The 138,514-nt window shown below is 45.9% G+C and overlaps 10 protein-coding genes and 2 pseudogenes across 15 annotated transcripts in view; 6 read left to right on the forward strand and 6 right to left on the reverse strand.

Moving 5' to 3' along the window:
• Positions 1-8,831: 8,831 nt before the first annotated feature.
• Positions 8,832-10,272, forward strand: LOC130880507 (cytochrome c oxidase subunit 8B, mitochondrial-like). Its single transcript, XM_057779571.1, has 2 exons — positions 8,832-9,028; positions 10,133-10,272. Exons 1-2 carry the CDS (start codon positions 8,918-8,920, stop codon positions 10,232-10,234), a joined length of 213 nt encoding a protein of 70 aa, XP_057635554.1. The 5' UTR covers positions 8,832-8,917; the 3' UTR covers positions 10,235-10,272.
• A 267-nt stretch (positions 10,273-10,539) lies between these two features.
• Positions 10,540-24,693, reverse strand: Psmd13 (proteasome 26S subunit, non-ATPase 13). Of its 2 annotated transcripts, XM_057779120.1 has the most exons (14): positions 24,409-24,693; positions 24,092-24,198; positions 22,714-22,792; positions 19,965-19,999; positions 19,824-19,879; positions 19,552-19,595; positions 19,296-19,382; positions 16,401-16,572; positions 15,425-15,504; positions 15,214-15,339; positions 12,732-12,794; positions 11,727-11,807; positions 11,504-11,620; positions 10,540-10,997 (listed from the first exon to the last, which is right to left on the reverse strand). In XM_057779120.1, the coding sequence occupies exons 2-14, from the start codon at positions 24,184-24,186 to the stop codon at positions 10,902-10,904; spliced, it is 1,131 nt and encodes a 376-aa protein (XP_057635103.1). In that variant the 5' UTR covers positions 24,187-24,198; positions 24,409-24,693; the 3' UTR covers positions 10,540-10,901. The 2 variants fall into 2 exon arrangements, with proteins under 2 accessions (XP_057635103.1, XP_057635102.1); XM_057779119.1 differs by lacking the exon at positions 24,409-24,693 and having other exon boundaries at positions 24,092-24,260.
• Positions 24,367-45,643, forward strand: Sirt3 (sirtuin 3). Of its 2 annotated transcripts, none has more exons than XM_057779122.1 (7): positions 24,367-24,498; positions 34,033-34,224; positions 34,300-34,532; positions 35,662-35,762; positions 40,093-40,254; positions 44,424-44,633; positions 45,505-45,643. In XM_057779122.1, the coding sequence occupies exons 2-7, from the start codon at positions 34,178-34,180 to the stop codon at positions 45,523-45,525; spliced, it is 774 nt and encodes a 257-aa protein (XP_057635105.1). In that variant the 5' UTR covers positions 24,367-24,498; positions 34,033-34,177; the 3' UTR covers positions 45,526-45,643. The 2 variants fall into 2 exon arrangements, with proteins under 2 accessions (XP_057635105.1, XP_057635106.1); XM_057779123.1 differs by lacking the exon at positions 24,367-24,498 and adding an exon at positions 24,816-24,901.
• A 226-nt stretch (positions 45,644-45,869) lies between these two features.
• On the reverse strand, positions 45,870-52,279 carry Ric8a (RIC8 guanine nucleotide exchange factor A). Its single transcript, XM_057779118.1, has 10 exons — positions 51,970-52,279; positions 51,636-51,683; positions 50,957-51,547; positions 50,558-50,649; positions 49,944-50,094; positions 48,510-48,605; positions 48,266-48,410; positions 48,043-48,187; positions 47,537-47,656; positions 45,870-47,209 (listed from the first exon to the last, which is right to left on the reverse strand). The coding sequence occupies exons 1-10, from the start codon at positions 52,051-52,053 to the stop codon at positions 47,089-47,091; spliced, it is 1,593 nt and encodes a 530-aa protein (XP_057635101.1). The 5' UTR covers positions 52,054-52,279; the 3' UTR covers positions 45,870-47,088.
• A 28-nt stretch (positions 52,280-52,307) lies between these two features.
• Bet1l (Bet1 golgi vesicular membrane trafficking protein like) lies at positions 52,308-56,254 on the forward strand. Its single transcript, XM_057779124.1, has 5 exons — positions 52,308-53,086; positions 53,219-53,350; positions 54,371-54,462; positions 54,684-54,740; positions 54,880-56,254. Exons 2-5 carry the CDS (start codon positions 53,332-53,334, stop codon positions 55,045-55,047), a joined length of 336 nt encoding a protein of 111 aa, XP_057635107.1. The 5' UTR covers positions 52,308-53,086; positions 53,219-53,331; the 3' UTR covers positions 55,048-56,254.
• A 2,180-nt stretch (positions 56,255-58,434) lies between these two features.
• Positions 58,435-60,836, reverse strand: Cimap1a (ciliary microtubule associated protein 1A). 2 transcript variants are annotated; one of them, XM_057779720.1, is made up of 6 exons: positions 60,728-60,836; positions 60,378-60,578; positions 59,923-60,024; positions 59,647-59,768; positions 58,818-58,958; positions 58,435-58,524 (listed from the first exon to the last, which is right to left on the reverse strand). In XM_057779720.1, exons 1-6 carry the CDS (start codon positions 60,834-60,836, stop codon positions 58,435-58,437), a joined length of 765 nt encoding a protein of 254 aa, XP_057635703.1. The 2 variants fall into 2 exon arrangements, with proteins under 2 accessions (XP_057635703.1, XP_057635704.1); XM_057779721.1 differs by lacking the exon at positions 58,818-58,958.
• A 1,508-nt stretch (positions 60,837-62,344) lies between these two features.
• Positions 62,345-63,602, reverse strand: Scgb1c1 (secretoglobin family 1C member 1). Its single transcript, XM_057779693.1, has 3 exons — positions 63,513-63,602; positions 62,863-63,062; positions 62,345-62,510 (listed from the first exon to the last, which is right to left on the reverse strand). Exons 1-3 carry the CDS (start codon positions 63,565-63,567, stop codon positions 62,478-62,480), a joined length of 288 nt encoding a protein of 95 aa, XP_057635676.1. The 5' UTR covers positions 63,568-63,602; the 3' UTR covers positions 62,345-62,477.
• A 997-nt stretch (positions 63,603-64,599) lies between these two features.
• LOC130879885 (alcohol dehydrogenase class-3-like) lies at positions 64,600-65,531 on the forward strand (annotated as a pseudogene).
• A 7,136-nt stretch (positions 65,532-72,667) lies between these two features.
• On the reverse strand, positions 72,668-75,412 carry LOC130880544 (5-hydroxyisourate hydrolase). 3 transcript variants are annotated; one of them, XM_057779630.1, is made up of 4 exons: positions 75,277-75,412; positions 74,751-74,890; positions 73,699-73,834; positions 72,668-72,941 (listed from the first exon to the last, which is right to left on the reverse strand). In XM_057779630.1, the coding sequence occupies exons 1-4, from the start codon at positions 75,334-75,336 to the stop codon at positions 72,852-72,854; spliced, it is 426 nt and encodes a 141-aa protein (XP_057635613.1). In that variant the 5' UTR covers positions 75,337-75,412; the 3' UTR covers positions 72,668-72,851. The 3 variants fall into 3 exon arrangements, with proteins under 3 accessions (XP_057635613.1, XP_057635612.1, XP_057635614.1); XM_057779629.1 differs by lacking the exon at positions 72,668-72,941 and having other exon boundaries at positions 73,546-73,834; XM_057779631.1 differs by lacking the exon at positions 72,668-72,941 and having other exon boundaries at positions 73,546-73,834; positions 74,751-74,925; positions 75,277-75,336.
• A 10,986-nt stretch (positions 75,413-86,398) lies between these two features.
• Positions 86,399-95,245, forward strand: LOC130879886 (zinc finger protein 345-like; annotated as a pseudogene).
• A 23,054-nt stretch (positions 95,246-118,299) lies between these two features.
• Positions 118,300-125,917, forward strand: Syce1 (synaptonemal complex central element protein 1). Its single transcript, XM_057779314.1, has 13 exons — positions 118,300-118,387; positions 121,144-121,206; positions 122,292-122,351; positions 122,680-122,754; positions 123,305-123,352; positions 123,581-123,635; positions 123,778-123,867; positions 124,060-124,123; positions 124,987-125,053; positions 125,130-125,253; positions 125,317-125,427; positions 125,562-125,649; positions 125,838-125,917. The coding sequence occupies exons 1-13, from the start codon at positions 118,309-118,311 to the stop codon at positions 125,901-125,903; spliced, it is 990 nt and encodes a 329-aa protein (XP_057635297.1). The 5' UTR covers positions 118,300-118,308; the 3' UTR covers positions 125,904-125,917.
• Positions 125,918-128,237: 2,320 nt separating this feature from the next.
• LOC130880205 (cytochrome P450 2E1) overlaps positions 128,238-138,514 on the reverse strand; it is a 10,734-nt gene continuing 457 nt past the window's right edge. The window contains exons 2-9 of the mRNA XM_057779145.1: positions 137,828-137,987; positions 135,089-135,238; positions 134,165-134,325; positions 133,683-133,859; positions 132,744-132,885; positions 129,991-130,178; positions 129,359-129,500; positions 128,238-128,579 (exon numbers count right to left, since the gene is read on the reverse strand). Coding sequence (XP_057635128.1) covers positions 128,395-128,579; positions 129,359-129,500; positions 129,991-130,178; positions 132,744-132,885; positions 133,683-133,859; positions 134,165-134,325; positions 135,089-135,238; positions 137,828-137,987 — 1,305 coding nt within the window. The 3' untranslated portion in view covers positions 128,238-128,394. The remainder of the gene's footprint in view (positions 128,580-129,358; positions 129,501-129,990; positions 130,179-132,743; positions 132,886-133,682; positions 133,860-134,164; positions 134,326-135,088; positions 135,239-137,827; positions 137,988-138,514) is intronic.

The raw sequence follows: 138,514 nt of genomic DNA on the forward strand, positions 1-138,514 counted from the left end.
TAACCTGCAAAAATAAACCCACAAGCAGCACAGCAACAACAAAACAAAACAAAAAAAACCTCCAAAGTGACAGAAAGTAGGAGAACCTGGAGTTATTGCTTGATGGGAAAGGGGTCTCTGAGATGTTAAGAATTTTATAAACAAGCCGGGCGGTGGTGGCGCACGCCTTTAATCCCAGCACTCGGGAGGCAGAGGCAGGCGGATCTCTGTGAGTTCGAGACCAGCCTGGTCTACAAGAGTTAGTTCCAGGACAGGCTCCAAAACCACAGAGAAACCCTGTCTCGAAAAAACAAAAAAAAAAAAAAAAAAAAGAATTTTATAAACAGTAGTGATGACTGTACAGTATTTTGGGTGCAGGTAACGCCACTGAACTGTACCCTTAAAATGGCAAAAACAAGCCTTGCACCTTCACTCTCATCCAGCAAATCTGAGCCTTGCCAGGCATCCAAGCTCCATTGGCCCGAACTACTTCCAACCCTGAGCGCCCTGGCGACCTCCACTTTCCGTAACAGTATCTGCTTCTGCACCTCTATCTATTTCTCCAGTTTTCGTGCAGCGGTTCCTCTGTCTACAAAGAGCCCTGTCGTCACCGTCACCGCAAAGACCTGTAGCTGCCATAATCCCAGGTTCACAGATTTATCAGTAGGTTTATCTCAGGTTCTGCACCCTACACCTTGTAATTTGCCGCGTCCTGCAGATCCTGGCACTTTGAGTACTCTGCGCTCTGAACTCAGATGTCTCTGAAGCCTGCCCACACCCTGAAGCTCCACTGGTGATCTCCAAGGTGAAGCGCAGTACTCAGTTCTGGCCAGGATAACAGTCCGACAGCTCCACCTGCAGGTCACAAAGGAGAACTCCTGGGTTGCAGGCAGGGACAAGCTGTTCCTAGGTATTTTCCTAGATGTCATAGGTACTTGTGGCGAGTGGTGAATTTCTTTTCCTTCTTAGAGATATCATCCTATTGATTCTGTTCTCCAAACAGACGCTCGGCACCTCCTGACTCTGCCTCGGCTCATGCTTCGGAACACTTAGGCAGAATAAGCTTGTAAAAGCGGTTGTCCCATCACGCACCTCTTCTCAACCCTTCCCCTCCCTAGCCACGCGGCTTCCAAGATGATGGGATGCAGACACGGTAGTTCCTGCGACTCTCGGCTCTCCCCACCCCCGCTGTTCCTCTGTTTTGTTTTGCACACAGGCGCAGTCCCCGGTAGGCAGTAGCAGCACAGGCTGTGTCGTTGCACAGGTGAGCCTAGTGGTTCCAACAGTCAAGGGACAGATTTGCCCTCGAGACAATTAATTTTGGTTGTTGTTTAATAGAAAAGTTTATTTGACCTTACAGCCGGGAAGCAAGGGCAAGACTGGCTGGAATGGTGGCAGAAGCAAGAGGCTGAGCACTTATATCTTGAACTGCAAGCATAAAACTGAGAACGACATTTTAAATTAAAAGACTTTTTTAAAAAATAAGATTTATTTATGAGTATGACTGTTTGGCCTCTATGTATATATGTGTATCACATGTGTACTGGCTGCCAGATCTCCTGGAACTAGAGTTGCAGGTGGTTGTGAACCACCGTGAGGGTGCTGCGTATGCAGCCTGAGTCCTCTGTAAGAGCAACAAGGGCTCTTATCCATGTAGCCATTTCTGCACGCCAAAATGCAGACACGTTGAGTCTTATAAGGAGTGACTGTATTTATCAGCATTAAATAATACATCTGAAATAAGGGATTAAGTATTTTAGGACTTAATATGAACCCCCAAATATATATATGTATATGTATATATTTGTTGGTCTAATTCTGTCCATGTTCAAGCCTGCCTCAGTCTTTTAGAATTTTCTTAGAATTGCACTCACTAAAGCCAAGATATAATCTGGGGAAACTAGCATTTGGTAAAAGCCACAGTTTTTAGAGTTCAGGAATGCAAGCATTTATAGATTAGTTAACTTCAGAGTATTCTTTTGCAGTCATCACTTCTTACATCTGACATTTCTGATGCTTTGTAAGCTGCCCATGTTTTGCTGAGTTAGATATTAATCTAATCCAAAAACATCTCATGGACATCCTTAGAATGATAATGCTTGAACGAATGTCTAACACATAAAATGAATCATCACACCATGTAATTTTTTTCCTTGCTTGCTTTTTGCATTGCTGGGCTTTCAGGATGGCACTCTGCACACAATGGGGTAAAGTGTTAGTTATGGGTTCATATTAAGCTCCTATAATACTTAATTTCTTATTCATATATATTATTTAATGCTGATAAATACAGTCACTCCTTATAAGAGTCAACGTGTCTGCATTTTGGCCTGCACAAATGGCTAACTGCAGGAAAACCCTGTTCTAATTCATAGCTTTCTTGCTCAAGGTAAGTCAGATTTTGGATTATTTTTTTTTATGCCTTCAACTGACCACAAGGCTCGTTCATACTATGTAAGGTCATTTGCGTCACCAAAGTCCACCCTGCTTGCCTGTTATTGTCACCACAAAAACAGTCTCGAAGAGCCATCTAGAACAGTGTTTGACCAAGTAGCTGGATTTCAGAGTCCAGCCAAATTGACACATAAAGTTAACCATTATACATTAACAAAACACTGGGGGTTTTGAAACTCTGCAGCCAGGTCCATAGGGCAAATCCCCGTGAAGAGAGCTCGAGTCAGCTTGCCTTCCCCGGAAGGAGACCAAAGCATGGATACACAAGGGTTAGAAGCTCTGTGCTGAAAATGACCCTGTTGGACTAGCGATCCACTGTAAATAAATTCCCCAGAGACAGAAGAAGGTTGCCAGCGCCAATCCATAAAACACACTTCAGCAGTAGAGGGAAACTACAGAGTCTAAGAGTTTTTTAAAAATTTTTCATTTTGCCGGGCAGTGGTGGCGCACGCCTTTAATCCCAGCACTTGGGAGGCAGAGGCAGGTGGATCTCTGTGAGGTCTACAAGAGCTAGTTCCAGGACAGGCTCCAAAACCACAGAGAAACCCTGTCTTGAAAAACAAAAAAACAAACAACAAAAAAACAACAACAACAAAAAAAATTTTTCATTTTAACTTTTTTTTGAGACAAGGTTTCTTCACATGCCCCTGGTTGTCCTTGAACTCACTCTGTAGACAGGGCTGGCCTTGAATCCAGAGACTCTCCAAACTCTGCCTCCTGAGTGCTGGAATTAAAGTCAAATGCACCACCACTACCACCCGTTTTCTTCTTCTTCTTCTTCTTCTTCTTCTTTTTTTTTTTTTAACTTTTTAAAGTTTGATTTTAATTTTTAAACGTTATTTATTTACTGGGGGGGCAGGGGTTCACAAGCCATAGCCTTTCTGTGGAGGTCAGAGAATAGCTGTGGAGTCTGTGTCCTCCTTCTACCCTATGGGTGGTAGGGACTGAACTCAGGCCACTAGGCTGACCCATCTTGCTGGTTACATTTACTATTTTCTAAACAGGATCTCATGCATTCTAGGCTGGCTTTGTGCTCTCTGTGTAACGAGGAAGGCCTTGAACCTACGATCCTCCTGACTATACCTCCCTATTATTGGGATGACTATCGCTATGCTAGGCTTATGTAGTGCTGGGGATGAAATTCAGGGCATCTGATATGAAAGCACACAACCATTGATGCTGCACCCCCACCCCGTGAAGGCTCATTCTATGGTGGGGGTTCCTGTATGAGCTTTCAGCTGGTTCTTCAATTGCATGGCGCCTTGGTTGTTCAGGATACACCAGGTCGGGCTCCTACCTGGACGGATGGCTGGGTGGACATTTGACTTTGCTGAGGCTATTAGTCACTTTTCTTGTTGAGTTGACAAAATGTCCGATAAAAACAACTTAGGGAAGCATGTGCTTGTTTGGGCTCACGGTTTGAAGGTACAGTCCATCATGGTGGGGAGGCGTGGCAACAAGAGCAGGAGCAGCTGTCAGGAAGCAGAGAGAGAAGAACGCTGGTGCTCAGCTGGCCCCTCCTCCTTCAGTCAGGGGTTCCAGCCCAAGGGATGGCGCTGCCCATATTCAAGGTAGGTCTTCCTCTTCAGTTAAACCCTTCTGGAAATATCCATGTCTTAGTTAGGGCTTCTATTGCTGTAAAGAGACACCATGAACATGGCAACTCTTATAAAGGAAAGCATTTAATTGGGGTGGCTTACAGTTCAGAGGTGCAGTCCATTATCATCATGGTAGGAAACGGCGGCACACATGCAGACACGGTGCTGGAGAAGCAGCTGAGAGTTCTACATCTTGTAGACAACAGGAAGTGGTCTGAGTGTCACATTGAGTGTGGCTTGAGCATATATGAGACCCCAAAGCCCACCTCCACAGTGACACACTTCCTCCAACAAAGCCACACCTCTTAATAGTGCCACTCCCTTTGGGAGCCATTTTCTTAAAACAAAATACAAAACAACAGCAAAAACCCACCACAATCCACATAGACAAACCCAGAGTATGTTTCTATGGTGATTCTAAACACAGTGGATTGTCATCTCGAGACATGCTGTCCATGCAAGGCAGCATGCGTTACCAAGATTCAAACATTTGAGTGTCTGAGCCTGTTCATGAATGAGTAGAAACAGTGGCCTCATCACCCTAAGAGAAACTGCAGCCAGGGCGTGTTCGGGATTTCTCTCTGTGGTCTTGTTCCGAGGCAGCAGGGACCATGCTCTGAGCTCTGAGGTTAATCTTCTTTGAGGCCAAAGTGGTCTCCCTCATTCTGAGGTTATTAGCTCAGCATCCATCCCTTCTAGAGCAGCATCCAACACACACACACACACAGCCTCCCCCCCCCCAAAAGCTATACCCTTTCTAAGATCTCTCATCTGTTTTCTGTAATTCTAGCAAATATGTCAAGCATTCAGTGGGATAATGACTTTGACGATAAAGGAAAAGACTGAGTCTCACCTGGGCAAGCCTTTAATATTTCTGAACATGGCTGATTTGTTATCAACAAGTGTGAAACACCAAGTTTTTATTTGTTTTTAATTATGTACTTAAGTGTATGCCTCCACGTGACCTTTTGCCATGTATGTGTGGGTACCCACTCTATGGGTCGCTGTGCATATACAGAGGCCGGGAGATGACTTTAGACGCCCCCCCTTCAACTGGAGTTGCAGGCGATTGTGGGATGCAAAGTGTTTTACATGGGATCTGAAACCCACTACTTGTGATTGCGCAGCAAGTGTTTCTAACCACTGAGCCATCTCTCCAGCCCAAATCATCCCGTTTTTTTTTCTGTGACATGAAAATGGTGATGTGAAATGTGCAACAAACCTCCAGACCTATAGCAAACCTATCTGCTCTAAATGCCTCCAGCCTGCTACGTCCAAAGCTGGTGCGTCCCAGAGTACAAGAATCCCCTCGAGCTGCTTTCCAGGTGCTGCTGGCTCAGAAACCACACCCTGGGAACCTGTTTAATGAGCTATAAATAGAAGCCCAATGTAAAGCTCACAGGAAGGGTCCTATCAATGGCCTTGGTCGATAAAGCATCCCTTTGACAGCTCAGGGAACACCCCAGCAGCTCCTGCACTTCTAAGTCTGGACACAGGGTGGTGCCCTGTGTCCACCCTTATCCACCCAGATCTCCAGCGGTCCTGAAGGCAGAGGTGACCTTCAGTTTCACCAGGAGTTCAGGCTGTAGGTCTTCTCACACTTCTGAAGACAAGGACAGGACCAGGGCGGTGTCACATGCATAGGTTGTGCGTTTGAATGCTGACTAAAGACTTGAGCAGAAGGGCGGCTTGTCCACCAGACACCCGGAGAGACACTCATGTTCAGGCCAAGCTCCGAGACTTCTCAACGCCTGTTTTCTTGGCAGCTCTACAGAGCCTTCATCTCTATCCTATACTGCACTCGGCTGTCTTCCCCTTCTGGTAACACTGTTTCCTTTAATTAAAAGGTAGACCAGGAAAGCCGGGGGGTGGTGGTGCACGCCTTTAATCCCAGTACTCGGGAGGCAGAGGCAGGTGGATCTCTGTGAGTTCGAGGCCAGCCTGGTCTACAAGAGCTAGTTCCAGGACAGGAACCAAAAAGCTACGGAGAAACCCTGTCTCGAAAAATTAAAAAAAAAAAAAAAAAAAAAAAAAAAAAAAGGTAGACCAGGAAAGAGGGATAACTACCTCCCTACTGGAGTAGCAGGATAGAGACTACTTCAGGGGAGGAATAAAGAGGGTTTGATTGTGCCTCGAAAGTTCTGGAAGGTCACAAAGTCTAGGGAAGTGTGGGAAGGGAGTGGAGGGCTATAGCTGGTGTGGCCCCTGGGCTCTAGGAGGGCGGGTGGACTCTCTTGATTGTAACTCCTTGCATTGCCTACCTGCTCCAACCCTGCCCTCCCTGAGGCGTCAGTGAGGCTAAGAGATGCTGGGAAGCCTGAAGCTGTGGTGGGTGGTAGGCCTCTCTACCTCATGTCCTATTTGAGGTGCTTTTATAGTATTGGGCATCAAGGCCTGGACCTTACACCTACTGCTGTTTTAGTAAATAGGGAAGAGGTGGGTCACATGGAAACACTCTGCCCTAGCGTCACAACTTCTCTGTAAAAAATAAAATATCAGACAGATCTAAACCAGGAGAGATTCAGTTGTCTTGACTTTGCTAACAGAACCTGGAGTCACTCGGAGAAGGGTGGTACGAGGCAGGTCTAGGGCAGTCTTGAGAGCTGAGGACAGTCCTGCTAAAGGCCAGCCAGAAAGTGGCCCAGGCCCCAGTAGAAGAGATGAGGACCGCTGCCAGAAGCTGGCCAAGACAGGTTAGGGACAGGTCTTATTTGTAAAAGAAGAAATATCACTGAGAGAGTGAGCCTCAGAACAAAGTGCCCAGGTTCACTACCTTATCCAAGACTGGACCCCAAGGCTGTAATTAAAGGTTTAGGCGGAAGGGATTATTCCAGAGGAGGGGAGGAACCCCCACCCCCCGACCCGCAGCCTGAGGCTGGAATCTGGAGCCCAGTGCTGGTGGGAGTAATATTCAGGACACCTCCCCACCTAAGCCCTCCCTCTGACCTCCTGGGACTTGGCTCCTTGCTGAAGACTGGACTGGGCCTACAGGTGGAGATTACAGAGGAGTCCCAAGTACACAGCAAATGCGGTTTCCAGGAAAAGAATAAAAAGTAAGTTCCTGGTGCAGCAGAGTCACTGAATACTCAGTGACCGTGTGTCCCATCTCGGGCTTGGGCTCACACCAATATTGTCTGAAAGCAACCAAGGAACAAACACTGAGCTGTGGCCTTGATCAGCTGTGACAATATCCTGCACCTTCAGATAATGGGACATTTCCCCTGAAGATGACTCAGTTTTGCATGCCCAATCTAGCTCAGTGCCTGGCACGACACAGACACATCATCCATCTTTACATCTCCTTGCCCAGCTGACTACCCATCACTCACCTATCCATCCCCATTGCCTGACACTGGCTGAACAAATCTGCCAAGCCGGAAACTGCTCTAGGTACTGAGTCCTTACCTTCAGGACACTTCTACTTCAGTCAGGGGAACACACAGTGGAGCAAGATACACCTAGGATGGCCTGTGAACGACCTCGTGACATGAACAGATATGTGAGAGCAGGAGGGAAAGAGGGTCCCGTGAAAGGCACGGGTGTGTGTTGGCGGTGTTGTGTACATCACTCGGGCCTGGGGGGCTGTGGAGGAGGGAGTGCATTGAGCCCGGAGCAGAATGTAGCGCACAGGCAGTAATGAGGACCACTTTACAAAAATTGTCTGAGATAATGTACAGAGATCAAAGTAGAGATGGTTGAAGGTAGACTGTGGGAAGATGGGCAGCCGATCTCTTGGGGATGTGGTGCTACGGGGGGGGGGGGACTGGAAGTGGAGTGTGGACTCCAGATGGAAGAGGCTGCTGTTGGGGAAGAACATTTGAGGGCCACGGAACTTGGCCCTGAGGTGGGGAGAGCCATCCCAGATCACGACTGAGAAGCTGGCAGTGCTGCGGCGGACTGGTCCAGGGCTAAGAGGTCTGAACAGATCAGAGCTTGGGGTTAGCCGGAGGTCAGGAAGAGACTAAATGAGATGGGAGGAAAACCAGCAACCAAGCCCAGCAAGGCTGAGACAGTGCTGGAAACCGGCCCTTTGCATTTGGCAGACGGCAGGTGGGGTAAGAGGAGGGACTTGCCCCTCCTCCGCCTGGGGACAGACGTGGCTCCTGCCCACAGTTGGCACTCAGCAGGTGCCTGCTCTTTGTTCTACTTTTGCTCCTTTGCAGCACGACTGTGAGGCCATTCACCATGTGGAGGTATATGGCTGGAGGTATATGGCTGGAGGTATATGGCTCCCTGAAGAAACTCCCCCGCGGTGCCTCAACCTCCAGTGAATAGACTCAGGACAATAAGGCTGCTGGTTCCATGTACCATGAGAATAGCAAGGCCAGTGGCTCACCCAGGAACATGTCACAGAACTTCAACACAGGTTCTGTATGTTACTGTTCGGCTGATACCCCAAGATCTTTCGTTGCTGCCTTGTTTTGAGACAGGATTTCTCTGTGTAGCACTACTCTGTAGACCAGGCTGAACTCGAACTTGGAGATCCACCTGCCTCTGCCTCCCAAGTTCTGGGATTAAAGGCATGCACTACCATGCCTGGCTGATTCCCCGAGATTTAAGGTTTATTTTAAAGTATGCCACACCTCTTGCGTTTTAATTCCTGGGCTTATCCCATTAAGGTCTTTTTCTGCAAAGAAGTTAGTCTTGTTCACAAGGGCCCATGCCATATCCGTACATTTTGAGGGGCTCCCAGCAGGATCACAGAGCAGGATGGTTCTTGCCCAGCTACTGACAGGCATCCTCTCTGCCAAGTCTTGTGACAGGAGACAGCTGCAGTTGCCCAGCCCAGCTATAAAAAGCCCTAGCGGCCTAAGTGAGCAGAGGACGGGCAGCGGACACCCAGGGTACCTCTTTGGGGCCAAGGAAGGAGCGCAAACCTGAGAATCATGCCAAGGCTCCCCCCTGTCCTGAAGCTGCTCCAAGCTTCTGTGAAGTCTACAGTGGTTCCCAAAGCCCATATCTCTGCCAGAGTAGCCAAAGCCCCCACTTCCGCTATGGTGAGTAACTTCTAAGGTAGCATTTCCTGGGTTTTGGGGCGACAGGGAAGATTGAGGTGATAAGGAGGGGTGGCTGTGGTGCTAGGTATCAGGGTCTGAATGCCAGGAGGGGTTCTGGTACCACTGCTTGTGGCCAGGCTCTCAAAGGGCTGCAAATGGCAGGGTGGGGACTTTCCTCAGGCCTCACATATCTTTGGCCAAGGTCAACAGTGACAGGGGGCACAGAATTGAAGTGGGTGCAGGGCTTGGATCGGGGTGTGTACTCCACTGTTACAGGAAAAGGTGGGGTGCTCTGAGGGTGAAACTAGACGGCAGCATGCCCAATGGAGTCCCACATATGAAGTGTGTCGGTCTGAGGTATGAATTAATCCAAGAACCAGGCCATGTGGTTACAAGCATACAGCTATGACATGGTCCAAACTAAGATTCCTATTCTATGCCAGATTTGTTTAAATTCAGAGCCCCAGCCTCGTTTGGCAGGGAAACTCAGTGCCATGCTGTTCATGCCTCAGAATCTATTTTGCTAAGTAAAGCTACTGAGAACACAGGGCTCCCTAATGGGGTCACTGCTGCACACATTGGACACCCATGTGGGGCAGGTATCTGACATCACCCAGTTTGCCTTCTGAATGGGACTGCTTTCAGGAAAAGCCCTGTGCTTGTTTATAACAATGGGAACCTTACTTGTTCTACTATTCTGTACAGCACCCTGGAACATAGGGCTGTGATCAGGGGGCCGAGCAAACCTTTGCCTTGCTGGCAGCTGCTGTAGCTATGCAGGATCTTGGGCTCTTGGGCCCAAGGCTGTTTCTCCCGGTGTCTGACGTCATTCTCTCCTGCAAGGACTCGAGGCTGCCAAGCTCACTGACACAGCAGAGCCTGCACGCTCACAGCACTGCCGAGAGACACAGAAGGCAAACGGGGACTATGGCTGGCCAACCGAGAGAGAGGGAAAGCAACGGCAGTGATCTCTAGCCATGGGGACACTTCTAGCTGAGGCAGAAGGTCCACACTGCAGAGCTCCAAGGACAGGGAAGTTTCCCTGCCCGGTGGCCAGGCCCAGACCTTCTAATGGTCTATGGATTCATGTTTATCTTTCCACAGGAGCAGGCTGTGGGAATCACGGTCATATTCGTCAGCCTCTTGGTTCCTGCAGGATGGGTCTTATCTCACTTGGAGAGCTATAAGAAAAGCTCCACAGCATGAAGTGGCAGAGCCCTGAAAGATTAAACTCTTCCATCTACCTACTGCTTGTGTTGATTGTGCTTGCTACTTAGACTGTCCAGTGTCCCCGTGATGCCAGGTGGTGAGTGTGGAAGCCTGTGTCTCAGAAAGCCCTGAAGGGGGCTGTGGAATGGATCGAATGCCTCCCTGTCTGACCACACACACACACACACTTCCTTGATGACAACCTTGTGCATTGTAGGGGAGGAGTGAGGCTAATCCTTATCAACCTGCTGGCTTCTTCAGGCACAGGACTGCCCAAGAAGCGAAGTCCAAAACCAGAAGCATCAGCAGAACAAAGCAAAGGCATTTATTATAGGAGCATTCTCAGACCACGCTGGAAAAGGACCACTCAAGTGGATTTGGGAGGAGACTACTCTGTCCCCATTCCCATTCCTGCCCTTCCTCATCATCTAGGACTGGGGTCCCCCTCCCACATCTTGCAGGTTACAAAACACCCCACACAGGAGCCTTCTCCAAGTAAATAAACCCCCAGCAATGAAAGATCTCTGTTTTAATAGCAAGAACAGTTCCGACTCCGAGCAGGATCCCAAACTCCATGCCAATCCAATACAGATCTCTGCTGATGGTTTCAGGGGCCACAGAAATGCCTTGCAAGGTGAGGCAGGGTCTGCGGGACACTGGGTCACTAGGTGAGGATGTCTTGAGCCTGGTGTTCCACCAGCATCTCCATGCTCTTCACGTCAGTGCACCACAGCTCCAGGCGGTCCTTCATCCCCTTGATCTAAAGACAAACCAATCACATGGGTGTCAGGCTAGAAGGGAGCACGGGCCCTATGTGGTAGTGCTAAATCCCTAGTTCTTTCTCGGGGTAACACTAAGGGCAATAGAGCTGAAGGGGGGAGGTGTGTGATAGGTCATCGTGCCAATTCTTATCACAAGGACGCTCTAAAAACTCACATGAAAGAAAAGGAATGGAGGAAATCACAGGATCAAATGTCCAGAAAATATGAGTAAGGATATGGGATTAAGTCACAAACCAGGAACACATCTGATCAGAGTACCAATTTGGGGATTAGAAGGCCTCACGGGCACAGTCAGCACTGTTGTCAGAGTAAGCCTCTAAATGCAGGGTTCAGACCCCAGGTGCGCAGGACCTGGGTCTCTGCAGCAGTAATCCCATCTGCAGTACCTTGTGTCTTCTTCCTAAATGGCTTCTGTTCACATAAAACTAAGTCAGTACTGGATAACCCAAGTCCACAAAGATGAGCAGGAGCTCAGTCCCCTTACCTGCTGCAAGTCCAGCACGCGGGGCTGCACCCAGGTCATATGAACCCGCTTGTCCACCTCGTCTATGCTGCCTCTCACCAGCCCCACTGAGAGCGCCTTCATCACCAGCAACTCCACCTGAGCAAAGGGACTCACATGAGACACGCTGGGAGCAGTCCTTGCCAAGGCCAGACTTCTGCCTTGGGCAGCTCTGCTGCTGATACCCCAAGTCCAAGAACTATACCTTGTTCACAGTGATTTTGGCACTTTTGGCAATTTCTTCAAAAGTGAGTTGTCTGTGGTTGGCAGGTCGTGTGAAAGTCATCTGAAAAACAAAACCATTCTTCTAAGCAAAAGTGGTCAGAGATTGTTTTTAAAGATTTTTTTTGGTCAAAAGTTGAAAGTTGTTCTGTGGGTATGGCTGTATATGCCTTTAATCCCAGCACTCAGAAGGCAGAGACATGTAGATCTCTGTAAGCTGAGATCAGTCTGGTCTACATAGCAAATTCCAGGTGGGGTCAGGGTAACATAGTGAGAGCCTGGACTTAAGAAAGAAAAAAAAAAAATCTGAAAATACAGATCGTCTTATTAGCCCCATATGCAAGTACTCAAGTTTTCCTAACCTAGTGTCTACTACAAGCAAGTTGTAAATGCTCAGAGACGGTTAAAGGAAAAAGCAAACTGCAAAGGAATGTTTGACAAGAACAAATGTGCATTCCTTGACCAGGTAGTCGAGGCCACCAAGTCCCTTGTACAGGGACCACTTCAGGAAACTGGAAATGCACACTGCAATCCTTCCAGACGCTCACATTCTATCAGAGAAAACAGAAAAGTACATGGATAGAAAGGGTGTGTCACAGAGACAGTGGCTTCAGGTTCAATGGGAAGGGACAACTTATGAAGTGTTGTCTAATGGAGCCTGTCTAAGACAAACTCACAGGCCAGGGAGATGATCCAGTGGCTAAAGGCGCTTGCTGTCAAGCCTGACAGCCCACAGCTTGACACTCAGGAGAGAAGTGACTGCTGGGAGCTGGTCTCTGACCCCGCCTCCACAGAGAATAAACAACAATGACAACAAAAAACCCTAAGGTCCAAATTCAAACTTAGATGAGCAGAGGCAAAAAGGAAGACACAAGTTAAGAGCGGGGCCATGAGGAGAAAACTACTTAGAAGCAGGCCAGCTCACAGGCCTAGCGAGCTCCTGAGCCCTGTCAAGTACTATGGACAGGGATCCCTGGGTGCTTCTTACCTCCATAAGGCACAACAACTGGATCTTCCTCAGAAGCTGGGCCTCGTTGGCTGCTAAGTCAGGCTGGGAAATACAGAAAGAAAGAAACATGGGTTCTGAAACTCTACTATGGGTCAAACAAAAGAAAATATTTTACATTGTGGGTAGTTGAGGCTCACTAGTGATACTAAATCCCTTTGTCTCAGAGAATCTGAAGACGAAACTGACTCACGGGCATGTACTCAGAAATGTAGGAAACAGGATTTACACTGATGTTACAAACACCACGAACAGGAACCTCAAGACTCTTGGTGGAGGCACCTCCAGCAAAGAACAGGTCTTGTGTCTTGAAAGGGTCTGGGTGGTACTGCATGTTGGTCAGCAAACACGGTCTGCTGAAAGCACCTAAAAACTAGTGGCCTGTGCTGACTCTAAAGAGCCAGTGGTTAACTCACAATAGAAAATCTTACTAGTGAGAACTAGAACACATCCTTTAGCAAGGCTCAGCTGGCATACCTGTGGTTCCAGCACTTTAGAGCTGAGGCAGGAGGATTACTTGATCCTAGGAGTTTAAGACAAACCAGAACAATACGGAGAGACAGTGTCTCAGAATAAAAAATGAAAACAGGTCATACTCTGTCAAGGAAAGTCCCAGCAGGGACATTTCTGTAGACATCCCCCTGAATCTTTTTTCTTCTTGTACATTGCTACAGCAAGCCAGTCTGTCTGTCTTGACTGGTCTCTGACTCCTAGTCTCAAGGTCTCAAGTGACCCTCTGACCTCAGCAGACTCTAGGCATGAACCACAGTAGCTGGCTCCACCTTCCTTTGTGGGTGGCTCATTTTGCTGACATGTGAACCCACTGCAGCCAAGTCTCGCTGGACCCAGTGCTTTCTGTCTTCTCAGTCTCTTCACTCCTACACACCCTCCTCTATTACACAGACATTTTACAAGTTTTTTACTGAATTATTGAGAAAGCCCAAAGTTTCAGGAAAGTACAAGAACAACGTAACTAGTTCCTACCACACTTGATGTTTTAGAAATATTTACTTTTAGTAATTTCATTTTAAAAGAGAGACGTGGCCAGGCTAAGAGAAGGCTCAGAGAATAGAGCGTCTGCCATGTGAACAAGAGGATCGGACTTCAGATATTCAGAACTCAAGTAATGCCAGGTGGGCCACCAGGTGGCATGGCTGCTCACCTGGAACTCCAACCTGAATAGGCAGAGACAGGTGATCTTCAGAACAAACTGGTTAGCAAGACTAGCCATATAGGCAAGTTCTGGCTCAAGTGATAGACTCAAGTGTGGACTATTTGTCTAATTATGTGAAGATGTGTTGCTGTTTTACCTTGCCTGCCTAAGGCACCTAATTGGTTTAAGAAAAGGCTGAATGGCCAATAGTGAGGGAGGAGATATAGGTGGGACTTCCTGGCAGGGAGAGTCAACAGGAGGAGGAATTTAGGCTCAGAAGAAAGAAAGAAAGAAAGAAAGAAAGAAAGAAAGAAAGAAAGAAAGAAAGAAAGAAAGAAAGAAAGAAAGACCGACCAGGGACCAGCTAGCCAGACAAAGGAGAAGAAGGAGAAGTAGGACACATGGAATGGAAGGAAGGTAAAAAGCCTTGAGGCAAAGTGTAGATGAATAGAAACAGGTTAAATTATTTTAAAAGAGCTAGTGGGACAAGCTTAAGCTAAGGCCAAGCATTCATAAATAATAATGTCTCCATGTCTTTATTTGGCAGTCCAAAGAAAATTCTAGCCACACCTCATCTAAGTGAATAAGGTGGAATATGGCTGAGAAAGACTCCCGATATCAACTTTGTGTCCCACATGCATTTATACAAATATGTGAACATATATGAACACATATGAATGCACACTATACACACATACATGATTAAGAAAAAGGCAAAGCTGGGCGATGGTGGCGCACGCCTTTAATCCCAACACTCAGGAGGCAGAGGCAGGCGGATCTCTGAGTTCAAGGCCAGCCTGGTCTACAAGAGCTACAAGAGCTAGTTCTAGTTCCAGGAAAGCCAGGGCTACAGAGAAACCCTGTCTCAAAAAAAAAAAAAAAAAAGCAAAATAAACAAAATAAAACAAATCTGACTTACTGCTTTGGCTAATTATCACTACTTGGCTTCTTTACTCAGTGTCTGTTCCTGCTACACTATGTCACTATGGCCGCTCATGCTGGCCACACACACTTTTCACTTCAACAACTGTGCTGAGTTGTCTTTCCCTGTTCCCCCTGCATCTCTTCACTCATTCAAGATCACACAGACACCATTTCCCTTGGGAGGCCTATAATGCACCTTACCCACCACAGACAGAGGAGTACATTGTGCCTCTCATGAGTGACCAGACTAATGCTTTGTTTCTGGAAGATTAAGCCTGGCCTGCCCATGTCCTGTCTATGCCTAGATCCTCCCGGGTATCTGGTGTGTGTAGAGTAGAGGCTTACGGAATCCTTGTTGGAAGGAAACAAGGGGCATATGAAACCTACCTGCTGGCCCCAGGCAGACTTCAGGGTCTGGAACCTATCTACATCACCACTGTTGAAAGCATACAGAGTGTCAATTAGCCACTGCCGGTCAGTGCTCCTCAGCGACTCCAGCACAGGGTGCATGAGCTGTGGGGACAGAGACAGTAAGCTGGCACAAAGTCAGACTTTCTTTTCCCCACACTGTTAAGGAATCTGTGCTAGGCCAACTTACAAGCTCTCCGAAGTTAAAAACTCCCTCTCCAAGAAGTCCAGCAAGCCCCAACGTGAAGGCTCTCTCCTGTTGCTCTGACACTACAAAATGACACAGTCAGTCACATCCCAGTCCTGTTTGGCCTTATAAAACTCATGTAACAAAGTACAGAAACCATTATCAGAATTGGTCTAGTACCACACCTCAATATAAGCTACCTCTTCAAAAGTGCTAGAATTCAGGTTATACTAGGAACCATGTAGACGTGAACTTTGTAGAAATACCACTCGTTTAAAATCTATTCCACAGAGATATGCGATCTATCTACCGTACCGTTCAGTTTGTAGTACTGGGTTAGTAAGAGTCTTTACCCTCACAGCGGTCTCATGTTAGAACAGTCTGCAGCTCTTTAGATGGAATGAGACTGCTTTCTCGTCTCTCGGCTAAAGTAGCTGCTTTTCTAATATATTTCTGCTCAGAGATAGCAGTCAAAGCTTTGTCAGCGTGTTCAGGAGTTGCCAGTCTCCTTACCACCAACAGCACATCCAAGAAAATGTTGAAAATTTCTTCCAAACACACTCTCCTTTTATTTTCACCAAAATTCTCTGGTTACTTTTCCTTCCATTCTCAGATTCCCAAAAGACTCTGTAATTTATTTCCACAGTATGAAATACTCCTTTTAGAGCTCTCAGCTGTAGGGATTCCATATACCCTCCACCCTGTAGAGGGTTGGAGAGGCACACCACTACAATACCTATAGGATCTGACTTAGCTTCTAAGATGGGCCTACAGAAGAGTGAAGAGACTGGGAAAGATGGGCTTGCATGGATTTGGATCAACACCAGAGAACATAAGATGTAAAACTGAAAATGTACACAAAGCTTTCTGCTTTAAAAGTGATGTACCCCTGACAGAGCTAAGCCCTCTTCAGCACCTCACAGCTGCTATGCTCAGCCATGGACCCCTGAGTGCTGAGAAGTGTGAGGGCCCTGTGTACCTGGCAGATCCTTGATGTCGACACAGCCCAGAAACCGTAGAGCATCTTTATAGTAGGACGCGTGGTTTCCGATTGTTTGATAGTATTTACTGGAGAGGTCATAGAAACGACTGTGAACTGATGTCACCCCAGGGAGATTGTTGAGCATCTCTTCAACATCTTCAATGGTTTCCTACACACAAGAAGTAAAATCGCCTTTCAGCTTAAAAGATCTTTAAAGTGACACAAAATAAAAAGTCTAAGCTACCAGGGCAAAGACTGATAACATTAGTTAGACTGACTACAAAAATGAAAACTTGGGTTCATCCAAAACACAGAATAAAATACAAACGCAATCTGTAGACTGGCAGAAGACATTTATAGGCTGTGTAACTCCACATCCTATGAGGTAACGAGCAAGAAAATGTGAAGGACGCAGTAAACAAGCAGCAAAGACAGCAACAGGCAATTAAGAGAAGCAGAGCTGGGAGTGGGGTTGCTGCAAACCACCAGCAGCTGAAAAAGGCAAAATTAAAGCACCTGACCTCCACTGGGTCATGAAGAACTAAATAGCGTGACAATATCAAAAGCCGGAAACAGGGAGCTTCAAAGGGGCCTGTAAGGTTTAGTAGAACACCTCACACTACCACCTCCAGACACACACCCAGGGGACTGGCCAAGCACAGGGAGACCAAGTAAGAAATGCTAACATGAACAGCACTCGTAATGCAATAAACGGCTCAAGTTCCTTTACAGGAGAATAGCTACATATGCTATAAAACACGTATACAATGGGATAGCACACGGGGTAAAAATGAACGGCCTACACATACCAACTTACGAACCTGGCTAGGGAAGACCAAGATATTTATATGTATCTCCAGTTAATTTATCCACTTGAGAGGATCTAGAATCACCCAGAAGACAACCTCTAAGCATGTCTGTGAGGGACTTTCTAGATTGGGGTAAATGAGGCAGGAAGACCCACCCTAAATGTTGGCACCATTCCAAGAGCAGAGGTCTTGGACTGAAAAAAAATGAAGAAATTGATAAGCATCAGCTTTTCTCTGTTTCCTGACTGCAGACCAACGTAACCAATCACTTCTTGGTCCTGCAGCCAAGTTTTCCCTGCATAAACTTCCATCCCATAAGTTTCTTATCAGTTATGTGGTCATAGCAACAAGAACAGTAACTGATGCACACGGGTGAGATGGGCCTGCTGGGGGACTGGCTGAAGTCCCAGAATGCCCAGACAGCACTCCTTTTTTTTTTTTTTTTAATATTTATTTATTATGTATACAATATTCTGTGTGTATGCCTGAAGGCCAGAAGAGGGCACCAGACCTCATTACAGATGGCTGTGACCCACCATGTGGTTGCTGGGAATTGAACTCAGGACCCTTGGCAGAGCAGGCAATGCTCTTAACCGCTGAGCCATCTCTCCAGCCCCCTTTTTTTTTTTTTTAAAACAAACTTTTTTCTTTTGACTTTTTTTTTTAATATTTATTCATTCATTTATTTATTATGTATACAATATTCTGTCTGTGTGTATGTCTGCAGGCCAGAAGGGGGCACCAGACCTCATTACAGATGGTTGTGAGCCACCATGTGGTTGCTGGGAATTGAACTCAGAACCTTTTGAAGAGCAGGCAATGCTCTTAACCACTGAGCCATCTTTCCAGCCCCAGACAGCACTCCTCACTGTGTCATAGCTCTCGATGTGTATTAAATTCCTCAAGCAAATGTAGTTAGGATGTATGTGATCTGGGACGAGGAAGCAACAAGGGAGGACTTCTTAGGCCAATGAAAACAAACACTTTCAACCACTACTTCCACTATTTTTGTTAACATTATGGTTACCAAAATGAAGGCAAAACTTTTGTTTTTGCACTCGCAGTCTGTAGATAAACATGGTGGACAACCACCATGCTAGTTATGTTAGCCTCACCGCCACCTCTATTCATGCCTGTCTCACAAACTGGACAAAAACTAAAAACAGCACAAAAGGGATCAAGGAGATGGCACAGCCATTAAGAGTACTTGCTGTTCTTGCAGAGGACCCAGCGTCAGTTCCTGGTACCCACATGGCAGCTATAATTCCAGTTCTGGAGGATGCAATGCCCTCCTTCAGGCCTCCACTGGCACCGCATGCACGTGATGCACAGACACACATGCAGACACACATAAGATAAAAATAAATCTCTCTCTCTCTTTTTTTTCCTCCTGGCATTTTTTTTTTTTTTTTTTGGTTTTTCGAGACAGTTTCTCTGTAGCTTTGGAGCCTGTCCTGGAACTCCCTTTGTAGACCAGGCTGGTCTCGAACTCACAGAGATCCGCCTGCCTCTGTCTCCCAAGTGCTGGGATTAAAGGCGTGCGCCACCACCGCCCGGCTTCCTCCTGGAATTTTTGAGACAAGGTTTGGAGCCTGTCCTGAAACTAGCTCTTGTAGACCAGGCTGGCCTTGAACTCAGAGATCCATCTGCCTCTGCCTCCTGAATGCTGGGATTAAAGGTGTGTGCCCCTACCGCTACCGTTTGGCTAAATCTCTTTTTTAAAGGCATAAATACAGACAGGAAACTTCAACAACACAAGAGGAAGAAAGAGAACAGGGAAACATATCGCCTGCCATGATGAGAGCCCACAGGCTTTATACAACTGAGACCACGAGGAGTCCTGACTAGATGGACAGCCACAGGGAGAAACGTCTTCACAGTAACTTAACCTTAAATGGGAAAACAAAACAGAACAAAAAAGCAAAACCAACCAAACAAAACGATCAACGAAACAGAGGGGTGGAATATATAAAACAAAGGTGGCAACGAGTAAACAATGGGGAAATCTAGGTCAGAACATGAGGGTTCTTTTTCCCCCTGTAATGGTCAAAGAGGAAGAAGGTACGTATTATTGTGCTCTCACCTTTGTAGCCTGTAGATCCCCGATGTTTAGTTTCAGAGCTCCGATAGCTGTTTTACACAAGATCACTGCTTCATCACTACTTTTAACCTGAAGAGATTTAAAAAAAAGAAAGTAAAGAAAAAGGGAACCTCAGAAACTGTAAAGCGAGTTGTTCCTTGGGCACTGACTTGAGACCAGGAATGTGACTTCTACATGAGTAGACATACATTACGAATTACATATATATCAGAAAATGCCTTTCAAACTTCATATTTACCTTCTCACGAGTCTTTTCCAGGAAAGTAAGAGCCACATTAGGATCTAGAATAGAAACATGAACAAAGTCAGACCTACCAACAGCAGCTTTTTACCACCTAAGACATCTTTAGGCAAGAAAACAGTGACATTTCTCTCTCAAGTGCACCGATGCTGGCCTGGGACTATGTGACTCAGGCTGTCATCACTGCTCGGTCAGTACTGGCAACTCAGTGGGCATCACTAACCCTGGCCAATTTGGTATTCTCTATTATGAAACAAACAGAGGCTTACCGGTCATCTGTCTAACCACATGAAGAATTATTTCTACCAGGGACAAAGGGTTTACCCTGAAATAAAAATCACCAGTTTTTGAGTGTTAAAAACCACTAATGTATTCATTTTCAAAGTAGAAAACTGACAAAAGGGGATTACCTGTGTTCAAATTCACTGATGAAGTTTTCGTAAAGCTGCAAACCAAAGATGGAGAATTAGTACAGAGAGAGCTTCACTCTGGAAACCAGACTCTGAAAACTACTTCTGGTCAGAGCTGCAGCACTGAGACTGTCAGGTGCAAGTGTGCAAACCACAATGCGCGCCACATAGAAAGCACTGCCTAAGCCTCTGCTGAATGATAGGAGAACCAACCATCTCAGGGCTTATTTGAGTCACACAAATGATCACCAATGGATTATTGAAGGAAACCAGAGCTCCTAGCTTTGAGACTTATAACAAGCCAGGTAGGTGATGGTGGCGCAAGACTTTAATCCTAGTACTTGGGAAGCAGAGGCGGCGGATCTTTGTGATCGTGATCTACAGAGCTAGTTCCAGGTCCCCCAGAGCTACAAAGTAAAATAAAATAAAATAAACCAGGGGTTGGAGAGATGGCTTAGCGGTTAAGAGCACTGGGGCTCATCCAGAGGTCCTAAGTTCAATTCCCAGCAACCACATGGTAGCTCACAACCACCTATAGTGGGATCTGATGCCTTTCTCTGGCATAAAGTCATACATGTAGATAAAGCACTTATTTACATAAATAAATCTTTAAAAAATCTCCTAAATATCAAATCCTAAATTGTTCTTCCAAGGTGCTCAGTACAATAGCTGCACCAGGGTGAAGCATTCCTAATCAAACAGAATAGAGTTCCTTCAGATTTCAGAAGGTTCTAGGCCTTCAATAGGCCTGTGTTACCATTTCTTAGTCACTCGGCACACATAAGCACCTCCTCAGACACTAGGCCAGTACTACAGACACACCATGAGAGGCAAATGCTGAGGTTCAGGATGCTTCTGAACCACTGGAAAAGGCAGAACAAGCGAACGGTAACATTCTTAGTTTAAGAAACACAGAAAAGGATGGGAGAAGTGGCTCAGCAGTTAAGAGCACTTGCTGCTGTTGCAGAGAACCTGGGTTCAGGTCTCACTACCCACATGATGGTTCATAACCATACCTAACACCTATTCCAGGGGATCTGATGTCCTCTAACCTCTGAGAGCACCAATCATGCCCACAGTACACATACACACATGAAAGCAAAACATTCTTACACATAAAAACCCCTCAAAGAGAAAAAGGGGGGGGGGTATATCAGCTGAAGACTAGAAAAGGATAAATATGCACCACCATGATATAGAATATGCAACGTGTCTGATTTATCATTTCCCCACATGATCTGAGAGACAGAACACCCAGCAAAATCTTTAGGCTTATAAGTGACTGCAAATTTTTAAAGGTGATAAAATGTCAAACTGATAAATAAAAATCCCAAGAACATCTTAAGCCCCAGGAGATGAGGAAGTGAGCGGTAAGCTTCATTATGCACAATATAATGTATCCAGGAGTAAAAACTCAAGCTACGAGTCCAAGCTAACTCCCCCTTTCAAAAGCAGACGACAGCAGGACAGAGTTCAGAAAAGAAGCTTCAGGTGAGAAAATCCAGGGGTATTCTGACAGCGCATCTGATGAGGCATGGGAAAGAGCGTGCATTTCTATTTTTTCTGTGGATAAAATTCAAAAATTGCGCTATTACAGAGACAGCATATCATGCAGGCCCTCCCCAACTCTCTCACCTTCAACTGAAGACATTCTCTTTTCTATACTACCCAGGACAGAAATCTCTGGGCAAGTGGAACCAGTGTGCATGGATGGGCTGGGAGAACTGGGAAGTGAGGGGAGCTCTTTATTTTATTTTTTAAATTTATTTATTTATTTATTATGTATATAATATTCTTTCTACCTGTATGCCTGCAGGCCAGAAGAGGGCACCAGATCTCATTACAGATGGTTGTGAGCCACCATGTGGTTGCTGGGAATTGAACTCAGGACCTTTGGAAGAGCAGGCAATGCTCTTAACCGCTGAGCCATCTTTCCAGCCCCCAAGGGGGGGGAGGGAGCTCTTTAAATGGTCCTTCTCCTTACTAATCTTTCTGTGTAAGCCAGGCTAGTCTTGAACAACTGATCTTCCAGCCTCAAGTTTCTAAGTGCTGGGATTACAGGTATGCCACCGTGCAGGTTCGATTATGCTTGCTTGTTTGTTTGTTGGTAGTATTATGTGAGGCTCAGAGGCCTTGTGGATATTATTAAACACATACTCCCACTGAGCCGTGTTCCCAGCCCTAGTCAACATTTTTAGAAACCAGAAAGTCTGTTTCAATGCGGTGATTTATTAGCCATGACCTCTGGTGATTCATCTATGTCTGCTATTACATTAAAAAGAGACAGTGATAAAATACTGTCCCAGTGCTGTCACAGAGGGCATAGTGCTTACAAGAGTCCGTGGCACAAAGTGACTGCTGAAAAGATGCAGCTTTCTGTGACCATCACAAAGGCCATCCTTTTTCTTTAAAAGTTCAGGAGTAGAGCCAGGCATGGTAGCACACGCTTTTTAATGACAGCATTTGGAAGGCCAAGGTGGTTGACTATGAATTTGATCCCAGCCTGGTCTACACAGCAAGTTCCACGCTGGTCAGAGCCTATCTCAAACAAACAGAAAACGATGAGCAGGCACGGGAGAGACAGCCCAGAGATAGTTAAGAGCATTTTGAGTTCTAGCCTCCTTGGGCATCTACACACATATTGTGCTCTCTCTCTCTCTCTTTCTTTCTGATACACACATACTAAAAATTTTTTAAAAAGTCTTTGAGTATACCCAACATAATCTGATCTAGTATGGCAAGTCATTACCTTAATGAGACCATCTCCTTGGGCAAAGCACGGGTCCTGTACAAAATCAAGCACCTGAAGTGTGAGTTGATGCCACAACCTAAAAAACAAAAAGCGCTTCAGACACATAAACTAACAGGAAGTAACAGATACCTTCAGCTTTGATGGTCCCATCAAGCATCAAGCACGACTGAGGGTCCATTGCCCAGTACAGTAGTTAAAGCATGTGCCAGTTAATTCAAGTACATTTCTTAACTCTGTTACCCTTGGTCACTTAGCCTAAGACTCGATTTTCTTAGGTAACAATGGAGAACATCTTTTTTTTTTTTTTAAAAAAAAAAATATTTATTTATTTATTATGTGTACAACATTCCTTCCATGCATGCCCACAAGCCAGAAGGGGGCACCAGGTCTCATTATAGATGGCTGTGAACCACCATGTGGTTGCTGGGAATTGAACTCAGGACCTCTGGAAGATCAGTCAGTGCTCTTAACCACTGAGTCATCTCTCCAGCCCCTGGAGAACATCTTTTGAGACTGTGTCAGCACTCACTTTGAGTGTCAACTGGAAGAACTTTGCAATCCTACAGTTATATTTTGAACTCCGTGCTCTCTTATTTATTAGCTGAATATCTCATGAAGGAATAGAAAGCTGATCTTCAGTCTCCTCATCTGAGGATGAGATTAAGGATGAAATAAGTCAATATCAAAGTATGCCAATATATACATCTTTAGGACACTGACACAGCACATTTCACGCAATGGCTAAAGGCTAATATTTAACAGTGCAGATAAAGTGCTTTGAAACATACATGTTACCCACCAAACACTGAAAAATTTCTCTGAAAACATTAATAGTAGAAAACTGCTGAACAGCGTCAAAGGACATGAGTGTTTGTGTGGAAAGGTTCTCCAGGAAAGCTGTTTCTTCATGGAACGCTCTAGATCAATGTCAGCAATTTGTAACTGTTCTGAAGTTCACCCTGTTTCTAATCAAACGCAAACACTAAGATCTCTCCACTGGCAAAAAGGCCAATGGGAATATAACAAAAAACAGGGGCAGTGGAGGTTGAATCAACGATTCTAGAAACAAGAAGAAATTACAAGCGGTAGACAATCATACCGCGGTTTAGTACAAATTACCAGGGCCCGTGTGTCAAACGGGGTGGCACCTTAGCCTCAAAACTATTTGCTTGTCTGAATTAAGAGCTAGCATTCACAGGCCAGCTCGAGCCCCTTTAGTTAAGACCATACAGAAGACAAAGCCTGTCACAGCCAGTACGTTTATGGAAAGCAGGGAGTCTAGATTCAAGAACCCTGGCAACAAATGTTTCTTTGGCTGTCGCCCCTTTCAGGCGCTCCCAGCGCCCTCTCCCTCCCGTCCACCCTCAGAGCTCACTTCTTCGTGTACAGCTCCTCCAAACGATGCCAAATGGCGGCCTGTCCCGGCCCGGAGCTCTGGCTCTGCTGTAAGAAGGCCGGCACATCCTTCATGATTGCAGAGACCTGAGAACAGAAAATACCAAATACTCTCAACCGGCAGGGATGGCGGACGGAAGTGCTCGCTCACTTCCGGCACCGCGCCGCGCGGGGCATGCCGGGAGCGTCCCAGTAGCCCGGCTGGTCGCGGTCGTCAAGGTAACCGCGTTCTCGGCTTCGGCCAAACTTCTCCCGCATATTAGGCCCTCCCCTGGAGGCGTTAAAGAGTAGACCTGCCTGGGGACAGCTGGTCACCGAGTGGTCACGTGGCCTCAAGCCTTCGGACGTGGGTCCCCTCAAACAGGGATGGAGTCTGGCGAGGACCAGGTGTGATGAAATTCCTGACCGCGGTCAGCGCTCAGAGAGCACTAGTTATCACCCTCCCGGTCAAGAGGGTCGAGCGCAGGGTTAACCGAGGAAGCCTCCGAGTTTGGCTTCCCAACCAATAAGTCAGAGTCCCATAGCGCGGGAAGCTGCCCGCACCGGACCGGGTGACCGTGCCGGGATCTGGGCTGGGCTCCGTGTGCGGGAGAGGCGGGGTGATGATGGTGCTGGGGGGCGGGACTTGGAACGAGGGGGGGGGGGGGGATAAGGGTGTCGGGCGGGGCTTAGCGCACTGGGGCGGGGATTCGGAAGACACTTGACCCTCTAGGCGCCGTCTCCCTGCTGAGCATCATGGCGCTGAGCGGTCGACTGGCTTTGGCCGCGCTCAGACTGTGGGGCCCCGGAGGTGAGCCACGGCAGGGAAGCCACCGGATCCCGCAGATAGGCAGTCGGAGGTGTTTTAGGGGCGGGCAGCTGAAAGCAATTGAGGTCTTGAGAACCTGGCAGGTGCGCTCTTCCACAAGGCTCGACTGATCGGCCTCATCTGTCCCTCAAATCTTTAAAGATTTTTTTTTTTTAATGTAGCTATTTCCATTGCAGCACGGTCTTTGAGTCGTTTTGTGGAAGTTCATTGTATGGGTGTCTCATACTTTCTGTGACAGAAAGTATGGCATGCTTTTTATTTCCTTATCGAAATAGTTTCTAAGCTCGAATTATTACAAATAAGTTGTGTTGAATAACCTTGTTTGCACCCCGTTTTGAGGATGGATTCCCAATAGACTGCCTTGTGTAAAGTTTATGGCTTGTGTTGTTTTGAGACTGGGTCTCCTAGTTCGTACTGACCCCCAGCTGGCTGTGTGAAGGACTATGACCTTGAACTCCCCAGCCTCCTGTTTCCACCTCCAGCTGCTGAGATTACAGTCACATGCCGCCACATCCAGTTGTTGTTTATGTCTCAATTGACCCCCATAAAGGTTGTGAGGTTAAAATTTCACTAACAGTCAGACTGTCTGCAAAACAGTAACATGTTTTGTATAGTTCTGGAAATGATCTATGACGAGCATATTTTCAGTTTCAAACGGGTGAATTTATTTAGAGAGAGAAATCATCACATTGATATTCAAAAATATCCAACAGAAATCTACCGAAGAAGCTCCTTTAAGGTAGCCCGGTGGAGCTCCCAGCCGAGAGTCGCTGGCAGAACAGAGTAACCCCTTTGGTGAGGTTTTGCAGTAAAGGAACAAATAGCAGCACAGAGAGATAATATCAAATTGTATACTTGCTACACCCAACAAAAACGACCGAGGAAGTTGGTAGTCAGCTGGAGTTCAGGCGCTTTTACATGCTTGGGTAAACAACAGGAACCTTTATTGGAAATGGTCACCTAACTGTTCTCCTAGGCACAGTGCTTTCACTCCTAGGTTGTTTTGCTCTTCTCTTTCCTTCCTATCACACAGATAGGGGAGCCAGCCCATTCAGACCTTGGACTTTGAGACAAACATGGGTCTGAAATGGGGGTTATCAACCCTGCCTCCAAAACCAGCTTCTCGGTGAGCTCAAACAACACAGTTTGCCAATGTGACAGACATGTCTGGATTTTTTTTTTTTTTTTTGTGCTGGGGATCAATCTTAGGCCTTGCACTTCTCTGGCAGGCTAAGCTAGCACTGTCCTTCCAAACTTCCCAGTCTAGAGTTCTTAATTTTTAGGGCCGACAGTTGTTAGCAAAGAAATCTAAGTGCCCAATAATGGATAAATATTTGGGTAGACAATGGTCTATCCCCTTGCTGTGTGGAAGACTTTACTAAAGAGGTGTGCAGTCAGGCTATGGCTACAGAGCTTTTTCTCTGCAGCGGACCTTTGGATGCTGCGGATGGAGCTGGGATCAGGAAAGACACTCAGATTCCTGGAGGCATTTCTGATATCTGTCTGATCATCTGTCATTAGCTTGACACAGGAACCCTGGGGATGTCTGTGAGGAGGAGAGCCTTTACAGAACATTTCTTCTGCTCTTGATTTTAGATGTTGGGACTCTTAGGTGACTTCATCCTTTTGTCTCTTTGCAGTGTCTCAGACATCACTCACTGCCAGCCTCTGGGTCTCTTCATCCCAGGGGTTTCCCATATCATGTAGACGTACCTTAAGTTACATCTTAAGTAAATATTAAGTAGATATTGTCAGTGACTTGCAAACATTTTTTGTACAGGTGACTAAGAAATGTCCTTCATGTGCCCTGACGTGGATGGCTGGCAGCTGCCAGGCACTCAGCAGTGGTCACAACTTTTCTCTTAACCCTTTTGTATTCTCACATGGTTTCTATTTAAGAGGAGTTCAGACAGTGTTAGGGCACGCACTATAAGTGAGCTGTCCTCGGGGCTATGTGAGAGATGGTTTGGAGCCAGAGCTTTCTTTCTCTAATTCTTCATTGTTTTCATCCGGAGCCCCCTTTGGAGGGTTTCACTGACTTAGCTCAGAAGAGGGACCTTGGCAAATTGCTTTTATACCCTCCTCTGATACAGCAGGACCTTCAGAAGCATTGGCCCATCTCTGCAGTGGCCTTTCTCCTGTTGTTTTTTCTTGCTGTTGTCCTCTGTATTTCCTGTACTCTCTGGTGAGAGGTTTATAAACATAGGTTCCTCCAAATCAGACTAAGAATTAGGGGTGGGGATGTAATTTTGAGATAAAGCTCTTGCCTCTTCACCCCCAGAACAATAAAACAATGCCCAAACCAGCAACAAAACACGCCAGTCATCTTTGGCCTCCTTGCTTTGAACTTTGTCGGCCGAGGCTCCGGGTGATGGAGAATTACTGCTGGCTTGCTGGTGGCACACAAGTCCCAGAATAACTGAACACTGACTGTGTGGATAGGGCAGCTGTGTACTGCAGGTCATAGAAGGGAGAACTGACAGGCACCCTAACAGGAGAGGGAGCCAGCACTGTTGCCTTTAAGAGGAGGGCCAGTGATTATCCTTGGGATTCAGCAGACAAGCATAAACTTTGTGGATTATGGCACTTCGAAGTGGAGATTATGCTTCTCAGGCAGAATATGCTGGGTGGGGAAAGGTTAGAACCACCAGGATTTAGGACATGAAAACAAATAAGCCTAAAATGAAGGGCTAAAACTGTCACTAGAAGCCGGGCAGTGGTGACGCATGCCTTTAATCCTAGGACTTGGGAGGCAGAGGCAGGCGGATCTCTGTGAGTTCGAGGTCAGCCTGGTCTACAAGAGTTAGTTCCAGGACAGGCTCCAAAGCTACAGAGAAGCCCTGTCTCGAAAAGCCAAAAAAATCAAACAAATAACAACAAAACCTGTCACTAGAATGGCAATGGCATGAGGAGAGCTGGGAGAGAAGCAGGATGGGAAGGCAGTTTTGTGAGGAGTGTAGGACCTGACAAGAGAGCAGAGACTGTTGGGATCTTCCTGCTAGGAGACATGTTCTGAGCTGCCCTGGCTGAAGATGTACTGTTAGCATCTTTATTCTGGGTTGTATTGTGAGCAAAAGACATAGTCTTAGTTGTCTGTTTTATGTCTGTGTTAACTTTAGACTAGTCATTTATGTGGGGAGGGTCAATCTGATCTGCTCTAACCAGTGTGCAGAAGTCTTTATACTGGTCATTAGGGACATCTTTTTTTTTTTTTTTTTTTTTTTTTTTTTTTTTTTTTTGGTTTTTCGAGACAGGGCTTCTCTGTGGCGTTGGAGCCTGTCCTGGAACTAGCTCTGTAGACCAGGCTGGTCTCGAACTCACAGAGATCCGCCTGCCTCTGCCTCCCGAGTGCTAGGATTAAAGGCGTGCGCCACCATCGCCCGGCATTAGGGACATCTTACGGGAAAATTGACCCAGTGTCCCAGTTCTCAAGGTGCGAGGAAAAATTTCTGTGGCCTGAGGCTGAAGGCCCTGACAGATTACCATGGTGATGGAGACATTGCAGCTTGGTTAGATATCAAGAGAGCCCTGAGTCAAGGCTGTAGATTCAGGAACCTTCCAGGACCATGTGAAACTGCAGTGCCCAGTGATTCTTTGGCTGCAGAATTTGGTGGGGGCATTTTCAGGCCAGATTGCAGGTTCTGTGCTGTTTATATTTCTTCGTGTGTGTGTGTGTGTGTGTATATGTGTGTGCACGTATGCATGCACATGTGTTCATGTGGGTGGGTACATGTGTGTATATGGAGGCCATAGATTAATGTAAGAAGTCTTTCTCAATCACTTTATACCCTTTTTATTTATTGTTTTAAAAAGTTTATGTATTTTATGTGTATGGGTGTTTTCCTTGCCTGCATGTCTATGCAGCCTAGCACCATATGCGTGCAGTGCCTGTCAAGGCCAGAAGGGGACATGGGAGCCCCTGGAACTGGAATCACTGATGGTTGTGAGTCACCATGTAGGTGCTAGAAATTTAACCTAGGTCTTCTGGAAGAGCAGTATATACTCTTAACTGCCGGGCCATCTCCAGCCTCTTGTACCTTTTTTTTTTTTAGGATTTATTTTTATTATTTTTAGTCATATGTGGTTGTGTGTGTCTGTACATGCGTGGGTATGTTCACTTGGGTACAAGTGCCAGAAAAGGATAGAAGCATCAGATCCTCTGGAGCTGGAGTTATAGACAGTTGTGAGCTGCCATGTGCACCTGGCAATTGAAACTGGGTCCTCAGGAAGAGCAGCCAGTGTTCTTCTGAACCAGCTCTCCAGCCCTCTACTTTGGTTTTTGAGACAAGGTCTCTTACCAGTTTGGCTGGGTTGATTGGCCAATGAGCTCCAGGGATCACACTTGGTTTTTACCTGGATGCCAGGGCTCCAGCTTTTCTTCCAGTTAAATTTCTAGGTATTGCATCATTTATATATGCTTGATGCCAATGAAAAGAAGCCAAAAATTGAATACTGTGCCTGGTACCCGCCCAAAAGCCTTCCCCTCTATCTCTTCTCCTTCCGGTAAATTATCCTGCTGTTTCTTTATATATAAACAGAAAACTGAAATTGTTACAACTCAAGCTATGTACTAGTAGCTCAAGTCATGCCCGTTTGTGGCAGTGTCTGTCTGCCCTCATAACTGATTTGTGGACAGGCCCCACACTACCAGATACCAGTCTATCCGAGAATACCAATGATACATCCTGTATGGTAGATGCATAGTCATTGAGTGGGCCTCTCAAACCAATTCCCCACATCCTCAAAGCCACACATTTCTTCATGGTGTTACTTGGGAATAAGACTCAGCCTGAATACAAGCCACATACTACTGATTCCTCATGGACCATGTGGCATGGAACCTCCCTCTCCCCTAAACCCTGTAAGAAGGTACCCCCACTCTGCTTCAGGGGCCAGAATTGTCCCAGAGCCCTTCCCTCGTGCTGTCTTTTCATGGTGCTGATAACTCTTGGATTGAATCTCCTACCCAGGTCCCCTCGGAACCTCAAACCCAAAACTTTTCGGTGATTATATTTTTGTTCTTTATTCCTTACTTAGAGCTTAAATACATTTTAATACTTGATAGGGATTTTGCATTAATGCCCCATTTAGTTTAGAATAGCTCTTAGTGCATTAATACACTAATGCGTTCCCTTATTTATGTAAGATATGTTCAATTTTTTTTTTATATATTTTTGAGACAGGGTCTTACTGTGTAGGCCTGGCTGGCCTGGAATTCCCTGTCAGCTAGGTTGATGCTGAACTAACAGATATCTACCTTTCTTCCTCAGTAATTTCTCATTTTTTGGTTGTGGAACTTGGTGAAAGAATTATTTTTCTTAAAGTTTTGATTCCTACTTTTTTTTTTTTTTTTTGAGACAGGGTCTCTCTACATGGCCCTGACTGTCCTAGAACTCACCATGTATACCAGGCTAGACTTGAACCCGTAGAGATCTGCCTTCCTTTACCTACTGAATGCTGGGATTAAAGGCATGCTCCACTATACCTGGCTGATTCTATTTTGCGGGGAGGCAGGGTTTCTCTGTGTAGCTTTGGAGACTGTTGGAACTTGCTCTGCAGACCAGGCTAGCCTCAAACTCACAGTGATCCTTCTGCCTCAGCCTCCATAGTACTGGGATTAAAGGCGTGTGCTACCACCACCCGGCAAGTGCTGAAATTATTAAATTCACATTTTTCCTGAATGAGAACCTCTCGAGGCATCATTGGAGCCCATCACTTGTACATTGCCTTCCTTATAGTCTTCCTTTGAAAAATGAGTTCATATTCTCTTACTATTTTCTGACATTTGAAGTGACCCTCGGGACCTTTGAGAACTGTGTGGGAAGAGTCTTGATTCGCCAGATGCTTGGCCTTGCTTGATTGTATAGGTTTGGCTGCTCTCATGGTATGGAGTTTTCCTTTCTGGGGTCATCTATGGAGCCTCATTCTTAACCTGACTATATAACAGTGTAAACTCTGAGCTTCTAAATGTTGTTTAAGCTTCACGATATCTAGCACTTCCTGTGGGAATATCTTCGACACTACAGCCAGAGTGATTTCTTCATTGTTAACAAGCATCCTTAGCGTCAGCAGCTGTCTTTCTACAGTCTTCAAAGGAGGCTTTCTCCAGTCAGCCGAATGAAACTGTCCATCTGCCTTGACAGGAGCTGAATTAGGCAGTGATGATCTGAAATTCTTCAGCAAATCTCAGGGGGTCCTGCTAGGGGTTAGGAGACCTGTAATCAAAAATTCCAACCCAGATTTTCTTCCTCTAGGCTTCAGCCTTCTATCTTGTTTTTGGGAGAGGAGAGTACTTTATTTTCTTAAATAGTTGGCAATTTTTTTGCAATCCCAAGGTCATAAATATATAACCCTCTGTGATTTTTCTTAGAGATTTTTTTTTTTTTGCTTCGTTTTGTTTTGTTTTTCGAGACAGGGTTTCTCTGTGTAGCTTTGGTGCCTGTCCTGGAGCTAGCTCTTGTAGACCAGGCTGGCCTCAAACTCATAGAGATCCCCTGCCTCTGCCTCCCAAGTCCTGGGATTAAAGGCATGCGCCACCACCGCCCACCTGGCTGAGATCTTGTTGTTCTACACTATGATGCATTATCTTTTGAGATGGGCTCTTGCCATATTGCCAAGGATGGCTTTGAACTCCTGGTCTTAAGGGGCCCTCCTGCCTCAGCCTCCTAAGTAGTCATGATTACAGGATATGCTAATGTGTTTGCTTATTTCAAATCAGTATTTATATATGATGAAGAAGGGTGTCAAATGTGATTTTTTTCTCATATTAACATCTGATTATTTAAATATAAAACAACAGTTAGCTGGGTGGTGGTGGCACACTCCTTTAATCCCTGCACTCGAGAGGTAGAGGCAGGTGGATCTCTGTGAGTTCGAGGCCAGGCTCCAAAGCTACAGAGAAACCCTGTCTCAAAAAAACAAAAAATCAAAAAACAAAAAACAAACAAACAAACAAAAAACCCCAGCAGCAACACAAAAGACCTTTTCCTATTAAAAAAGCACTATATACCTTGATTATTGCAAATTAAATCACCATATGTGGGTCTGTATCTGGATTCTAGACTCTGTATTGTGGTGTAAGTCTAAGAACTCCACCCACCTTTTTCCACAGTTGTCCTTGGCACATAGGCTTTATCCCAAGAGAGGCTGTCTTAGCCACTGTTCTATTCCTGTGAAGAGACCGTGTGACTATGGCAACTCTTATAAAGGAAAGCATTTAATTGGGGCTGGCTTACAGTTTCAGAGGCTTAGTCCATTATCGTGGTAGGGAGTATGGCAGTGTGCAGGTAAGCATGGTGTTGCAGAAGTAGCTGAGAGTTTCATCCTGACCCCAAAACAGAGAGATTGGGCCTGGCATGGGCTTTTCAAAATTCAAAGTCCACCCCAAGTGGTGTACTTCCTCCAACAAGGCCACACCTCCTAATCCTTCTCAAATAGTGCCACACTCTGGTAGCTAAGCATTCAAATGTATGAGCCTATGGGGGCTGTTCTTATTTAAAACACCACAGAGGTTATAACAATCTTTTCCTTTGATAGAGAATGTTTTTGGTTTTGTTTTTTGCTTTCTGAGACAGAGTCTTTTTATAACAGTCCTGGCTGTCTTGAAACTTACTGTGTAGACCAGGCTGGCCTAGAAATGACAGGGATCTGCCCTCCTCTGTCTCCCAGGCTCTGGGACTAAAGGGGTGCACTGCCACAATGGGTCTGATACAGGGCTTTCTTCCTCTTGGGGGTTACTGGATAAGACAGGAAAGGGTGATAAAGAAAGAAGAGGTGCCAGCCCATGGTGGCACAGGCCTTTAATCCCAGTGCTTGGGAGGCAGAGGCAGGAAAATCTCTGTGAGTTCCAGGCCAGCCTGGTCTCCAGAACTAGTTCCAGGATAGTCAAGGGAACCCTGTCTCAAAACACAAACAAACAGGAAAAAAAAAAAAAGAGGTAAAGTCAGGAATGAGGGAGGATACTGTGGTGGAGAAAAGAGAAGACAGTACTGAATGAGAGGGGCCACGTTGCAATAAGCAAGAGACAGAGATAATAAATAAATAAATAAATAAATAAATAAATAAATAGAATGAAAACTAAAAAGGCAGGAGCTCTGGGAGAAAAAGCATGAATGCTCAGAAACAAAGATTCTGATGAATGCCTTGTCACAGATTCTCTGCGACAGCAAGAGTCTACCCAGTAGAGTGCTCAGATAAATCAGTGAGCCATCAGTCAAATGAAAGCAGGTTCAGACTCCAGACTCCAGGGAGGACTCTCCCATGTCTACCTGAGGAGATGACAGATATTTGGGCACAGAAGGCTCAGTCTGTCACTTGGCACTGATCCTGATGACTGCTGAGACCGGATCATACCTGGCGGTGGGGGAGGGTGTCTCACATTGAGTGCCTATACTGTCGACACAGAGCAGAGCTCTTGCTTTAAAGGGAATAAGACATAGTTTATCCTGAGCCCAGTATGAGAGGCCATGCTGGAATCACAGACTCAGGTTAAATCTCAATCTAGAAGTAGTTATATAAGCTTCCAGTCATAGACTATAGGACAGTCAGAAATTTGTGTATTTACCGAGTACATTGGTGGAGACATCAGGGAGGTGGGTTACAGCCAAGCAGTAAATCTTTGCTGTAGGCTTCAGATCCTATCTAATGACATCTGTAGCTCCTGGGTTAGTGGAAGCTCGTGGTCTTCGAAGTCAGTACATTCCAAAGGTCTTACATCATAATCAAAAGGATGTTAGATGTCCTACCCAAGGGTCTAAAGATAGCCCAAGGCAGGTTTAGCTCTAAATCTGTAACACTCCAACTCTAAGGTTCTAACTCGTCAGTCAGCCTGCAGAATTGTCCCCGCTGTGGCCTTTCCAGAGTACCCCTGCTCACCCCTCTGATGATGGGGCTGTGGCAGTGCTCCCTGATGCATGCAGCGTCTGTAAACCCTAAATAAACCTTAATTTCTGCTTTAGTTGGTGGTAGCTATGCATGTTGAAAAGTGGTTATCTGGATGACACTCGAGAGAAGTGCGTGTCCACCTTTGGTGGTGGAAAGAGCACAGGGCACTCGCTCTTGCTGACCTCGGACTGATTGCCGCCTGCTGCCTGTCTTTGTGCTCTTGCCGTCAGTGTTACAGGTGGGAGAAGGCCCATAGCCCTCTCTGTGAGAGCCTCCAGGGGCTTCGGATGTGGGGGCAGCAGTGAGAAGGCAAAGCTCTCTCTGCAGGATGTGGCTGAGCTGCTTCGGACCAGAGCCTGCAGGAGGGTCGTGGTCATGGTGGGAGCTGGCATCAGCACACCGAGTGGCATCCCAGACTTCAGGTATGGCACAGTTCCCTGTGATGTCATTCCCCACTCTGTTCTGCAGGGCTCAGCCTCCCCCTTCTGTCTCTACAGATCCCCAGGGAGTGGCCTCTACAGCAACCTGCAGCAGTATAACATCCCATACCCAGAGGCCATTTTTGAACTTGACTTTTTCTTTCACAATCCCAAGCCGTTTTTCACACTGGCCAAGGAGCTGTACCCTGGGCACTATAAGCCTAATGTCACCCACTACTTCCTTCGACTGCTCTACGACAAGGAGCTGCTTCTGAGGCTCTACACACAGAACATCGATGGGCTCGAGAGAGGTGAGCCGCTTGCTCCTTGCATGCCTGTGCCTGCTCCTAAGGAGGACTGTCAGTGCTAGTGTCTATATGTCATCCCTGGGATGTTACCAGGCAGCTGCTATGCCTGTGCCACTTCTGTGTTTGAGCCACAACTGAACCCTCTCTGTAGGCCTGTTCTCCCACACACCTTCTGGGGTTTGAGTTTTGGATGGAACTAAAGTTCACATTATTTTGAATCTGGTGTGGACCTATCTCTTTTTTTCCCCTCCTGCTTTCCTCTCTTCCCTTTTTCTTTCCTCTCTGACTCCCTCTCTCCTAAGGAACCCATATGTCCTTTCCCTCAGTTTCCATTGCTGGCACATGGCCAGGCCTTGTTCTCTGTCCTCTTTTAGCCTCCGATTGTTTTCAGCAGATCCCTCACCTCATAATGTTCATATAGAAACAGAGTCAAATATCTCTGGATATCCCTGGAAGATACAGCCTTGTGAAGCATAGCTCTGGTAGTGTTATATGAAGAACCACCAGGATTTCTGTGTTATCCTGGTCAGTCAGACATGTTATGGTGCTGCTTCACCCAGTGACAGCAGCAGTAAGGGAGAATTTGCTGGTGCTTCCTCAAGGTGCACTCTGCAGCCATGACAGTAGTCAGTGAACCTCCTCAGACACGGGGGGTGCCGTGGTCTGAAGAAAGGCGGCCCCCTGCTCCAGGGACAGGATTCTTCTAAGGAAGAATCTACAGCTCAGAAGCACAGAGACAGCAGTGGCTGCCCCACCAAGGCTTCCTTTTCCCCCAGACAGGACAGGTTTTGGGGGAAGGTAGGAATTCCCTGGCTTTGGGTTTGAGCACTGCAGTTACCAAACAGTAGCAATGAACTTCATGAGAAAGCTTTGGTTGTTGAGAAGGTTCTGCTATTGCCCATGCTGGCCTCATGCTGGCCTCCTTGAATTTCCTCTCACAGACTGTCTTAGAACTCTCAGTTCTTTAGCCTCAGCCAGGATCCAGGCATGAGCCACCACACCTGACTGAGAAGTCACTTTCTGATCACTTGTCAAGCCACACAGCTGTTTTTGTCCTGTCAAGTCCAGAAGCTGTGCTTTGTGCTTGCATAGTCATCACGGGCTGCACACTGAGCTTTGGTTTGCATTTCAGTGTCTGGGATTCCCGCCTCAAAGCTGGTTGAAGCTCATGGGACCTTTGCATCAGCTACGTGCACAGTCTGTCGAAGGTCCTTCCCGGGGGAGGACTTCTGGGTGAGTTACCTCGTGAAATTGTTTCTGCCTTCTGCAGCCCTTGGGGGTGGAAGATCTATAATAGTGGTATTTTATGATTGTTTATTTGCTTGTTTCTGAAGCAGGATACTCACAGTGGTCTGAAACTCACCATTGCCTAGGCTGGCTGGCCAGGGAACCCTATGGATCCACTTTTCTCTGCCTCTCCAGAGTGGGATTACTAATTATATGTCACCATGCCTGGCTTTTGTTTGTTTATTTGAGACAGGGTCTCACTATTTAGAGCAGGTTGGCCTGGAACTCACAGGGATCCAACTGCTTCTGTTGGGATTAAGGATGTGCTAAACCATGCTTGGCTCCTTTATTTTTAATTAAAAAAATACATATAAAAGAACTAAGGCTGGAGAGTATAGGGAGATGGCTGGGTGGATAAAATGCTGGCCAGGTGTGGCAGCCCACCTAGAATCTCAGATTCCTAATACAAACTGATAGCTGGCTTAGCTCTGCTAAACCCAAAGGCCTGTGTTTGGATTCCCAACACCCATGTAAAAGTTGGGCTTCATAGTTCTACATGTCTGTAACCCTGGGTTGAGTGGGTAGAGACAGGTGTATCTGTGGAGCTCATTGGCCCACCAACTAGCCTAACTAGTGAGCTGCAAATGGGGAGACCCTATCTCAAAACATAAGGTGAAGCCAAGCCGTGGTGCGCGCGCCTTTAATCCCAGCACTTGAGGCAGAGGCAGGCAGATCTCTCTGAGTTCAAGGCCAGCCTGGTCTACATTATTATCTAGCCAGGACTAGATAGAGAGACCTGTCTCAAAACACACATGGCACACATATGGAGAGTGATGAAGAAGGTGCTCAGCTTCCACCTCTGTCTTCCATAGGCATGTGTACAGGTGTGGGTCCACATTTGCAGTACTATTCTGTAAGGTCCAGAGAATCACCTACAGTCGCTGTGCTTTCTGTTTCAAGCAGTGAGTTTGTTAAGCATATAGCAAACAAAAGGAAAAGAACAAGCAGCAGAATGTGGGTAAGTAGAAGAGGCAGACAGACAGCAAAGCTTTAGGCCAGAAAGGTGGCTTAGTTTAAGTTGTCTGCCACCAGGCCTGATAAATTGAGTTGGAAATGATTATCGTTTCTTTCCTTCATCCCTGGCTCCATCTCTCCCCTCCTTGCTCCATTCTTCCATTCCTTCTGGGACATCAGTTTGGAAGTTGTTATAGTTTAGAGCAAATGCTCTCCCACACATGTCAAACATTTGTATGTTTGAGCACCCAGCCTGCAGCTAGTGCTGGTGTAGAGCCTTTGGGCTATGAGGCCTGACTGACAGAAGTAGGCCACTTGGGTGGCCCTTTGAAGGCTGTACCAGCTTCAGGTTCTGGTCTTTGCTTTCAGCTTCCAGGTTGGCCATAATATGAAAGCTGCAGCCGTGCATTCCCATCTTCACAAATGGAGCCTGTCTTAGTTAGGGTGTCTATTGCTGTGAAGAGACACAGGCCGTGACAAATCTTAGAAAAGAAAATGTTTAATTGGGACTGGCTTACAGTTCAGAGGCCTTGTCAATCATCATCATGGTGGGATATTGATGGTGTGCAGGCAGACATGGTGCTGGAGAAGGAGCCAAGAGTTCTACATCTGGATCTCCAAGCAGCAGGAAGAGACTGAGACACACTAGGCCTGGCTTGAGTTTCTGAGACCCCAAAGCCCACCCCCAGCGACACACTTCCTCCAACAATGTCACATCTACTCCAGCAAGGCCACACTTCCCAGTAGTGTCAGTCTCTCTTAATCTATGGGACCGTTTTCAAACTTCCACAGAGCTAATCCTGGCACCATGATGGACTGAACTCCGTCTCCAGCTGTGAGTCACAATAATATTTCATCCCCTAAGTTGCTTCTGTCAGGCACTAGTCATAGTTCTGAGAAGAGTGCTGTGACCAAAGCTATATAATCTCTTTGTGCCCTTTTAGTAATAACTAACATGTACACACTTCTTTTTGTTCACATTTCAGATATTTTTCCTAGCTGAGTTATAGTGTATACTTGTAACTGCAGAATTCAAGGGCTAGATGGTGGGGGATTGTGAGCTCAGGGCTAACCTAGACTACGTAGTAAAACTCTCTAAAAACCCTCATAAGGATCTAAGATGTTTCCTTGTAGTAAGCATATAGCACAAAAGTCATTATTCATACCATTTTTAAAATATTTACTTCATGTATGTATATATGTGCCCGAGTGCATATATGTGCACCACGTGGGTGCGGGAGCCTGTAGAAGTCAGAAGGCATTGGATGCCCTGAGACTGGAGTTACAGACAGTTGTGAGCTGCCATGCGGGTTCTGGGACCTGAATCTGGGTCTTTTGCAAGAACAACAAGTGTGCTTAACCACTGAGCCATCGCTTCAGTCCCCATTTTCATAATTTTTAAATGTAGTTCCAAGGTATTAAGTATATTCTTAATGTTCTGCAGCCATTTATTTATTTCCAGAACAATCTTTATTATACTAATCAGAAACTCCATAGCTATTAAACACCAGCTTCCCCCGAGCCTGCGGTACTGTCCCTTCTATTGTCACCTGTAGAGTCACTGCATCATGGAGTCATTCAGTACCTGTCCTTTTGTGACTGGCTAGTTTCAGAGTGTGATGTCTTCAGATTTCGCCATCCTATAGTGTGTGTCTGACTTTCCGTCCTTTCTAAAATTTGCTAATACCCCACTCTGCAGCTGGCCATGCTTTACACTTGCGTTCCTCTGTTGTTGTAGACTTGGTTTGTTGCTACCCTTTGGTTATTGAGAGTGCATGTGGGTGTGCAGATATCTCTCTGAGGTCCTGATTTCAGTTCTTCTCACTGTATTCCTAGGTATGACATTGTATCCTATGGGAAACCTAACTTAATTTTTTTGTGGTTTCATTGGACTTTTTCACAGAGGCTGCACCAGGTACATCCGTTGTCTCCTGCGCTGTTCTCCTCTGCTGACCTTGTCTGTTCTGCACAGAACTTTGCAGCTTTGGTGCTGTCAGGGTGTTCTTCATTTGGATGGTTATGCTTTTGGCATTTATCATAGCTTTTTTTGTGTTTTTTCCTAAGGGGTTAAATGTTTTAGCTCTTACATTTATGAATTTGATCCTTTTTGAACTAATTTTTGTGTGTAATATATAATAACTTTTGTATATAATATATATTATATATATATGGTTCCAACTTGTCAGACGAGATAAAAGTCAATCTAGTTTATCACAAAGAATTACGTTTATTGGAGTTTATTTGTTAATCATGTTTTCTGCTGAGTTTTCAGACGTTTCCCTCAAGAACTTGCAATTTCACTGTGTTTTTGTATAGACCCCTTTTCTTTATTCTACTTGAAATGCATTTATCATTGCAGGGTAATCCCCAGTCATTCTCTCTTCAGACGTTCACCATCTGGCCCTGTTCCTCCCACTCTGTGCACTACTCTGAATAGATGCGTCTCTCACCTTCTCTCCGCCAATCATGGGCACTGGGCAGTGTCTGCCATTGGTACTACTTGTGTTGCATTCTGGGAGATTTCTTTTGATCTGTTTCAAACTCATCAACACATTGTTCTGTTACAGAGAATAAAGTCCTTTCATTGAATTTTACTTTTGTTTTTTACTTCTAGAAGTTTTGCTTGATTATTCTTTTTTTAATCCATGGCATTTAAAGTTGTTATGTTTTTAATAGATATTTCAAGCTACACATTTTTCCCATTAATTTAAATACCATATAGTTTTATTGTCTGTAGCTGATAATCTCTGACATATTTTTGCAGTCATTTCTAGCTGTAAAGATTTAGTTTACAAGGATGTTGCTGTGTGCTTTGCCAGAAAGTGGCACTGCTTCGTCTTCTGTTTGGCGTGAGACGTGGTCTAGGTGTGTTTGTTAGTCCATCTGCTTTACCTTATTCTGCACCGAGGCAGCCTTTGACTTTGCCAGCAGTGAGCTGACGCTGACCCGAATGCCTTCTAGGGTGGAAGCAGTACCTGGTCACTTGGGCTTAAACGGGCCTGGCTTATGCTACCTTTCTCACTGTATGAGGGATGCCCACAAACCTGTCTGAGGACTGTGGTTCATCCCAGGTGGAGCCTACAAGAGAATTTGAGGGTAAAACTGGGCGATGTCTAGTATTTGATTTGAAATATTTCACACATACCGCACCCCCCCCCCCATTTTTTGAGGATTGTAAGAAGCAGTTGACAAAATTACTAAATCCACATGGGGTCCATTACTCAGTTCAGATTTTGGACATGTTTAGAATTTCCTTGAGAAGCTCTTGTCTTTTCCTCTTTTTAAAGTCACCTTCCTTGGTTCTTGCCCTCTGATTCCCCAGGCCGATGTGATGGCAGACAAGGTGCCCCACTGCTCTGTCTGTACTGGCGTTGTGAAACCTGACATTGTGTTCTTTGGGGAGCCGCTGCCTGCAAGGTTCCTTCTACATGTGGCCGATTTCCCCATGGCAGATCTGCTACTCATTCTTGGGACCTCCCTGGAGGTTTGTTGAAAGGCACGTGGGGATGGGTGGGAGGGTGGAGGGTTTGGAGGGGGGTAGACCTGGTTCATGGTGCTGTCTTTTCAGGTAAGCAGAGTCAATGGTAATGACATCCCAGGGTTTGGGAGCAATGGCTGTGTAGTTGGGCATAAGGGTATAGTAAAAGGTTAGCTATGAGGCAGGATGGAAGGGACTGATCCAGATCCAGAGCTGTCCTTTGGGATGGAGAACAGATGGCAGTCCTGATCTTTGATGGGAGAAGGTTGGCTGCAGCATCATCAGTTTAGCTGGTAGGAGGCAGTTGGAGGACCAGTTGGGGTCTGCATGTGGGTATGAGGCTCCTGGGAGATGACCACTGGAGGTGGACAAGGAGTGATCTGCCTCTGAGTCTGAATGCTAGGAAATTCCCAAAAGGCATAAAGAGGTAAGACAATGGGCAAGGGCCCAGCTGTATGTAGTCATAGGGGCAGAGGGGCCAAAAAGCGCTCTGTTCAGGAGACCAGATGTGCAAAGGCTTAGGGCTGTGTGAACCCAGCCTGTCCCTGCTACTGTGTGATGTGAGCCAGGCCAGTCCTGGTGCTTTAGACCGCCAAAGTCAGATTTAAAACCAAGGCACAATTAAGGGTGGTGTGCACAGAGGGGAACTATGAGTGGACATTGTGGTGGGGGCTGGGGAGGGCTCACATTGCAAATGTGGCGGCTGCTTAGTGTGAGCCTTGTCCGTGAATCTCAATAAAGAGGTAAGGGCATCCACTTAAGTTTTGGCAGGGCACCCCATAGTGTCCAGCAATGAGGCCAGGGTCATAGGGATGACCATTGGGAAGTCTGGTGCCCTGACTCTGCTTAAAAGACTCCTGTGGGCCGTGCTGTGAATTGGTCCTTGCTGTTGGGGTTGGATGGTGCTGGCAGGAAGTAGGTAGATCAGCAGGGACCCAGAGCTGTAGGTGTAAAGGCAGAGAGCACTGTGGCCTGTGGGATATGCCTGTTCCTGCTGGGTGGGACTGAGGAGAGCAGTGCAGACAAATACCTTACATGTACTTGAGGTAACAAAGGGGGATGTGGGAGGCAGAGTCAGGAGGGACCTGGGGAAGGAACTGGGCGAAAGGTGAGCAAGCGGAAGATTCCAGAGAGCTGTCAGATACAGGCTTGGAATAGAGGATAGGCTTGGGTGGGGTACGGGGACAATTAAGGGTTAACAGGTGGGTTCTCCGGTCTGTGGTACTTAGAAGTGTATGGGCCCTGCTGGTTATGGCAGCTATCAGATAAGGACACTAAGACTACATCCTTATTCCTCAAGAAAAATGAAAATCGCCTTTTCCCCCTGGTTGTCAAAATACCATATTGCATTTTTCTTTGAGACAGGGTCTCTCTACATAGCTCTAGTTGTCTTGGAACTCACTATGTGGACAAGGCTGGCCTTGAATTCAAGAGATTCACCTGCCTCGGCCCCCAAGTGCTGGGATTAAAGGTGTGCGCCACCACTGCCTGGCCAACCATATGCTTCTTTTAAAAAGACTCGTTTATAACAACATAGTTAAAATGAAGAATCTTTACTTCTTTTAAACTTCATTTTATTTATTTATTTATTTATTTATTTATTTATTTATTTTTGGTTTTTCGAGACAGGGTTTCTCTGTGGCTTTGGAGCCTGTCCTGGAACTAGCTCTTGTAGACCAGGCTGGTCTCGAACTCACAGAGATCCGCCTGCCTCTGCCTCCCGAGTGCTGGGATTAAAGGCGTGCGCCACCACCGCCCGGCTAAACTTTATTTTTTTATTCTACATATGTGGGTGTTTTAGCTGCATGTATTTCTGGTGCCTGTTGAGACAAGAAGAGGGCATGATTCCTAGGAACTGGAGTTAGAGCTAGTTGTGAGTCGCCATGTGGGTGCTGGGATTTAAACCCCAATCCTCTGGGAGAGCAGCCAGTGCTCTTAACCTCTGAGCCACCTTTCCAGCCCCAAGAATTAGCTCTAAGCCCAGTAGCTATTAATATTCTGGCCTGTTCTCTTGAGTTCTTTTCTTGGGGACAGTTGGTCAGAGGCTGAACACTGTTATGTGGATGGCGTGCACACCCGTCTGGAACAGCCTTGCTGGTGTCCTGCTTGTCGTGTGCCTATGAGTGTGAGGCCCAGCCAGGAGGAGAGGGTTGACAGATCTGCAGTGTCCTGGATCCCGTGGCTATGGAAACAATAGTAACATGCTAGATTGTGGAGTACCCAGGATCTCCACTGTGTCTTATAATATATGGCATATAAAACCATATGATCTTTTTAAAAATCTGAAACATCCAGAATTCTGAAACATTTCCAGTTATAAGGGTTGTAGGACAAGGAATTGTGGACCTATGAGAAAAATTCTGTAGGCAGCTATTTATTGATGGAGAGCAGAGACAAACAGTATGTTTGTATTGTCTGCCTGTGGTGGCTGTCCATGTTTACACCCATGCAGGGACTCCTGCTGATAGTGTACGAGGCTCCATTTTCCCACATTTTCACCAATACCAAAAGGACATGTTTTACTTTTCTGCCAGTGTGAAGTTAAAAGCAGGTTTGAGGGATGCTGATGGGGCTTAGTGTGTTACTTGCCTAACATGTACAAAACCTGGGTTAGTTCCCCACGTGGTGTGAGAACTTATATGTGGCAGTGCTAACGGTCACTTTCTTTTGTCTCACCTGTTAGAATGTCTAAAACATCTTTCCCTATACCCTTACCTATAAACCCTATTTTTAGAACCATTTTTTAATATTTGTTTATGTGCATGCCAGAGGACAATTTGTGGGAGTCATTTCTCTCCTTCCACCATGTGGGTCCTGGGGATCAAACTCGGGTTGTCAGGTTTGGTGGTAAGCTCCTTACCCACTGAGCTAGTAAGGCCTTCACTTATTTTTTCCTTCAAGAATTGTTATTGAGACTTTCTGGCCTGGCTTGCTAATTTATTTTGTTTGAGTGTTCACTTGTATGTATGTACACCCTGGGTGCCTGGTACCCACGTACAGGGTACCCTGGAACTGGAGTTACAGACAGCTGTGAACTGCCATGTGGGTTTTGGGAACCAAACCCAAGTCCTCTGCAAGAGCAGCGAATGCTCTAACTGCTGAGCTATCTTTCTAGTCCCTTATTTTGCTTTCTTGAGGTGAGGGTCTTTTTTTTTTCTATCTCTGGGGGTCTTTATTACCCTTTTCTGTTTATTAAGCATATCATTTAAAGGGAGAAGGGGAGGGTTGGGGAGCGCTTGGGGGAGTGGGATGGTTGAAATGGAGGAAGGATGGATATGGGAGCAGAGAAGAGATATCTTAAGGGAGCCATTTTGGGGTTGGCAAGAGGCTTGGCTCTAGAGGGGTTCCCAGAAGTCCACGGGGATGTCCCCAGCTAGGACCCTGGGCAGTGAAGGAGAGGGTGCCTGAACTGGCCTTGTCCTGTAGTCAGACTGATGACTATCTTGAATACCACCACAGAACCTTCGTCCTGTGATGAATGGAGATAAGAGACAGAGACCCACATCAAGGTGAGGGTCTTATGTAGCCCCCGGTGACCTTAAACTTGCTGTGTAGCTGAGGATGACCTTAAACAGCTGACCCTTGTCCCCACCTCTGACTGCTGGGATTACAGGTGCACCACTACTGCACCTGTTCAACAACTGTTTTGTTTACATTTAAGTCCATGATATATTTGAAATTTCTTTAGTAAAAGGTGAGAATTGACCTTTTTCCTCTCAAGTAAGAGCCAGGCACACCCCTTAATCTACACATTTCCTACGCTCTTATTCTTGGTGCAGACATATGATGGCAGCATTACCCTTTAGGAAAGTGAGGGGGACCCAGGAGGTGAGACAGTAGCAGGATGGTAAGGGGCGCTTGCTCTTCTATGCCAGGCGAGTATAGGAGAGGCTCAGAGCAGGGCCCAGGCTGAGTGGACAGAGCTGGTGGGAGGAAGGCAGAACATGCAGACTGGGAGGAAAGATAGCGCGTGGGGGAGAAGTCAGGGTTTGTGCTGGCACAAGGAGCAGAAGAGAGGCAGGCTACAGATGGGAAGAAGTCACTCAGACCAGGGGCAAGCTCTTGAGTCACAGTGTCTGCCTTGTCTCCTACCCCAAGGTACCAGTGGCTGCGAAGCTGAAGCTCAGTGTCCTGTTGGTACATGGACACCCTGCCCTTCACACCCTGTCTTTCAGGTGGAGCCTTTTGCTAGCTTGTCTGAAGCAGTACAGAAGTCAGTGCCCCGACTGCTCATCAACCGAGACTTGGTGGGTCCCTTTGCTTGGAGTCCTCGCAGTAAGGATGTGGCCCAGCTGGGCGACGTGGTTGAGAGTGTGGAAAGGCTGGTAGACCTCCTGGGCTGGACACAAGAGCTGCAGGATCTCATCCAGCGGGAGACTGGGAAGGTAAACGCTCTGGGCCCAGTCCAAGAGTGTGCGTCCTCTTCTGGGCACTGACTTCAGTGCATTGCGGGCATTAGGAGGATGGTGCTCCTACATACTTGGTTCCTACCCCACAACTCACTGGGACATCTTTCTGTGACCTAGGGGAGGGAAAGGGCTGAGAAGCTGACATTCTCGGCACCCTGCACGGACAGAGCTAACCAGGAATGATTTATTAATCAGTGTCATTATTCATTACAGCCACTGGGAATAGGAAGCCAGACAACACTATGTTCTTGAGACTTTACAGTATCTGTGACTCAGAAAATGATTTCCTATGAGAATTATGTTATATGTGTTTATTTTCTATAGTGGTACGCAAGCATTCAACCCCCAACTCTATGATTATAGACAGGAGCAGCACGGCCCAGAGGATTCCACCACGATAGATCATAACTGATGTTCTGTTGTTGCTAAGATAGAATCTTAAGAAAATTCCAGCCCCTTATCTGTCTTGTGCTCTGGGCCATGGCCAGCAGTCTCCTCACCTTCACTAGCAAAAGCTCCCAGACGCTTGTGTTTAGTCTGAGCTCTTAATGAAATGGACCAAAGAAAAGCAAGGATGAGCCTTGGCATTTACTGTTTCCACAGATGAAATATAACCACCAGTATCTTTTTTATCATTTTGTTTCAAAATTTGGCTCTTAGGGCTGAATGTACGCTGGTGCCATTTCTTGGAAAACAATCTTTAGTTAGCCACCCATGTTGTGCTAGGCCTTCTGGGATCCCTTTTCTTGTACACTTTAAAGTATTTTGCTTGACTCCAACGACTGCCTCCGGATCTGGGACGCAGCCTGTATGTGTGTGAAGTTAACTGACCTCCTGTCTGTTCCAGCTGGATGGACAGGACAGATAAAACTATTGTCACCTGCGGGAAAGTCACACAGGAGATCCTCTCCAGGGAGACATGCCTGAAAACAGCTTGGACAGGTTTACAAATCTGGGCCAAACCGCGTGTGACCTGGGTAATGGTCTTCTGAGGCTGCCTTCGGAAAGACCCTGGGGCCATGCCATCACACTGCAGAGGAGCTCCATGTGTCCCACCACTGCTGAAGCCTGCACTGTAGAGTGCGCCTTTCTAGCAGTGGGTGGCACAGCATGTCCATCCATCGCCAAACCAGGGATATACCAGGGTAATCTCACATGCCCGTCTCTACAGAGGCATCTTTAACAACAACAACAAAAAATCATTTCTCGCATGAAATAAATTTTAGTATAAAACTTGGCATCCTTTCATTTCTATCTTCAGGACAGTAAGCGTTAACGTATTTCAGGTAATGTGGGTGTCCTCCTCTCGGTGACAAGACTGAACTGACTCACCCTGGTATTAACTCAGGCTCCTTTTCTACAGTCCCGCAGGAGTCCCATCTGCCCAGCCTTTGCTAAGCCACTTTCTGCTATCCACCCAGGCTTCTCCAGCAACGGTGCTATAACCAGTGGCAGGCGTTACTCTGGGAGATCCCATGCGTCTCTTATTTTTCCTGTCCTGTGTGCAGCTATGATTAAGCACAGCTGCTTCCTCCTTGGCTCCTACCCAGAGGATATAGTGCAGGCTGTTTCCCAGACAGAAGTACCTCCCGTTACTGCACCCATTCTGACCAGGGCTGACGGGCAGACCAACAGCAGATTCCAGGGAATGGGGCCTCCTATCTTTGTTCTCCAACAACAGCAGATGTGCAGTGATCTAGGAAATCTTAAATTCTAAGAGAATGGAATTAGTTTCTGTTTAACACCCTTTCACCTGGCCACTCCACAGGTGTCCAGTCTCGTCCCAGACTCTCTTTAGTCTGTGCCTCAGAAATCTCAGATTTTACCTTGTCTTACAACCCTTGCCTTCAACAACCACTAAACCAGTGCTTGTGACTGACTGAGCTTTCAGCCAGTGAGGCTCAGGTATGTGAACAACGCAGCGGTGGTTGGACCAGGACCAAGAACTTAGAAGAGGCCACTGGCCCTGTGCTCAGTGGGGCCACAAACAGGAGCTGTGATGCTCTGTGTGTTTCCTGGCACACTTAAACAGTAGACTCTTCATGTGTGAAACACATGGGCTCTGGGCTGGCATGCCAGCCCAGACATGCCTATACAATGTACACCTCCTAAGTCACCACCCTTATACATGCATGTTCATTTATGTGCCAAGGCGGCTCTGCCCATGTCTGCAGCCACGGCATATGCTTGGCAAACGTCAAAGAAACAATTTCACTTGTGGAAATTAAGGGTGGCTTCCCAGTCTTCACAGAGAGTACGACTACCACAGTCCTAAACACAAGAAACTGGACCAAAGGCAAATCATGGATAGTGTGGGGAGTAAAGAGAAAGGCTCCCCTGCTGGAGAGGAGTGTGGCTTCTCTAGGCAGCACCCCAAGGACACGTCTGGAAGCAGCACCAGGTCTGAAGGGGAGCAAAACCGCCGTCATCTTCAGTCAGGGTCTGAGTCGGGATCTGAGGACAGCTGCCCCTCCATAGTCTCACACATGGCATCTTGCAGAGAAGTGAGGTGACCCCGGGGACTCATCCCCATGGGTTGGATGACTCTGTGCCTGCAGGAAAGCACAGTGTGGCTGGGGAAGAGACCTAGTGTGCAGGGCAGGGGGTTAACTTAATCAGGCCCAGATCCTAACTGCCACCTAACTCGCCCTGCGACGTCAGGCAGTCCTATGCATTTGTGTCCTCATTCTCATCCTCTATAAACAGGACTTAATGCTAACTGTGCCCTCTTTTCTGGAGGGTTACCTCCGGGGCAAGTCATCTCAAAGTCTAATACAGCCTCCCTAGGATCCTAATCTCTGCTAAGCCAGTCTCCCTGGGCTCAGAAAACAGAATCGTTCCCATGTCTCCTAGCTACAAGTCTTCCTCACAAGACACACCTGGAGAGCTTGTCGAACATGTTCACTAGCTTCATGGCCTCATGTTCCTTCTGCTCCTCTGTCATGCCTTCCATAGGATTGGGTGGCTTCTCTTCCACTCTTCCGGTCACGGGGTTGATGCTGCTCCCCAGGAATGGTGCGTGGGAAATGGGTTAGTGTGTCGCTATAGGGAAAGTGGGGCTATGTGGGGCAGGAGCTCTCCATCCTCAGGCTTAGGGCTGGGTTAGCCAGAACCCACCTTCTTGTTTTTGGTGGTGGTGAGACTTCAGAAGGGAGATTCCCCCACCCGCCATCCCCCGAACACCAGCAGACAGCTCTTGCCCAGGACCTTCTGGTTCCCAGAGAGCCCACCTGTTGGGCCTTAGTACGTTCAGTATGAACACAAGTGCCTGATTTTAGGTCTTACCTATTCCTCAGCCTGTCCTGTGTTCTACTGGTTCTGGTTGGGGGCAAGGATAAGGGAATGGGGCCATGGAGGATCCCAAGTGTCTATTAGGGGCACATACCTGGCCTTGGCTTCCAGGTATTCCTCTGTGTCTGTGTCCTCATCCTCCGAGTACTGGCCCTCGGGCCGGCCCCCAGCCATGAGGCCCCTGGCAGCCAGGAGACCAGCAGCATTCCCGTAGCCTGTGTACTTGATGAATCGGGGCACTGAAGACCAGGGCAGAGGTCAATGTGTGAATATGGCTGAGGCAGGGAAGGCCTGGGGCGTGGGCTCCCCCAACTCACCACTCTCCGAGCATAAGACAAAGAGGAACTCAGCAGCTACCCTCTTCACATCAGTATCCAGGTGAGTCATGAGACGGACAAGCTTGTTTCGAAGTAGATCCCCCACCTCAGGCCGCGTCTTCACATCCCTCAGAGGGGGCAGGACCTAGGGAGGCAGCTCTTCTGAGTGTTGGCTTGGAGCCGCCAGGGACCTATCAAGAGGATCCAACCCATGTTCCCCAGCTCCATCTCCTTTTCCAAGTACCTGGGCCTTCAGGAACTTCCTGGCAGGACGGTGCATGCGGGCACATTCCGTCAACACGCTCAGCACGGGTGCCACACACTCCTTCAGCCTGTGGGTCTGCAGAAGGGCTTCTGTCACTGTGATATGCCCCCATGTAAGATGGGGCACACTGCACCTTCAACAAATGGTCTGGCAGTAAACTCTCAAGAGACCATGCTGCAGCAAGTTAGCTAAGGGTCAAAGGTAGTGGTGCGTATTTTTTAGCTTAAGAAAGTATGGAAACACTAAACCAGTCATGGTGGCACAAGCCTGCAATCCCAGAGCTTGGGAGGCAGGAAGATGAGATGGTTAAGGTCATCCTTGGCTACACAGGGTGTACGAAACCCTTAAAAAGAAAAAGGAATGGAAATAGGACTGGCTTCTGGAAATGACTGAAAAGCGGTGACTTGGGTCAAACAACTCACTTCTTTAAGACTAAGCGCTACAACTATAAACCAGGACCATGAACAAAACAAGAAGCATCTGAAGCTGTCTGCACACCTCAGGTACACACTGCCCTCAACAAACAGCAAAAACAAACAATAGAGTTTCTAAGCGAAGTGCCTCATGGACAGCAAGCAGTGTGCCCATTCCTTCCCTCCAGCAGTTCCAGCAATAGGGGCCGGGAGTTACAGCAATGGGGCAGGCAGTCACAGCTAGCATGTTCGGCACCAGCTCCTTTGGCCTCACCCAGCTCATAGGTACTAAGTGCTCTCTGGCTCCTCAGAGATCTAATGAACCTCTCTATGGCTTTCCTCTGTGTGAGCGCCACAAGGACAGGCTAGATTGCCAGCTCTCTAAATATCCCAAGGGGTAGCGGTAGGAGTCAGGAAACCTTTGGTTATGTCTTAGGATACAGAGGGACAGCTGGGGGCAAGGGGTGGGGTGGGGTGTCACTCTAATCCCAGCACTTGGGAGGCAGAGACAGGCTGATCTATGAGTTCGAGGTCAGCCTAACCTACAGAGCGAGTTCCAGGACAGCCAGGGCTACTACACAAAGAAACCTGTACCTGTCTTGAAAAACCAAAATAAAAACAAAAACATCCAGAAGGACAACTGATGTTGTCATCTATGGCTGCCCATGTATGGGAGCATTCGGAGCCTGGGGGTCACAAGCAGGAACCAAAGGCTCCTGAGAACCACATAGACCTTAAAGATAACATTAACCTTGGTAGACCCCGAGAAACTTGCTTTTCTTTGGTAACCAGCAGTGAGGTTCACACACATGCTGTATCCACAAGCTTCTGAGAGGGTTTGACTGAGCAGCTCCCATCTGGTGGGGCCACAGAGCACAGAGGAATGGTCCAAGTGAGACCATCAAGCCGACCTCCACTTGCCAGAACCAATGGTGCAGAAACAGTAGCCACAACTGGGGCCAAAGCCCGTGGGTGTCCACACAGCAGGTCCTCCACCTACCTGGTGCAGACGCTTCTCAAGGAAGGCAAGAAGGGCACTGATCACTTCCATGTTGACTCCCATGAACTCTAAGGAGCCCTCATGTAGCTCCAGGGCGAGAAGGACATCCAGACATTTGAGGGGCAAGTTCCCCAGGAGGTTCACCGTGTGTCTGGGGACAGAGTAACTCTTTAGCACAGATGTAACCCCTGGCTCTTCTCCTGGGGCACACAGGATATAGGGGACTGAAGAACAGCACTGAGGACTAGAGGCGAGGGTAGGTGGTACCCCTCGCAAGTTTGGTGGGGAGACGGTAGACACTCAGCCTGTCCCAAACTGTCTGAACTGAGATACCAGGCAATCTCTGGAAACCAAGGTCAGCTGAGGTACTTATTGGTCACCACCCAGCAGGAGTAGGAGATCACATTGCCTTATAATGCCATGGCCACCATGGCCTCCACCTTACCTCAGAGTTCCTGGGGCTCTCTGGAAACACACTGGTGTCCCAATCCCCTGACAAAGTCATACTCTACGGGGTGACCTGGTGCTTCTGATTCACAGCTAGGGTTGAGGACTGCTGAACCCATGCCTAAGCACTCCCCCCACCGCGACACAGTATAAAGCCTGCCCCTCACCCATGGAACTCCTCCGTGCGGTCTCCAGCAGCAGCGACCATCACACAGTGCCGCAGAAGGGTCCCCAGGTACCGGTAAAGAGCAGCGTCTTCCTAACCAAAGGCAGAAAGAGGCTCTTGTAAGAAGGGGTCCCTGTTCCTGTGCTCCAAGGTCACCTAGAGCCGATCACTAGGCTTTATCTATAGCACACTCGGTGGTTCTGGCTACCTGAAGCCTTGTGGCGAACACGTACCCAGTCGGTGCACAACACGGCTCAGAAACCTTCCTTGAATTCCCTGCCTAGATGATTCTATTGTCCTTGCCATACCTGACACCCTGGAACTTGAGGCACGAAGGAAGCAAAAGCACAAAATGTCCCAGTTGAGCAGAGTTCCACCATGACTTTAGGCTACAGCTTACCTCATCCACCTCCCTCTTGACAGAGTCAAAGGTGATGTTAAAGAGCACTTTGAGGATCTCCATGGCCCGCTCGGTCTCCTGGGCCGGAAGTGCCACCGGGGGCTTTTCTGTAGGGGCCACCCCCAGGGTCAGTTCCAGCGCATCCGTCAGCAGGCGCACACCATCCAGCTCCTGAAACAGTTGCTGGCGCACATCAGTGCGAAGGGCTGTTAGCAGGAAGAGGAGCCTCAAGTCGAAGAACTGGACTTCGTGGGGATAGCTCCTTTTGCGGTAGAGTCCCACACGCTCAGCTAGCCTCACCACCAGGCGAGCCTCTGCGGACAGCATCTGTGCTGTCGGACTGCTGAGCACGAGATTGCACAGGCATTTGAGAGCCTCGAGGAGGACATCCATGTCTGGGGGCTGTGGGATGGGCTCCTCTGAGATGGTGATGTCAGCATAGCAGGCTAGAGCGTGAAGGCTCTGGCGGCTGGTAAATGAGTCCAGGCAGCTGCGGTCTCGGGACAGGATTCGAATAGTCTGCAGCCAGGTGACACGGTGTGATGGTGACAAGCCCTGCTCCAGGACGGAGACCAGCAGCTTTGCGAGTCTCTGTGGGGAGGGACAGAAGTGGTTCCATCAGGTCCTCTTCTTGGGGTAGCTCATGCCCGCCCTCGGAGTCCCTTGGGCCAACACCTACCTTCCTGTCCTCCTGTTGGGCATCATCGAAGGTGAAGCTCTGGGAGTGCTGCAGGGAGATCCAGTACTTAGGTCCACACGCAGCAGGTAGGACCTGCGCTCAGAGCAGCCGGTGTGCTGCGACTTTAGAGGCAGCAGCCATCACTCTGGACGTAAGGCAAGGCCCATCCTCGCCTCCCATACACCTGCCCCACCACTGAAACACCCGAGGCCCAGCCCGCGACCCACCGCCGTGCTCCCTGCCACGCTCGCGCGCACACCCCAGCCCCGTTGCGCGCACACCGCTGCTTCCTCTCTCCATGAAATTTCCTCGGCGGCTGCCGGGTGCCTCTCACCTCCCGGTTGAACGACTGAAGAGCTTCTGTCATTGCATCTTCCTCTCCCGTCTCCAAGGCATCCGCAACTGCCCGGGGCTCCATGGCCCCTGGCACCGGGTGCTGGAAAGCTTGGGCCGGGAAGACGCAATCGGCCAAACCCAGGGGCTCCGCCCAGGTCCGGAAGTCCAGCGTCCACGCGTAAGGGATGCCGGGAGCGCGGCCGAGCCGAAAGGGTGTGTGCGGGCATGGGGCGGGTCCCGGACTGAAGGTGGAGCCCACCTGGCCGCGGTGGCCGAGCAGGCGGTTTGTTCCCTCCCCTCCAGCCGGAGTTTCTGGCAGGCGTGGAGCGGGGGGGGGGGGGGGAGGGGGGGGGCTCGGCCCGCGCGTGGACCGCCCTTCTTACACGCTCATCGCCGAACGGGGAGAGAGCTAAGTGAGCACTGTCCCCAGCTTAGTGGGCTGGGGTCGCATGGCGATTCTCGCGGTCCCGACCCGCGAAGCTCATGCATGCTCTTTGGGGAACAGAGAAGGACAAGCACAACGACTAAGGCGGTCCGAAGAGGGTGGCTAGCTCGGTAAGGTGGCGCACGCCGTGAGAGGCAGAAGCAGGCAGATCTGTGAGTTCTGCGCCGGACAGGAATACATAGTGAGACCGGCCTCAAAAGAAACAAAGGACTAAACCATCAAAATCATGTGGTCTTCCAAGGCAAAAGAAAGCTACAAGCGTGTGCGAGGAATGATCAGCGAGAAGTGAAAAAGCCCTGGAGAAAGCCACTCCCGTGGGAGGAGCCGCGGAGGGGTTGCCGCGGCTCGTCGGGGCGGAGAAGCGATCGCGTGCGCTGGGTAGTGAGTGGGGAGCCGGGTCCGCACGCCGCGTAGCTGAAGGCAGAGTCGGTGAAAGTGTACCCCACGGTGACACATACACACACACAAGCCAATCTCCAGTGGATGACCTGTCACCCACTGAGCTGACCGGCGCTCGCCCCACACCTACTCGGTGCCAGGTCCTGGCGTCCCCTTCGCCCATCTCCTTCGGTCCTGGCTGCTCCTCCCCATCCTGAATCTCACACCCAGGCTTTGCGGCATCCCAGACAGCCGACAACTTTACTGAGCCGGTTCGGAGCCTCAGCTCCAGGTCTGTGCCCGAGCTCAGGCTCCGGGTAACACCCCCATCTCGGGACTAATCCTGCTGCTGGCCAATCCGCGGGCTGGTGGCCTGCCCTTCCCTTATTTACATTCCATTTCATTTCTGTGTCTTCCGTGCCAGTCCCTTCTCCCGGAAGTTATTAAACCCGAGGCGGAACCGGAAGCCCCTTCAAGTGTTGGTGCCACGTCCGTCGCTGTGTTACCGAGTCCCGGAGTGGGACCCTGGAGGGCACGATGGCTGATTGGACTCGCGGTGAGCGCATCCGAGAGTAGTAGGGATAGGAGGCGAGGTCCGGAGCCGAAGGCATCGCTCAACTCTCGGTGGAGGGACCTGCATGGGGTGGCGCTTACGTATTCCGGGGAAAACAGGTCTAGACTGCGGCTGGCGCTGCTTTGGATCCCAAGCCTGGGCATGACATCGGTTTTGTGTGTGATTGGTACTAGGGGCTGGGAGCGGAGGGTCCAAATAGGGTTTTACTGATGAGGGGACTGAGTGCCTCCGTTCACCTCTCGGTGCCTGTGTTCTGTATGCCAGGTGTGATGCCTGGGGCACAGTAATGACTATGCAGTGATTGACAGGACACAGAAGTCCTTTCTATTAAAGTCTGGTCGCATGTGTTTGCTGGTGCTGCTAGCCCTTCACATAGGTAGGTCACATCGAGGCTGATTTTTATGCCTCAGACCGGTGCCAGGAGCAGTTGAGAGGCGATTCTCACACACCGTGACCAGCATTCTTTATGTCTAGCTCCCGTCCATCGGAGTCAGGTTTCCAAAGGCACACGCTCTGGAAAGGTCCCGTGTGGGTTGCAGAAATGGGCTCTGTAGCTTCTTCAGTGAGAGACCTTTCTTACACTTTTCCTGGACCTGATCCGCGGGTCATCCTCACACAGCCTTCCTGTGACCTGTTTCGGTGTTCTGTCCCCTACCAGAGTTTACTCTTTTCCTTTGCGACCAGTCCCACACCCACAGATAAGTGATTCAGTGAATGAGCTAAGGCAATGCTCATTCATGTTCAGAAACAGTTTACAGCAGGGTAATGTAGATCAAGCCTTCTGGGTCCTCTGCCTGTCCTTGCTTGGGTATGCTCACATGACCCATGCTACATGCCTGATGGATAGATGGTCCACCTGTTGGAACTCAGGGTGGAACCTGCTAAGTTAGCAGACATGGGCTGAATCTCTTTAGAGGTCTCGCTAGGCCATACTCCACTGCAGTAAGGAGTCAGGGGCCACACTCGTGAGTGAATACTACCCTTGAGTCTCTCTTTTTGCAGCTCAGAGTTCTGGTGCTGTGGAGGAGATTCTAGACCGAGAGAACAAGCGGATGGCCGACAGCCTGGCTTCCAAGGTTACCAGGCTCAAATCGGTCAGTGATGGTCCTTTCCCTTCTGTGTGGTACCTTGGTGAGTGGGGCTAAGAGGGTAGGAAGGTGGCCATGTGTTATCTGTGGATACACTGATGTGAGTGATGCCTCAGGTAATACCTTGACCTTTGTAGCCTTTTCTGGTGATAAGTTCCTAGCAGGGTTGTGAGTCAAGTCTGACTAGTCTGAAGGATCTGACTGTGCCCTCTCTATATCCCAACCAGCTGGCCTTGGACATCGACAGGGACACCGAAGACCAGAACCGATACCTAGACGGCATGGTAAGCATCTGCAGTTCATACAGTGACAGTCAGCTATGCCCCCGTGCTGTCTGCTCTGCTGCCTCTACCCTTCGATGCTGGTGTGGTTGGGTAGTCAAGGGTCCTACCTCTATGTGATCCTGTTGGGTCCCTCCTGCAGGATTCAGATTTCACGAGTGTGACTGGCCTGCTCACGGGGAGTGTGAAGCGCTTTTCCACAATGGCAAGGTCTGGGCGAGACAACCGGAAGCTTCTGTGCGGTATGGCCATGGTCTTAATTGTGGCCTTCTTCATCCTTTCCTACCTCTTGTCGAGGACAAGGACGTGAACCAATGGAAGCCAAGGGCAGCCAGGCTCTCCTACCCTGGTGTCCTGGTGTCCTGAAAACCTGACTACAAAGTAGATTCCCTTGAAAGTATCATCATGGGTCATTCATCTTCCTAAGATGGGACGACTGCAGCCGCCTCTGTCATAATGAGCTCATGTTGGCTTGTCCTGTGTATGAAGGAGGAAGAAAAAAGGCAAAACCCAACCCTTCTCCCTGGTGCTGGAGTCACTGTTAGAGCCAAAGCCACGCTGTCTAAGAATGAGCCAGGTCTGAACAAAGCATCTGAGTCCTGAATGTGCCCGCTGTGATCAACAGCCTCCGAAGCCAATATCTTAAGGGTCTTCTGTCTTGCTCTAACCTGTCTATGCCTGGTTAAGACCGTGTCTGCGTTCTTGAAGCGTCTGGAGCTGACATCGAAAGGGGATATGTCCATGAGCCCTCTTCAGATGAATGTTCGTCAGGATGAATGTGGCAGAAACTCCAGGCTGAAGTTGCTGATCCGGAACAGACCTGTGCAGGCCAAGAGTCAAAGCCATCCCCACGAGCCGTCATCTGAAGGCAGACCCCAGGGAAGAGGCAAAGGTGTGGATAGAGGAGTGAACTGCGGCCCTTGTTATCGGCCGTGGACCTTCTGGCCACGAGACCGTGTGTCCAGGAGCAGAGATGTGTGTCCTTGGGATTGAGAATCTTCTCAGTGCCAAAGATGTCGCCATCCCCAGGCAAACAGACTGAGAAATAGCATAGTGTGGATATTCAAAGTCCGGCAGTGCTGAATGGCCTTTCTGCCGGGATCCTTATGAAGCTGAAGGCCACCTATGGGAGAATTTGTAGCAGGAACCTCTGACCTTGTACCGAACCTGTGCCCTACCCTGTTCAGCCTGTCTCCCTTGGTGTAGGGGGAAGCTTGAGCCACCTCCTTGTTGCATAACTCCACAGACTTGCACCTCCCTGCTCTCCCAGTCCTCCTTTCCTCCTTGGTCAGTCCCATTTGCACACAGCCTGACCTGTGGAGCTGGCAGGGCCAATGGTTTATGAGAGCCCAGCACTTTCTGTCTTCACATAAAATGCCTTTAAGAAATGAACCATGAAGTTCTGTGCCCTTCTCTGACCTTACTCATGTCTGTGTCTTCATCTCTCTGTCTCTCTCTCCCTGGCCCACTCACTGCCCACCCATGTGGCCGTACCTCTGTCCACGTTCTGCCACAATTGGCCCTTGCCTTACTGTTGGTGTGCTGAGGATGCACCAGGCACCGCCCCTTCTTCTTCCTTTACCGAATAGCCTCTCTCTGCATACATTAACGTTAGACTTGTTTGACCCTCCCATTGTGTCTGCCTGAGCCCTAAACCTGGAGAAGGGCCTAGCCTGGCACACCCTTTGTTTTGGCTCCTCCCCCCACCAGGTACAGCCCGCTCCACACTGCTGCCCTGTAGCTTTGCTGTTTGCTCCACACATTTCCAGCTTGTGCCTCATTCCTAGCCCTCCCATGGCAAGCACCCTGTCCTTGTCTCCCAGCATCCTGCGGGCCAGGGCTGTGCTCTGCCCACCACTTGTCAGCAAGCATGTTAACAGCTGCCTGCATCCTTCCATCTGGACTCAGAGCAGGCATGTTCATGCTTCCGCTTTGTCTCACTGGAGCCATGGACTGCTGCCTTCTACTCAGAATGCTGGGAAACCGTTAAACCCCAGGGCCCTTCATTGTTTAGTTGTTGTGGGAGAGTGGCTTGCTCTTAATCCCAGGCTGCTCTTAAACTGTGTAGCCTAGGCTGGTCTCCAACCCATGATCCCCTGGCCATAGCCTCCTGAATGATGGCATTACGGGCATGCGCATTCACGCCTGGCTTCCTATGACACTTGGGACAGCCAGCACCTGCTCATCCTGCTGGCGCAAACTGAGTCTGAGTCTCCGCATTTGGGGTTAATGTCCTCTGGAGCAGCGTCTTGCCGTCCTCTGTGAGATATGCACCCCACCCAACATGGCTAGTTTTCTCCCCAGGTCTCCATCCTGCTCCATCAGTCTCCATGGCCGTTTGTGGTTCTCCAGCTACACTGGGCATCAGGCTTGTAGCCCTTGTGACCTTAGCTGTTGTTCCTTCTGGCATTAATCACGGGAAGGGTGATACCAACACCACAGCCCCTGGGTCAGACCAACTTCCTGAAGGCCGTAACCATATCCTCCAACTCAGGCCTGTGCCCCTGGCACTTCCTCTAAGGTGTGGGTGGGTCCTCAACACCAGCAAGTCATCAGAAGCCTTTGGTGCCCAGTGTGAGGGACCGTGAGCATGAGCTACTAGGTTCTTCCTACAGTTGAAGGCCCCTCGCTAGTAAAATCTTGGAGTCAGTGTCTTCCTTGTGCTCATTTCCCAGGAATTTGAATTATTTGAGCCAACCCTCATCTGTGGCTGGCCTTGGGCACTCATGTCTACTCTCCAGTCTTCCAGGGATGCCTTCTCTCGCATGGGCAGGACAGCCACAGAGCTACCAACTTCCTTCTGTGTGGCCCCTCTCTGCCAGTTTGAGAGTAAGGTGGTGATAGCGTTACCACCTAAGGGAGTAAGGGCAAGTTGGCTGGGATGCACAGGCTTGTGCAGGTAGGGTCCCCAGTGGTGTGTTGGATAAGGCCATTTGTTTTGTATGGACTTGCCCCAAAGTTGAGGTGATACTGTATCCCTGCTTTCGGAAGCTGGGCCTTGGACCCAGGAGAGCCTCTGTAGTCATTGTCCTCAGGCCCGGTTGAGATGCCAGCTCTTGCACACATCCTCCTACTGGCCGTGGGTGAGAAATAAGCTCCTCTAAGATTTGTATGTAATAGCAGTAAAGAGATCATGTCTTATTACATTGTTCCTGTGGTCAGAATTTGAGGCAGCACAGTGAAAATGACCATGTGTTCTGCCATGCCCAGGCCTTCCTCGGAGGTGGGCTGGAAGTGTATCACTTTGAAAGCCTGCAGGCCACTGCTGACATGATCCGGATCCCTGGCTCTCAGAGAGAGCCTGAGTGTAGAGAGGAGAACCTGCAAAGGGCAGTTGAGATGTCGGGTGGAACTCTGAGCCCCAAGCCCTTCTACTTGTATCTCTGTAGGACCTCCAGAAGTCCAGGCTAGGAAGCCAAGACAGGGCCTCCTGGACAAGCGTTGCCTTTTCTCCAAGATAAACCCTTACAAATGCAATCTGTGATTTATTAAATAATTTGGACATGGCAGGAAACAAGATTAACAAATGAGATAGTATAGAGAAAAATAACTTGTCAAAACCGTCCAAACTAGCGTGCCCTGTGGTGCAGGGCCAGGCTGGCAGTGGGTCCGTTGCTGAAGTGCCCAATCCATTGTCAGCCCAGCACATTTCTGAAGGAGGATCGTGGTCAAGGGCTGATGGGAAGGAAAGGGGGCGCTATTCCACATCAACAACCAGAGGGGTCATGTAGTCAGAATGCTTGATGCCAAAGGTGACAACGGGGGCACAAGGCTTGTTCAAGTACACCTAAGATGAGAAGGGTGAAGACTGTGAGGAGCATTCTCGGCTTGGGGCTGTAGTGAGGGGCTCATTCCCTCCTGAACTTGGGAACCTTAACTGTCACTGGGGACAGTGGACTGGCATCTGGGGATAAGACCAGAACCCAGGTTTCCTATAGCTGAAAGGTGACCAGGGCCACTGCTGGAAATGCACAAAATCCTAAGGGTGCATGGTCCCCACTCATCCTTGCAGGGTGCGGGCCCTTCCTACACACTCTGGCTCATTTCCCGACCCCTATCTGACCCCTGTGGTTCCTGGACCTTCTCAGGGCTGTGGGCTCCTGGTCCTGGCTTCAGGGTCTTATCCCCTGGCGGCTCCACCCGGGCAGCCATAGTGTACTGTGGAGCCTTGAACTTGGTCACTTGGACATCAGTCTGACGGTATGCTGCAGGACCTGGAGTCTGGAAGAAGAGAGGACTCACTCAGACAGACTTGGCTTTCCTGGGGCATGTGGCCCCAGAGGATAGGGTCAGATGTGGGACCTTGATTCACCAAAGGCACTCTTAGGCTGTCTGCCAGCCATGGGAACACCGTCATGGGGTGGGGTGTTCCTATCAGTCTCAGCCTCACTGTGGCAGTGGCATTCCCAGTGTGCCAGTCTTGTGTCCACTGCTCTGAGGGTATGTGCAAGGCCCTTTTTCCTGTTGGGACAGGATCCTCTTGGTCTTGAGGGCAGAGGTCAGGGACTAGTAAAGTCAACTCCTGTAGTGCTACTGCGTGTTATGTGTCTGCTCCAGGGCCTTTGCATCAGCTCTTAATACAGGTAGACATTTCCTCCCCTAAGGAGTTCAAGGCCTCCTCCCCCTTCTTCCTTGCTTCCACGTCCTCTGTCTAAAATCAGTATTTACCCTCCAGGCAGTACACCGCACACACCTTAGCTTGTTCTCAGTATCATCCCGCCACCTAAGCTAGTCTCCTGGCCCCTTCCCACCACTGAATGTAGCCCGAGCATGTAGCAGGCCCCCAGACGTGGAGGGGATGCAAGAGCTCCAACAGGGCAGTAGTTGTCTGGGGATTGTTGGGTCTCGGGGGAGAGGATCAGACAGGTCACTGGGGCCAAGCTTGATACTCAGTTGGGGTGACCCTTGCCTTGTGCAGGTCGTCGCTGAAGCTGCCCAGCTTGCTGCGGCCCTTGATGGAGAAGGAGGGCTGGGAGACCTTGCCCACCGTGTGCGGCCCCATCACCACAGGCAACATGTATGCAGCAGGGCCTGTGGGTGATGGGGGAGCCTCAGGATGTGACAGACCCGTTAGCTCCTATCTGGGATACTCTCTACCTTTGGAAGTCCTATGTGGGGCCCCCTTCCTCCACCCCATGCTGGGACCCCAGCTCCCATCCTGTCCGTTGGCTGGGATGCGGCAGACCTGGGGTGCTGTCTACTCGGAAGGTCTTGGTCCGGGCAGAAATGGAATGGCTGGGTGCTGAGTCGAACACATGCTTGGTAGATTTTTCTGGAAAGTAATCACCTGGAGAGAAGGGAAGGTGTGCAGGAACAACAAGCATTTGGGGGCTCTCCACCCCACCCCCAACACTTGGGTGCCCATGAAGGATGTCCCAACAGTTAAGAAAGACACAGGGCCCCTGGGTCCCAGCATTGTGGTTGAACAGATTTGGTCAGGAAAGTCTGCAGCAGAAATACTGGCGTCGGCGCTGTTTTCAAGCACTGGTGTGGGCCTTGTCCCTGGACTCTGGGTAGAGTAGGACCGGTGGGTTTCAGGCTCTGCTGTGCAGGCCTGATGGTGTACCCAGGAGCAGAAGGAATGAGGCTATCTGGCCTTCACCATATTAGGGCCTGGAGCAGGAGGCAGGGGTCACTCACCCGGGCCAGGGGTCAGCATGGTCTTGGTATGGTACCGCCCCAGGATGGAGTAGGCGGGGCCAAGGTCCTTGCCAGTCCTCAATATCTTGGGGTTCACACTGTAGCGGGGCCCTGGGGAGCAATTCTCCGCCAAGAGCATGGGGGCCCCACGGAAGCTGTAGGCTGGTGCTCGAAGTTTGGTGGGTGTGTGCTTCACAAAGCCTGTGGGCACAGGGGCTCAGGGCTGCTGGAGCCACACATCCTTCTCTCCCCCGGGAAGTCAAGGATTGAGCCCAGACCCATCCCAGGCCACACCATTTCTGGCTTCTTCCCCTGTCCCCATCAAGCCCCAAGCCCTTAGGCAATCTTACCCGTGGTAGGTGGAATCAGGTACTTGGGTCCAGGACTGCTGTAGAGGGCCATGATGGGCCCCCGGGGGCGATGGGGCCTCCAACTGCCCACCCATACCTCCTCTGCCATGGTTGGCTCTGTCCATGGACAAGAGGGTGACCAGGTGCTGGGATGCCCTGTCCCACCTCATTCTTGGCCCTTATGTCCCCATTTCTGGTTCTGCTGATGCTGCATCTTCCAAGCCCAGTCCTTGTCCCATAGAGACATGAGGGTCTTAAGCAGCTCCAAGCAGAGGGAGCTCCCCATTGGTGTGGTAAGCTAACCCTTAACCCAGCTCCAAGATATGAATGGGGGTCATGCCTTCAGGATAGGCCCAGAGGGGCTGCCCACTCTGGCACTGCAGTGACTATAGTCTTGGCTTTGGGGGAGCAAAACCAGGGAGAGAACCCTGGGTGCAACTTTGCAAAGAGATGGCTAGCAAGGGTCGAGAGCTTCTTGGCTGAACTGTGTCATGGGCAAGAGGGGAGCAATCGGGAGGCCTCACCTCCTCTGTGCAGGAATGGGCTTAGAGCAGCTTGGGGACCAGCCGCCTCACCGGTGGCCTAGCCCCCTGGCGTCTGTGCCAGGCAGTTCCCTAAAAAGGAGCATGGAGAGAAAGTTTCCCTCTCTCCCCCACTTCTGAGAACTGGGGAGGGGTCTCTGTCCCTGAGCTCTAGAATGCGGCTCTGTCCCACAAAGGAGTTCTAGATCACTGTGTGTGTGATGGAGACAATGGCCAGCGCCTAAGGCATCTCATCAGAGCTTACCCTTTCCAGAGACCCTGTCTTTAGGGAACCACCGCCCTCTCCAGGGACCTCCCCTCTTGGGGGTACCTATATCTCCAGGGACCACATGCCTATCAGGAACTCCCACCTCTTTAGGGACTCCCGTCTCTCCAAGGAGCCCCCAACCCTCTCTAGATAACTCCTCCTTCCAGAGACACCTCCACCTCTTCAGGGACCCCCTTATTCTCCAGGTTCTTTAACTATTTGTGGTGGCAAGGTTGCAGGTTGTCCCTTAGCGTTGGCCCACAAGAATCTGTTGGTTTGGGGAAACTGGGAGACAGGTAGACTCTGGTTGTCGGGGATCTGGGAGTGCGGGGTTGTGTTGGAGACTATGGTGGGCTTCCCTAGAGAGGCCACTCTCCCCTACACCTCCTCAGACCCGGCTGCCCTCCCAGCTGTCCTGCTGGCAAAGCCCACCTTTCAGGACCCTCGGGTGCTCTTGTAAGCCCTCGGGGCTTCCCTTCTTGACCTCATTAGGTTCCTCTTAGAGTTCTGGCTCAGCTCGGGTTCTCTTTCCTGGGGCGAATTTTAGGGAGAGAGATTGTTTCCAGAGCTGCCAGGGCCTGTGTGCAGCTGGCTGTGCTATTGCCTGATTTGTTTATGCATAGCCCTTGGAGGAATCACCAGCCCCAGAGAGCCCTCAGCCTGACCCAGTCCTGCCTTCCTGGATTAGGCTCCTCTGCCCCTGAACTGTAGGCCCCATTCCTCCTGTGTTTCACATGCTGCCCTGAGATGTATCCCTCAGAGTGTCCTTGATAGGACATTTGTGTGTTCCTGTGTTGCAGGGAGAGAGAGAGAAGCCAGTGCCCGAGCTGCAGGAGGCTTTATTGATTTAACAGTTCGAGGGTGAATTGATTCGTAAGGAAGCAGTGGTCTTGGTTCATCCACGGCTGCTTGTGGGGCTGGTCCTGTCGTTCATAGAAGCCAAACCGTGTCTCAGGCTTGCTTATGTGTCCTCTTGGTCATCTAGCACTTGCACCTGAAAGAGAAGTGTGTGGAGACCAGGAGAGCAGGTAACCAACATCCGGAACCACCAGTCCCCGAGGCAGACAGGCCTGTGCACCCCAGTGGCGGAGACAGGCTCTGTACACTGTGGTCTACCCCTCCTAGCACTCTGGGGAGCTGTGTGCAGATGCACCGCCTATGTAGGACATAGTCCTTGGGGGAAGCAGGACTAAGGGACTCCGGAGGCTTCTCTGTGAGGTCCCCATTTCAGTTTGCTGATGTAGGTCTGGGGGTTGGGTGGTCATAGACTGGTGATCAGGTACCAGACATGGGTGGGTCTCGGGAGAACTGTGGGCATTTGGGGATGGGAGTCCCGGCCCAGTTACCAGCAGCTTGACCAGTTGTTCCTTGTGCACAGGCTGCAGGCCGTCGATGCAGGACTTGAGCTCTCCCAGGGCTTCCTTGGCCATATCATTGACATTGTACTTGCCCAGGGGCCCTTCATAGAGCTCTTCTGTGGTTCCCACCAGGAGCGTTTGCAGGAACTCCATGAAGAACTCATTGTTATCCTCTGCGGTGGTCAGCCCTGCGTGGCGAGGGGGGATAGAGCCAAGGGAGGGACTCACTCTCCTTCGCTGTCTGCCCCACATCTTCCTATCACTCCCCAGACCACCATCTGCAGAGCCCTTCCCATTACCACTAGTGGGAGCTGCTGTGGTTTCCCCTCTATGAGTTCCTGACCTCATCAGGGAAGAACAGTTGTGCCCTGATGCAGGGGATTTCATCCCCTGGGCTAGCTGGATTCGGAGGGCCTGGGCAAGTTGGGTTGAGCCAGGGTGGGTGACAGTGTCCTTTGTGGTTGGTTAGCATTAGGTCAGGGTGGGGTGGGCTGGGACTGGGATCAACGGATTCCCGTGCTCTTTGCGGTTGGGGTCTATGATGCACAAAGGCCTTGTCCACCTGATGCCAGGATTTCGGTCCCTTGGGGCCCCTCATCTCCTTGGAAGTGCCAGAAATCAGGAAGGCCTAGACTTACCGCAGACGCAGAGCAGGGTTAGGGCCACCACCAGCAGAGCTCCGCTCCCCTTCATGGCGACAGTCTCAAGAACTGCTTGGGGGATACCAGGCTTTTATGCTCTAGCAGGTGGCACCTTGCCCAGGGGCGGGCCATATCTCTCAGGACCTGTCAGGCCAACTGGGCCAGGCCTGTCACTGTGCTCCACCAGGTGCCAAGAAATGCCAGGCTTGAGTGGATCATCAGGGGGCTGTTGGCAAGCGAGTCGGGGTAAGTGGAAGACATCCCAAAGAGGGTGAACCAAGTGCCAGTTAGTTAACAGAGAGGAGTGCCAAAGGCCATGGGTGGCCTCCAGGATGCAATGACAGGTTCTGGGACGGATCCAGATCTTTCTTTGGGGTTGGGACTCCCCCCCACCTCTACTTAATGAGCTGCCTACTTCTAGTCTGCGTTTGGAGAGGGGTAGGCTGAGGCCACCCTGCTCCTATAGGCAGGAGCGGAGCCTGGGCACATGAAGTCAGAGGGGTGGGGGCTTTCTAGGGTTGTGGGGGGACCCAGGGCCACTTGAGATCTGAAGTTGGAGGCAGTGTCCAACAGAGGTAGGTTGGCCCGGAAGAGTTGTGGCTGGGCGTTGTCCTGCCTCTCTCCTATCCTCTGCTGCCACCTGGTGGCCTACTGGTCTCTCCTGTATGGTGCAGGTTGCAGATACTGCTCAGACCCAGGGGGCCCCTCCTTCAACACAGAATTCTGTTTCTACCCACAATCAGAGCCCTATTATCCCATGTCTGAGCAGGGCATCATGGTGTCCTTCCCTTGCTTAGACTTAGCCTTGTGTATGCTTTGCCGGACATAAGCCCCAGAACACGGCTTTATGCCCCTCAAGCACTGCCTCAATGTCAGTAGTTCCTGCCTCTCTTAGACTCCTGTTCATAATGAATGTTTGCTAACCTCCTGCTAGTATGAAATTAATCTATAGTGATGGAGCCTATTTATGTGTATAAGTCTACAAATGTGGGAGCGAGCCCCTCCCCTCACACCCCCCCCACCCCTACCCGGGTTCGGCTACGGTTGTTCTGGACGTTCAGCACGCGAACCTGAACTCATGGACATGGCGAATCAGATGATCAGGTGCAAGGCTTCAGTCGCCTGGAGCCTGGAAAGCCTCTCTCCATAGGGGAGATAAAAGCAGCAGCTCCAAAGGCTCATAATGTTCAGATTGCGATCGTTGACACCGTCTTTTGCACACGGATGCCTATACCCTGTGCGATGCCTGTACCCTGAGTGGAGCTGATCCTGAGGGGTGTTTCCTGGTGATCTTGGGACATGAAGATGCTGGAATTGTGGAAAGCGTTGGTGAAGGAGTTATAAGCTGAACACAGGTGATACTGTCATCCCAATTTACTTCCTACAGTGTGGAGAATGCAAATTTTGTCTGAATCCTAAGACAAACCTTTGCCAGAAGACAAGAGTTGTTCAGGGCAAGGATTAATGCCAGATGGTGCTAGTAGATTTAACTGCAAAGGAAACACTATTTTTCTTTTCTTAAAAATTCTGTCTCCACGGCTTTTATTTATTTTTTTATTTGTTATGTGTACAGTGTTCTGTCTGCATATATGCCTGCACACCAGAAGAGGGCACCGGATCTCATTATAGATGGTTGTGAGCCACCATGTGGTTGCTGGGAATTGAACTGAGGGCTTCTGGAAGAGCAGTCAGTGCTCTTAACTGCTGAGCCATCTCTCCAGCCAGGAAAGTCTATTTTTCATTTCATGGGAACCAGCACATTTCCCAAGTACGCAATTATGACTGACATCTCTGTTCCTAAAATGATCCTTCAGGGCCTTTGGATAAGGTCTGCCTTCTTGGTTACAGCATTTCAATCAGCTTTGCTGCTATGAATACTGCCAAGGGTCTACTGTTGCAGTCTTTGGTTACGGTATGGGTGGCGTTGAATTGAGTGATCATGGGCTATAAAGTGGCTGGTGCAGCATGGATCACGGTGTTGACATCAATAAAGATAAATTCTCAGCTGGGCAGTAGTGCACACCTTTAATCCCAACACTTGGAAGGCAGAGGCAGGTGGATCTCTGTGAGTTAGAGGTCAACCTGGTCTACAAAGCGAGTTCGAGGACAGCCAGGACTGTTACACAGAGAAACCCTGTCTCGAAAAACCAAAGGAAACAAAAAGATAAATTTTCAAAGGTTGGGCCGGGCGGTGGTGGCGCACGCCTTTAATCCCAGCACTTGGGAGGCAGAGGCAGGTGGATCTCTGTGAGTTTGAGACCAGCCTGGTCTACAAGAGCTAGCTCCAGGACCGGCTCCAAAACCACAGAGAAACCCTGTCTTGAAAAACCAAAAAAAAAAAAAAAATTTTTCAAAGGTTGAAGAATTTGGGGCCTCTGAATATATAAACCCATCCAGGAAGTACTCAATGAGATGACACACGGTGGGGGGGACGGACGGACTACTCCTTCGAGGTACCCACAAGACGAAGGTCACGAGAGTGGCCCTTGAGGCAGCCCACAGAGGCTGGGAAGTCAGTGTGGTGATTGGCATAACTGCTTTAGGTGAAGAAACCGCCACTCGTCCATTCCAGCTGGTGACAGGACACACGTGGATAGAAAAGCATAGAGTGTCCCAACGCTGGCAGCTGAATATATGTCCAGAACGATAAAAGACAATAAATTCATGACTGGCAATGAATCTTTCAACCAAACTGACAAAGCCTTTGGCCTGAGGCAACGGTGTGTGTGTGTGTGTGTGTGTGTGTGTGTGTGTGCGCGCGCCTATCTGGCAACTCACAACCATCCACAACTCAAATTCCATGGGATGCAATGCCCTTTTCTGGCTCCTGAGGGTATAAGGCATACATGTGGTATAGACAGACATAACAGCAAAACACCCACACTTAGTAAATTAAGCCTTTTAAAGAACAAGTTCTTAAGGGTTTATATCTTTGGAAAAAAATCTTTGAGGACTTGAGAGTTGGGTCAGTGGGTAAGATGCTTGCTTTGCAAACATGAGAACCTGAGCTGTACTCCTTTACTCATATAAAAGCTGGATAAGGCCCCATGTCTGTCATGGTGTGGGGAGATAGAAGCAGGCAGATCTTGGGGCTCCCTTGCCAGCCAGCCTAACCGAAATGGCAAGTCCCAGGTTCGCTGAGAGAGACTTGTCACCAAAAATAGATGTAGAACAGTGGGGGAGATAACAGAAGTCAATATCTAGCCTCCACGTGTGGTCAAGTGCACCCGCGTACATGCAAGTACACACGGACACACATGTGTGCTCAGGAACTGTACCTGCACACATGCAAGTACACATGGACACACGTGTGTGCTCAGGCAAGTGCACCTGCACAAGGCAAGTTCACACCTCGACACACATATGTGCTCAGGCAAATACACTGCACGCCTACAAGTACACACATTGACACGTGTGTGCTCAGGCATGTGCACCTGCACACATGCAAGTACACACATCGGCACACACCAAAGCAAAGAGATACTATTTGAATGTTGCCCTAAGCTGCTCTATGTAGACAGGGCTGCTGCTTTCTGGATTTGAATGTGGAAACCAAGCCACGCTCATGTCTATTATTCATGTCTATTAATCTCTCAGACTTAGAAGTGACCTTGTTGAGAGAAGTAAGTTATGAAATGTGGAGGTTGCCCAAATCCATGTTATCCTGCATGCTTCATGAACAAGACGTGAGGGGAACCCAGGAACCAGCAGCAGCAGCAGCAGCAGCAGTAAAGGAGGAGGAGGAAGAAGACAGGGTTTAGTGAACTGAGTTTTCCCAGGGGAAAAGGAACAGGCTCAGCAGTCTAAGGGGAGAGGGCCTCTCTGTCCAGCTGTCAGAGACGCCATGATCTCGCCTATGCAGAAACACTCCAAGGAGGTCCCTAAGATGAGGAGTAACTTTGAGAAGCAGGTTAGAGGTCAGTTTCTCACACGTGCAGCGTGTAAGATAGTAGTAACTCCTTCCACGAGAAGGAATTTGCCCCTAGAATCTGGTAACTCTGGGATCACATGCAGGGGATAGGGAGAGGGGACAGGGATGTTTCTGAAATCAATGGACCCCACTCAGAATTCAAGAAAAGCTCATTCCCATTGCAGTCTTGCCAGCCACAGTTACCATACACTTCTCTACTCCTGTCTAAAATAGGCAGTTAACAGGTAGAACTTAGTCTCTTGGACAACAGTATCTGTAACTCTATTGCAGGATGGCCACATAGGCCTTAGTTAATGCCAACTAGATCAGCGTTGGGAGCCATAGTGCAGGCATTGATTGGTTCTGACTGTAGTGTTGGGCAATATGCCATCTATGAGCGCCAATAGGGAAAACTCCGCTGAAGCCGTCCTTCTCTTTGGCGAGGTTGTCTGCCTAGCCCCTCCTCTACTGCGGTGCATATTCCTGGGCGTCGTGTGCATTCCCGCAGCCCAGGGTACCTGCTCTTCCTCTGCTATGGTTCTGTGTGCTGACGCCTTTCAGAAATTAAGGCCAGGCATGGCGAGAAGATGAAGATACTGAGATGAGGACTGAACCTGCGGGGAAGACTAAGATCCATAAAGAAGAGTAAGCAGTCCACTGATGCTGTGTCCCAGGGGAGACTCTTACTTGTATCACAAACTACAATGACATCAAGCTCAATAATGTGATCCTCACCAACTCTCTCCAAGTGCTGATGTGGCCTGGGTGCCGAGACCAGGGATGTAGACCCAGCCCATAAATCCAACAGACCTTTCTGTAAGAATATTGATCAATTCCCCTCTGCCTTCCTTGCCTGATATATTTTTTTAAACTAATGTAACCTATCCACACCTATAACTGAAAGTCATCAGACAAACCTCCAACTGTAGTGTGGGGGCAGTGAGTAACGAAGTTATTTTGACATGTATGTGGCAGTGGGCACCACACCATGGCTGCAATATGGCCTAAGTAGGCACTATGCCATTGTCTCTTGTTTTGTATGATCCAAAGAATGATCTATGAACACCAAATTTCCAGTTTTGAATAATTATTGATGAAGCAATAAGTCGTGGGTGAGGGAGAAACATTATTAAATTGGAAACTCAAATCATCCAGAAGAAACTGACTCAATACCCACCCCCTTTTTTTGTTTTTTCGAGACAGGTTTTTCTCTGTGTATCTCTGGCTGTTTTGGAACTCTCTCCATAGATGAGGCTGGCCTCAAAGTCACAGAGATTCACCTGTCTCTGCCTCCCTGAGTGCTGGGATTAAAGGTATGTGCCCGGCTTCGAGAAGCCCTTTTAAGGCAAACAGTTGAAGTTGCCGAACAGGGCAGTGCTAGGCAGAGCAGAATGTCCCCTCAGGAGAGAGCAAATGAAGGCCGAGATAACATAGTCAAATGAGGAGCGGAGGCAGTCACAGCTGAACTGTCTCTTCTCCAGCCTCCAGCTTTTTCTTCCCACTGCAGGCTGTTTTGATAAACATTAGTAACAGCTATTATATAGTAACAGTTACCTTCTATCTGTTCTCAAGGGCACAGTGGTTTTTCATTTTTTTTTTTTAACTCTTGAACTTTCTTTGCTATTCTGTTTCCTCCCTGTCACGGGGAGCCAGCCCATTCCTAGACCTTGGAGGACACTTTGAGACAGATCTTTAAATGGGAAGAGTCAATCCCACTTCCAGAGCCAGCTTCTCAACATGTGACCGTTTATAAAGATAATGTACAGCAATCCTCCCCCAATGTCTTCCATCTCCAGAATCTTGCTTCCTTCTTCTAGGACCTGACATTTCTCTCAGGGGTCCACTTCCTCCCCCATACCCCTTCTCCTCCTTTGGAGTCCTACCTTCCCCCTCAAGCCCCATCTTCTACTCTAGGCCCCATTCACTCCCTAGGGCCCCCTTCTGCCTCTATAAGACCTAGTTCTCTCCCCAGGTCTTGCTTCTTCCTGGGACTTGGTCCTTTTCCCCCCAGGGTTCCACTTCTTTCCACCAGGCTCCAGCCTGTGACATACTAAATGCGAGGTTTCTGAGGCCTTGCCTGTTTTCCTTCCACGCTCTATTAAGAGCCAGGTGTGGCAGGCCTGAAGCGAAGGAGCAGATCAGCCCCAGAGGATGTGGCCTGCACCCGCTGGGAATCACTCAGCCCTGCATGTGGGCTGGTGCCTGGTGCAGGCCTCTTTCCTGCCACCGCTTACAGGTTTGCCTATTGTGGTACAATGTGGTTCTGCTCCCTGTTGTGTCCCTCCCTCACCCTGAAAGAAACATTAAATATTAAAAACTGTAAAGCTCTTTATGACAAGCAATTTCAATCTTTTAATATATCCCAGGTTTAAGACTTACACAAAAATTTAAATCTCTACCTTGAAAGATTTTTACAAAAAAATTTAAAAATTTTTTTTCCACCTGGTTAATCCCTTATCCCCAAACCTAGTAAACCTTTTGTTGATACAAAGGCCCTGTTTGCTATAGTCCTGTAACTTGAAGGACTGGCCCTTTCTTTCGGTTCCTTTGCACTGATTAAAAAAAATAACCAAAAGCCGAAACCAACCAAACAACAACAAAACCAAACCAGTTAACATGAGGACAGTGAAGATGGACCCAGCCAATGGAGGAAAACCAATACCCTTTGATTAGTAAAACACCTAAGGAATTTCTGGCTTGGTGAGCTTGCTCTTCTGCTTTGTGAATGGCACATTCAGAAATAAAGCTGTGCCTCGCTGGAGGGCTTTAATTCGAGTTGGGACCCTGGGACATATATACCGTGCACTAGAGAGAGGCTGGGCTCAATCCTCGCTTGTTCTTGAGGTGGCCACTCAGTCTGTCTGTGCTTTATCAGTGTCTGCCAAAGGACTGACCAAGAGCAGCAACCTCACAAGTATGGCTTAAACCAAACTTCAATTCAGTGGGGTAGCATCCCACATTTGGAGCCATGTCTAGTCATTCTATCACCCCCATTTTTCAGAGTTCTGGATACAGGCAATGCCTTCCATTGGTTTCCAGAATCCATGCTGCCCAAACAGCCTCTCAGCTGTCAACACAGCTGTTTGGGCCCTGGTTCTCTCATTGTACCTGTCCCTCAGATGCTGGTACCTGTCCACAAAACGTAGGGCCATCTGCTGGGTATATGGTTCTTAGAGATATCCATGTTGTTTCGTTGATTCTTGGGGGTCTGGGCATAGGAAGGGTAAGAGCCAGGCTGAGCCTCCGAGTTTTCACTTAGACTCCGTCCTTACATCCCTTTAACTGTTGGCTTCCAAGCCACAGCTAGGAGAAAGGAGCCCTTTGAGCATTTCCTCAGTCTGACCGGGCTCCAAGTGTTCCGCACATATCAATTCTTCAAACCGTTTTCCTACCCTTGGAATTAACACTTTTAAAAAGGTGCATAGGGCTGAGTGTGGTGCTGCACTCAATCCCAGTGTTTGGGAGGTAGAGGTGGGCAATTCTTTGTGAGTTCAAGGCAAGACTGGTCTACATAGCAAGCTCCAGGACAGCCAGAGCTACACAGTGAGACTCTGTCTCAAAAATCAAGCAAGCAAGCAAGCAAGCAAGCAAGCAAGCAAGCAAGCAAGCAAGCAAGCAAGCAAACAGGGTGCCTTTACCAGAATGGGGATCAGAGACCCTAGTGTGGGACTAGGAAGGCATTTGAACATTAGCATCAGCACTGTGACCTCAGATCGTGCCTCTTGTGATGGATGAGGATGACTTGGGTCCTTCCCTGGCAGGCCTTAGAGAAGGCACAAAGTCACTGAGGAGTCAGGAGAGACTGTGCCCACTAGGGGAAAGGAGTAAGGTGTGGTTTGATGCCAGGGGTGGTGGCGCACACCTTTGATCTCAGCACTTGAGAGGCAGAAGCAGGTGGGTCTCTAGGAGTCTGAGGGCAGCCTGGTCATTCTCTCTGAGGAACTCCTAAGCCATGCAGGCCTCAGTTCTGCCCCAAGTTCATCCTCTCTGCTTTCCTCCCTTCTGTGAGCTACATGAACATCTGTAAAGGCGTTAGCACTGGCTGGTAAACTGTTGACAAACGTTTACCTTTCAATTACACCATGCTGCTGGGCTTGCTTTCTCCTCGCCCCTGCAAGGAGTGGGACCTGAATCTCTGTGGGCCACAGCAGGTCTGACACAGTGACCAGACCTAGATGGACTCCTTCTCGTCCTGACGCTGCCCTGACCCCACAGGCCTTAGTAGGGACTCCTATTGCATACATGAGGCCCTGAAGGATGTGGGATTCAAGCTCTGGCGATGGCTGTGATCAGATGGATGCTGGGCTATGGTCTGGCAGGACTCATGAATACATTGTCTCCTTTCCAGTGAATCCCGGCTCCACTCTCCAGATGACATTTCTTCTATACCAAAGAGAGCAAGTTTGTTTTTTTTTTAATTTTTAATTTTTTTTGGTTTCATTAGCAAAAAATGAAACCCACATTTCTTCTCTATTGTCTTGTCTGTGGAGAACTCCCTGCAGGGCTCTTTATAGAGCCTCGCTGCTGGCCTGCTTCCCTATCTGTACCATGCCCATCTCTACATTCTGCCTGTGACCTCAGTGGCCTCTTCTTAGAGGTCTCTTTGATCACCTGGTGTGATGGTTGGTGTTGCCAACTTGACCAAATTTAGAAAGACCCGAGAGAAAGGCCTCTGAGCATGCCTGTGGGGGCTAGCTTGTGCTAACTGATATGGAAAGACACATGTTAATTATGGGAAGGACCATCCCTGGGCACGGGATCCTGAACTGTGGAGAAAGCAGCTGAGCATTAACTGCACACTCTCCTCTTCTTCCTCCTCCTCTTCCTCTTTTCTTCTTTCTCCTCCTCTGTTTTTTCAAGACAGAGTTTCTCTGTGTAGCCCTGGCTATCTTGAAACTCTGTAGACCAGGTTGACCTTGAACTCAGAGATCCACCTCCCTTTGCTTCCCAAGCACTGGGATTAAAGGCAGGTGTCACCACTGCCTGACACTGCTCTCTGCTTGACTGTAGCCACAATGTGTCCAGCTCCGTCACTCAGTCTTCCTTCACTGTAACCTCCCTGCCTCAGAGAACTGTAACTTGAACTGAGCCAGAAGAAAACACTTTCTCAAATTGCTTGTGTCCAAGTATTTTATCACTGCAACAGGAAGAGAAACTAAGATACTTGGAGCAGGGGCAGTGCTAGCAGATCTTGGCTGAATGCCCCTGTCCCAATGATAGGTTGAGCTTTGTAGGTGTTGGAATTCACTTTATTGACACCCAAGTCACAGCCGCCCACTAGGAAACTCCAGGGCAGCTAGGATCTCTTCAGCAAGCAGCAACTGCACGTCCCTTGACGGGGACAAAGCCCGTGTTGTTGACTGTAGGTGGCTAAGTCAGGGAAAGGGCCAGGCGGACAGATGGCTTTCCTCAGGTAATGCGCCACTCTAACTCCCCCGGTAGGTGGTGTAGGACCATGGGCTCAACAGCAGAGGCACATGGAACTTTTGGGTCTCCTGTGCAATAGTGAAAACAACCTAGGAGAAGAGAGAAGGCACTTGAAGACACCGAAGAGTCCTTCCTGCAATAGCTCCTGGGCCTTCCAGATGAGCAGGAGGTGCTTTGGTGGCTGCCTACAAGTGGGAGACACTTAGGTAAAAGTGCGATGTTATGGTTTGAAGTGTTTCCAAGAGGAGATAGAGCGGTCTCGGTTGCTGGTCGGTGGGCTTTGGGGACGTGATTTGATCCCGAGGACTCTGATCTAATCAACTGGTTAATCTCTTGTGATTAATTGGATCCATCATGTGATGGCCTCATTAGTAGGTACTGAACCTTGAGGTGGGCCCCGCCGGAGGAAGGGCTCTGGGCAGTGTCCTAGGAATCTGTGTCTTTCCTCGTGTTCCTCTCTGCTGTAGGTGAGTGACAGCTCCCATGCCATGGTGAGCGCTTGGAGCCGAGCAATTGTGGGCCAAAAAAACGAGCCGAAATAAATCATTCACCCTTAAGTTGTGTCCGTGATGCAGAGGGAACACACCCAGTGCTCTGGAGTCTGGGCTCAGATGAGAACCTGTCTACAAAGAAGGATGAGACACTTGCAGCCTGGCCTCTCCCGCGTCATCAATGAAACACAATGGTGCCTCAGGTCCCTGGACACCTTCTGAGAGCACAAAGGAGGGTGTGTTCACTCACTTGCTACCACCCTGGGAGAGGTGGGGCCAGTCTGTCCCTGGACTGGAGGAGGTTGTGGTCAAAATGAGTCAGGGCCCAGCTGCTCCACCCATCCATAGCCCTCACCTCTACATACGGGTAAAAGCTCTCCTGACCCCTCTCCTTCCAGTAGCTCTCCGTGTCAAAGAACAGCTTGTAGGTGCCTGGTTTTATTTGGCCTGGTGTCAGGAGCCCAGGACAGCGACCATCCAGGTTTGTGTAGCTGGGAAGAGACAAAGAGAAGAGCTGAGAAACCACCATCCCCTAGCTTTCCTGCTCCACAGTGGGACGCAGGGAGCACAGACGGGGGACGATTTCTAAGGGTATGGCCACACTACCTATTTAGGAAATCATAAAGCAGAGAAACAAAAGATAAACCTCTCCAGCTTTTAGGACTGAATTAGGAGGTGATGAGCCACACCTTGTTCCCACAGGTCAGAAGGGAGGAGATGGGTGAGCCTGTCTCCCTTAAATAGGCTCTGCTCTCAAGGCCACAGCTCTGCCAGCGTTGGCTAGCTAACACTGAAACAGGAAGATCCCGGCCTCCCCGCAGAGCATGTTCCAGAGGCATGGCCAGGGCCGGGGCTTGAGCCTGGCTCATTGAGGTCGAAGGCCCAGTACAGGGCCAGAGTGGAGTCTTAGCTTTTACCTCCTCCACCCTGTATCTCAGTCTCTTTCTGTAAAAGAGATAAATCACAGTACTAGTTCACAGCTTTTGAGACTAGAAAAGAAAAAGACAGCTCTCGGCATTCAGTCTGGCACAAGGTGATGGAGGCCTTTCTCTTCTACCAGTCCTTTCTAGTTGGCTCCCCTCCCAGCAGGCCCATTGGGCTGAATCTGGCAGGCAAGGGCTCTACAGAGCTGTCTCAGACAATTCCACCACACTGTCCCAGGCATGCATATCTGGTGAAATGTTATCCCTGTTTATTGACTCCTGAGCCTCATCTGTCAGCAGAGCAGCAGTCAGTTCTGCCTTCCAGCCCCAGTGCCCACATCAGTCTCAATCCCACTCAGTGTTCCCCCAGTCACACTGTGCCACCTCAGTTCCGCTGCCTAAGATCGTCCCCAAGTGGAACCCAGGAAAGACACAGCTGCTGGAGTAGGCACTCACGGATCCCAGTCCAGAAACAGCCTCCTACCTTGTCCTCAGCTCCATCCACTGCTGGCCAGGGGCCTCCAGGCGAGACAACCGGAGGCAGAGGCCTTGGGCAGGGAGCCCCGAGGCAGTGTCTAGCACGTGAGTGGTTAGTGGGCTGTTCTCCATAGCCATGGCACCAGTCTGAGTTGAGAGAGGCCACGTGATCTCCGTGGGGCCTGTATGGACAGGCCTAACTGGGTCTTCGATTCTCTCATGAGGAGAGCAAACAACCCTTCTGCCCAGGGGCAGGCTGAATTGCTGAGTTGCAGGATGAGGTGCCAAGCGCTAAACAAAGCTGACCTGCGCCCTCCATTGCCCCTACCTGAGTACCACCCTCTCTCCTTTGTATAAGCCCTTCAGTTTCAGCTGCTCAGCGGTCTTAGCTTCCCAGAACTCAGTTCTCCTGCGCCTCTGGTTCAGTGGGTTTTCTAGGAGCACCCCCCTCACCCCCAACCTCCCACACTTGACTCCCTCCATGTCTCTTACACATGAGACAAGCATTCTGAGGGTGCAGGCCAACTCCTTACCTGCGGCCAGCCGAGGTGTCTCTGGAGCGTCATCAGCCGCGGGGCGGTCCTGGAGCTCATGTCCTGCCCTGGAGCTCCGGTCCGTGCAACACCCACAGGCAGTCACCCTGCCAGCCGCAACACGCTCCTCGGGTCAGCCCGGACCTGTTCGATCTGAGGCCCCGCCCCAACTCCTGGGGCCACCTATTTGAACACTTCTGGAGAAGCCGCCTCCCACCCGATGAGCCCTTGCGGCCACGCAGGGGCTTTTGGGTGGTGACTTAGGGAAAAGAGGGGAAGCTGGGGAGAGTGTCCCTTGAGGAGGGGTGGAAGGGACAGTGGCTTGGGGGAAGGAGGGTTGCTGGGGAGGCGGGACCAGTGGAGCCTAACACTAAGACTGGCGGGAAATTGGTTAGGTGGCTGGAGCAGGGCGGGCGAAATATCTCAGGGGTTAAAGCATTGAGGACGCTAGTTCAATTCCCTGGGTGCCATTTAAAGGTGGAAGTTGAGAAACGACTCCACAAAGTTGTCCTTTGACTTCCACGCTCCTACTGTCCCCCCCCCCATGTCGGTTTGGAGGGAGGGTCAGATGGTGTAGGATGGGGGTGTGGGTGGGTTGTCAGGAAACCGCAGCTGTTGTGTGATATTTTGATTTCATTCTGAAAATAAAGCTAGCTTTGAGTCAGAGGGTGGAGCTAGCCACTAGCGGACCAAAATTAACCATAGAGGTTTGGAGGACTGTGGACAGATAGGAAGTAATAAGTTAGGGTTGAGAGAGGATTTTTTGGAGGAAGGAATGGAAGAGGTAGGAAGTCCCTGGTGGCTGCTCCTCTGCTTCTCTGATCTTTCAGATTCTTACCTTGATATCTGACGCCTGATTTTTTTTATTGATAAAGGATATTAATGAAATGCTTCAGGTACCTTGTCCTTTTCAAGAACCAGGAATAGTTACACTGAGACCTCCCAAAACTTACCCCAAAGAAGGCTCCGCTAGTCAGGACCCTATGGCGCCTTTAGGCAAATTTGTAAAAGGGTCTGCATTATTTATTTACTTATTTATCGTGATTCACAGTCGTTATGGTAAGCAAAGGCTCTACCACTGAGCTTCCTCCCCCCCCCCAAGGTCTCACTGTTAAGGGAATTAGCTACCAAAAACTTGTCATAATAAACACTTGACCTATCTTGAGATTCAAAAAAAGCATAATAAAATGTGAAAACATTTCAAAATTATAAAGATACCCGCAGGCAGCATGGATGTAAGAGGTCTAGTTACAGAACTTTGTTAGATATAGGCCTTATAAGCAGAAAGAGATGCTTGGAGTGACAATTTATCCCCATAACTGGGGTATACTTACTTACCAAAGGGCTAGGGAAGCCTAACAAGAGCAAGACCCTGACTTAAGGCATTTTTAAAATTAGTGATTGATAGGGGAGGGGTAGGGAAGGGATGGCACCACCCCCACCACCCCCACCCATTGTGGGTGGTGCCCTCCCTGGGCTGGTGGTCCTAGATTCTGTGGGAAAGCAGACTGAGCAAGCCTAGGGGAAGCAAGCTAGTGAGCAGGACCCCTCCATGACCTCTGCATCAGCTCTAGCCTCTAGGTTCCTGCCTTGTTTGAGTTCTTGTTCTGACTCCCTTCAGTGGTAAATAGTGATATAAAAGCATAAGGCAAATAACCTCTTTCCTCCCCAAGTTGCTTTTGGTCATGGTGTTTTATCACAGTGATAGGAACCCTGACTAAGACAATAGGCAATAGATTTAAATAGATACATGAAAAGAAGTGATATAAATGGTCAGTAGGTAAATGAAACAAAATGAAAGTATTCGACACAAGTAATCATCAAAGAAACGCAAAGGAAACCCACAGTGGGCCATCACCTCACCCAACTAAGAATGGCTATAATTAAAAGAGGCAAGTGGTAAGTACCAAAAAGCGTGTCAATAGAAGGGAACCATTCCCACTGTAGAGTGAACGGCACATTGGAAGGGGTATGATTACAGTATGTAAATTCTTCAAAATAGAATCATCATATGTTCCAGCAATTCCATTGTGGGATATATATCCAAAGGAAACAAAACCATTGTGTCCAGAATACATCAGCAAATCCCAAAGAAGAGAAACACATACATAATACCACCACCATCAACAAAAACAAAAACAACAGGAACTAGCAATCACTAGCCATTAATATCCCTTAATATCAATGAGCTCAATTCACTTATAAAAAGACACAGGCTAACAGATTAGATATGAAAACAAAATCTATCCTTCTGCTGCATACAAGAAACAGACCTCAACTAAAAAGACATTACCTCAGAGTAAAGGATTGGGAAAAGATTTTCCAATCAAATGGACCTAAAAAACAAACTGGTATAGCTATCCTAATATCTAACAAAATAGACTTCAAACTAAAATTAGTCAAAAGAAATGAAGGTTATTTCATATTCATCACAGGAAAATCCATCAAAATGAAGTCTCAATTCTGAATATCTATGCCCCACATACAAGGGCACCCTCATTTGTAAAAGAAACATTACTAAAGTTTAAATCATACATCAAGCCCCATACACTAATAGACTTCAACATCCCACTCTCATCACTGGACAGTTCTGCAAGACAGAAACTTAGCAGAGAAATAAAAGATCTAATAGCTATGACTCGAAAGGGCTTAACAGACATCTACAGAACATTTCACCCAAACACAAAAGAATACACCTTCTTCTCAGCACCTCATGGATCCTTCTCCAAACTGCCAAACTGACCTCATACTCGGTAACAAATCTCAGTAGATACAAAAACAAACAAACAAAAAAACAAACAAAAAAATCCCTGTGTCTTATTGGGTCATCATAGCTTAAATTTAGACTTCAACAACACTAATTGCAGAAAGCCCACAAATTCATGGAAACTGAACAGTGCTCAACTGAATCACCACCGAGTCAAGGAAGAAATAAAAAAATTAAACTTCCTAAAATTTAATGAAAATAACCACACAACATACCCAAACCTATGGGACATAAGGAAAGCAGTGTTAAGAGGAAAGTTCATAGCACTAAATGCCTACACAAAGAAGCTGAAAAATTCCATACTAGCAAATCAACAGAACACCTGAAAGCACTAGAACAAAAGAAGCAAACTTACCTAGAAGGACTAGACAACAGGAAATTCAAATTGAGAGCTGAAATTAACCAAATAGAAACAGAAAACAATACAAAGAATGAGACAAAGAGTTGGTTCTTACAGAAAATCAACAAAATAGACAAACCTGTATCCAAACTAACCAAAAAGCAGAGAAAGAATATCCAAAATAACAAAATCAGAAATGAAAAAGGGGGACATAACAACACACAGAACAGACATGGAATAAATCCAGAGAACCACCAGGTTATACTACAAAAAACTGTACTCCACAAAATTGGAAAACTTAAAGGAAATGGACAATTTTCTGGAGAAATATTGCATGCCAAAATTAAATCAAGACCAGAGAAGCAAACTAAATAGACCTATAACTGCTAAGGAAATAGAGTCATCAAAAGTCTCCCAACCAAAAAAAAAAAATACTGGCAAACCAAATTCAAGAACACATTAGAAAAATTATCCACCATGACCAAGTAGGCTTCATCCCACAGATGCAGGAATGGTTTTAAAATCTGTCAATATAATCCACCATATAAACTGAAAGAACCTTATGAGAAGGGGGTTAAACACGGTTGGTTCTCACCAGGAAGGAATTTTCACTGCACTGTCTCATATGTGGAATCTAAAATGTTGGCTGTATACTACTCCCTGCTACAGTTTATTGGAGTTCAGAGAGAGTTGGCCGGGTGGAGGGAAATGTCGATTATTTTGGTAGATGAAGAAGAGATTCTGCTGTGTTATTCCACATTAAAGTAACTGCATGGAACCATCATGCAGGATGAACTTCAGGAAGCTTGAGGAGCTTTGGAGGCTTTCACGGCAAATATATTTAAAGGGATGTGATTAACATGCGTCTTAGTTAGGGTTTTATTGCTGTGAAGACACCATGAGCACAGCAGCTCTTATAAAAATATTTACATTGGCTGGCTTACAGTTTCAGAGGTTCAGTTCATTATCATCAAATGGGGTGCTGGAACTGAGAGTGCTACACCTTGCAGGCAACAGGAAGTCAACTGATACACTTGGTGGTATCCTGAGCATAGGAAGCCTCAAAGCCTGACCCTACAGTGACACACTTCCTCCAACAAGGCCATTCCTCCTAACAGTGCCTCTCTCTATGACAGTATGGGGCCTATAGAGTCGAACTACCACAACATGACATCTCAAAACATTACATGCTAGTCTGGCGGTGGTAGTATGTTGTCTGAGTTTTCTGTTCTGCCTGGTTCCCACAATTTTTAAGTCACAAAGAAATCACACAGGGGTCTACATTAGTTATAAACGATTGGTCCATTAGCTTAGGCTTCTTATTAACTCTTATAACTTATATTAACCCATTATTCTTGTCTATGTTAGCCACATGGCTCGGTACCTTTTTCAGTGAGGCAGTCATATCTTGCTTCTTCTGTGGTGGGCTCACACTGCAGAAAGAGCTTCCTTCTTCACAGAATACTCCTGTTCTCATTGACCTGCCTCTACTTCCTGTCTGGTTGTCCTGCCTATACTTCTTGCCTGGCTACTCACCAGTCAGCGTTTATTTAAAATATAATTGACAGAATATAACTGTCCCACACGACTTCCCCCTCTTTTTTTTTAAATAACAAGAACTCTGAATCTAATATCTTTTGTTTAGCTTTTCTCCTGACCATTAGTCATAACAACTTGTTACCAAAAATCCTAAACAAAGGGAAATATCCATAGTCCTTTTTTTGGGGGAGGGAATGTGGGCATAGTTTTCCAGGCTACTTCCTGCTGGTTGGGGACACTGATAATCTTATGGGGACTTAAAGAAAATTCAGAAGTATGATCAAGTCCTGACTGGAGTATCCTGTGAGGCTTGATCATATCAGGCAGCATTTTGAATCTGTTCTGGATGCAGAACTCAGACATCTGGGCCATCTGTTCCTACCAGAGATTTCTCAGGTTGTCTTCCTTGGTCAAACTTGATTTTTCTTAACTCAGAATAAATCCACAGCCTCTCATTTCCTGTAGAAATAAAAGCAAATCCTCTTCTCCAAATTAACATATCTTTTGACTTCAATTTTGAAGTCATGGTATTTTAAAAATACTTATCTTGGACTGATTTAGCAGCATTTATAAACAAATATTTTTTAGCAGCTGTTGCTCCTTCCTCAGCATTTAAACAATTCAAAGAGAACATAATACAGTATCAAGATTCTCTGTGTATGTTTCATCTTTATGTGGCTTTATTTTAACTTCTATTTATTTTTAATTTTTGGTTTTTGAGACAGGGTTTCTCTGTGTATGTTTGGCTGTCTTGAAACTCCCTCTGTAGACCAGGCTGTCCTTGAACTCACAGAGATCTGCCTGCCTCTGCCTCCAAAATGCTGGGATTAAAGGCGTGCACCACCACTGCCCGGCAAAAAGTATATTTCAAGTTGGGTCCCTAGGTGGTGTCACTATTTGTGAAGGATTGGGAGGTGTAGCCTTGTGGGAGGTGTATCACTGAATGTAAGGTTTCTGTCATCCCCAGTTAGCCCTCTCAGCCTTGTGGTTGTGTCTCAGGATGTAGACTCTCAGCCAGTACTGCAGCACCGCACCTAACCTGCATGCTGCTATGCTCACCGCCATGATGGTCATGGACTCTAGTTCTCTGGAACCATGAACTCAAAATGAAATGATTTCTTTTATAAGTTGCCTTGGTCATGGTGTTCTGTCATGGGAACAGTAACTAAGACACCATCTAAACTAAGCATTAATGGGTTAGAACTAATTATTTTTTAGAACTAATTATTTTCAAAACAGAACCAGGAGTCCCATCTTCTCCATATTCGTGACATCATTTATTATTTATTTTTCAGACAGTTGGTAACTGAATAGCTATGAAGTTATGTGTCACGGTGGTTTTACCTTGACTCTCCATAAAGGTTATTTATTTTGAGCATCTTTTAAATTGATTGTTGGCAATTTGCCTGTCTCTTTTAATTTTAAACATGTGAATAGCAGAAAATTTAAGTTATTATTGGGCCTCATATTTATGTATTTTGGACATTGTTGCCTTGAGGGATTGCTTCTAATTGCAAAGTTTAAGTTGCTCCCTGACAAAACATGTACTCAGAAACTTCTTTTTCTCAAAAGCATTATTAAATTTTCAATGGGTCCACATGAAATAAAATCAGATGAAAAGCCTGGCTGCTCTGCTTTCATTTTGTGTCTGTCTCCTTTACACATCTCCAGCCCAGATCCCCCAGTGGCACCTCTTTCTGAACTCCAGAAACTACAGGACTCATAAACACCTCCGAGGAATAAAAAATACTTCTAAGAAATTGGGGGCCTAGGATGGACAATCCCCCAAATTAGGGCATTTGAGGCTCCACAGAGAAGCAAGGATCATTCCAAAAACCAGATTGGTTCTCTGAGATCACTTTGCATAACCCAAACTGACCGTCAGTCCAAGCACACTTGGTCAGGAATGATTAATTATACACACCTGTAGTCTCCTGCTCCTATTCTTTCTCTAGTTAAAGCCAGATCTCACAAACACAGACTTGGGGTTCATTGGAACCCTTTATTTATTACTTTTCTCCATGCGCACACAGATTGAATTCCTTATTTTTCTTTATTATCTTTTTCTGAGATTCTATGTTATGTGTATGGGTGTTCTACCTGTATGCATGTCTGTCTACCATTGCGTGCTGTTATTAGTGTCCGTGAGCCCTCATGCCGCTATGTGGGCGCAGGGAACGGGAACTCCTGTCTTCTGGCGGAGTAACCAGGGCTCCAGCCTTTGTTTTTATTTGTGTGCACAGGGGCTGGAGAGATGGCTCAGTGGTTAAGAGCACCGCCTGCTCTTCCAAAGGCCCTGAGTTCAATTCCCAGTCAACCACATGGTGGCTCACAACCATCTGTAATGAGATCTGTGCTCTCTTCTGGCTTGCAGGCAGAGTACTGAGAATACTGAATACATAATAAATAAATAAGAAAGACTTAATAAATGTTTATTTGTGTGCACAGGGACTATGTGCACTTGAGTGCAGTGCTGGAGGAGGCCAGAGAGCTGGCGTTTCAGGCAGTTGTAAGCTACCTGGGTGCAAGGAACAGATCTCAGGTCCTCCGAAAGAGTCAATGCTCTTAACCATGGGAGTCATCTCTTTAACGGGTTTACTGGGACTGTGGCCTAGCATACCTAGACTGTTAGGGCTGGATTAGAGATTTGCCAAAACTCTAGTACTGGAAAAGTTACTTGAAATTTAAAGATTTATATCTTTAATTTTATATCTCTGAATCTATCATATTTGTGTGAATACTTACAGATATATAATTAATAAATTGATATGACTATGTAAGGTTAAATTAAAATGTCTTTTAATGGGCTAGGTCCTCCTGGTGGAAATTTTGCCTTAAATATAGCTGCTGCCAGAAGTCCTGGGTTCAGTCCACCAAAACCAAACAAAACCATCAAAATCAAACCCAAACCCAAACCAAACCAGATCAGCTGCAACCGAGAAACTGCCATTCCGGTCTCATTCAGTCACGGGCACATGCCACTTGTTGTCATCCACAGCCAGAGGAATTGGGTCAGAGGTGTTTGACAACTGTCCAATCAGGAACGGAGTCAGAGTGGTGGGCAGGCTTTCAAAAATCTCGCGGGCTTTCGCTGGAACCAGACGTCTTGGACTCCTCTGGGATCTCCTGGTTCTCTACTGCAGAGGCACTGAGGTTTTGGGTGCCTTTTTCTCCCTGTACCCTGTTCCCAGAGGCAGGTGTGGCGGGTCCGGGATACCTCGGAAGCCAGGAGATGGTGAGTATCCGCCTGGAGTCCTGACAGGACACGGGTCCGCAAGTCCGCCCTGGAGTTCGCTGATCGGGGTCTCCTCGGTTGCGGGTTGGGGCTGTGCAGACAGTGGGGACTCTGGGTCTCATCATGTCCCGTCCCAGGGTGGTGCTGGGCAGGCAGTGGGGTCTCTGGCAGAGCTGTTAGTTGTCCGCTCTGCGTAGTGATCTCAGGTCCTGCTGAGCGAGTTGATCCTCGGGATCTCAAGAGCGGATCCCTATGGGCTTTCGTGGATTCCGTCAGCGGTTGTGCAGGACAGATCCCGGAGCCAGAGTTGCCGCTCCCTGCCACTTTATTCTGCTTAGCTGAACAGGCATTAAAACCTCATTCTTTAGGTTAATGAGCTGCCTCTGGGATATTCCATTATAAAGTTAATTGCTTTCTCTTTATCTTGTTATTTTTGTGCGTATAAACATGCACGGTGCATGCGGAGTGTCTGTGGAGGCCAGATGAGGGCATGGATCCCCTGGAATAGGAGTGACAGCCTCCTGACATGAGCCTCCTGACATGGGCGCTGGGAACCAAACTCTGGTCCTCTGCAAGAGCAGCAAGTGATTGAAACCACTGAGCCATCTCTCTAGCTTGGGGATTTCTTAGATATCCTGCATAAGCCATCATAGTTGACACAAACTTCTAAAGTTCTGTGTGTGTGTTTGCTTTGGGGAATGAAATCTCTCACATTTACAGAGAGGGACTGGCTTTACTGGTGGAGGTCCTGAAGCAGATCTTAGCGTGCACGTTTTCATTGCAGTGATCTTCATGTCATCGATATACATTCTTTCCCTTGGATTTTGAGGAAAAAAATCATATTTCCAAGTGTTTTAAAAAAAATCTAAACTATAGAGCAAAACAAATAGTAAATGAGGAATAGGAAAACATTGAAAAAGTTGTAAGACTCAAATGTCAGCTGGGCGGTGGTGGCGCCCGCCTTTAACCCCAGCACTCAGCTGGGCGATGGTGGCGCCCGCCTTTAACCCCAGCACTCAAATGTCACTCTTAGTTTCTGTTGTTGCGTGCATCTTAAGTGTCTGAAAAGAGAGCAAAGCGTGATTCCAGGAAGAGCAGTAAATTTCATGTGACAGCTTGTTTCTTACTTTTATCAAAGCAAAAATGTCTAGTCTTTCTGCACTCCCAACCCCCAGTGCCCAGAAAGGATCTCAGGGTGTAGTCTTGGCTAGCCTGGAACACCAGGCTGGCCTTGAACTCACAAAGATCCGCCTGCCTCTGCCTCCCGAGTGCTGGGATTAAAGGTGTGCGCCACCACCGCCTGGCACTTAATATAACTTTTTCTAGTTTTATCCATTTTCCTGTGGGTAGCTTGGTTTTCTCCCCTTTTATGGTTGACTAAAGTTTCAGAATGATTATTATTTTGAGGGGAGGGATATCAGGAACGCTGAGGTAGGAATTAAGCCTCCAGAATTACTTTTTATGAATTACTGTTTATGACTAACTGGGGGAGCCAGCCTCCTGTCGGCACCAGGGTGTGTAGAAAAATTGACGAGTGCGGTGAGGACAGAACTTCTCTGTCTAAAGGGGAATAAAGAAATACAGGCTTGCCGGGCGGTGGTGGCGCACGCCTTTAATCCCAGCACTTGGGAGGCAGAGGCAGGCGGATCTCTGTGAGTTCGAGACCAGCCTGGTCTACAAGAGCTGGTTCCAGGACAGGCTCCAAAACCACAGAGAAACCCTGTCTCGAAAAACAAAAAAACAAACAAACAACAACAACAAAAAAACAGGCTTTCTGATTGCAACTTTCTCTTTGCGTCATCTTGAAAAATTCTTCCACAGGAAAATTCTAGCTAATATAAGAGCTGCTTACTGAAGGTCACACTACATTTCATAAGTAAATAATAGAGACAGAGCCATTCCATAAACGCATAAGAAATCAGTTTTTCTGTCAGGCTTAAAAGGGACACATCACCATAATCATGGCAGTGCTTGGGGTCAGCTGGATTCCCTGATGTACAGTCTGCAGAAAGATACAAGGCAAGAGGCAGTGACCTGGAGACCACCCCAAATCGCTTTTTAAAAAAATGTTTTTGTTGAACTACATATATTTCTCCTCTCCCTTCCCTTCCTCTCCCCTCCCCTCCTACTTTCTCCCACGGTCCTCATGCTCCCAGTTTACTCAGGAGATCTTGTCTTTTTCTACTTCCCATGTCTCTCTTTAGGGTCCTCATTGTTGTCTAGGTTCTCTGGGATTGTGAATTGTAGGCTGGTTTTTCTTTGCTTTATGTCTAAAAGCCAGTTATGTGTGAGTACATATAGTATTTGTCTTTCTGGAGCATCCCAAATCTCTCTCTCTCTCTCTCTCTCTCTCTCTCTCTCTCTCTCTCTCTCTCTCTCTCTCTCCCTCTCTCTCTCCCTCCCTCCCTCCCTCCCTCTCTCCCGAGACAGGGTTTCTCTGTGGCTTTGGAGCCTGTCCTGGAACTAGCTCTTGTAGACCAGGCTGGCCTTGAACTCACAGAAATCCGCCTGCCTCTGCCTCCCAAGTGCTGGGATTAAAGGCTTGCACCACCACCGCCCGGCTGCTGTTTTTAATAAAATGTAAATACCTTAAGAAACTTTTCCAGTGTAAATTCTCAAATCAATTCTTAGTGCTCTACCCAGTGTCTGTTGTTGAGGAGTATCTGTCAGACCATTATCAATTGGTCTCTTCAACCTAACACTCCCAAATCAGAATCTGCATTTTAATATTCTAATTTATGCTTGTGTATATTAAAATTTGGAAGTACGCTTGTAACTCATCATAAAGTTCTCATCTGAGAGATATAGTTTATTTTTTAGAATATAAAAATAGCATTTAAGAATATATTCCATTCTTGATGCCTGTCTTTAGAATATCATTATTTCACCGGATGTTGTAGTGCACCCTGGGAGGCAGAAGCAAACGGATCTCTGAGTTTTAAGCCAGCCTGGTCCATGCAGTGAGTTCTAGGCAAGCTGGGGCTCTACAGTGAGACCCTGTCTCCAAAAGTGTTCGTTATTTCATAAGACTGTTACCTGCACTGACTTTGTGGATATTTTATTATCCTCTTTTTACAGAGTCAGATAATATAGTAGCAAGTGGAATTGCATCAAACATTATTTTAGTGAATAATTAAGACTACTGTCAGAGTTAGTTCTAATTCTTTTCATCTTTGGCCAAATTGGGAACTCTGTCAATGATAATAATAGTTTATATTATTTCTGTTTCTTTTAGGACCTGATGACATTTGGTGATGTGGCCATTAATTTCTCTCCGGAGGAGTGGGAATGTCTGGACTATGCTCAGCGGGCCTTATACCGGGATGTGATGGTGGAGAATTACAGAAACCTGCTATTTGTAGGTGAGGACGCTTCCCTCAGAAATGTACTGCCGACACTCATTTCCGTCCTTTGGGGAGTATCCCCTGCATTCCTTTACACCGTGAGTGTGTTCCAGATTCCTGCTTTTCGGGAAAAAAATGAGATATTCGTTGATATAGATAAGAAAATTTTCGTGCTTGTAACCGCTCCATTTCTTGAGGTGATACTCATTTGTGGTAGTGATTAGGAACTCACTGGCGTAAAATACTGTTGCCTGAATTGTAAAACACAGTTTCTTTCCTTGTAGTTGGAACTAGATCCCAGGACTTGCAAATTGAAATTCTTCTGTAAATTTTTTTTTTTTTTGAGACAGGGTTTCTCTGTAGATCAGGCTGGCCTCGAACTCGCAGAGATCTGCCTGCCTCTGCCTTCCAAGTGCTGGGATTAAAGACGTGTGCCACCACCTCCCGGCTCTTCTGTTTGGAAAACCAGACTTCTAGAATCTTGTTTTATCTTTTTTTTTTTTTTGGTTTTTCGAGTAAAAATAAATATTTCTTTATTTTATGTTTATGTATGTGTGCCCGAGTCAGTGTCTGTGCACCCATGTATTTAGGAGCCCATGAAAGTAGGAAAAATGGTTGGATCTCCTGGAACTGGAACTTTCTATGCTGTGAGCTTTCATGTGGGTACTGGAAACCAAACGCATGTCTGCCGCAGGAGCACAGTAAGTACTCTTAACTGCTGAGCCACCTCTCCAGCCCCGTTTAGTCTCTTTTTGTATTAGTCACACGACTGGAATAGAGATATCATTAGTTACTTTGAGAGTCTCCAGCATCATCTTCTGTTTTCCCATAAACAAGTCTTGCTGTCTGTAAGCATACACGGGTCACCTTTGTAGAGCACAGGGAAGAGCCTTGGAGTGTGAAGGTGAAGAGACGGTAGCTGTATACCAGGTGACCTGGACCAGCAGGCTGTTCCTCAGTGACCGGTTCCTGAGAGACTGGACCAGGGAAGGAAGATAGAGAAGATGGAAAGCTGGGGGTCGGGAGGTCTTGCTGCCTTATGCCAAGCAAGTTTATTAAGAAGTATAGTATTTTATATACTGTTGGTAGGGGAGAAATGGGCCACGGTCAGCAGAGAGCTGAATCAGATAACACTGGCAAAGAGAACTCAGGATACCTCAGACACAGCTGACTTAGGACCGATAACCACAACCCGTCGGGAGAAAGCCAGGTTTCCAGGAACTGAAGCCTTAACAGGACCTTGCCAAGTTTGATCTTGGACAAAGACCCAGAACTAACGTTCTCTTTGTCCTTTCGTCAGGTCTCTGGGAAGTCTTGGGTAGGTCTGGTTCTCAACACCAGGGTGGGTACAATTAATGAAACAGATGAGAAGTCCAAGTTAGAGAGGATGCTGGACATTAAAATGTAGGTTGAGAGACTGTTCCAATGGCAACTGTTTCAGAAGCCCAGTTTTGTTCCCTTGCTGTCACAGAAGGGCATCTCTTGCTCTGTCATGCTTTGACAAAGTCTCTTTCTTCTCATCCAGCAATCCCCTACACGTTCGTTAGACCCCTGTTAGTGCTAAGCTGTCCTCATTACTATACCTTACTGTGTTTTATAATGATGATGGGTATAGTTATAATGGGAGCATGGTAATGCCCCGTGTCCTGGTTGAGCTCCTCACGGATCTTTGAGATTGCTTATGGATTTTACAATTACCTTTCCTAGTTTTGCAAAAGATGATATTGAGAATTTTGATAGTGGCTGCATAGAATCTCCAGATCAGTTTTGGTAGTACATATAATTTTTAAAGTTTTCTTTCCAGTTTTGGAGCAAGACCATTTTCAAGAATATATTACTTAATTTACACACATTTGTCAATTTTCTGATTTTTTCATGATTGATTTCTTTCTATTTTCATTGTGGTTAGAAAATAATTTCAGCATGTTATTGTCCATCAAGGCCATTTTGTGAATAACAGCTGGTGTATCTTGGATACCTTTGATTGGTTGTAATTTTCGAAGGGCCTCTTGTTTCCTGACTTCCATGCTGTCTGAACAAGTGAGGAATTGAAGCCTGTTATAAATGTGTTGCTTTTTTTTTTCCAACTCAGTGTTTGCTGCCTATTTTTAGAGTATATGACATGAATGCATATATGATATCCTAGAACATGGTCCCTTTTATTTATTTATAGTTTATTTTGTTTAACTTTAATTGTAGCTTAATTTAATTTTATTTTAAATAGCGTCTCCTGGAGCCTGGGTTGTCTTGTAACTTGTGACAACCGTTTTGCCTCCCATGCCCCAGTGTCAGAATCATAGGAGTGAGCTGCCATGCCCAACTTCCTTTCCCTTACACAAGAGGCTTCTCTTGTTTCAGTAGAGCTTTAGTCTTGAAGAATGTATAAGAATTTTAAAATATAGTTTGTACAGTGTAATTATAGCCACATCTGCTTTCTTGAGATCACTTACAGGCAATTTCTTTTTTGTCCCTTTGCCTTCAGCCTGCTGTGTTCTTAGTCTAAAAAGAGTTTACTGTAGACAGCGTATGGTTAGACTTCATTGCTTTATTCTTTGTGTATGGGTGCTTTATCTGCATGTATGTCTGTGTGCCACTTGTGTGTTTGCTGCCCATCGATGCCAAAGGAAGGCCTTAGGTCCCCCGTGCAGACATTGTGAGCTGCCATGTGGATGCTGGTCCTCTGGAAGAGCAGCCAGTGCTCTTAATTGCTGCGCCATCTCTCCAGCTCCATGATTAGATTTTTTTTAAAAAAATACTTATTTATTTATTATTTATACAATATTCTGTCTGTGTGTATGTCTGCAGGCCAGAAGAGGGCACCAGACCTCATTACAGATGATTGTGAGCCACTATGTGGTTGCTGGGAATTGAACTCAGGACCTTTGGAAGAGCAGGCAATGCTCTTAACCACTGAGCCATCTCTCCAGCCCCATGATTAGATTTTTTTGTTAAAGGTTTAATATTTTTAGTGAATTTATGTATTTTGGTTGGGGATTAAACATAAAATCATTTATATTTAACAAACTTACTGAAAAAGAAATTACTATTTCTTTTTATTTCTTATAATTTTCCCCTACTTTTCTTATTTTATTTTTTGTCACTGAATTTTTTTATTTTGATGCTTTTCCTGTTTCCTTGTTTATCATGTAGGTATTTTCCAATAATTGTGGGGAATATAAAACACTTTAAATGTATAATATTATTTTAAATTGTAATAAATTGACTTTAATTCCATATAAAACCTTTTGCTTTTACTAGTATAACAGTTAATTTATATTATATAGCCACTTATTAGTTTTATGATGATTACATATTTGTCTTTCAGATTCTGTAAAGGAATTAAAAATGTTTGTATCATCACGACAGCACTCTAGGATTCTATACTTACATATGTATTTGTTCTCATGTGACTTGTGTAGCCTTCCAGCATTATTCTGTTCTTCAGTGGTAAGGACTCCCTTGAACATTTAAGTCTAGGGCATTTCCCTTCACTTTGATGGGCAGTTTGCTGGATATAGTATTCTTGGTTGTTTGTTTTTGTTCTTAGCTCTTATATCCTCAGCTCTCCTTGATCACAGTTTCTGGTGGAAGATCATAGAGCGTCATACAAGAGCATCCTTGTGGATGACATATCACCATGCTGATCTTGGGATTTTTTGTGACTTTTGAAACTGACTATATTGAATCTTTTTCTGTTAATCCTAGTTGGAGATATTGAAGTTCTTGAATTTTGGTGGAATTTTATTCCTCATACTTCTTATGAATTTCTTAGCCTTTATTATTTATAAATTTTTTTACGACACTTAGGTGATGTGTGCGTATGAATGTATGTATGTGTATGTGAATATGTATGTATGTGTGTCTATATGTATGTGTATGTGCTCATGTGTGTGCTACTGTGTGGATGTGGTCAGAGGACAACTTTGGAGCTGGTTCTCTCCTTCCAACCTATTGATTCCTTTAAATAGCAGCAAGTATCTTTACCCATCATTCACTGGCTCAGCCATTACTTTTTTTTTCCCAAGACAGGGTTTCTCTGTAGCTTTGGAGCCTGTCCTGGAACTAGCTCTTGTAGACCAGGCTGGTCTCGAACTCCCAGAGATCCGCGTACTTCTGCCTCCTGAGTGCTGGGATTAAAGGTGTGCGCCACCACCGCCCGGCTCAGCCATTACTTTTTATTCTTTAGACACATAATTTTTACATCATTTTACAGTTGCTCTTCTTTGTTCATGTTCTTACTTCCCTTCTTTTGTTGTTTTCTTTGTCCTTATTTAGGTCATTTAACATCTTTTAAATGATTTATTTCTTTAGCTAATTCCTAAATCTGACTTTTTTTTTTTTTTTTTTTTTTGGTTTTTCGAGACAGGGTTTCTCTGTGGTTTTGGAGCCTGTCCTGGAACTAGCTCAGGCTGGTCTCGAACTCACAGAGATCCGCCTGTCTCTGCCTCCCAAGTGCTGGGATTAAAGGCGTGCGCCACCACCGCCCGGCTAAATCTGACATTTTTTAAAGGTCAATTTCTAGAATTTTATTTGACTCAATTGAGCCAGATCTCCCTGTCTCTTTGTATGCTGTTAATGGTCACTGAGATTTGTCCATTTTTAAACCAGTGGGCACTAGATTAGTGAAGATGTTATAGAAAATAGTAGAGAAGCTACGAGAGAGAGAGAGAGAGAGAGAGAGAGAGAGAGAGAGAGAGAGAGAGAGAGAGAGAGAGAGAAGAAACTAGAGTGACCCCATGACCCATTCTGTGACTAGGTAAGGGACACTGAACTGTTCTGTATAATGGGTCGCTTTACTGCCGTGTTCTGTGCAGCATAAATACTCAGTCTAAGTGGCCAGCCATGACAGATGAAGAAAGGCATGTCAGAGTACAATAGAAAAGAAATCTAAAGAACCAGTCACATGTGGGCTTTACATCAAGTGAAGTAAACCAGAGAGAGAATCAGTTCCTGCCTGATCTACTCAAGTGGAGTCTGGGAATATTCCCCTCAGCGTTTTGCCCATTGGGAGGTTTAGATTATATTAAAGGCTGCACAACATGGTGTTTTAGACAGGCAGGAGTGCTGTGCAACTTGGTATTTTATTTTCTTGATAACTGTTAATATAGAATGGATAGAAAGTTTCCTAATCACAAAATGATAGTGGTGGGAATTAATTTGTGTTAGGTCCACCATGTGTATCTATGATAAAATATCACAGTGTATATGATAAATACATAGGTTTTAAACTGTTAATTAAACTAATAAATAGTATATTTTAAGAAATTAAATGACTGTCATCTATCTGAATTTATGCATTGTCTCCATCCATGTGTTATATATGGTCTGGAGAATGATCAATAGTCATATATATGTATATTGCGTATGTATATATGTTTTTTTTTTTTTTTTTTTTTTTTTATTTTTTTTTTTTTTTTTTATTCTTTTTTAATTAAAATTTCCACCTGCTCCCCGTTTCCCATTTCCCTCCCCTCCTCCCAAATATTGCCCCCTCCCCCCACTCCCCTCCCCCTATCCCCACTCCTCTTCTCCTCCCCCCACACCATTCCCCCTCCCTCTCGATACTGAAGAGCAGTCCAAATTCTCTGCCCTGCGGGAAGACGAAGGTCTTCTATCTACGTCCAGGAAGGTGAGCTTCTAAACAGGCTAAGCTCCCACAAAGCCAGTTCATGTATTAGGATTGAAACCTAGTGCCATTGTCCTTGGCTTCTCATCAGTCTTCATTGACCGCCATGCTCAGAGAGTCCGGAATCAACCCATGCTTATTCAGTCCCAGACCAGCTGGCCTTGGTGGGCTCCTAATAAATCAGTTCCACTGTCACAGTGGGTGGGTGCATCCCTCGTGGTCCTGATTTTTTGCTCTTGTTCATGCACACACACATGTGCACATGCACACACGCACACAACTGATTTTTGTGAGTTTGAGGCCAGCCTTATCTATATAGTGATTTCTAGGACAACCAGTGATACACAGAGACTTTGTCTTAAAAAGGGGGGGGGGGAAAAAGCCCAGTGTTTTTACTTGTGGGCTGCCTTACAGCTCCTCCTCCCTATGATAGGGTTGGCATGGTCAGCCCATCCCCAGACTTTGGAGGACACTTGGCGACATCCAGCATGCTTGGGACTAAAATGGGGCAGGGCAGAACCATGTTTCTAGAACTTAATTCTCAGTGTGCTTGAACAATGTGTGCCAGTGTACCAAGGCAATGCACACTCTACCAGGTAATATGACCGTCAGTTTTGCTCCACTTTGTTGAAGCCTCTCAAATATACTTTCACTCCTTCTCTGTGTATGTGTTTGTATTTTTTTGGTTGAAAACGTTGAACCATATTTCTTGTTCTTCTGCCCCTGTTGACTGTATTTCTTTGGCATTATACCTTTGGTCTCTGTTGGCCCAAACTGTCATATAAAATATAATCTATTGGTAGGACTCTTGTATGATGGTAGATAGAAACCAGTTTTTAGATAATCCCTAAGGAAACCAGGACTTTGCACATGTGTTTTACCCCGTGTTCTCCTTAGGAAAGAGGAAGAGAGGTGGAGATTGTTTCCCTACCTTCCCAGTGTTGTGTGGGGATTGGAAAGCTGTGGTTACCAAAGTACACAATCTCAGCTGCATGGCCTAAGTGCTGTGTTCATCGGGGTGTTCTGGAAGGCCATTGGAGGGGTTTGGTTACATGCTGTGGCTAGTGAGCACCGGGGGACGCCGTGGGTAGTGAGCACCGCGTGTTTGCTGTGGCTAGTGAGCACCGCGGGACTCCGTGACGCCGTGGCTAGTGAGCACTGCGGGATGCTGTGGCTAGTGAGCACCACAGGTTTGCTGTGGCTAGTGAGCACCGCGGGTTTGCTGTGGCTAGTGAGCCCCGCGGGTTTGCTGTCTGCTACTTTGCTCTTGTCACCTATTTGCTGCAGTTTTCTATCTTGTATGTACAAGGTATTTTCACCTGAGTCGGGCCATTTGTTTTTATTTCTTTCAGTGGTCTCTTCTCATCATACCCAGGACTTTTCATCAAAGGAGAACACAAAGCGTTCAGTCCGAGAAGCAATAAGCAGAGGACATGGAAAGTGTGGCACTGGCAGTTTGCATTTAAGGAACAAATGGGAAGGTGTGGGCGAGAATGAAGGTCAGAAGGCGAGTGGCAGTGGGCGGCGTGTGATAACCAGCAGTACTACAAACGTCTCTGCCAGGGACGACCAAGAACAGAAGACACCTCGGGAAAAACCTCAGGTCATGGCAGTTACTCAACAAGAGCCCCACCTTCCAACAAGCAAGTATTCTCAGCAACACTCGAAATGTACCTTTCCTCTGAAAGGAAGTTGGGAGCATCTGAAGGGGGGCCTAGGTCACCACATGACTAGTTTACAATGTAGCATTGGGTTACACTTTCATTCAAACATTTCTGTAGATAGAATAGAAAATGAACACATTTCTGAATGTGGCCAGTTTGAGAGTTCTTTTACAAAATATCTATTACTTTGCAGTCAACAAACAACTTCTTGTGCCAAAATATGTAATTTTAATGACTGTGGGAAGGATTTTTTGTATCCTTCATTGTTAAATCAAAATATAGACCTAGCTGTCTGGGAAGTGGAGAGCACGTTTCATGAGACCACACGGACTGTTAGCCTGAGCCGCATCAGGAATATTTACCAGGGTTCTTCTGTCAGAGAGAAAACTTATGAGTGCATTGAAACCCATAAAAACTTTAATTATGGTTCAAGTCATAGTAAATGCATTCCTTTCCCAGAAAATCTTCACAAGGGTAACAAATGCGGGAAAGTCATTCAACGGGGCTCAGAGGATCTTCAGAGCTCCCATCTTCAAGATGAGGCTTACAAATCCAAAGAATGCGTCCCGACTTCTAGTCAAAACTCAAACCTTACAGGACACCAGAAAATTCATAGTCCAGAGAAACCCTACAAATGTAAAGAATGTGGTAAGGCCTTTAGCAGTTGTTCATATCTTAGTGTGCACCAGAGAATTCATACCGGAGAGAAACCCTTTGGATGTAAAGAATGTGGCAAAACTTTTAATACAAGATCAAACCTCAGGCAGCATCAGAGAATTCATACTGGAGAGAAACCTTACAATTGTCAAGACTGTGGCCAAGCTTTTAATCAGCGCTCACATCTTATTCAACACCAGAGAGTTTATGTCGGAGAATGTGGCAAATCCTTTATCAAGTGTCCTCCTCTTCAACAGCGTCATGCCATCCATGCTGGAGCAAAGCCCTACAAGTGTAAGGAGTGTGGCAAAAGCTTTGTTCATATTTCAAATCTTACTCAGCACCAAAATGTTCACACTGGAGACAAGCCCTACAAGTGTAAAGAGTGTGGCAAAGCCTTTACCAGTGATTTGAGCCTGAAACAACATCGTGTAGTTCATACTGGAGAGAAGCCCTACGAGTGTAAAGAGTGTGGCAAAGCTTTCACCCAAAGTTCGAATCTCAGAAGACATCATAGAGGTCATAGTGGAGAGAAACCCTACCAATGTAAAGAGTGCGGCTAAGCCTTTACCGCGAACTCAAGTCTTAGAGAGCATCACAGAGTTCACACTGGAGAGAAGCCCTACAAGTGTGCACAGTGCAGCAAAGCCTTCAGCCGTTGTTCTCACCTCACTGTACACCAGAGAATTCATACCGGAGAGAAACCCTACACGTGCTAAGCCTGCGGCAAAGCCTTTTCCAGATGTTCGATCCTTAGGCATCATAACAGAATTCATAGCGGAGAGAAGTGCTCCTAATGGAAAAATTATGGCAAACTGTGTGCATGCATTTTGTGTGTGTATGCATTTGTGTGTGTATGCGTACACAAATGTGTGCACATGCATGATTGCACGTGTGGAATTCAGAGGTCAATACTGGATGTTGCACTCTATTGCCCTCTACTATTTTTTTAATTAATTAATTTATTTTTACTTAAAATTTTCCACCTCCTCCCATTTCCTTCCCCCTCCCTCTCCAGTCCAAAGAGCAGTCGGGTTCCCTGCCCTGTGAGAAGTCCAAGGTCCTCCCCCTTACTAGTTTATTTTTTAAAATTGCACGAAGCGTTTTGTTTGTTCATGCATGGGTGTGTGCATGTGACATGGTTCATGTGTGGCGTTTAGAGGTTAATTTGGGGGTTGGTTATCTCCTTCCATCGTGTGGGTCCTGGGGAGCTAACTCCACAGATCAGGCCTGGCTATAGATGCCTTACCTGCTAAGCTGTCTTGCTGACCTCACCCTAGTTTTTGATACAAGGTTTAAAGTTTTTTTATTTGTTTTGTTTTTTGAGACAGTTTTTCACTGTGTGGCCCTGGCTGTCTTGGAACTCACTCTGTAGACCAGGCTGGCCTCAAAATCACAGAAACCCACCTGTCTCTGTATCCAAGTGGTGGGATTAAAGGCATGTGCCACCACCACCTGGCTAAATATTTTTTGTGTTTATTTTTTTATTACTTTATAAATAATACTAGTCAAAATTCCCACTTCCCTTCTGCTCCCCCTAACCCCGTCCAGTCCTAAGAGAGGGCAGGGTACCCTGCCCTGTGGGAAGTCCAAGGCCCTCCCCCATCTATCCAGGCTTAGGAAGGTAGGCATCCAAAGAGAATAGGATCCCAAAAAGCCAGTACATGCAGTAGAGACAAATCCCAGTGCCATTGTCATTGGCTAAATTTTTTTATTTTTTTATTTTTATTTTTTATTTTTTTTTTTTGTTTTTCAAGACAGGGTTTCTCTGTGGCTTTGGAGCCTCTCCTGGAACTAGCTCTGTAGACCAGGCTGGTCTCGAACTCACAGAGATCTGCCTGCCTCTGCCTCCCGAGTGCTGGGATTAAAGGCGTGCGCCACCATCGCCTGACTGGCTGAATTTTTTTAAAAAGAATTTTAAAAGATTTTTGTCTGTGTGTTTTGCCTGTATGAGTGTCTGTACATTACGTGCACTTCCCACAGAAGCCAGAATAGGGCATTAGATATCCCGGAATTGAAGTTATAGACAGTTCTTAGTGCCGTGTGGGTGCTGGGAATCAAACCTTAGTCTTTTGCAAGTGCAACAAGTGCTCTTAACCACTGAGCCAACTCTCCAGTCCTGTCTTTAAAAATGTTAAATTATTTATTTATATACTTATATGTATGTTCAGAGGTTAGGGGCAACTTGCAGGAGTCAGTTCTTTCTACCATGTGGGTCCTAGGGTTTGGAATTAAGTTGGCAGGCGTGCTTATTGAACCTGGAGGTCATTGGGACCAGCAAGTCCTCAGAATTTTAATTGTCTCAGCCGCCCAGTGCTAGAATTACTCAGTTATTCTGCTATACCCACCTTGTTTTTATTAATTTTTTTTGGGGGGGGGACAGACTCTGTAATTCTGGCTGTTTTAGAATTCTCTACGTAGGTCAGGTTAGCTCTGAATTTATGGAGATCTACCTACCTTTATCTCCCTAGTGCTGGAATTAAATGCATATCCCACCATGCCTGGCTTATGCCCAGTTTTTGATGTGGGTGATGGGGATCTGAATTTGGGTCCTCCTGCTTGAAGAGCATCCAGTTTCCCCATCAAGCCATCTCCTCAGCCTGCCTGGTAAAGTTTTTTTTTAAATTTTATTTATGCATATGGGTGTTTTGTCTGCATGCATGTCTATACATCACAGGCATGCCTGATAGATACCCTGTGCAGGCCAGAAGAGGGTGTTCAATCTGGATTATAGGCATTTATCAACTGCCATTTGGTTGCTGGCCACCATCTGTTTAGTAATCTTTCCTGACCGGTGGCAAAGTTTTTATTTAAATATCAAACATCACGCAGAGGGAGTAGGACCCCAGTGCATCTCCAACAGTGGCCTGCAAAAATGATTAGCCAGCAAGAAGGTGCAGGCCAGTTGCCTAGACATGTGTTCTGGAAGCTTCTGGCCAGCGAGTGGAGGTCCAGGAAGCATGACATCCGAGGTGGAACAGAGAGAGGACAGAGTTCTCTAGCTCTTGATCTCCCTGCTCATTTGTTTGTCTTTTTGAAGTTGCAGAAGGGAGAAGGAGAAGGTGGATAATGGAAAGGCTTAAAGAGAAACCAAAGTGTGTGGTTCATTTATAACTGATAACAGCTGCCCAAATGTCTTTAAAGGGTGTTGCCCATTTACCAGTGACTATAGGGACAGCCACTCATCTTTCCCAGGAGATTTTGTTGTGAAACAGTGTCACAGAGACCCTTTTTTTGCCAGCAGCAAGTTGGTATAAGCCATGCAACGCCATTACCTTATGCAGTATGAAGGTGATCTCAAAATCAGCTCCTAATTTACCCTTTTCTTTCTTTCCCAGCTATTTTGAATTTAGGCCAGTAGGGGGAGCTAGCTAACCTCTGTCCCTGGTAGGGATGGTGAATGGCATCTAGGTTATCCAGTAGTGGATTTAAAGGACTCAGTCATTCTTAGCTGCTTTCCTAACAGCTTTCCTTTTGATTTAGAGATGAGGTAAGCACAAAGAAAAAAGATACTCTGTCAGAATCCTGTCACTGATGAGGGAAAAGACAAATAACAGGATAAAGGTGGAACATTCTATCTCTGGGGTAAAAGTCAATGGAGTCACAGTCATTGATTAACTCCAAGATCTCTTTACCCCACACCAGGGGGTAATTGCAGAGGCAGAATTGTCTGAAAAATTCTTTTGCTCTCTGAAACACCTTGAAGCTAAAGTCTGAGGGGGATCCCTTCCTCAAAGAAGGGAGAAATAGATCAACTTGGGGCTTCCACCATGCCCAGACACCCTCTCACCCATTCCAGGAAGGAAAATGAATGCTACAAGCTCAGGGATTGCCCCTGTCCTTTTCCAGGTGGACAGGACTCAGCCAGCAACAGTCTAACCCCCACTGCTCGATTGCATTTCAGAGAAACTCCACCCATACCATGTGGCCAGGGTGGGCAGGACTCAGCCATCTCCTATCCTTTCATGGTTTGGTCTGGCTTATACTAAGCCAGAAGTTCTTAGAAAAAAAAATCTTTGAATATGAGTCTCCCAAAATGTTACCGTGTAGGGGGTCCAGATCAGGTTCTTTTGCTCTGCCAATTAAAGAATTAAGGTAGGAAAAATCTTGAGCATAGCAGGTAGCAGCAGTGAGAATTTCAGATGCATCGGACAGGAACAACAGGTTAAAAATGTTATTAAAGTTTGTCTTAGTTAGGGTTTCTGTTGCTGTGAAGACACACCGTGACCATGGCAACTCTTATAAAGGAAAACATTTAATTGCAGTGGCAGCTTACAGTTCAGAGTTCAGTCCATTATCATTGTGGGGAGCATGGTGACATGTAGGCAGACATGGTACTGGCTACATCTTGATCAGATGACAACAGGAAGTGTACTGAGACACTGGGTGGTATCTTGAGCATATGTGAGACCTCAAAGTTCACCTCTCCAGTGACACTTCCTCCTACAAGACCACACCAGTTCAAAAAGGCCACACCTCCTAATAGTGCCACTCCATTGGGGGGCCATTTTCTTTCAAAGCACCACAAAGGTGAAGACACATGTAGTAAGGCATACATAGCGACCCCTTTACGGAGCACAAGGGGTTCTTGGAAGCTGAAGTCTGTTTTTCCCTGGGGGGTGGGGGACTTGTCGTGTCTTTTGTGGCCAGGGATGGGTCCTCTTTCCCTGATATCAGATCGGTCAGTTTAAAGAAAGGGAAGTTAGTAGACCCACAACTTTGGGTAAACATGTCTTAAGGTTTCTATTGCTGTGAAGATACATCATGAACATATCAACTCTTATAAAGGAACACATTTAATGGAGTGGCTTACAGTTTTAGACGCTTAGTCCCTTATCATCATGATGGGACATAGCAGCATGCAGGCAGACATGGTGCTGGAGCTGAGAGTCCTATGTCTTGACTCACAGGCAACAGGAAGTGCTCTGAGCCACTGGGAATGACTTGGGTATATATGAGACCTTAAGCTTACCTCCACCATGACATATTTCCTTCAATGCCAAACATTCCCCAACAAAGTCACACCTCCTAACAGAGCCACTCCCTATGGGGGCCATTTTCTTTCAAACCACCACAACATGCCCAGGTCTGGCCTTGAGCTTATCTGACAAACCTGGACAGGTCAGCTGCGAAGGAGGCAGGGGAATAGTGATGGGAGAAAGAGCCTGTCAGGGATCTAACTCCTAGACCCTGGGTTTTAGGATTAGGGTTGGAGTTAGGTTCGGAGGATTAGGGGTTACTCAGGGTTGGGCTTGAAGGTTATGGGGATTAGGTTTAGTGATATGGTTAGGGCCTGGGTGTTAGGGATAAGAGATTAGTGTTAGGGGGTTAGGCCTTGTGGTAGAATTAGTTTTCTATTGCTGCAATGAAACAGCATGACCAAGGCGACTCACAGAAGGAAGTGTACATTGGTTTACAGTTTTAGAGGATGAGTCTGTGACCATCATGGCAGGAAGCATGGCTGCGGGCCATCATGGTGCTCAAGCAGTAGCTGGAAGCTACTTCCACATTTAAAAGTCAGAGGGGGAAGAGAGGAAGATGGTTTTGAAACTTCAAAAAACACCCATATGACACGCCTCCTCCAACAAGGCCACTTCTAATCCTTCCCAATAGTTTTACCAAGTGGGGACCAGGCATTGAAAGTAGCCCACAGGACCCATTCCCACCATCACAGTGAGAGGTGGGGCTTAGGTTAGTAGTGCGAGTTAGGGTGAGGGTTAGCTGAAGTTCTGCTCTAAAGAGATAGGCATGTATTGTAACCTGTACCAGTGCTGTTGTTCCTCCTTGTGCTAAGAGCCATGGAGCAATTAGTGGAACAGAGGCTGTTCTCCAGATAATAAAGTCAAAGAGAAAGAAACCCCAAGGATTCCAAGAGTTTTCTTGTAAGCCATAATGATTCACTTTTAGTCAGAAACCAGAAATTGAATTCAAGTTAATAGTTGTCACGAAGAAAAAGAAGGAAGAGGTGGTCTTTTCAGACAACTTCCTAAGTGTTTTTTAGCAGGAAATCAACATGATTCTTTTATGGTCATTCATTCATTTGTTATTTCTTGGGTAGGATGTCAGTGGCCTCTAACTCACCCAGGCATAAAAACAAGCAGCATATCAACTTTAACCTCAGTAAGATGCTTATATCCACATGAATGTTTATATCCACATATACAAACATACTCCATTAGGACTGATTTCTCCAAGGTTACTGCAGATCACCATTCTTACTCCCAGGAGAACTCTAATCCTAATACTAATGGTTCCATCGAGACATTGGAAGTTAACTAGGATGAGAATCCATAGTCCTTATGCCTTGGTGTTAGCTGACACACATCTGTTCCACCAGTCCAAGAGAACACTCTTACAGAGTGAAGATGCATGACGTATTCATCTTTGTATACTCCTCAGTGCTAGGCTATGTAAAACTGTACAAAGGGGCACTACATAGATGACGTTGGTTGGGGGTGGGAAAATCACAGCTGTATTTAGGAGGAAATACACACACACATATAATTACAAAATGAAATCTGAAAAATATCTAGCTTCTATTATTTCTGAAGATGGTAGATAATATATAGTTTAGTGGTGAGAGGAATAGTTACAGTCTTTTAGTAACAAATTTATGGTTCAGTTTTCTCATCTGGAGTATAAAAGATTGTGACTCAATATTTTTTTCTTTTAAGTTTTGACTGTTATATTTTTATAAATGTAAATTTATATAATTTATCTTTTAAAATTTTATTTAGTTAACATTTTTCATTAATTTTTCATACTGACCTCAGTTTCCCCTCCCTCCTTTTCTCCCATTTTCTCCCCCTGACTCCTATCTACCCCTCTCCCTGTCCACTCTCCTCCATCTCCATTCAGAAAGGGGCGGACCTTCCGTGGACTTGAACAAAGAAACATGGCCCATCACGTTGAGGTAGGACCGACCTCCTCCCCCTGCCTGCATAAAGGCTGGGCAAGGTAATCCAGCATGGGGAACAGGTTCTAGAAAGCCAGCTAAGTGCCAGGGACAGGTCCTGATTTCACTGCTAGGAGCCTTACGAACAGACCACAGTACAGAACTGTCACACACATGTACATGGGCCAAGGTCGGTCCCATAAAGTATAATGTCTCTTTAGGTCAGTAATTGGTTCATTGCCCACATTCCTTAAGGGTTAGCTACTGATACTGAACTATCATGAAAGTAAGGTCTATCGAGCAGTGCTTAGGAGGTCAGAGCACAGGAAGTAGCCTAGGGAACAATAGTCACTGGGTTGATAAACCTTTGTTTGCAAAGGGCCATATACCACAGTACATTTTTTTAGGCTTAGCCCTATGAGTAACTTATTCACTCTGAAAGCTAATAGCTTGTGTTTGTTTATACTTTACCTGTCAAAGTTAAACCATGTACTGTTTTTATTTTATGGTTAGTTCATGAACTAAGTGTAAACAAGCAAACCTAGCTTTCCAAGCTGGTAAAACAATAAGGTGAGTGCTTTGAAAAGATCCTATAAAGACACGTGAAATAAAACCAGATGAAGATGTGCTGCCCTATAGTTAAAATCCTGACAGGATTGGCTTAGTGAGGGCACCGTGGCTGGAATTATTGGCAAGCAGAAGGCGCACTTGTAGCTGCACGCATGCAGCCAATTACCACACGCCCCAGGTGTATCTGGAGCCACACAGCTGCTGCTACATGAATACATGCATGAGGACTTAGCACCTTGCTCCAGAGGCACCTGTAGTGGTAGGGTTAGGGCTAGAGGGTCAGGAGATTGTGGTTAGGGTTAGGATTAGGTTTATGGTTAGGGGTTAGGGTTAGCCTTAGAAGGTTAAGATTACAGGGTTAGGGTTGCAAGGCTAGGGCTAGGGTTCCAGTGTTAGGGTTAGGATTACAGGGTTACAGTTAGCAGACTCTGGATTAAATTTAGTTTCAGCGAATTCAGGATTGTACTCTCTGTAAAATTTGAGATTAAAAAATCCTAAATTAATAAACAACAAAAGAGAAGAAAAAAATTTGGAATAGGGTGAGACTTAGGGTTAAATTTAGAGTCTGGTTTGATGGTCAGGACTAGGTTTATGCAATGCAGCACTAGGTTTAGTGGTATAGTTAAAGGATTAGAGTCAGATTAGGATTATTGTTGGGGTTAGAATTGGAGTTGAGGTTACAGTTAGGGCTGGGTTGGGGTTAAGGTTATTGTTTGGGTGAGGTTAGGGTTAGGGTTAATTATAGAGTTTAGGGTTGAGTTTGGGATTAGGGTTAGGTTTAGGATCAGACGAAGTATTAGGGATAAAGTTAGAGTTGAGTAGATTTTGGATTAGGGCTAGCGGCTTATTGTTATGTATGGGTTAGAAATTAGGTTTAGTTTTTTGTAACTCTACCCAAATCACTGTCTAACTCTCATTCTAATCCCTAATAAGTACTTTAACCTTAACAATAATTCTGACTCTTTAACTAGCCCTCGTTCTAATACTAAATCAAATTTCTAAATCTAAGATTACCCTAAGACTTATACCACTAACCTAACCTGACCCTAAATCATAATGACCCCTCAACTTCAAATCCTAACTCCTAATCTCAAAACAAACCTAAAATGAACCCAACCCTAACCCAAACAGTAGATTCCTAATCTTAACTTTATCTAGTTCTCTATAATCATGACAATTCTTTAGGAGTTATATGGCTTCTTTACAGTCCATAGTGGGCTTTTGAAAATATATTTATCTGGGAAAATACCTTTTCTGACTCCTTTCTGTAGTTCTGTCATAGCCCCCAGGCAGTCTATACTGTATATTAACCAGCCTACCCTTGGTAGGTGACTTCATAGATCTCCATCTGAGAACCCTTCAGACTAAACTCTCCAGGAGTGACACATCAGATGTGGCCCAGCAATACGGTTACCCCAAGAATATCCTCTTGCAGTAGAGAAGTGGGGTGGTTGGCCACTTTTAAATATGGCTGGTCTTTTTTTTTAAACCTGTACTGTTTTATTTCCATACTTGTTCGCTATTGGTTGTCTCGTTTGCTTTGGGGGGTTGCTCTGTATTTAGGTTCACTTGGCTCCTGTGTTCACCAAATCCAGGCATTTTGCACAGAGATAGCATAACAATGAATCTGTCATTTGGCATGAGGGCTCTGGTTGCAGTATATATCCCCTAACTCACAGGTTATCTTGACCTTCCTGTCAGAGGAGCAGTTTGCTTGGTCCTACCCAAGACCATCTCTTCTCTTTATAGGAGGGGGTACACTGGGAATCACTTCAATCTCCCTGTCACTCATTTTGTGAGCTCCTGATCAGTTTTTCTTTGTCTTTTTTCTCTTTTTTTTTTCTAAAGGTTTAATTATTTATTATGTATATAGTGTTCTGTCTGCATGTGTGCTTGCAGGCCAGAAGAGGGCACCAGATCTCTTTACAGATGGTTGTGAGCCACCAAGTGGTTGCTGGAAATTCGACTCAGGACCTTTGGAAGGTCAGCCAGTATTCTTAACCACTGAGCCATCACTCCAGCCCCAGTTTTTCTATCTTTGAAGATTCACAAATATAGCATTTGACTCTATTTTCTCCCCAAAGGATCTAGTTCAACACAAATTTTATCATGTTTCTTTTTGAGTAACTCAAATAGGTCCTATAATCTGTTTTCTCATGTATTACCTTGCATTAGTCAGGGTTCTCTAAGGCAACAGAACTGATATAAAGAATATATATTAGAGTGGCTTGCAGGCTATGGTCTGGCTAGTCCTACAATGACTATCTCCTTAGAAATGCCAAGACTGGATTCCTCAGCAATTTGAATCTGGTGCTGGAATCCCAGCGAATTCCTAGATAAAGTTGGTTTCTTTCTGTGCTGTGGAGACCTTGCTATGTTGTTATGCTACCTGCATTCTGTAAAAGGGTTTCATTACATACATAACATAATGATAATCTCTGAGTGTTTCACAGGTTTAGAAAAGCATCTAAAATCACAGAGGCTTAAATGAATGAGGATGGGAGATGGAGTCACACAGAAGTGAGGCGTGGGAAAGAAATGCACTGTCTTAAAGTTTGATTTCATTCATTTGAGGGCTAGAGGTGGCTCAGTGGTTAAAAACATGCAGCACTCTTTCACAGGACCTAAGTTCAATTGCAGTGCCTATAGTGTGCCACTCCTGTGGGTGGCTTACAAGGGGTGGCACCATGCCCTGGCTTCTGTGTGAACCTGTACTCACATGCACATCCTCAACTGTCTTAGTTACTGTTCATTGTTATGACAAAACACCACAAACAAGGCAACTTACAAAAGGACATGCTTAGCTTGGTCTCCAGTTTCAGAGGGTGAGAGTCCATGGTAGTGGAGTGAAGGAACAGCTGAGAGCTCACATCTTGGTCTGCACCCATGAGGCAGAGAGAGAGGGAAGGGGGACTGGAAATCATTCAAGTCTACTGGAACCTCAAAGCCCTCTCCCAGTGACACAGCCTCCAACAAGGCCACACCTCCTACCCCTTCCCAAATAGTTCTACCACCTGAGACCTAAGTGTTCAAATATATAAGCCTATGAGAGCCATTCTCATTCAAATCATCACACACATGCACATACAAAGTTAAAACAAGGGTTTAAAAAGTTTAAACTTAATTCTTAAAACCTGTAGAGAGTCACTTGGCAGAAATGCAAATATCTCCAAGGTCAGCACTTGTGGGATCAGGGATGAGCTGCTCTGGGTTGTGTCTTGCTCTTAAAAGCCTGGTGGTGGTAACACACACCTTTAATCCCAGCACTCAGAAGGCAGAGGCAGGAGCATTTCTGTGAGTTTGAGGTCAGCCTTGTTCTACAAATCGAGTTTCAGGACAGCCAGAGCCACACAGAAAAACCCTGTCTTGAAAAGCAAAGCAAAGCAAAATAAAACAAAATAAAAGGTTTTCACTTTGCCTATCAGCTGTACTGTTCTGAATTACTCAACTGAGTAAAAGTGTGTGACAAAGCACAGGACACCTTTTTCATTAGAAATAAAAACCCAGAATGATTCCTGCTTGGTGTGCTTGTCAACTGGATGTGGTTTGGCCACAAACTCTTCTGCAGAAGTAAAACTTTTTGCCTTGAAGAAATACTGTGGATTGTGTGGTCATTTTCTTGGGATTCCAGAACCATTTCTTCCTTATTGCTCTCCCTCTCTCCCTCCTTCCTTCTGTTCCTTTCTTTTTTATTTTTAAAAATAATCTTATTTTACATGCCATTCCCAGTTCTCTCTCTCTCCTATCCTCTGGCTCCACCTACCTTTTCTCCACCCCACCCACATCCACTCCTCACAGAGGGTGAGAGGTCTCCCATGTGGAGAAAATAAAGTTTGTCACATCACTTGTGCCAAGACCAAGGACCTCACTGTATCTAGGCTGAGCACGGTATCCTTTTATAGCTCCAAAGAACCACTTTATGCACTAGGAATAAATACTGGTTTCACTGCTAGTGGCCCACAATCTGCCCAAGCCAAACAACTGTAAACCATACTTAGAGGGTCTAGTTTGACCCAGAACCATTTCTAATAAAAAATATGTTCAGGGAAAAACACAGCTTCCTCTAACTTCAATCTCTAATCCTAGATATAAAAAGTAACTCTAACTCTACCTGGTCCCACCCAAACAACTTTCCTGTGTGCTGTCTGTAGGTTGAGGCTGCAGAGTCTAAACACTCACAGCTGATAATTGTGAAGGTTGCTGGGTCTGAAAGCTGCTCTACAAGTTGGCTTGTGACTGTCTGCATCCCAAGTGTAGGCCTCTGCTATAAGGAAATGAAGCTCTTATCTATGTTAGGGTTTCTATTGCTGTGATAAAATACCATGACCAAAAGCAACTTGGAAAGAAAATGGTTTGTTTCATTAATACTTCCAGATAGCAGTCCAACAATGAGGAAAGTCATGGTAGGTACTCAAGGAGGGAAGGATCTTGGAGGCAGGAACTGATGCAAAGCCTATGGAGAAATGCGGATTACTGCTTGCTTCTCATGGCTTGCTCAGCCTGCTTTCTTATGGCACAAGGACTATCACCTTAGGGGTGATATCACCCACAATGAGCTGGGTTCTAGTAAACCAATCATCAATCTAAAGAATATCACAGGCCATTTTGATTGGGGCCATTTCCACAGTTGAGGTTTTCTTGTTTAAAATGGCTCTAGCTTGCATCAAGTTGACATAAAACTAACCAGCACAACCCTCCCTGCCTTTCTTCTTCCCAGAATTCTCTCTTAGTCTGGTTGCCCCACCTATACTTCCTGCCTGCTTACTGACCAATCAGCATTTTATTAAACTAATATGAGTGACAAATTGTTGCAGTGTACAAGAGCATTATTCCTTAGTACCAATCTGGTCTACAGAGTGATATCCAGGTCAGCCAATGGCTATACAGAGAAACCCTGCCTCAAAAGCCACATGCATATACACACACGCCACAAGCATACACACACATGCATATGACCACTATATGTGTTTGTGTGTGTGTGCATGTGTGTGTATTCACTACTCTTTTTGTTGGAAAATTAGAAGTTAAAAAATGTTCAGATTTCATTTGGAATTGTAGGTGAATGCAATAAAGTAGTTTCACACTAGCTTTGAATTGAGTGTAATACCAAGACAGGGTTTCTCTGTAGCTTTGGTGTCTATCCTGGAACTAGCTCTTGTAGACCAGGCTGGCCTCAAACTCACAGAGATCTGCCTGCCTTTGCCTCCTGAGTGCTGAGATTAAAGGTGTGTGGCCCAGCTAAAGAGTTCTTTATTCAGGGGTAGACTCACAGATCAACAGTCCTCTGCATGAAAGGGGAACAAGAACCGAATTCAGCAGCCAAGAGAGAGAGATAGAGAGAGAGAGAGCGCGAGCAAGCAAGTGACTACACATGCTTTCTGTCTGCATTTATAGTACAAGAGACCACGCCCAAGTGGGCTGGTATCTTAAAGGCTTTTGGCTGAAGGAGTTTCCACAGCACCTCTCCCTTTTGTCTAAATAAGAGCATTCCAAACCCAATACAAAACTATATACAATAAGAACAAATATCAAGTATAAAAATTAGAATGACAACGAGCATAAATAATATCAAGCAAGAAACATATGCTACATGTTTCAATAATTATCCTAATCGAAGCCTTGTATTAGAAATGGTTTGGCTAAGTCACGAGAGGAAAGTAACTATGCTATATAGTCTTCAACCTCATTGAAGACCTGTTAAGGGAAATAATATTACTTGAGGAAACAGGAATTGCATTAAGCAACTTCGAAAATGTACAATAAATGACAGAGACACCTCGGCAATTACCCAAAGTCTCAATTGCAACATTGGAGCAATCATCTTTGGCTAAGGCCTAGAGTAACTGACAGACCATTTTTAGAGGCAGGAAAAATTTCAAAACTGTCTTACCTTGTCTTGGCAAGGTTTGGCAGTCTTTTTTCTTATATCAAACTTGTCCTGTCTGGACACCAGCATTTTGTCAGTGGTCAATACATGGGCAGTTCTTTGCCCAAAGACCAGTTTTGTAAAGAAGAAAACAAGCTCCAAGTGGAGTGTCTTCTGTGCCCAACATTCTCTCGGGAATAGATTGGTGCTGCCAGGAGCAATTGTGTCTCATGTCAACAGAACCCCAAGTTATTTAAATGCCATATTTTACAGTTTTTTGAAGTGGTTGAAGATTATGTATTTATGCATAATACAATCTCTATGTATCTAAAGAACCACATCAATCTAACTATAAGTATGACAAACATGGATGACTAATGACTTATATTTTTAATACCTATATAGCTTAAAGAGTAAGGCCTCATATTAAAATATTAAACAATTTTTAAACAACTGTGCAGCAAATGAGGACAATGACCTAAAAATGTAAACAATGTGTATCTTGATCAAAGGTAGAAATGTATAGTGCAATATGATAAATATATCCTAAAATTGTATTAATGTTCAAAGTGTCTTAAGCATATATATATATATATGTATATATATATTCAGGTAATAAAATTTTACCCTGTAGAGGATATGGTATGGTACCATAAATCATATTTCTCTTTACTTGGTACTTCTTTCTGGATAATTATCTCTCTTGACTTTTCGAAGATGAGTATTTTCCTGCAAAGACAAGAATAGAACCCTGCCCCAACCCTTATGATGTTTTCTCACCACCTATATGGTTGTCACCTCTGTGGATGAGCTGTCACTTCTCTGTCTCAAGAGGTTTCTCTTTTTTAAACCAAATCTTTTTTTTTTTTTTTTTTTTTTTTTTTTTTTTTTTGATTTTTCGAGACAGGGTTTCTCCGTAGCTTTTTGGTTCCTGTCCTGGAACTAGCTCTTGTAGACCAGGCTGGCCTCGAACTCACAGAGATCCGCCTGTCTCTGCCTCCCGAATGCTGGGATTAAAGGCGTGCACCACCACCGCCCAGCATTAAACCAAATCTTTATTAATTTTGATGGTATCCATAGCTTTTATTCTCCAGTGGAAACAAGAGCAAAATCCCTTTTCCAAAGTAGGACATCTCCTGGTTTTCATTCTGAGGTCAACACATCCATGAAATACACAGACTGATTTAATTCAGAAGTTTTTTCTGTTATCAATGTCTCTCTGCTGCCATTGTTCCTTTCTCATTAATGTTAAGAAAATTCAAAGTTAATAAAGCATTAAGCAATTTATTTCTGGGGTCATTTTCCATCCCTTTCTGTTTGTTTAACATATCCTTTATAGTTAGATTTGATCTTTCTATAATTGCCTGACCTGTAGGATTTTTTGGTATACCTGTAATATACTTTATATTATAATAAGCAAAAAGCTGTTTCATTTTCTTAGACACATGTGCTGGATCATTATCTGTCTTTATTTGTGCATGCACAAATATATACCCATGATGGCCATAACTTCTAATAAATGTGTGATTATTGAATCAGCCTTTTCTGAGCTCAAAACAGTTGCCCATTGAAAACCTGAATAAGTGTCAATGGTGTAGTGTACATATTATAATTTTCCAAATTCTGTAAAGTGGAACATATCCATATGCTAGATCTCATTCTTTTGAGTACCCTTTGGGTTACTCCCTGCAGGTAGCAGTGTTTGGTTATAGAAAGAGCAAGTAGGACGTTTCCTTATAATCTCCTTAGCTTGTTGCCATACAATAGAAAACTCTTTAAATCTGCTGTTGACATGATTTTTTAAAAAATATTTATTTATTATGTATATAATATTTAGTCTGTGTGTATGCCTGTAGGTGAGAAGAGGGCACGAGACCTTATTACAGATGGTTTTAAGCTACCATGTGGTTGCTGGGAATTGAACTCAGGACCTTTGGAAGAGCAGGCAATGCTCTTGATCTCTGAGCCATCTCTCCAGCCCTTGACATGATTTTTTAAAATATTTATTTATTTATTATGTATACAATATTCTATCTGTGTGTATGTCTGCAGGCCAGAAGAGGGCACCAGACCTCATTACAGATGGTTGTGAGCCACCATGTGGTTGCCAGGAATTGAACTCAGGACCTTTGGAAGAGCAGGCAATGCTCTTAACCACTGAGCCATCTCTCCAGCCCCCGGCATGATTTTTTTTAATGAAAATTTGTGGTCAGATTTATATTGAGGTCTTTAATCCATTTGTACTTGAGTTTTATTCATGGCAATAGATATGGATTTATTTTCATTCTTCTACAGGTTGACATCCAGTTATGCCAGCACCATTTGTTGAAGATGCTTTCTTTTTCCCATTGTATAATTTTAGCTTCTTTGTAAAAAATCAGGTGTTCATAGGTTTGTGGATTAATATCTGGGTCTTCAATTTGATTCCATTGGTCAACATCTCTGTTTTTATGCCAATACCAAGCTGTTTTGATTACTGTAGCTCTGTATTAGAGCTTGATGTCAGGGATGGTAATGTCTCCGGAAGTTCCTTTATTCTATCGAATTGTTTTGGCTATCCTGGATATTTTGTTTTTCCATATGAAGTTGATTATTGTTCTTTCAAGGTCTGTGAAGAATTGTTGGGATTTTGATGGGGATTGCAATGAATCTATAGATTGCTTTTGATAGGATTGACATTTTTACTATATTGATCTTTTCTATCAAAAAGCATGGGAGATCGTTCCATTTTCTGGTATCTTCTTCAATTTCTTTCTTCAAAGACTTAAAGTTCTTGTCAAATAGGTCTTTCACTTCCTTGGTTAGTGTTACCCCAAGATATTTTATATTATTTGTGGCTATTTTTTTTTCCGAGACAGGGTTTCTCTGTGGCTTTGGAGCCTGTCCTGGAACTAGCTCTGTAGACCAGGCTGATCTCGAACTCACAGAGATCCACCTGCCTCTGCTTCCTGAGTGCTGGGATTAAAGGCGTGCGCCACCACTGCCCGGCAATTTGTGGCTATTGTAAAAGGTGATGTTTCTCTGATTTCCCTCTCAGCTTCTTTATCCTTTGTGTATAGGAGGGCTACTGATTTTTTTGAGTTGATCTTGTATTCTGCCACATCACTGAACGTGTTTATCAGCTATAGAAAGAAGTTCTCTGGTAGAGGTTTTGGTGTCATTTATGTACACTATCATATCATCTCAAAATAATGAAAGTTTGACTTCTCCCTTTCCAATTTGAATCCCCTTGATCTCCTTATGTTGTCTTATTGCTATTGTTAAAACGTCAAGAGCTATGTTGAAGAGATGTGGAGTGGACAGCCTTGTCTTGTTCCTGATTTTAGTGGAACTGCTTTGAGATTCTCTCTATTTAATTTGATGTTAGCTGTCAGCTTGCTGTGTATTGCTTTTATAATATTTAGATATGACCCTTGTATTCCTAATCTCTCCAAGGCCTTTATCATGGAAAGTAGCCTTCAATGCATGGGCACAGGAGACTACTTTGTAAATATAACCCCAGCAGCACAGACAATAAGAGCAACAATAAAAAATGGGACCTTCTTAAACTGAGAAGCTTCTGTAAAGCACAGGACACAGTCAATAAGACAAAAAGGCAGGCTACTGAATGGGAAAAGAGTTTCACCAACTCTATAGTAGACAAAGAACTAGTCTCCAAAATATATAAAGAACTCAAGAAATTAGACATTAAAATTCTGAATAACCCAATTAAAAATGGTGTACTGAACTAAACAGAGAATTCTCAAAAAAAAAAAAAAAAAAAAAAAAAAAAAGAATTCTCAACAGAATTTCAAATAGCCAAAAGATACTTAAGGACATGTTCAACTTCCTTAGCTATCAGGGAAATGCAAATCAAAACAACTCTGAGATACCATCTTACACCTGTCAGAATGGCTAAAATCAAAACCACCAATGATAGCTTATGCTGGAGAGGATGTGGAGTAAGGGGAACACTCATCCATTGCTAGTGGGAATGCAAACTTGTGCAATCACATTGGAAATCAGTATGGCAGTTTCTCAGAAACTTGGCAATCAACTTACTTCAGGATCCAGCAATACCACTCTTGGGAATATACCAAAAAGATGCCCAATCATACTACAAAAGCATTTATTAATTATTCAGGCAGGATTCCATTGGAGATCAAAGGGTTTATGGCTGGGTCAGTGTTTATCTCATAACATGAAGAATACTTTCTAATAGTTTGAATATTAGTCAGTAGGGGTGAAGGCTCTAGTCAGGCACAAGCTCAACTTCACTGTGTTAAATCAGATATGTAAATGTTGTCTTCAGCAATAGGATGTTGTCTTCAGTTTATGGAGAGCAACCAATAGCCATGGCAATAGTGAGTTTCCATGGAACCCCATTGGCCAACAATTCAACTAGGTGTAACACATTCTTGGAACTGAAGTTTTCACCTACCGGCAAAAATCTTTTGACCTCCACTATTATTTATTGACTCTATTTAGATTTCTTTCATATATGTATGTATTTTAAGATGCTTCTACGTAGCAGGGATCTATATGACACCCCAAAAGGCCCTTAGTGTTAGCTGTCCCTCCTGGTATTCCCTCTCCTCCCTCCCTCTCTCCATTTAATTTCCCATTCCATCCCTCACCTCACCCCATCTCTCTAAGACTAGAAATCCTATTTCTCCTTCTTTGGGAGATTCTCCATTCTCTTCTTCCTTACTCCTATAGGAAGCATGGAGGTCCTTGTGCTCACAGATAACCTCTAGGGGAACCAGGAGTGTTAAACAAACAAGGTTGTTCCTTTAAAGAAAGGGGTGCCTAACCTGTTATCTTCTCAGAAGACTGGGAGGGGATGCAGCTAATAGCCTGGTGGTCTTTGTACTATCTGTATGTCCAAGACCACACCAGATCCTCTCCTGGACCCTTAGTTTTCCCCAGACATTTACTGTGAGCTTGTCACTCTACAGAATTTATCTTTATGGAAGGTGCCACATGCAGTAGTTCTATAGAGCTCTAGATATATTTACGAAAGATATCACAGGTACTTCACAGAGTTTCAATGTAGTCATATTTTATTTTTTTTGTGCATACAGGATTGAGTTAATTATCACCAGGAACGTTTTCACCAAATTGTGCTGTGATTTCTTTTTCTTGGAGATAGAATTTCTCTGTGTAACAGCCTTGGCCATCCTGGAACTCCCTCTGTAGACCAGGTTGGCCTTGAACTCACAGAGAGGGCATGCACCACCATACCCAACTGAGCTGTCATTTCTTTTATTGATCTTGGCCATTCTGACTGGTAAAGGATGAAATCTCAAAGTAGTTTTGATGTGTATTTTTCTGTGTTTCATCTTTTGAGAACTCTCATTTATTCCTGTAGTTCACTTATTAACTGGGTCATTTGTTTTCTCTTTTGGCTTTTGGAGACACAGTTACCTCTGAATGTCTGCATGTAGAATAATGCAATTAGTCCCATATTTATCACCCTGCACAAAACTCATGATTAAGTGGATGCATGATCTCAACATAAAACCATATACACTCCACCTGATAGAAAAGAACGTGGGGGATAGTCTTGAACACATTGGCACAGGAGACAATTTCCTGAACAGAGCACTGATAGCACAGGCACTAAAATCAACAATTAATAAGTGGGACCTCATGAAATTGGAAAGCTTCTGTAAAGCAAAGGACACCATCCACTAGATAAGGGACAACCTCCAGAATGGGAAAACACTTTTGCCAACCCTACATCCAATAGAGGACTAATAATAAAAATATATAATGAACTCAAGAAACTAGACATCAGCAAATCACAGAATCCAATTTAAAAACCATGTATAGATCTTTATTGAGAATTCTCAAATGGCTGAGAGACATTTAAAGAAATGTTTATGAGCAACTGGCATCATGCTTCTTGGTGGTGGAACAGACCTAAAAACTCAATAGAGTGGTGATAATAAATGTGGCTTCTGCCAATATTTTTGCCATGAAGCTAGACTCTCAGGAAGCCAAGGAATGAACAGTCAGCCACCAAAGTTGCAGCTTTAATTCTGGCCATGCTGCTTAGCAGATGAAGTTTCATGTGCTCAGAGAAAGATAGAGATATATAATAAAGACAAGTTTAGACAGGAAAACACCTGTTAACGGTTTACACTGTGTTTAAAGATATATGTAGATTTGGGAAAGAAAAGAAAAAAGATAGAGTCCTTGAAAAAGAAATAGAGCCATTATGGTGCTGGCAAGACACCTGGCACTAGAGAAATTCCTAGGAGCCCGCAAGGATGACCCCAGCTAAGACCCTAAGCAATAGTGGAGAAGGTGCCTGAACTGGCCTTCCCCTGTAATCAGATTGATGACTATCTTAAATGTCATCATAGAACCTTCAGCCAGCAGCTGATGGAAGCACATGCAGAGATCCACAGCAGAGTACTGTGCGAGCTCCCACAGTCTGGTCAAAGAGAGGGAGGAGTGAGAATGTGAACACAGAGCTTCAGACCATGATGGGGTTTTGGAGACCAGTCTCATCAATACCAGAGTCGGGGTGTGGGGATTAGAAATACAAGTATAGAGTACAAAGATGCAAAAATAATAATAATAAGACAAAACAGCAGCCTATAGAATGGGAAAAGATCTTCACCAACTCCACATCTGACAGAGGGCTGATCTCTAAAATATATTAAGAACTCAAGAAACTAGACACCGAAATACCAAATAATCCAACTAAAATTGTGGTAGAGGTCTAAACGGCACACAAATTTCAATATTTACTTTAAGTATCAACGACCTCATTTCTCCAATCAAAAGACAGAGGCCGTATGAATATATCAAGAAACAAAATCCATTTATCTGCTCTCTACAAAAAACATAACTTAGCCTTAAAAGTATGTGCCACCTTAATGTAAAATGGTTGAAAAACTATTCAAATAAAATGGGACCAGGAAGCAAGCAGACATCATTATCCCAGTATCTGACAAAATGAACTTCAAAGTAAAAATAATCAAAAGAAATAGACACTTAATTCTAATCAAGGGAACAGTTATTCAAGGAGACTTTATTATCCTAAACATATATGTACCAAACTCTGGGACATCCAATTTCACAAAAAACATACTACTGGATTTAAAGACAGAGATTAGCATCAACCTATTAATAACAGATAATTTTACACTTCACTCCAGTAGCTATGTCATCTGAACAAAAAATAGAGGAACATCAGATGTAACTATCATCATATATCAAATGAATTAACAGATAGTACAGAATATTCCACCCCACAATGAAGGAATACACATTTTACTCCAAAGCACAATGTAAGCTTTTCTAAAATAGACCATACCCTGAGACACAAAACAAGCCTTTACAAATTCAAAAGAAATGAAATCACTCCTTGTATCCTATCTTATAACAATTTAATAATACTTAAAGCTGACAGGAAAAAGTCTCTAGTATATACAGAAACTCATAGAAATTAAACAATTCATTATTGAGTGATGAGTGGCTCAGGGAAGAAATTAAGAAAGAACAAATAAGTCGGGCTATGGTGGCACATGCCTTTAATCCCAGCACTCGGGAGGCAGAGGCAGGCGGATCTCTGTGAGTTCGAGGCCAGCCTGGTCTACAAGAGCTAGTTCCAGGACAAGCTCCAAAGCTACAGAGAAAACCTGTCTCAAAAAAACAAATTTAAAAAAAAAAAGAAAGAACAAATAAGCTTTCCTGGAACTAACAAAAATGAAAACACGACACACCAATACCTCTGTGACACATTGGAAACAGTCCTGCAAGGGAAATTTGTAGTTCTAAGTACCTTCATTAAAAAAAATCAGAAAGATTACAAATAAATAACTTAATGGTACCATTCAAAAATTTGGAGAAACAAGAACCAATCAAATCCGAACCTAATCTAAGGCAAGAAATAATAAAATTCAGATCAGAAATCAATGAAATAGAATAAAGAAAACAATAAAAAGAATCAATGAATCTAAGAGGTGGTTCTTTGAAAAAATGAACAAGATTCATAGACCATTGACTCAACTAACCCAAAGAAAGAAAAATGAGGACCCAGATTAACAGAAGCAGGAATGAGTTGGGAAACATTACAAAAGGTACCAAAGAAATTCGGAATATTATAGGGTAATACTTTAAGAACCTGTACTCCATTAAGCTGGAAATTAAGAAGGAGTCATCATTCTAAACAGACACATAACAAATGAGGAGACTGAAATAGTAGTAAAAAGCCTTCCAGCTAGAAAATAAAGTCTATGGTCAGATGGATTCACAGTAGAATTCTTTCAGTGAAGATGTATGTCTGATCTTTCTTTAACTCTTAAAAAGACAGAAACAGAGGGAGGACTCCCAAATTCCCTCCACAGAGTTCGGGTCACTTCACTACCCAAACCAGGAAAAGGGACAAGAAAAGGAGTGTCGGGAACCAGCCTCAACAAAAATACCTCTTGCCAAGGCAGAGGCATGGGGATTTAGAAAATATTAGTAAAGAATATGAAGAAGTGAATGAAAATAATAAAACGGAGAAACATATAGGATAGTATAGGGAGGGAATTCCAGTGAGAACTAAATTTGCCCGTGTTTAATTTCCAACTGCTTAAAATACTCCTGACCCCAAAAGGTCGGAGTAAGACACAAGAAGGCTTTAACGTAAAACAAGAAAATGAACAAACCAGTTGAAGGTCTCAGGCTGTGTATACACACACACACACACACACACACACACACACACACACCAAAAAACAAAAAGCAAAAACAAAAACCTGTTGCTAGAACAAAGCAAGTCACACACACACACCCTAGACCAAAACATTCTGTAGGCAAACCACTCCCTGGGTGGAGTTCAAAGTTATCTCCTTAGGGAACTGGAACTTAGTTGGCTCCTTAGACTTTTGTTTGCGGTGGCAACATTGTCTACTTCTTTGTTCCTGGAGTACAAGGTCTGGTTTGAGCCACACCTGTTGACAATAACCTTGAGAGAACAGAACTTTCTGGTCTTTGTCTAGGTGGGACCTTTCAGGCAACCTTCAATAACCTTGAAGGAACTAGAGGTAAGTTCCTTTGGTCAACATGAAAACAGGCTTGTACTTTTGGGCCTCCACAAAGAAGAAAACTACAGGTCAACATCCCTGATGAACATAGACTCAAAAATTCTTACTAAAAACATTGCAAATAAAATACAGAAATACATCAAAGACGTTACACACTATGACCAAGTTGGCTTTATCCCTGAAATGCATAGTTATGCAACATACACTAGTCAGTAAATGTAATAAACCATATAAATGGACTTAGAGACAAAAATGACATGAACATCTCAATAGATGCAGAAAAAACCTGTGACAAAATCCAAAATATATTCATGATGAGCGTCCTAGAGAATGTAGAGCTAGAGGGAACATACCTCAACATAATAAAAGCTAGGAATGAGAAACTCATAGCCAATATCATCCTAAATAAAGACAAGCTTGAAGCCATCCCACCTAAGTCAGGAATTAGACAGGGATGCTCTCAAATTCACAGAGATCTGCCTGCCTCTGCCTCTTGAGTGCTGGGATTAAGGGGTGCCATCATGCCCATTCTCACCATGCATGTTCTCATATTTCTGATCATGAAAAAATATGTGGCTATCATAAAATATCAACAGGTAACATATATACATGTATCTATAGTCTTGGTCTTCCATAAAATGCAGACTACGTAATTCTTAATATATACTATTTATTTCCCTATCCCTACCTCATGCCGGGTTATTTATTAACATCAGGTACATAAAAGCATCTTTACAATTTAAGAACTTGGCATTCATTCTCACGAGCTGCTGCTAAGTGGGATCCAGGGAACCCTACTTTGCATCTGTCAGGGGAGGAGTTCACCAGATTTCCCCCATTAAGAACTCTGAGAACCTAATGGTTCCAGGCAGGTATCTGAGACCTCAGACTGAGATGGGACTATTGGGTTATTCTGGTCTAGGGAGATCTGTACCTGAGTCACAGAGACTCCCACAGACGAACAAGGTGAGAGCAGTTCCCCCAGCTGGGTGTGGTCATAACCAGAAGTGCTCAGACCTGGGCTGTCTTGGCAGATGGCTTAGGCATAGCACAGGGGGGGACATCAGGCTCTTTTGAAGTAGTGGTGAAAGGTGTCTTGGGCACTGGGCTGCTTACCATGTCCACCGCAGGTCCTTTAGTTCTTTCAGTAGGCATCATGGCTCTGCTCAGTATAACTGTTCTGTCCGAGGGTAGAAAATTTCCATTCTAACGCTAATCAATTTTCTCCCTAACCACCATAATCTTAACCCTTGTAGAGGGATAGGCCTTCATTCTTGCTCAGACACTTGCCTCAGAAACTGGCCAATCACTGACTCGGAGGTTTTCACTTCAAATGGGATTAGTGCTTTGCCTGGGGGGGGGTGGGGGGGGAGAGAGCCCAAAAGTTCTTTCTGCGCACGCGCAGCAGCTGGCCACATGGCGGCCTAGAGCAGCAGTGTACTGCGCAGGCGCAGTGGGAAACTGCTTCGAGGCGGCTGGGGCAGCTGAGGGAAACGGAGCGGGATGGCCACCAGACCGCAGCCGTTGGGTGTGGAGCCCGAGGGATCAGCGGAGCAGCTCTACGGGCCTGAGGGGGCTGGAGGTAGTGGCTGAAGGGCGCCTGGCTTGGCCGGGCGAGCTGGTGGGGTGACATGTCCTCCTGTCGAGGCCTGAGGAGATGGGCGGGCGGGCGCGAACCCTGGGTGGAGGCCCTGAGGGGGCGACTGTCGCCTCAGAGCCAGCCCGCTGCCCCCCTGCGATGCCAGGCCTAGTGTGGGGTCTTCCAGTCACCTTCAGAGCAGGCTGGCCCCAGGGGCCCTGTGGCCGCAGGCCTGGAGTCAGGTGGCCTTACCCAAACTGGAGTCGCCCTGTGCCTAGCGTGGGGTGTCCGGATTGCCTCTGAGCAAAACTTCTGCTCTCCAAACTTCTGCAGAGCGATTTAGTGTCTATGTATTGGGGCGATAAAACACATTATTATTGAGATGAACTCAGTTTATACAAAAGCACAGAGCAAGGTGGGCTTACGCCATGAGCCTACCCTCCAGCTTTTACAATTTATGACGTGTTCGTCACTTTCCCCTCCCCCATTACCCAGTCCCCTGTTTCATGACAGAGCACTCCAGACAGCAGTGGCATCCATAAATGTCCCATGTATATATCTAGAGACAAGTGCCCCAGAAAAATAACACTCTCACTACAGCTAAAGAATGGCGCCAGCAATTCCTTTATCTCAGCAAGTATTTAGTTGATTTAAAAAATTTGCTAATTGTTTTAGTATTTTTACAATGCATTTATTTGGATCAAAATCTACTTTCACTAATTTTTTTGAGATTAAATTGATTTTTTATTTTAAATTTTATTTACTTATTTATTTTGATTTGTCTCTTAAGACTCTGTTATTCCTTAGGTGTCTTCCTTTCTACCCCCTTTCCCTTTGATGTTAAAAAAATTCTCTCCATAGTTTCCCAGTCTGGATGGTCTCACATGCACGTTTAAGTGCTGTTTACTGTGGGTCTCTAGCCCTGCCTGAATTGTTACTTAGAACTTGAGCCTTAGTTAATAAATGTTTGCATCAGTTTTACAAGAATTTTTTTTTTTTACTTATTTATTTATTTTTATTCTTTTTTAATTAAAATTTCCGCCTGCTCCCCATTTCCCATTTCCCTCCCCTCCTCCCAAATATTGCCCTCCCCCCACTTCCCTCCCCCTATCCCCACTCCTCTTCTCCTCCCCCCACTCCATTCCCCCTCCCTCTCGTTACTGAAGAGCAGTCCAAATTCCCTTCCCTGCGGGAAGACCAAGGTCCTTCTATCTACGTCCAGGAATTCTTAATAGGTGGCATTTTCATTTTTAAAATTAGGTGACTAATAATGTCTGCTTCCTTTATTGTGATCGTAATGACAGAAGTAGTGATTTCCTACATCTAATTCACCAGAGAATTAAAAATAAGTGTATATATTGGCTATAAATATTTCTGGGCAGTAGTGGCACACACCTTTAATCCTAGTGCTTGGGAGGCAGAGGCAGGTGGATCTCTGAGTTCAAGTCCAGCCTGGTAAACAAAGCAAGTTCTGGGACAGCCATGGGTTACATAGTGAAATCCTGTTTTTTAAGAAAAAAAAAACAAAAGAGACAAACAAACAAAAAACTAAAAAATGACTGACTACAAAATGTTACTTTATGTGGAAACTATATAATCACTATCAATTGTCTTAGAAAAGCTATGTGATTGTATACTTTAACCAGATCCCTTACTAATACATTTTGCTTATAGTCAGTGTGCTTTTGCATAATACTTCCTAGAACTTCCTGATAATGCTACCAGCCCATTGCAGTGATTTTTTAAATTACTTTCCAGTTTTTTTTAGCAACATCCTCTTGCCCCAGTGGTTATGCAGGCACCCTTAGTCACATCCTTAGCTCTAACCGCCCAGCGGGTCAGTTATTCTAGGGTTGTAACCCGCCTTGCAGGTCAGTTATTCCAGGGTCCCGAAGAGGCGCTATCTGAAAAGACATGGGCGGGAAAGAGGAAGGAGACCAAGCAGAGTTCTTGTCAAGGTTTCCATTTATTAGCGTAATGGTTGTGACTTATATAGCCCCTGGATGAGGAATTTGGGTTGGGATGGGGGGCAGGGGCATGGCAAGGGCAGGAAGGGATCTTGCAGCAATGGTCACCAGTTGTCGGTCAGGAGGTCACGAGTCGACACACCTAGTGTTCTCTATGCAGGTGGAATCGTTCCTTTTGTGATTCCAACCACAAACAGTTCTCTAGATAGTTGGAATGTGGGGCAGGTTCTGCTAACAGATAACTCTCAAGATAGTTGGGTGTGGGGTGGGCTCTGCCAACAAACAGTTCTCAATACAGTTGGGGTGTGGGGTTCTCTGCAAACATCCCCAGGACAATGGTCCCCGCCATCATTCCTGGAAAATGGCTCCTGACACTTAGCCATTTGCTCAAGGTGAACTTGACCTTGTAAAAAAGGCTGGGCTGAACTTAAACTGTTGATGTTCCTGCCACTCCTTCCAAGATTACAGGTCTGTGCCTTCACACCCAGTCTCATACGTGAATCCGAACTTGACCCAGCTTTGATGACATCAGCAACACAAGGGAACTAAACATAGTACTGCCCTCACTGGGAGTTTTGTGAGTGAACATGCTTGGTGCTATTGCACCAGGTAGGAAAGGCTCCATGGAGGCCCAGCTCACATTTTTGTACTACCCATCTTGGGACAAGGATCAGTAACACTGCTCTGGTTAGAGATCTGTCCTCAGCTAGTCTCAGTGTCAGCCTAGGTTTTGGACCCGTCTCCTGGCTATTTATGCCACCGGATTTGAAATGTTTGGTTGTGTCTCCACAGGGCAGCGTGGGAACACACAGAAAATTGAAGGCTTAATGGAAATGGTGAAGAAGTTGCAGAAAGGTCATGTGTCTCTTTTGCCTATGAGACTTACCCTGAGGTTTGAAGTCAAGCAGATGTAGATTCAACTCCAAGCACCACAATTCACAAAAATAAGAAATTATTTTATTCATATTAACTTTCTTTAAGACTTAAATTTGGGGATGTGTGTGTTGAGACAGGTCAGCAGTTAGGGCACCAACTGCTCATGCAGAGGACTGGGTTGGTTTCTCTGCGCTCATATGATGTCTCACAGCTTTTAGTGAGTCCAGCTCTAGGAGATCTGATCCCTCTTCTGGTCTCTGCAGGCACCAGGTACACATGTGGTGCACAGACATATATGCAAGCAAAGCACTCATATGCACAAAATAAAATAGATGCTTTTGAACTGAAATTTTAATTTTTAAGAAACATTGTGTGTGTGCGTGTGTGTGCGTGCGCAATGGTTCATGCTCACACACACATACATACATACACACACACCCACAAAATGTCAAAGAATGTGTCAAAGTCAGAGGCTAGCCTAAGGGAGTCAGTTCTGTCCTACTATGTGAGCTTGAGGGATCAAACTCGGGTTGTCAGACTTGGTGGTCTTTACCCACAGCACCATCTCACTGGCCCCTTAAATTTTAGTTTTTGAGCAAAAAATGGAGCCCCCAATGTCTCAAAATTATGGAAGCATGAGTGGATAAAAGGCAAAATGCTTTGCCAAAACCTTGTCCCAAGACTCCCTTGATTGCACAACACTGTTAGATACAGAGGTTTTACCCATAACTTTTCTATCTCATGTTTACCGTATTCTTCCTATTTCATCTCATTTCCTCCTCAGGACAGGCCTTTGCACTTTGCACCCTCCACTCTACCCAGAGAGCCCGAGGGCCTTCCTTTCTCACATCTGAGAAGCACCCTGAGCTTTACCTGTAGACCTTTTCCTGCGCTTTGTTTCTCTCCACAGAACTTACCATTGCCTTGACCCTCACACTCCAAGTCTGAGACTATAATGTAGCCCCCGAGCCTATGAGATGCTCAGCAGATAGGCATGGAGGGAAGGCTGTAGGATCCTGGGCAATCATACTCTATCAACAATGAGCTTCCTTTTTGCCTTGCAGTGGGAAGTCTAGAGCCCCAGATTGAGGTCCTGATTAACCGCATTAATGAGGTTCAGCAAGGTGAGCCCAGTTTTGGCTGCTATCCAAGACCAGCTACATGTTTTTCCGGGCTAGGTCCAGGGTGGAAATGAAGGTGTCCTTGTTAAATATCTGTAGTTCTTTTATGAGAGTGTAAGTGAAAGCCCCTTCTGTGTGTAATTGCCATAGCCTTCATTTACCTGTGAATGGCCTTGCTGCCACCTGAGTCCAGAAAGAAGGGCCAGGATTTAGAAAGCCTTGTTTCTCGTTTTGTAAAATCTGGGCCCCTCTAGGTTTTCTTGGAGACAAATATGAAATGTCATTGTTTGAGTCTGTGCTTACCAAATGTTTGTTCTGTTCTTTGGTAAAGCAAAAAGGAAAGCCAGTGAGGAACTTGGAGAGGCCCAGACTGTCTGGGATACCCTGCAGAAGGACCTGGACTCATGTAAGTTAACTGAGAGTCACTGTAAGTTCCCAGAATATCTTAGACTCCTCTCAGTGCAATGTCACAGGCACTTAATAGCCTCACCAGGGCCAGGACTCTTCTCTTCCTCCAAGGTCATATTCTTCTAGCATTCCCATCTTCTAATAGGAGAGTTCTGGAAATGCCTTTGAGGATACTTCTGCCCCAAGTCCTTTGCAGAGATGATCCTCCAGGTATTACCACAGATCCTACAAGTTCTTGCCTCACAGCACTGGCTCTGAATTACTAGAGAAGTCTTTTTATCATCTTGTCTCACCTGGTCACATGGCCCTTTTTGATTGATGTGGTTCTCCCTAGTCCTAATGGATGTCACACATTGTCCTCACAGACATCTCTTGTGAATGTTAGGGCCCATTGTGTTTACAGGAGTGTGAGTACCATAGGGGTGGGAACTGACCTCAAAAAAACTGCATCTGTCTTGGGGTCACAGATATACCTTGCCTCTCATATGACTGTCCTTGACATTTCTGTGTTTGGTTCCTAATGTCTGAACCTTCATCATGTTTTCTAGTACTTGAAGAGAAAGCACGTCTGAAGGATATCTGGAACAAAAAGCAAGGTATTCCCATATTCCCCACTCTAGGCTTTGTGATGCCCTTTCTAAGCCTACTCTCTCTAGTAGCTAGAACCTTAAGACCTCTGACCTGTGCCCTTCCCATGGCTGTTACCAGATCCAGAAAATGTCAAAGTCCAATCAGGTGTCCATAGACTTCACATGACCTGTTTTGTTCCATCTGGCAAACCTGATGCCTCAGCAAGCACTCAGAGGGCCCTGTTGTCCTTACAGAGACCCTGAAGGTTCTTCGGCTGCAGTGCCAGGAGAAGGAGAGCGAGACACAAAGGTGAGATGCCATGCCTGCGGTGGGCCCTGAGTGCTCTGTTACTTCTCACCTGCCCACTGACGAGAGGAACAGGATAGAAGTCCTCGGCCTGCCCTCTGGGGAGTCGTTCAAACATACGACTGAGTGTCGGTTCCCTTCCCAGGAAACACAGCATGCTACACGAGTGTAAAGAGAGAATTTCTTTCCTGAACTCTCAGATTGACAAGGAGAAGGACAAACTCAGACAACTGAGGTGAGCTAAGAGGATGAGGCTTGGGCTAGAGATGTGCTCTAGGTACAGGAATGCCCTGGATGATCAAGGAGGCAAATGTATTCCCTGTGGGATAGTGGTAGTAAACAAAGTCCCTAAGTGCTATACAGGCTTAGGCCTCAGCCAAGCTCTGTGGTAGTTTATGGCCTTTGTGGCTCTGTGATTGGCTCCTAGGTTGGAATTTGAAGAACAGCTGGAGGCTTTGATGAGTCAGCACAAGGACCTCTTGGAATTTCATGTGAGTCATACAGAGCTATGCCACCTACACCCTTGGTTCCTGTGCAAACTTTAGTCCTGCTCTGTCACCATACGTCCAGCCCCTGGTGACCACTCTTGAGGTGCTTGGTGTCCTCACTGCTTGTCTCTCATATTCACCAATATTGCTGTGTCTGTTCGTGTTCTGGGGCACCGTGATGACACCAGTGGAGTCACCCATTGACAGTGTGCCACAAGGAGAGACACCAGGGAACACACAATAACATTCACCTGTGAGTTCCCAGTCACAGGAGAGACAGCAGGGAACAAACAATAACATTCACCTGGGAGTTCCCAGTCACAGGAGAGACAGCAGGGAACAGTCAACATCCACTCCAGGAGTTCCCAGACACAGGAGAGACAGCAGGAACAGTCAGCATTCACTCCAGGAGTTCCCAGACACAGGAGAGACACCAGGGAACAGTCAGCATTCACCTGGGAGTTCCCAGACACAGGAGAGACACCAGGGAACGGTCAGCATTCACCAGGGAGTTCCCAGACTCCAGTAGGGACATGGGTTAATGTCAGAAGAAGTCCGTGAGGAGGCCACGGAAGAGAGGAGAGGAGAAACACTAGTATCTCACTCTCCAGAGAGTGGCTGAGGATTGTAGGTTTGCAGATTTTAGGGTTTCAAATACTTTGCCTTGAACCTGTTTCCAGGGTTGGAAGGTCCAAAGAGGGAATGACAGGGTTAGTACTACCAAGGTTATGCCATGGTTTGCGTGCATTGAGGGGCAGGGAACTAGGAAGTGAAACTTAGGAAGGAAATGACTAGATCTGTACAGGCTTCTCTGAAGCACGAGGAAGCTGGGAGATCTGGATGGGTCTTTTTGTGCCACCCCTCAGAAGCCTGAACATCTGGCAAATGAGATATGTGCTTTGGACAGCAGCAAGGAGCAGCTGCTCAAGGAAGGTGAGACCTGGGTAGAAGGGTGGCCCTCACCTGCTCCAGCCTACCCTCACCTGCTCATTACTCTTTCTCTCTGCAGAGAAACTGATGGAGGTAAAGCTGGAGGATGTGAAACATCGGCTGTATGCCCTGTGCGGGCCTGAGGGGCCTTCCACCCTTCCCGAGGGGCTCTTCCTCCGAAGCCATGAGGCAGCTACAGCATTGTAAGATGCGGGGTGGGGCAGGAAGAGGAAATACCCAGCACTGAATCTTTCCCCCACTTCCAGGCAGCTATTCAAGGAGGAGAACAAGAAAGCTGAGGAGCTCCTAGAGGCTGCAGCTCAGCACCACCAGCAGCTGCAGCAGAGGTGCCTACAGCTGCAACAGAAACGGCAGAGGTAGGCGTGGAGCTCCTGTGTCCTCATTCCTCTTACGAAGATGAATGACATCTGCTTCCCTTGTTCTACCATGTGCCTTTTCATTCTTCCCTGTTTGCCTGCATTCCTTCTCTTTGTTCACTCTTCCTTAACAGGCTGAAAGAAGAACTGGAAAAGCATGGGCTACAGATCCTTGCTCAAGTTCAGAGTATGCAAGATGAAGGAGACAGCTCACAGAGGATGGTACATCCTGGAGCAAAGGGAAAGGAGGATAGTGGGATTCCCCAGAGTATAGACTGTGGGAAAGAGTACTCACACTGCAGGAGGCATAGCTAAGGCAAAGGTGTAAATCCATGGTAGCTTGGGCACAGAAAGGTGGAAGGGGGAATGGCATGAGCAGAAAAATATTCCTGGACCTTTACCTCCCCCAGGCCAGTCCCAAGCCCCTAGGAGTCCGTGAGGAGAAAGACCAAGAGTGCCCACCAAGCAGGACCTGATACCCTTCTTGACCTGGAAGACTTACCAGGTCACCATATGGGACCCTTTGAAATAAAGGCTGTTTTGTGTAGTTTGCTTCATCTGAGTATGTCTTGGGTGGGAGAATGGGTGTTAGGGCCAAGCCCCTCAACTCTTTGAATCTGGAGATACATTGGTTCAATTTTAATTATTGACTAGCTTAGGGTCCATACTGTAAGTCATTAGTTAATGTTTTCCCTGTCTCTTGCTCACTCTTCTGCCCCTGGGCAGAAGGATACTGATGTGGACCCTCTCACAGGATCTGAATCTACCTGTAGTTTAATTCCTTCATATAGGCCAATAGCATTGACTTAGAAATAAAAGGAAGATACATCGCCAATTCTTGCTTAATTCTAGAATCCACCTCATTCTTTAAGCAAAGCCAGTGTAATTTGAGTCTGTATGTAGTCTGTATTGTTCATGAACAAGACAGTGTTACAGGAACATCCCAAATTAAAAATGGTCATTTGTTTGCTGAGGACATAAGTAGGCAGACCCTCCCCATTCATCCTTGGTTCTTCTGGGTCCTGGTTTGGTTGCCATTTGTTTTGTTGTTTTCTTAGTAATGTGCAAATTAAATGTATATTCTTCCCAAATAGATATGGAGACAACAAAGAAAGATTTTGTCTAATCCAGCCTAGTGAATAAATGAGTCAGTGGAGTGATTTATAAGAGCATGGATAATTCAGAGGCAGCTATACCTCCTTTTTTTTTTTTTACAGGTAGTTCTGAATATTTATTGAGTGTTCATATAGGTCAACTGTTTTTAAGTTCTTCATGCATATTAACTCTTGATACTCAGAGACAACTTTCCCTTAAGGCATAATGGCAAACAAGGGAGTGCAAGCAAGGGAGCCGTTATAGGGGCATAAATAGAGACGAAAGTGTTTAGGTTATTGAACAGGCTTGTAGACGACTTGGTACAGAAGATCTATGGGCCTGAAACACACCTTTAAGGATAATGTGTGTGTTGATAATGTCATGCACAAGGAAATTTGGTTTGTTATTTGTGGTGCTGAGGATTGAGCACAGAGCACTTCACAAGCTGAACAAAACACTGAGATATATTCCTGTCACAGAAGTACATTTTATTCCCCCCATATTTTATACCCAAAACTGCTGTAACCTCATGGTATGCTCTCCTGCTTTAAGGAATATACCTCTTAATGAAAAGTCCTGCCCCAAGTCAGTTTTTTTTCCTCTCATAGATTGTAACATTTGGGAATGAGGGAGTATTGAATGGAATCCCAGAAGAGAATCTTTTAAGGGTCTCCCGAGGGCCTTGTGACTTCTCCCTTCCATGCAGAAGTGAATGCTAACAGCTCTATTTTCATAGAGCTCACTATCTTCTGTGTAGCGTATTTCATTGCCATGATTCGGGGACAAGGGTCCTATAGGTTGCCACAGTCTCTATATCTTCAAGATGGGCATGAACTTGCCAACCCTGGAAGAAATATGTATACTACAGAGCAATAGTAAATCCCTTAAGGTAAGACCAATTCTCCCAAAGAACTGTACTGTTTTGTTTGTTTGGTTTGAGACAGAGTCTCACTGTGTAGTCCTGACTGGTTTAGAATTTGCTATGTAGTCTAAGCTGATCTCAGATTCACAGAGATCTGCCTGCCTTTGCTTCCTGAGTGCTGGGGTTAAAGATATGTGCCGCCTTGCTTGGTTTGTACTTGAGAATTTAATGCTATTCCCTTGAAAAGACAACCGGAATTGAGCCATTCCAAGCTTCACCACTAAGTGAAAATAGTGGCTCTGCTGATCAGGTGTCAACCTCAGGCAGAGGCCAGATGATGCCAGTTGGTTAATGGCCCTTAGAGCTACATACACCCTATCTTTTCCCTGTCACTTCAGAATTTCCCTAATAGCAATCCTTAAGTTGGAACCTCTCTGTCCCAAAGCACATTTTATAATTACACTTTTCATTTTTTCTGGAAGCAGTCTTGCCTTTGTGGAGTCATGGCGATCTAAGTACCTTCAGTGGGGCCACTGTTGTGTCTGTTAGCTTTGGATTTCAGTAGTGCACCCAAGTAGTTGAGCTGGAAAGTGGGGCCAGTCTAAAGTACTATACTATAATCCCAAGAATCTATGAATACGTTACTCTGTTTGGTAAGAGAACTTTGAATATACAGTTAAATTCAGGGTTTTGTGATGGGTAGATAACCAGGATCATCCCACATATCCAAAGAAATACTAGAGAGAAGTCAGGGACAGACAGATTGGAAGATGTTATACTGTTGGCTATGGAATAGTATTCCCCCACTGAGGAACTTTTACATTGCCAAGGGGACAAGGTTCTCCTCACTAAGTCCACAACTGATATATAATTCATCAAGATTTTATTTATTTTGTCCATTTTATGATAGGAACTCTATATACTTGAGATTTTTAAAAAACGGTTACATTTTAAGGGATAATAATGGTGTCTTTGTTGACTTTTCACTCGAGACAGGCAGTTACCAGGTCTCATGAGCGGGGAATGACACAAAGTTTATATTCAGGTGGGACATTGCCAAAGCCAATTGTGACAGGATTGAGGTCGATGTCCTTTGGGTCAACCAGAGACTTCAGATTAAAGTGCTGCAGAATAGCAGACAAGAGCAGAAACAATTCCATGCGAGCCAGGCCTTCTCCAATACACACACGTTTTCCTAGAAGTAACAACAATGCTGGTGAGATGTGGAGGGATCCTTGTAGAACTCACACTTCTAACACTGAGGTACTGGAAGTGTGGCAGAAGGCTTCAGGCAAACCACCTGAAAGGATTTCCTGTCCCTGCCCATTGGTCCCTGGACACCAGTGGTCATATGTCAGAGAACAAAGTGTCAGTGATGTTGACTCGGGCCAGCTTTTGACACCACTCATTCAGAACTCTGCTGCATAAGCATGCGGTATTGTAGGAAAGTGGACCCAAAGCTTCTCTGCCATAACGACAGGAAGGTGGGACAGGGAAGCCTATGCAAACATTGGTGGTTAAAGTTATCAAACTGACTGCGACTCTCCCTTTACTGGAACCCTTGGTGAGGCCCTGAGATGGGACCACCTAGAAGGTCCAGATGCTTGCTAAAAAGAGTTCAGGCAGCTTTAGCAATTTTTGTGGAAACTTATGAAGAATTAGGTAATATAGTTTTGAGAGCTTTTTATGGCATCTGGTTAAAGTAGAAACAGCTTAACAGTTTAACAATCTAGAAAAAAAATGCCCATTCTGTGATAAAATAATAAAACCAGTCCTCATTTCCAGGACTTCTGGTGAAATATGATATCTGACTTCTCTGAACAGGGAGGAACAGACTTGTGTTATGTGTTACAAGGGCATGGGAGGTAGGGACGACAGTCGTTGTCTAGGATAGGTGAAGAGCACGTGGGAAGTAGGCATAGGATTGGAGAAGACAATTTCCCAGGGATGGTTTGACCCCAGAGCTCTGCTTACCTGCAGAAAATGGCTTGAAATAGTCACTGTACTTGAACTTCCCATTTTCATTCAGAAAATGCTCAGGATTAAACTTCTCTGGATCCGGAAACTCTTGGCTGTCATATAGAAGGGAGTCCAGAGTTGGAATCACAATTGTACCCTGGAAGAAGGAGAAGTTCCTATTAGTCAAGTGAAGGAAACATAGGCTTTCGTCTGGAAGAGGCTTGTGAAGAGGGCTGTTGGAATGTTACATTATGAAGGACAGCGTATTTTTATTTGTCATGTTGTCTATTTAAGGATTACATAGAAAGAGCTAGGGATCAGATATAAGTGAAGAGGAAGGCCCTATATCTTTTGTAGGGTGCGTCCCAGGTTGGGTTAGTGATGCCATGGGTTCTGTGTTATAATGTTCTACAAGTCCTATGAACCAGTAGAAAGAGATATTTCCCACAATTCCCTTCATTCTTTGGTTCACAGGGTTACTGAGGTGACTGTGGGTGAAGTGTTCTGCAGGTTAAGAGTACTGACTTGATTCCCACATTGCAGCCACATACGCTCAAAGGTGTCCTTGAGTTCCAGTCCTAAAGGGCAGCTTAGGTGATAAACGAACAGGACAATGCCCATGGAGGGCTCTCTGATTCATGCCTCACCTTGGGAATGACATATCCTCGGAACTTGGTATCTTGGGTTGCTTCATGGGGCAGGTTGGAGGGGATAAGACTGATGAATCTCTGAATCTCATGCACCACAGCATCCATGTAGGGCATCTCCAGTCTGTCTTTGAAAGCAGGGACACGACTTGGCCCAATAACCCTGTCAATTTCTTCATGGAGTTTCTCTGTCAAGATATAAATGAGATCAATTTAAAGGTTTAATTCAGAATTGATATTTACCTATTATCCACCAATATAGAGAATTACTTCCATCTACCTGCTCACTTATCTGCCATCCACCTACCTATTCACTCACCCCTACACTCTCACTCACTTACTCAGTCACCTACTCATCCATCTATCCAACTATTCCCTGATCCCTTCATCCACCCACACACTATCTAATTACCTTCTGTTCATCTGCCAAGCCACCTGTTGCATGCTTATGGAGCACCTTATCCTGAATTTATAAGCCTCAGGTACTTTGAATTGTTAAATCGCTTCCTCACACGTCAGTGAAAGCTAAGATCTGTGAGATTATTCACAATTGACATGAAGTTTGGGCATCCATTATCATAGCTTGTGATAGTTTTCCCCAATTCTCTTCATATGAGGAGTATAGATAACAAAAGAATCTTGAACATTTCTTCTTGAAGAGAAATTTTTGCGTTATCACCCTAGGCTGCTTACTATTGTTAGAAATAAGAAGAGGGTGACAGACTAGAATATAGGTTTTTTTTGTTTTGTTTTGTTTTTTTGTTTGTTTTTCGAGACAGGGTTTCTCTGTGGTTTTGGAGCCTGTCCTGGAACTAGCTCTTGTAGACCAGACTGGCCTAGAACTCACAGAGATCCTCCTGCCTCTGGCTCCCGAGTGCTGGGATTAAAGGCGTGCGCCACCACCGCCTGGCAAGAATATAGATCTTGAAATCTGAAAGTCCCTGTGATTCCAACAGAGGTAACAGCAGTCTTTGGCAAGTTCCTTAGTCTTTCTGTGTTTGGAATTCACTATGGGTCTATAATGTGTAGTGATATGTAAGTAAAGGCAGTATTTAAGTGAAATGTATAGTAAAGCCTTTGTGTCTGACTTTAAGAGAAGCATTTCACCAAAGTCATTGCTATGCTTGGGTTAATCAGTAGAGACTGAGAAATTGTTTTGAGACTATTTAAACCTTGAAGAATTGTTTCTCTGGAGAGTCTGCACTTGGTGGTCCCTGAGACACTCCTGGCAGACCTAGACTTCTTACTTTTGATTCTGGCTTGCCAAAATGAGAAGGGACTGAGATTTGTGTGGGTTTTTTGCTCTCATGGACAGCAAGAACAAGATTACTTTGGTAGCTGGAACCTTTCCCAACCCCAATTAACCTTGTGGTTGTTTGCATAAAGTAACTGGCATGAGATAGTCATGTGTCAGTCTTTTCCAAGAAGGTTGTGCCTCTCTGCTCCTTGGGACAATGAAGGCTTAGTATCTTGGTGAACTTCTCTCTCTACTGCAGCATCTATGACCCAACATCAGACAATAATAATATGTGGAGTGAAAAAAGCAAGGGGCATTAAGTTGCATATGGTATGGTATAATATTAAGGCATATATAAAAATAATGAGTTATAGTGTATTGATATTTAGTTTATATTAAATGTCCAAGTCATGGGAATGCTACACAGTGGTCCTGAAATTTCACCAAATCTGGGGAGTGAGACAGGGAAGAGTGAGTTGGTTGGGCTCTGGCTAGCCATATAATGTTTGATGTGTTAAGAGCTTCAAAGTAAACAAAACAAAATGTCAGTAGATGTTCAGTTTGGTAGCCGATGTATGGGTGCCTGCCATTTACTTTGTCTATATTAGAAATTCATTAAATTAATAATTGAAAACATTTTTAGTTCATGTTTCCCTGTAGTCAACGTTCTAGGTACTGTAATTTGAATATTTCCCTCCCTAGACTTTAATCATCTTCAGTTTTCATTTTTCTGTGAGATATCAGCATTGCTTACAGAAAGGCCAGAGCTCAAAGCTTGGCCATGGGCTGACAGATACACAACCATGTTCTTGGGAAGCATTGCTTTGTCTGTAGTAGCTTCCCAGATCTACACCCAGCTCAGAGAATGGCAGGGTTTCAGGCCTTTGAGTACCTTCATCTTAGGTTGTAACCCTCTCTCAATTTCTCCCCTAAAGTTAATTCCCATCGATTTGCATGTAGGGGTCATCACATTGCCTCTGTCTGGCAAATGTACATATGACCTTCTGCAGACTGGGTTAAGTCTCCTGTGCCTGCTTCAGGCACAGACTTACTCCTGTCTTGAAGAGAAAGTGAAGTGTATTTGGGGCTGACTTGATTGCTTTTCTCTCAATCTCTACTTCAGAGTCCTCAGGGGTAAGATGCTCTGGGATGACTCCAGCCTAGCCACTAGGCCTGTCTCAGCCTATAACTCAAAAAGTCTTTCTCAGGGGAAACGGGAACATTATTTTCTTCTTTGTAAATAAGTTATTTACAGTGCAGAGCACAGACTCATTTCCCTCTCCATTTCATCACTGGGTCATAGGCATCCCAGTGGAGTGTGTAGGGGAACAGCCAGTTCTTAGGTTACTAGGCCCTGGCAATAAGGTCTGTGCCCTTAAAGAAGTTCTTTCAGTGATCTTGGAGCACTGAGAAGGTCAGTAAGCAGCCACCGAATAGCAACTGTAGCCCGGCTTGCATAGGGTGATCTGTTAGGCTCAGCTGTTCCACATGGGAGTTCAGCTTCTCATTTATGTACCTTCAATCTCTGGGTATTTCATGAGAATCAGGAGCCCATATCTCAGGGTTGTGCTGGTGGTCTCTGTCCCTGCAAAGAACATGTCGGCCAAAGTCACAGAAATATTTTCCATTGTGTACATGGGTTCTTTGCTGTGTTTTTCCTGTGAAGTTGGAGACAGATAGGGACATGGTGAGATAGATCTCTTCAGGTATAAGAAGGTGATGCCTATTGCTCTTCAGCAGGGAGGGACCAGGTTATGTCAGACTCTACTTGTCGTACTACGAAACAGCCATCTCTACCTCATGATGGCAGAAGCCAGTGCTTACAGGAAACAGGCTAAGCACAAGAAAGACTTTCTTACCCAAACTACAGGGCCTTATCATTCTCATTAGAGCCAGAGTTGTCTAATAATGATAGCAGTCTTCTAAGCAGCAGGAGCTAGTCTCAGCTTCTTTTTAGGCTCAAGGCTGAGCTTTTGGACCAGAGACTGGGAGAGGTTGAGCTAATCATAAGAGATTCTCAAATGGAAATTATCTAGAGGAAATCAGTGTAGGATTTTACGTGTTTTAAAGCCATTACAAAAAGAAAATAAGGGGTAGCGATCTATGTGGTCCTAGAGGTCGCAGGAATATGAAACTGGAGAGGCCTAGAATCCTAAAAGCCAAGAAAACTTGGATAATAAATACTGAAAGGGGTATGGAAGTTTCCTCAGACTAGACTAGATTCTCCAAAGGGTTGCAGTTCATCTTGGCCTGCAGGGAGCTGAATAGAGGGACTCTTCCCTCCAAAAATGAGCAGAGAAGAGCATAGTGATCATGCTGAAGCCAAGCATGTTTATGAAAAACCATCAATATCAAAATACAACCATGGTGCTCAGTCTGAACACCAGCAAGTCCATCATAACGTAAGAACTGTATGCATTCTGCCCCACCCCAGCAAGCCCATCTTGTCCAGTACCTTTTCCATCTCTCTAAGCAAACAGTCAGTGATATCCCGGGGACAGTTAGAGTCCAGCGACTGAAGGTGTTCCTTGGCTTTTTCGAGTGTGTACTGTTTTATTTCAGATGCGTTTTTCATTATTTTTCTATGAGTTCCGGGTAGGTATCGCAGATATTCCGCAAAGTTATTGTAAAGCTAAGGAGAAGAAAACCATGTAACTGATGGGAACTTCCAAACAATGAATTTATGTTGCCTTTACCATACTGTTTAGAACATTGGGTCCAACTGTCTTTTGGGGGGAGTGCGGCTAGGAATGTGTACATGTGAGAAGACACAGGTACTGAAGTGAGAAGGGTACTGAGCAAACCTAGTCAGATGCCTTCTTGCAAGTTCCTGCTCTTTGCTTTTCTAGGCCTGTCTCTCCCACACAACCTGAATTTTTCTTCTTCTAATGTAAACAATGCAACCAAAGGTTCCTGGAAGAGGAGGAGCATTGTCACCTGGATCCAGGGAGTACTCAGCAGGTAGAAGTTTTCATTGAACAAACTCATGAGTCTCAGACCCTTCTTGTCATTGTAATCAAAACGTTTGTTGAAGAGGATGTCCGCAATGACATTGAAGGGTGCACAGCCAATCAGGAAGGTGGGGTCGAAAGGCTGGCCTGAAAAACAGGTAGAGTGTAAGCATCTCACTGTGGCCTTCCATAGCCAACTCGGTCTTTTATGAGTTCTCACTGAGGACATAAAGAATTATTTTGTTTTGTTTTGATTTTTCAAGACAGGGTTTCTCTGTAGCTTTGGAACCTGTCCTGGAACTTCCTCTGTATACCAGGCTGGCCTCGAACACACAGAGATCCACCTGCCTCTGCCTTCCAAAGTGCTGGGATTAAAGGTGTGAGCCACTACCATCTGACATAGTGAATTTTTTTCTTTTTCTATTTATTTATTTATTTATTTATTTATTTATTTATTTTGTTGAAAAAAATTTCTGCCTCCTCCCCTCCTCCCATTTCCCTCCTCCTCCTCCCACTCCTCTCCCCCTCTCCCCACTCCTCTCCCCCTCCCCCTACTCCATTCCCCCTCCTTCTCAAGTCTGAAGAGCAGTCTGGATTCCCTGCCCTGTGGGAAGTTCAAGGTCCTCCCCCCTCCATCCTGGTCCAGGAAGGTGAGCATCCAAACAGGCTAGGCTCCCACAAAGCCAGTTCATAGTGAATTTCTGAGTCTCCCAGTGTCTTTACTTTTTAATGCTATGTAGAGTACAACAACCACAGCTGGCAGTCAGCCTTTCTCTTCTGGGAAGAAGAACTGGAACTCAAATGGAAAGGTAGTGCCCAGGGACCAACACTTTAGCTACCAACTGCCTCTAGGTTGTTCAGTGTCCTTGGGAGCCTAGCCATGATCCTTTCCGACTTCAGAGATACGAACCCTTGGTCTTCTTGAGTTCCTCCACCAGGAAGCGTGACTCTCTCTGGATGCGGACCTCATTGCCCTCTTTCCCCATCCCATAGTCACGGAGAATGCTTAGGGAATACCGCCGGACATCCTTCCAAGTGGGTCCATTATTGAAAATAATCCCTAAGACAAAGGGACCAATAGGAGTTACTCCAAATAGTCAGTTCGTGGAGAAGCAGGGGAGGAGGGGGAAATGGTCTTGGGTCCTGGGTAGAATGTTCAGGTGCAGAAGAAGCACAAGAGAAGGGATCAGAAGGCTGTGTTTCCTAGTTGTTTCTTCTTAGTACCAGTTTATTTTCTTTGGTTTCATACTTTGCTCCAAACCTTTACCATGCTAAATAAATTATAGGCAGTCACTCCAAAAGAGGATCCCTCCTCTTTTCTGTCTCTTGATAATTCTTAGCATCATTTCTAAACTCATGGATTTTAACCTTCACACCTGAAACACTTCAAATCACAGCTTTCTGGTTTAGAGAAACATCATTTACTAAAATCTAAAGGTCACAGGACTTCCCATTTTGGGAGAAACTAAGCTAGAAAGACTGAGTACCATCCCTCCTCAGTGAAGTGTTGTGGAGCCCTTTCCCTTTGAAATGTTCTTTGTCCTCCTAGAACATGACCCAATGACCCCATGAAGACATTGGGAATCAGAAATCTGAAACTATTTTTTTCTTTTCTTCCATCTCTAGCTCAGTTAATTCTGTGAGCCTCTTCAATCCTCAAATCTGAATCTAAGTTGTCATGACTGATGGCTTGCTTGTTAATTGTCTCTTGGAGCCAGTTCAAAGTATCCAGGGCCTGCCCCACCCAGTCCCACCCAGTTTTGCCTAGTAAAGCCCTTCAAGCCTCTCTACACTCTAGGAGCTTTTCCTTGTTCTTTACCCCCTTCTTTTCTTACTTTTCCACAATCATTTCTTCAGTAAATAATGTTTCACTATCTACTGTGTCTATGGCACCTTCTAGGCTCTGAGCATTCTGAGAAAAACAATAGTGAGTAATATTCACATGGGGTGCAGTGCTTGCTTGTATTTCATAATCTCTCCTATATTAACTGCCTAATCACATGTGAGATGCCTAGTGAAACACCCTGCAGAACATGTGAAAGTTCTCAGGAGACATATGCTTACTGTGGTCTAAAGAACTTTTTAGAACAAGAGATGGCCATCCTGAGAGAGGAAAGGGAAGTATGTGATATGAGTAAGAGCTGTGGGTCATACTTAATGATTTCAGTTTTATCCTGAAGGTTAAGGAGTATCCTGATGGCTGAGAGAATGGCAAAGGTGCTAGCCTTCTACTGCAGTAAGGGGGCCTTTCACTAGGCTGACTGTCCAGGAGGGACCATGTTTTCTCAGCATTCACTCAAATGATGCATATAGTTATTTTGGTACATTGCCATACAAACACTCATATAATGAACACTGGAAACTCAAAGTCATCCCTTACGTAAGGCCCAACTGATTTTACAAACCCTTCTGGTCTGTGTGGCATGCATAAAAATAGGATTTTGGAGTCTCTAGATAGAAGCAGCAAGTGCCTCTTAAATCTATCCCGTGAAGATGCAGAACCTAATTCTACTGGTCCATTTTCTGAGCTTGACTGGAGGACAGGTAAGGGTCCCACATAAAGGGTTATGCTCTTTCCATCAGGTCCTTGTCACTTTGCTTGATACTTCTTCGTAACCCCTATGACAAGGGCTGAGACAGTTACTTCTATTTGTACAGAAAGCCCCAGTACTGACTAAAGAACATCAAATGCTACTGCTCGAGGCAAGATAATTTTGGAAACACAGATTGGGAAACCAAGCTGGACATGGAGGATAAGACATCAGGCTGAGCATGCTTTGATGTAAAATCTCACACAAAAGGAAAAAGCTTTGTAGAAATTTATCACCAGAACCAACTCAGGCAGAATTCTGGGACACTTTTATCTGCTTTGGGATACCTGCTTACAAAGAGGAAGTCAAAAGGTCAGATAAGGTGGAGGCTGGGCAAATAGATGGCACCAGTGAACTGGGAGCATTCCTAGTTCTAGGTGCCCACACTCAATAGAAGGTGGAGTTGTGTAAATGGTTAGTCAGCTTGCAGTCTAGACTTCCCTGCTACAGGAGGGAACAGGTGAGCTAGACTCAGGACAGCACAGCTCTCTCTCTCTCTCTCTCTCTCTCTCTCTCTCTCTCTCTCTCTCTTTCTTTCTGTCTCTCTCTCTGCAGATCACCAACTACAATAGAGGAAAGCAAAGGCAAAGACCTAAAGTCTGCTCCATCCCTATAAACAGAATGCCAGGCAGGTGAATTACCTCATGCTAAGTGAAAGCACTTGGGAGTCTGGAACCATCTACACTTCAGTTGACAGTTGAGGCTGTGTGTAAAGAATCCCAAGAAGTGCAGAAAAATACAAGGCACCGAAGATGTGTGGATCATCCGGGGAAGATTTCCTGGGTTCAGAAACAGCCTATCTGCCTTTCTTTGTGAGTTGATCAGTGCTATGGTAAGGGTGTGGGCCTAGAGGGCCTCTCATGGGGTTCACAGTACCTGCTCTGTACAACTCTCAAAGCAGGTTCCACGCAGGTACAATCCATCACCCGAGTCTTTGCCTTTCTGTCTTCATTCTATTACTGTCACTACAGTTTGTTAATATTGGGGGGATTAAATGGTATGTACATCACTCTCCCTGTTAGTGTGCCCCCCTCCAATGGCCCAGAAAGCCAACTTACCCTTGTTCTTATACTCCTGGAACACAGGAATGTCCCCTCGGCCAGAGAACTCATTTTTGTGGTTCAGTAGCACCTCCTTGACAGCCTTGTAGCCATGCAGGACCACGATGCGCTTTGAGCCCAGGTGTAGTGTGAATACTGGCCCGTAACGCTTTGCCAGCTACAGGGACCAATGCACAAAGTGGAACAGGGGTTAGACAGGAGTCAGCTTACTCTAGACTACCCTCATCTCCTGTTATTGTTCCTGCTATTCATGGAGAGTTAGAGGACTTTGGGGGAAAGGTCATATTTGTCCAGTCTGTTGTGGAGAGACTCTCTTCACCTAAAGTTGCTGCGTTTGCAGGGGCCCTTTCCTCCATCCAGACACAATTCTCTTCTCTGTGGTTGTGTAATAAGTGGCAATGTTAATCACCCTATTTGTTCCCAAAGTTAAGGCTCTACATGCCAGGATACTACCAGCTAACTTGGAGTCAATGATCCTGAAATCTATAGCTACCCTGTCGTTAGCAAAGACAACCCAACCTGGAACACAGACATCAAACATCAATTTCATGCCTAGAAGCATTTTGGTGTTGGATAGCCCATGCAGTGTTCACAGAATTAGTAAAAGACAGATGTTGTTATTCTGGTGAATCACAGTTGGCTCAATATTTCCATTTTCCCTTTCAGTCTGTTCTTAGACACAGG

The sequence above is a fragment of the Chionomys nivalis genome, chromosome 8, assembly GCF_950005125.1.
Source record: "Chionomys nivalis chromosome 8, mChiNiv1.1, whole genome shotgun sequence".
Lineage (NCBI taxonomy): Eukaryota > Metazoa > Chordata > Mammalia > Rodentia > Cricetidae > Chionomys > Chionomys nivalis.

Coding starts and splice junctions, on each gene's coding strand:
- Cimap1a (XM_057779720.1), bottom strand. CDS start 60,836: ATGGCAGAGGAGGTATGGGTGGGCAGTTGGAGGCCCCATCGCCCCCGG. Junction 60,579..60,727: donor CCTGATTCCACCTACCACGG/GTAAGATTGCCT, acceptor CTGTGCCCACAG/GCTTTGTGAAGCACACACCC. Junction 60,025..60,377: donor CATGCTGACCCCTGGCCCGG/GTGAGTGACCCC, acceptor CCTTCTCTCCAG/GTGATTACTTTCCAGAAAAA.
- LOC130880507 (XM_057779571.1), top strand. CDS start 8,918: ATGCCAAGGCTCCCCCCTGTCCTGAAGCTGCTCCAAGCTTCTGTGAAG. Junction 9,029..10,132: donor AAGCCCCCACTTCCGCTATG/GTGAGTAACTTC, acceptor ATCTTTCCACAG/GAGCAGGCTGTGGGAATCAC.
- Syce1 (XM_057779314.1), top strand. CDS start 118,309: ATGGCCACCAGACCGCAGCCGTTGGGTGTGGAGCCCGAGGGATCAGCG. Junction 123,636..123,777: donor AAGGAGAGCGAGACACAAAG/GTGAGATGCCAT, acceptor TTCCCTTCCCAG/GAAACACAGCATGCTACACG. Junction 125,428..125,561: donor CTGCAACAGAAACGGCAGAG/GTAGGCGTGGAG, acceptor CTTCCTTAACAG/GCTGAAAGAAGAACTGGAAA.
- Psmd13 (XM_057779120.1), bottom strand. CDS start 24,186: ATGAAGGATGTGCCGGCCTTCTTACAGCAGAGCCAGAGCTCCGGGCCG. Junction 15,505..16,400: donor CGACATCAAGGATCTGCCAG/GTACACAGGGCC, acceptor GTCATTTTGTAG/TGTCAGAGCAACAGGAGAGA. Junction 12,795..15,213: donor AGTCTGCCTGGGGCCAGCAG/GTAGGTTTCATA, acceptor TGTATTTCCCAG/CCTGACTTAGCAGCCAACGA.
- Scgb1c1 (XM_057779693.1), bottom strand. CDS start 63,567: ATGAAGGGGAGCGGAGCTCTGCTGGTGGTGGCCCTAACCCTGCTCTGC. Junction 63,063..63,512: donor AACCCTGCTCTGCGTCTGCG/GTAAGTCTAGGC, acceptor CTCGCCACGCAG/GGCTGACCACCGCAGAGGAT. Junction 62,511..62,862: donor AACAACTGGTCAAGCTGCTG/GTAACTGGGCCG, acceptor CTTCTCTTTCAG/GTGCAAGTGCTAGATGACCA.
- LOC130880544 (XM_057779629.1), bottom strand. CDS start 75,336: ATGAGCTCCAGGACCGCCCCGCGGCTGATGACGCTCCAGAGACACCTC. Junction 74,891..75,276: donor GACACCTCGGCTGGCCGCAG/GTAAGGAGTTGG, acceptor CTCTCAACTCAG/ACTGGTGCCATGGCTATGGA. Junction 73,835..74,750: donor TGGATGGAGCTGAGGACAAG/GTAGGAGGCTGT, acceptor GTCTCTTCCCAG/CTACACAAACCTGGATGGTC.
- Ric8a (XM_057779118.1), bottom strand. CDS start 52,053: ATGGAGCCCCGGGCAGTTGCGGATGCCTTGGAGACGGGAGAGGAAGAT. Junction 51,548..51,635: donor CCCAACAGGAGGACAGGAAG/GTAGGTGTTGGC, acceptor CCCTCCCCACAG/AGACTCGCAAAGCTGCTGGT. Junction 47,210..47,536: donor ATGTTCGACAAGCTCTCCAG/GTGTGTCTTGTG, acceptor GCTTTCCTGCAG/GCACAGAGTCATCCAACCCA.
- Bet1l (XM_057779124.1), top strand. Junction 54,463..54,683: donor AGGTTACCAGGCTCAAATCG/GTCAGTGATGGT, acceptor TATCCCAACCAG/CTGGCCTTGGACATCGACAG. Junction 54,741..54,879: donor ACCGATACCTAGACGGCATG/GTAAGCATCTGC, acceptor TCCCTCCTGCAG/GATTCAGATTTCACGAGTGT.
- Sirt3 (XM_057779122.1), top strand. CDS start 34,178: ATGGTGGGAGCTGGCATCAGCACACCGAGTGGCATCCCAGACTTCAG. Junction 34,533..35,661: donor CATCGATGGGCTCGAGAGAG/GTGAGCCGCTTG, acceptor TTTGCATTTCAG/TGTCTGGGATTCCCGCCTCA. Junction 35,763..40,092: donor TCCCGGGGGAGGACTTCTGG/GTGAGTTACCTC, acceptor CTGATTCCCCAG/GCCGATGTGATGGCAGACAA.